At 45.0% G+C, this 144,179-nt stretch overlaps 1 protein-coding gene across 1 annotated transcript; it reads right to left on the reverse strand.

Moving 5' to 3' along the window:
• Positions 1-6,007: 6,007 nt before the first annotated feature.
• BCAP31 (B cell receptor associated protein 31) lies at positions 6,008-107,305 on the reverse strand. Its single transcript, XM_068248357.1, has 8 exons — positions 107,198-107,305; positions 101,101-101,212; positions 94,991-95,091; positions 82,841-82,985; positions 53,638-53,773; positions 47,781-47,901; positions 39,764-39,864; positions 6,008-6,584 (listed from the first exon to the last, which is right to left on the reverse strand). The coding sequence occupies exons 2-8, from the start codon at positions 101,190-101,192 to the stop codon at positions 6,546-6,548; spliced, it is 735 nt and encodes a 244-aa protein (XP_068104458.1). The 5' UTR covers positions 101,193-101,212; positions 107,198-107,305; the 3' UTR covers positions 6,008-6,545.
• Positions 107,306-144,179: the final 36,874 nt, after the last annotated feature.

Genomic DNA, 144,179 nt, shown 5'->3' on the forward strand with positions numbered 1-144,179 from the left:
AGCTTAGTGAATGAACCCCTACTGATTTGTGTGCGAGCCAGATGTAGCCATCAAAAGAGCCACATCTGGCTCCCGAGCCACAGGTTCCCTACCCCTATAGAAGTACCCTTGTTCTTTAGGGTGAAACTTTTGTTAAAAACAAATTCTACAAACATGACTCAATGCTCAACAAGGCTTTCTGTAGTTTAAGGTTATTAAAATTATCCTTCCATTTCAGTTTGTGGCCAGATTTCCAAAACTAACTGAAGCTGAAATTGCACCTTTCATGAGCACAGTCTGTACTCTACTTGTAGCGAGTACACCACCTAGACAACTCCCATCCCGCTGGAGTGAGAGCTTGGTACTTATTTTCCACACCTGGACTAATCTACTGGTGGTAAACCTGGACACGCCCATATCACAGTTTTAAGTGCTCACACAAAGCAAACTGCCATAAGGCTGACCAATACCCCAGCAATGGATAGCACTGAAACTGAAGGTTTTACATTTTCTTCAGCAGCAGTGGATTATGATTTTAGCATAAAGATTTTTTTTTTTTTTTTTTTTTTTTTTAAACAATGAAAATAAGGACACAAATGGAACTAATCTCAAACTCTGAGTTTATTAGTACTAACAGCCCAAAGAATATAAAGCACTGACGTACAATCATAGACAAGTGCAGTGTAAATATATTACAAACCCCAAAATCCTGAAATTCCCAAACCAGGGGTAGGAAAGCCAAAGAAAAAAAAAGGTATTTCTGTAAAAAGGACAACACAGCCATAATCGTCAAGCAGAAAGACACACTTTGCGTAGACAGCTCTGCTGGATGACACCGCTCACAGTGGAAACCTGGGCAACCAAGTCTGAGCTACGTCCAGGCCTTGCTTTTGACCACACCTTCTTATTCTTCACTAGAGAAGTTCAATGAACTGCAATTCTTTCCAACTGAATGCAAATATTGTTGTAGCTTGGAAATAGACCAATCCAACCTGTCAGCAACCACATCTGATTGGTCCAATTTTTGAAGCTGCATAGCAATTGAACAAAATGTGCATCTAATTAGAAAATGAACATCCCATTAATATCTCGATTCTCTATCTGAAGTGAGGTGTAGCAATAACAAAAAAAAACCCCATAGCAGCTGCTGTACGAAAAAAAAACCCCTCAGTTGCCCACCTATAACTCTCTCCCCAATGTGACTCTCAGACATTTTTACTTACACAAATAAAAGCATATGATGGATGCAGAGTGAAAGTAGTGGGTACAGGAGGAAGATAATGCTGCATAGATAGGTAATTATCAGCCCCCCCCCTGCCAGCTCTACAAGACAAACTACCTGTGCCCCACCCCAGCTCTCCCACCACCCAGTACCCGGTCTGGCCTTCCTACAAATCCAGCCCTGGGTAAACACAGATGCAGAGACTGTAGGGAAGCTGTACTAGGTATTACACCATCTCAAGCCATAGTGTAGCACTGGCTTCCTCTAATGCAGGAATACAGGAGAAGTACTTATATTTCCAACAGTGTGTTCAGGAACCATGCCAACGCAGCTTTCTTTAGGCTCCTCGTATGTCCGTGGGCCAAGCCAACATAGCTTTCCTGTAGGCTTGTCATATGTCCGTGTGGCAGGCTAACACCACTTTCCTGCAAGTTCAGCACCTCTGCATGTGTGTGTGGTGGAGGTGGGTAGTTACTATTACATCTTTGTCAATGTACTATTTGCACAGTATATCATAATGTATATCACTGTACAATGATACCATTGTTAGATCAACTGGCAGAGTATGGAACTTTAGCTGCTACCAGAAGCAGGTCAGGTGATATGATGCTGCACTTCTTATAGCAGATGTGTAGCCTTATATCTCCTTACAGTTCCCGATGCATGTCAAATGACACGCAGAAACTGGAGCTATAAGGAAGTATAAGACTGTACAGCACATGACTGCATTGAAGTGACTAGTAATGGACCTTACCAGCTATTCGGCTTATAGAGGACACAAAGGTTACTTACTGTGTTTACTTGCAGAGTGGCGCAGGTGAGCATGGTACTGTACCTGCTTCCAGAGCTCAGTCAGGTGACATACACGCTACTCACATCAGCCAGGCACTGTACAGCCTTATATCTCTTAGCAGCTCCCATTGCATGTCACATGACCTGCAGATTTGAGAGCCATAAGGAGGTATGAGGCTGTATGGTCTGGGTGCACTAAAGACAAGAGTGTGGACCTGACCTGCCGCTGGAAACGGTAAAGTAATGTGCACTTCTGCACCATCCTGCTTGTGTCTGGGTGCTAAAGGAAATAACAGAGGTATAGAAAAATGGGGGTCAAAGGCCAATACTTCTATCCGAGGGGGCACCAGGGGTGACACAGAGGCTACCTAATTCTGCTATATGGAGGGGGAAGGGGACCAACGCTATTTAATACTAATACCTGGTGGGTGGAGGTACAAAGTTTGTCTAAAGGCTGGTTCACACTTGCGTCGCAAAATTACGCGATTCTGTCACCATTTGTGTTTGTGATTCTTATTTAATAGAATGATAAACACATCGCAATTGCCCCCAAAATGCAGCACGTTTGTGATTTATGCAAATCGCAAACGCTGCGCTGTGAATGATCCTATAGGCATACATTAGTAACAGCGATTTGCTGATCGCCGGCGATCAGCTTTCACTGAAAAGCTCCCGGGTGTGAACCTGCCCTAATACTGATACGAGGGTCACAAAAGCTATCTGGCGCAAAGACTGCCTACTGGACTTAATTTAGGTTGAAACACACAACATACTTGAAACACACAACATATTGATAAGGATTATTTTTCTCTTAGGGAAACCTAGTTTAGAGAGGCCACTAGAGATGGTCAATGAGAGACATTTTTCCAACTTGCATGCAAGCTTAACGTAAACTTCATGTACCTAGAAATTGGGCCAGTCCAAAAAGACAGGAAGCCCATCTTATTGGCCCAAGTCCAAAATCTCATTGACCATCTCTAGTGGTCACCAATGGGCTGGGGTAAGCCAGGCTCATTGTAGTAGACAAGTAGAGGATGATACTTGGAGGAATAGGGAGATTTGGGACTTGAGCCATGTAAACCTTTGCAGGAAAAATACACACTTCACTGCAGATTAGATCACCTCTGATTATGCGTTTTCTCATTGTATGCTCAGCTTGTGACAGAACTACTTGAAATTTCTTGCAAAAGTGAGTTTTGAGTTTACCTCTATCCTTTGCTGGATGCCATCATTCTATTCCCTCTTGAACAGGCTGGAAAGATCTGGCCGACCACACCGTTATATCTATGGTGTGAGAAGAGCTGATAGCACAACCGCTCAATCCTAATTTAGCCAACTGTCAATGCAGAAAATTATGGTACCTGACAAATGATGGATATATGTCAGAAACTCATTCCAAGATTTGTTTCCAATACAAGCAGTGAGTAAAGGTTCATACAGTAAAAGGTCATCACTCTGATGTCTGTACAGGCATTCTCCATTTTGTGTGGCCTTCAAAACCCAGGTGACAAGCAATTGCCACAGCAGAATTCTTCAGATGACTGCTCTGTCCTTGGGAATACTGCAGGAAGTCTTCTTCACATTCATGCAAAAACAGTGCCAGGAAATTTGGGCGCAGGGCAAAGCCAAAAAAGGCTCACCCTGCTCCTGCAAAAGTCCCGGCGTCGTTAATTACTATTCTCCCTACAGGCCACCATGGACTCAGGGGGCAAGATGTAATTGGCTGTCAGCTAAATTACACTTTTTTTTAAAAGTAATTTGGGCTCCATCTTCTGACGGCACCCAAATTATCCCGTCTAAGCACTGCTTAAGCCGTAATTGACATTATGGCCAATATGGGCACATGGTGATCCCAAATTTCCCTGTGCCATTTTACACAGTTTCGTCCTCCTCTCGCCCCTCCCTACCAATAGGGCAGAAGCAGAACATTCAGTTTGAGGTTTATAAGCGGTCACTAGATACAGGCAGAGAACTGGCCAAAATTATCACCAATGATCATTATGGTTAGCAGAAACCGGATATCTGTAAATGACTGCGGTAACATTGGCAGATCCTACATATCTTTACCCATTTAGAGCCATGCAGTGGCCTGGCCTGTCTCTTGTCACTTTAGCAATAGGCACTGTTACAGCAGACAATGCATCCCTCAGTGGCATGTAGGCTGAAAGAAGGGATGTCATCCTCCCCTTGGCAAATAACATATAGGTGTATACCCTTAAAGTTGCATATTGACAGATACTTAGCTAAGAAGAAGGAAGCCTCGGGATCCTGAAGAGGCTTCCCACGCCTTCCCCCAGAGAACCATTGCCGCTTGACCAAACCACTTCCTCATGCATGAGGGCCGTACTGTTGCTTGCACAGGTGCAGCGCGGCTGTGCATGTAGAGGTGTTCGGCCCAGATTTTACAGAGGGTCCCGGGTAGTGGTGGCAGGGGCAAGGATGACATGGCAATCCTCTACAGCAGGGGTGCCCACATTTTTCTGGCTCACAATCTACTTTAAAGAGAACCAGAGATGAAGCACCCTCTTGTATTTTACCTTATAAATCAGTGGGAACATGACAGTAAACACTAATCTGCTTTGTTTCATTGTTCGCTGTTTAATCTGACTGTTATCACCTCTGAATAGAATCCCTGACTGAGCACTCAGTCTAGCTTTGCTACAGAAAGATTATAGCTGAGTCTGTCTTCTCTGGTGTCTTTTCAAGCCCAAGCCTGTCCCCTTGTGGCTCTGCTATAATGACTCAGCTATAATTATTCCCTGCAAAGCCAGACTGAATGCTCAGTCCGGGATTCTTATCACAGCTGCTAACAGACACTTTAAGCAGTGAGGATGAAACAGAGAGCATGGTAAGTGTTTTCTCTAATGCTCTTACTGATATATATGGTAAAATACACAAGGGTGCTTCGTCTCTGGTTCCCTCTAAACATTACAGGGGCAGAGTGATCTACTGCACCCCCCCCCCAAAAAAAACCCCTTTGCAGAGGTATCCCCCCCCCCCCCACACACACACACACACACTGTGGAGAGCCAGATGTGCCCTCAATATTTGCTGGCCCCACCACAGCATAGGCAATCATGTTCCCCTACCAGAGCAGCCAGGATTCCTCTTCAGCTCTACAGTCCACAGTCTGTTCTTTGTGATCCCTGCAGCGGCACAGGTAGAGACGTCACTAGAGGGCATCAGATATGAGACTGTGGACAGCAGAGCTGAAGGAGGATCCTGGCACGCTAATAGGCGAGTGATCACATCTGTTCGCTCCACTTCGGCGGTTTCATTGCTCGGTGTCCAGCTCGTCTTTGACATTCAACGACATTCCCAATCTACCAAGCACTCCTTTTGCGATGGACTGGTAAATTGGGATCAACGCATTGGGCACTCCTGCTCTACAGGATCCAGAGGCTTCCTCTTTTTAGCTATCTGTTTTTTGACCCAAGGTTCGCCTTGGGCTCACTCTAAACTGATTCGAGAAAGGATTAGTGAACATTGAGCTTCAATCAACTTAGCATAAGTATTTTGGAAAGACAGAAAACTGAAACCCAGGGTCCCGTCTGTGGAAAATATTTGTTCTTATTGCCCCGTAGCAACCGGTTACAGTGCTGTGGAGTCGGTACAAAAATCATCCGACTCAGACTCCTCACTTTATGAAACCACCGACTTCAGGTACCCAAAATTGCTCCGACGCCTCGACAGACTCCACAGCCCTGACCGGTCATACAGTATTTCCAGCCAACACTGTAAATAGGATGGTTACAAAAGGGACAAACATTGTAAGGGAACCAACAGTCATTCACACGTAGACTGAGAACGGCAGAAGCAGGGGACAGACTTCCTGTACCCATGTAAACCTATTAAAGCTTTCCGGCATGAATTATAAAACCTACAGGCAATAAAAGAGATATTAAACAGCGAGCAACTCATCATCACTCATATCTTTAGATGCATTTCACTTATTAAGGTCATTTTTTGACAGTAAAGCAGTAACACAGCAGATATGGCGTGATACAGACGACCTTGTAAGAAGAGTATAACAGTTTAATTTTGTACTTTTACTACACATAATTACCATTGCAATAATCACAAAGGAATTTTGATGAGGCTAGTCAGACAGAGAAAGACACTTGGGGGTGTTGTGTGGTTAAAGGAAAAAAATAAATCTAAGAAACGTATAGGCTGAAGAGCGTGCCATTGGCTGTGCACACATGAAATATACAAAAGGTGTGGTATGTACAATGCTGTATCTCTTAGAATTTCTCCATTCATTGGTGTTTGAAGCCTCCCCATCCAGCAGCAGTACCAGGGGAAATGATACAATTGAGACAGCTTTAGAGAGTATACTGACAGTGCTGACGTGTTTGGTAGAGCCGATAGACAGGACATAGAAATCAGAGAGCAGAGGTACAAATTGCTGTACTATCTCAGTAAAATGAGCAAGGCTGATGCTGTGGAGGGGGTCACAGGACACTCAGTGTTGACCAGCAGATGTAAAATATTGCATGTAAGCTGGATGGAGATGTTCAAGGTGGCCATTTCAAAGCCTGGTGCCGAGTCTTTATTCATCCTTCTTATCTCGTGCTCCCTCTGTCTCAGCCTGTTGGGATAAAACAAAGCGTTAACTGGATAAAGACTGCTGGATAAAGATAAAGAATGTGAACGTTTGCATACACAGTTGTTTTTCCCTGACCTGGAAGTCAAACTCGTGACCTCATGCTTCACAGTCAGTGGCAGTACCTCTGGACATCTCAGTTGACTGCATACACATTTTAGGTTTTACACTTGTAGCCAACAAGCAGAAATCAATGACAGACAGTTTAGACCACGATACACTACCAGATCTTTTTACTAGAATAGACATTACGTTTAATAAAACAATGACCTTTCAAAAATCTACTAAACAATAGATGCATCCAATTGACATTCTGTGATATTTAATGATTATTATTTAAGATGAGAACCCAAGCTGCTTGGCTACTCTGTTACATTAAGATGAGACATTCCTGTTCAAGGTTGCTATGAGTTGTCAAAACCAGACATCCATGACCACTCAAAATAATTCAAATCCACTTGGCTCAGTGTATAAAGATAAACTATTTATTAGGGAAGTGTTCCTTTAAAAACAAAACACTGCTGCAGAGGTGCAGCACAAAGATATGAACAAAAAGTCCACATAATATATATACTGTGTTCAATACACTAGAAATCCATCAGAGGCAGGTAAAGGGTTCACACATTAAAATCACAATGCACCTTGTCATAGGGCTGATACTGCATATCAATTGCCTGCAGCACCAATAGCACATGCATACCGCTCACTAGGTAAATAGTATTAACTGTGCAAATAGGCAAAAAAAGGCAAAGCTTCAATGGCAACACCTAGAGCTAGTAGAGCTTTCAGCTAAGCATATTCATCACCGCGTGTCATTTCCTGAGAAGCCATTAGAGCTCGTGGGGAGGCCTTGCATACTTGCCAACATCATCTTTATCTAATAACAGCAACCCAGACTAGAAGATGCCATTCTATTCTCCTCCCTTCCTTGTCTGTAGGATTCGCAGAGGAGGGCGGGGAAAGGCCAAAGACACATTTTTGAGATGTTTGATATTAAATATTCCATAAAACTTTAATGAATGGGATATGAAGCGCATGAAATGATTTGACTCAGGATTCTACAGGGAAAACAGCACTCTACACAGCAATTAAAAGGACAAAAATGGAACGCCTACTGCAGAGCGTTACAAACACCATCTAGTCTGCAGCTGTTGAGTTTTTAAAGTGGTTGTTTCAGGGAACACACTTGTCTTTCAGTTTCATGCGCGCGTTTTTCTGTATACTTTTTCTGCACACCAAGTGTGTTTAAATGCAGGAAATCGGGGCCATTTTTTCACAGCAGCTGATGTAATTGATAAAGAAAACTGACAAAATGTGCAGTCATTATGCAGAATGTCCGTTTTTTTCTTTTTATTAAGCGTGAACTAGCCCATTGATTTACATGAGTTTTTCTGTGCAGAAAACGCGTACGAAAACAGTCAAGTGTGTTCCCTGCCTCAATAAATTGGAACGTTTGCAGTTATTGTCTCTGTAGTAAAATAGCAGCGTTTCTGTCCCAATCGCTAAGAATGGCTGTGTTAACAGCACCCCCTGCTGTTGAAGGCAGGAACTACAGCTCAGCAAGACACCTGTGAGCACCAGTAATAACACACTAAACTCAAATTTGAATAAGGCAAATTTTCAAAACAATCATGTTGATAATTGTAAACGATAAACAGTTCTTCTAGAACTAAACATTTCATAGAGAAAAATCCTTTATAGAACTGTGCACCTGTCCATACAGGCCTAAAGAAACCCTGAAATGAGAAGAATATGGAGGCTTCCATCTTCATTCCTTTGCCAGTTGCCTGGATGTCATGCAGAGTGACACACCCACAAAAAGCATGCAGCCAGTAGAGTCAGAGACCAGAGTCAAAGCATCTGATCTGCATGCCTCTTTTGGGCCAGTGACTTATCATAGCATCAGCACAGAAGTGAGGCACCTGGCATTAGTCATAAAAGAATGAAGATGGCGGCTCTGTATTTCTCTCACTTCAAGTTTCCTTTAACAGCGCTCCTGCAAACTATTTCCTATTAGAAGAGGTGAGGTCTTACAATTGTTAATCACCCAGGGCGTAACAATAGGCCATGCAAGGGATGCAGCCGCAGGGGTGCCCTTCAAGGGAGAAGCGTGAGGGGTGGTCCTGTTTCTGGGTCCCTCTAGAGGCAGGAGGGGGCACAGCCCAAGAAGGGGGAGCAGCATGCACAAACAGAATCGAGGAGGGAGGACTGATCCCCCCCCCTTGGGCTACTATCAGCGCCACCCTTCCAACGACAACAGTTGGTGGAGGGCTCATACAAAGTTTTGCGGGGGGGGGGGGGGGGGGAACTCCGCAGTCCCACCTCCTCATGTTAGACCCCTATTTTTCACTATGATGCAGGGATTCTGCTAAAAAAGCTGGTCTCTATTCTTCCTACTGTATGTGTCTCACCTGATTGACCCTATCAGCAGCTAAATCCAGAAAGCAGAGTATGCAAATTGCACTGCAGTTCCCAGCATGTATGGACCATTCTGTCCAGCACTTTGCTTCTGTATGCAGTAAATATTTGCTTAAAATCCTGATTACTGTACGATTCTGCCTGGATTAATTTAGAATTTATCTGGGCTTGAATATGCAAATTTCCTCCAATGACAAATGGGTCAAAAAGCAGCAGCTGCCAATCAATTTACTGGCAACTGGTTAATTAATCTGCAGCCGATGGATTTATTTGTATCCAAATGAGTTGTGATGTGCTTGCTAGGCGAGTTTTTTTTTTTTTTTTACAACAAATCAAAATCATGAAACTTAACTGCAGAGTGTAATGAACATTTAAAGGGAACCGGAGATGAGCCGTGTGGGTGTATTTATACTTCCCTGGGGCTTCCGCCAGCCCTATTAGGTGCATGCGGTCCCTCATTGTCCTCTCTGGCCGCTCTGTTCTCTTGTTCATCCCCTCGGTATTCTGGCCAGTTGCGCTCTTCTGTTCTAGCAAGGCCCAGCCACGCTCCTTTGCATGTGAGCATTCTGTGCCTGCGCAGTAGTACTGAGCAGGCGCAGAATATTGCCGGCCGCGGGAGAGCAACTAGGGAATGTGCAAGACACAGCGTGCGACAAGAGTGAGGCCAGCTGGATTACTGGGGGGGATTTACAAGAGAACGGAGCAGCCAGAAAGGACGGTGAGGGACTGCACGCACCTAATGAGGCTGGAGGAAGCATAATCTGATGCTTAAAGTGGCCACACACTTTACAACCAAAATATTTGATTTCACCACAATTCCACAGCGATCAGTTATATGAATAATAATAGGTACTTATCCATTAGCCGGGCGCATCCGGCAGGTGGCGCGGTTGATGTTAATTCCAATCATAATTACTTCACGTAAACCTGTGAATGTAAACCGCCGGATGCGCCCGGCTTAAACAGATCAAGCCGCCGGCTTGCTTCGTGAGTGTCTCGCTCTCCTCCCCCTCTTGCCCTCTCTCGTATGAGCCTTGGGGAGGGGACATGCGTGTCCCACCAGAGTCGTTCGTCGCGGCATTGCGACGAACGACTCTGGGGGGACACGCATGTCCCCTCCCCAGTGTTCTATAGGAGAGAGGGCAAGAGGGGGAGAAGAGCGAGACCCGAAGCAAGCCGGCGGCTTGATCTGTTTAAGTCGGGCGCATCCGGCGGTTTACATTCACAAGTTGACATGAAGTAATTATGATTGGAATTAACATCAACAGCGCCACCTGCCGGATGCGCCCGGCTAACGGATAAGTACCTAATAATAAAATCTAAAAAAAAAACTACCAGTAATTATTTTGTGCATTCTAGAAATTTGATCAGAATTTTTTTTTTTTAAATTCCCGAGAAATGTCGATTGGGAAGGTTGGAAAAATCAGGCCAATTTGACCAGAAATTGGATGGTGTGCGGAGTATTGTATGGAATTCTTCTTCCAACCAAATAAACTGTAAAGCTAAACTCAAGATGAAAGGGAAGTGTAGAACTATGTAAGACTGTGTGAGAACTATCTGTAACAGAAGTGAAAACGACAACAGTAATAAAGTAGAATGTGAGCGGTGTAATAGATGTCATGCTTCTGGGAAAAGTTGATGGGGAATAGATTTGTGAACGCAAGATCAAGCTATAGTGGTCAGAATTGGTTAAGTCTCCGAACTTTTAAGGTACACATACAAAGCAAACGCTATCCTAACATGTTGCAATGGCTTGCTGTATTAACATATAAGAATAACTCCCAATGATGTGTTCAATAAAGACAGCTTTTTTCAAATAAACATTATTTCCGATCGACTCTAAAGAAATTTTCTCCCGTTTTTTACTTCCAACCCAATTCTTATGCTTTAGTTGATAAATTTTCTTGTGATGGTTTCAAAATTGAATACATGTGGGATCTGTTTGTTGAGTATAATTTTTCATTCAACAGAAAAAATCAATTGCTATTCTCTAATTTAGTGTTTTTTTAAACTATTGGCCTCAATTCTGGTAGCTATGTGAGGTAAATATTTTTCTGTAGGTAAAATATCTCATGAGGTATCTCTCCTCTTTTTTTTAGCAATTCAGAAAGATTTTTTTTAATTTGCGAACATGAGGTAAAACATGAGGTAAATGCATAAAGTGAGGTAAAACGAGGTATTTCAGCAGTAAGCCTGCCGTTAATAAATAGTAGTCTTTAATTGTCTTCCATAAGTTAGGATAGTCTTTGGAAGATTTTTTTTTTTTTTTTTGAGGGGGGGGGGGGGGGGGGGGGGGGGGGGGGGGGGGGGGGGGGGGGGGGGTGAAGGGTATTTGATAATGTAGCAAACGCAGTGTTCTCCCCAGGCTCTTTTAGCCGGGTGCTCCACCCGGCTAGATTTTGTGACCACCCGGCTGTCATCGGCTCACCTCCTCACCTATTCCTATGCTGTAAGCACAGTTGCCCTGCATTTTCACCTCGCCCCACCCGGCTACTTTTTCATGCCACCCGGCTACTATTTCATGCCACCCGGCTGGAGAAAAATTCTGGGGAGAACACTGCAACCTATGAAAAGTATATTTATAGGCATCATTTATAAAAAAAAAAAAAAAATTCAGGAAATAGTGGAGTTTTATTTCCACTATTCTTTTCTATTACACAGCCTGAATAGGAACGACACTAAAACAACAATAGGAACTACACTAAAAACTGCAAAATGCATACAAATTGACTTTACCTCCAGGTACAGGCAGGTCTTAAACTAATCGGTAAATTATGTGCTAACATGCCCCCAAATTTCCATGTGAATAGCTATTTTCGGTAAATTAACTTATTAATTACCTCATAATTTACCTCATGAGGTAAAACATGACTAAAATCTACCACAATTGCTAAATGTCATTACCTCATGAGGTAAATTACCTTACATGAGGTAATTTGTTTGATAACCCTACCAGAATGGAGGCCAATAATTGTGTGTGGCCACCTTAATGCTACGTACACACATGCGACAACGATCGTTCGTTGAGGACGACGAACGAACTTTTAATTGATGAAAGAACGACCTAAGTAAAGTTAGTTTTAAAAGGTGTGTAACGATCTGATCGTTAGAACGAACGTTACATCACGTAAAGCAACTATTGCGCCTGCGCATAAAAATGAGAAGTTTCATGGAGAAATTGTGAAATGCGCATGTCAAGCCTAGTACGAACGACCGTTTCCAACGATGTACTACTTTTGCAAACGATCGTCGTTGGTTAAAATCCGTCGAGACAGAACTTTCTTTTGGAGCGATTTGGCTCGTTCGTCGTTTGCCTTAGTAGTCGTTGGTTCGTTTTTTTGTAACGATCGTCGTTGGTAAAGATCAGGGAACGATCGTTACAAACGACTATAGTCGCATGTGTGTACGCACCTCTAGACTTGTAAGGTTGTGGAATAATGCTCCCATTCCACTCTATAATGTGTGCTTGGATCTCTGGTCATGTGACTGATTGTGCCAAAGGAAATTTCTCTGGAACAGCTGCATAAAATATGAGAAGGGTATGAGCAATAGCATATCCTTCCGATGGAAAATCCAGGGGGGTGAACTAAGGCTTTAGTATCCAGTGATATTGCTGTCAGTACAGTGATAATGGCAGTGGGAACTTCTGATTCTCTTCTGAGTATATAAAGCTGTGGCTTTCATCTGACAACCTTGCTTTTTAGTGTAATTGCCAACACAGATCAGTTAGACTGAGGTGTTACAGGCGATCAGGTGACAGAATGTTTTGCCTTGAAGGTAGGCCTCATTCACACTATACAGGTTCCGTGAGCATGTCAGCAACACGGATGTTGTGTGACACGCAAGAACATCAGAAGTGCGTAGAGTGCACTGTCTGATGTTCAGACTACATGCGCAGTGCAGCAGTACGATGCAGTCACTGTTGCATGCATTTTTCGGCAAAGTGCAGGGCTGGAACTCCTTACTGAATAGGTACCCTAGCCAGGATTTGAACGCTGGTCTCCCATGTCAAAGGCGGTACCCTTAACCAGTACACTATCCAGCCACTCCGTGCACTGTGAAAAAGCTTCAGTTTTTCAGCATATAGTGTGAAAGAGGCCATAGGAAAATATGGACAATGGACTGCACATCAGTTGTCCTTTAAAGTGGACCTGAACTCAGAACTCCTCTCTGCTCTAAAAGATACACAACTGCATAACCTTTAACCACTTGCCGACCAGGGGATTTTACACTGATCGGTGCTGCGTGGGCTCTACAGCCCGCAGCACCGATCAGGAGTGCAGCAGGGCGATCAGACTATCCCCCTTTTTTCCCCACTAGGGGGATGTCCTGCTGGGGGGGGTCTGATCGCCGCCGGCTGCAGTTGCTTAGCGGGGGGGGGGGGCTGGCTCATCAAAGCCCCCCTCCGCAGCGCTTTCCGCCCTCTCGCCCGCTCCCTCCCTCTCCCTTCCCCTGTGTGCTGCGCAGGACGGATTTCCAGCTGAGACTGACACTACAGATGTAAACACAGCCTCACAGCGTGGCTGTGATTTATGAGGGATTGCAGAGTGCAGGGGGACCTTAGTGGGGTTTGGGATAGCAACAGAGGCTGGGCTGTATAGGCAGATCCAGCCTCTGTATGCAGATAACATTCTTTAAACACACCTCGGGTTCTCTTTAACCTCCCTGGCGGTAAGCCCGTGTTGAGCACGGGCTATGCCGCCGGGAGGCACCGCTCAGGCCCCGCTGGGCCGATTTGCATAATTTTTTTTTTTGCTACACGCAGCTAGCACTTTGCTAGCTGCGTGTAGCATCTGATCGCCGCCGCTACCCGCCGATCCGCCACAATTCCTCTCGCCGCGGCCGCCCCCCCCCCCCCCAGACCCCGTGCGCTGCCTGGCCAATCAGTGCCAGGCAGCGCTATGGGGCAGATCGGAGTCCCCTCTGACGTCACGACGTCGATGACGTCATCCCGCCCGTCGCCATGGCGACGGGGGAAGCCCTCCTGGAGATCCCGTTCTTTGAACGGGATCTCCTGATCTCCGATCGCCGGAGGCGATCGGAGGGGCTGGGGGGATGCCGCTGAGCAGCGGCTATCATGTAGCGAGACTTTGTCTCGCTACATGAAAAAAAAAAAAAATAAATTAAAAAAAAAGATTTGCTGCCCCCTGGCGGATTTTTTGCAAACCGCCAGGGGGGTTAAACAAAAAACATGTATTTGTTACAGCTGATACAAATCCTACAATACATTTGCACAGTTTCCACTTCCTGATTCATGGAAGCAGACATATTTGTTTACAGCCTGTGCTTTCAAATGGGCTTATCTGCCATAAGCAGTCATGTGACACAGGGGAGGGATCAGATTACAACTTGTAATTAGACACAAATGAGGGGTAATTAAACAGGCTCAACTCTCTAAATACATTCAGGGTGCATTTTTCTACTTTTTCCTTCTGGCTTGTTCAGGTCCACTTTCAGTTATAATGGATATAGTGGACCCCAAGGATCTCCTTGTGCTTCCATGTAGTGTAACCTGCGGTTCTGTAACTGTACCAGCCTGGAAGAAAGGCCTGCAGGGCCCTACTAGAGATTACAGGAGTAACAAATAACACAAAGGACTGGAAAGAGGCTGCTGACAGCAATCAACACTTCCAGCTCAGACATTTCCCAGGAGTGCATGAATAAAATATTACTGACACAACCTTTACTATGCTGGACATAGGAGGTCACATGTGAATTCCATTACAATATAAGAATAGATGACTGCAGTCCAAAAGTATTTTTGTTTCTTACACGTCAAGGCCCTCCAAGGTGCTTTTGATCTCAAGTTGTTACAATACAAGAAAATATAGGCTGCATGAATAAAAACACTACTATAGATTTACTTTTTAATGCATTAATTTTAAAAAAAGACGCCTGAAGAGACTCAAAATGTACTAAAATTGTACGTGTCCATTATGGTACTCACAGTTCCCCCGGTTACAAAAGTCTCCCCTTCTTCCCAATGTTTCTCTGCCGTCTCTTTCTCCCCCTCCTTTGTGCCATTATATGTCCTTCACGTCCCCTGTATGTATGCACCCCCCCCCACCTCTGGCTGTGTATAGCAGCCATGGCCAGGAGTGAACTAGGCATGTGCACAGGTGGACAAATCGGGATAAAGGATTCAGTGGCCAGAGAAACTACCCTTTCTTCCCTGACCAGCTTTAAAGAGAACCCGAGGTGGGGTTCTGACAATGAACTCCACATACAGAGGCTGGGTCTGCCTATACTGCCCAGCCTCTGTTGCTATTTCAATCCCCCCTAAGGCCCCCCCCTGCGCTCTGCGATCACCCATAAATCACAGCCGCGCTGCCAACAGGCAGTGTGTCACAGCAGGCTGTGTTTACCTTGTACTGTCAGTCTCGCCGCTCCCCCCGCCTCCTTCATAGCTCCAGTCCCCGCCCGCGTCCCTTCCCTCGCCGCTGATTGGAGGGAAGGGACGCAGGCGGGGACCGGAGCTATGCAGGAGGCGAGGGGAGCGGCGAAACTGACAGTACAAAGGTAAACACAGCCCGCACAGCGCGGCTGTGATTTATGGGGGATTGCAGAGCGCAGGGGAAACTTAGGGGGGATTGAAATAGCAACAGAGGCTGGGCAGAATAGGCAGCCCCAGCCTCTGTAGGTGGATTGCATTGTCAGAACCCCGCCTCGGGTTCTCTTTAAGACCCAAACTCCAAACCAAGCCAAGCCTCAAAAGCAAAACAAGCAAGAAAAAAGGAATTTTTTTTTGTCTTCCTGGAGCTTTAAAAATTTTAAAAGTTTATCTCGGATCCACTTTAAAACACCTCCATTCTAGGGGCAACATAAACACCATCCAACACTCTTCCCACCAACCTGTTGAACACCCAGCAGAAAAGGCATTGTGCTGCATGCAGCTGTGATGTTAAACCGCTCACCTCATAACAAGATCACAATAAAGAAGATTCTCAGCAAAACAACAAACATATTGCAAAACATACCTTTCCCCTAAATGGAGAAATGTGAGGACAGCAGGATCCCACTGTTTACATACAGTAGAAGCACAGAGCCTTTGCTGCAGACTTTTTCCACCCCCAGGCCAACTTTCTAGTGATTCCATTCCATGTGCAGCATGCTCTACCATACGTAATATCCAATTACAGCATTTCCTCCCAGTCATGTGTTGCTCCTTGATTGTAGCCATCCCACTTCCATGTTCAGACTTCCTAGACTTGGACTTTTGGTGTTCCCAAAAATAATACATGTTGTACAATCTGAAAAAGGTGTAATTTCTGTGCAAGTGCAGTGACTAAACAGCTCATGGCGATGGACAGTTGGCTGGATGTATACTGTTGAGGGTATTTGACTTGCACTTCCATGCCCTTAAATCCTTGCATGTGTATTAGAAGTAGAACACTACACTAAAAACAGATTAAATACTGATCACAGAGGTAGTTCCAAAACACTTCTACAATGTGGAATGCCACCAGGTTACTCCCTTTGAGCCGCATCACCACCTTATAATCCGTCATGCTAACCCATTCTTCCAATTGCTCCGCCTCCACGACTCTACTCTGTAAATCCCTCCTTATCCTCTCTCAAGTATCACCTTCAAAATTCTGTGCCTGGTCTACAAATCTGTACACAAGACCTGCATCTCTGAATTAGTCCACAGACATACACCCTGCCTCAGACTGCGGTTCTTCTCATGAGCTGTCCCTACTCTCTGGTACCCCCTTCCACTACCCATTAGCCTCGCACCATCCTTCAACACCTTCAAACAAGCACTCAAAACACATCTCTTCAAGATCGCCATCCCCACCACATCAATGCCATAACTCGATCTGCTGAGCCCCTCTTATGCAACTCGTGGTGTCTCCCTATTACCTCCTTTCTGATTGTCTCTGGTATGCAGAAGCCAGCGGGGGACAAGCGGAGGTTGCAGACAGGTAATATATTCCTTGAACTGGCACCGGGGCGATATTTATCATTGGGGAAAGAGTCAGGGTGGCCGATGCAGATTTCATGCTGAAATTGATCGGGAATTGGCCTGTGGTGTATGGGCAGGCAACAGATCTCTCTCATCAGATTAGATTAGAGAGAGATTTGTCTCTTGGTGGAATCTGCCCATCATCGCTAGATGTATAACCACCTTAAGACAATCCCCATTGCATGATCTTGTACCTTGTTGTCTGTCTCTCCAATTATATATTGTTCAGTTCTGCATAATCTGTTATTAATACAATAAAAATAATCAGGCAGGATCTGAAACCACCGGAGTTGCCAGGGGACTGCTGTCATCACTAAACCTGTTTTGCTTAAACTCCCTTCCTCCAATACAAAAAAATCAAATAAAAAAAAAAAAACAACAAGGAATTTGCAGGCCATCGCTTGTCTGTGTCCAAAGCGCAACACTTAAGCCAAGTCTACATGCAGAACCCACTGGCACAAAAGTACAGATTTGTTTAGCTCCGCCCACTGACCTGACCTGACCTGATGCATTATAGGTGTTGCTTTTCAGACACATGGAAGTGATAACTTACAAACCTGTTATCAGGAGGCCACACTGTACTTCCCGGTGTTTTTTCAGTGCAGGACTTTTAAGCGGAACTGAAGTAAGATTTAAAACAAACTGTTTCCCTTACCTGGGGCTTTTGCAAGGCCTCAGCAGCTGTCCTGTCCCACGCCGGTCCTCCACGATCCTCCGTTCTCTCGCCGCCAGCTACTTTAGGTTTTGCCGCCGGGCCACTGCACCTGCGCGGCTCTGGCCACGCGTATCTTTCTTTGCCTTCAAGTCTGCAATAGCAGTATTGCAGACAGGAACGCATCAAAAGTATACGCTTGGCAGGGCTGCGCAGGCCTCGACTTGAAAGTCGAGGAACGAGCTGGAGCGGTGGCGGGAGAACGTAGGATTGTGGAGGACCAGCGCGGGACAGGACGGCTGCTGGGGGCTTGGAGAAGCCCCAGGTAAGTGAAACAGTTTGTTTTAAAACTAACTTCAGTTCTGCTGATTCCCTGCACAAGATCCTGCGGATCACAATTCTTCATAGAGTAACTTGGCACCTCGGGATCCTGCTAGCTAGTATAGCGCAGGAATACATGGCTGGGGGTGAAGAAGGGGACTGCAGACAATGCTTTGTGCTGTCTACAAACAATGGGGCTCTGTGCTAAAAGGTTTTTCTATTAGATTACACCAGTCATGGGCTGAAGCAAAACATATTACCCAAGCGACACGACAATGCCAAAGTATAATTCCTGCATTCATTTGCAGCTTGTAAAGCACTGCGCACCAACAATATTTGCTGATTGGCTTTCCAAGTATGTACATAACACATGCTGTTTATTTTTACTCTGCGGATCAAAGCCTGTCCTCCGCCGGCCTCCGTGCCAGCAGCTCCAAGCTGTGGCCTACCCAGCACTGAAGGGGTTAAGGTCACTACTCTGGCCTGGCTGCCACATATAGGCTTCCAGAGGTCACATGAAGCCCAGGTTAAAGCCACCACGGCAAACTATTTATATCAGCTGGTAATGCAACCCAAGTGATCCGAGAAGAATTTACCATCTGCACTTGGCACTATTTGTAAAATAAAAGGGGAAGGGGTAAGAAGTGGACAACTGAATCTAGAAAATAAAGAGCTTCCTCCAATCACTAGATAGGTACAGGGAGTGCCTTGGGGTTCAGGGCACCCTGTGCAAAGACGGAAAGTGGATCTGAACTTCCTCTCTGCTCTAAAGGATACACAACAGCATAATACCCTTCAAAGAAAAACATTTCTTGGTTACAGCTGATACACACCCTGCAATCAATCTGCAGGATTTGTATCCTGCTTTCATGGAAGCAGACATATTGTTAACATCCTGTATAAGGGTGTTTACAAATTAGCTGCTCTGCCATGCCACAGCTGAGAGATCACATTTCGGTGGGGAACACTCACAGCTGGGGGGGGAATTAGGCTAAGCTCTCTAAATACATACAGGGTGCATTTATCTCGGTTTTCCTTCTGTCCTGTGCAAGAGTTCAGGTCCACTTTAAATGACACCTGAAGTGGGAAGGATATGGAGGCTGCCATATTTACTTCCTTTAAACAATACAGATTGTCTGGCTGTCCTGCTGATCCTCTGCCTCTAATACTTTTAGCCATCGACCCTGAACAAGCATGCAGATCAGGTGTTTCTAACTGAAGTTACCATTCAAAGCGTTGGCGTCATTTAGAAATCTCGTCTACCAGAACATACATGGGCTTCAATTCATCAAAGGGTGTTCAATAACAAAATCCCAGTCCTTAAAATACCGCATTCGGTATTTTACACTTCACTGTGCTAATTCATCAATATTTTCACACATGTGGTAGATGTAAGTTACTGAAGAGGTCCATGCAGTGAGGGCATTACAATAGGAAAGAGGCAGCACCGACATCCCTATACATGTGCCTTTTATATTTGTTGTGCTGCCTCTGCTCTTGCTGAATCTGTCTCATTAGTCTTAAGTTTCTATTTACTTGCCACAGCTCAGATGAACTGCTGAAAAACATTACACATTCCCTGCTTAGGCCATTTTGCCATGAGCTCCCACTTGCATCCCTGCATATTTAAACAGGCACTTAAGGGGTTACACTACCGAAGGGTGCCTAGAAAAGAAGGGTGCCTGGAAAATAACTTTTCTCTCCCCTGGCTGCCTGGGGGGGGGGGGGGGGGGGGGGGGGTCTGTTCCACCCAAGAAGCCTGGCCAACCTATCAGCAGCACTTGCAGGGGACAGGGGAGGTTTCTATGGTCCTGTCAAACACTGAGAAGGCATTCCAAGCTCCTTATCGACAGGGGAGAGCTGGAGATAAGCACCTCACATGTTATCGAATGCTGTGAGCTTGATGAATTAACATTTGCTGACATTTTACTGACATGTGTTGAGGTAATCACTTAACAAGTCGGTAATTTATCTCTCTGTCTGCTTCTCATGCGGTAACTGCTTTGATGAATTAACATTTTACTAAGTGCTCCGTAAAGTCAGCTGTTTTCAGCATTACCGAATGCGGTAATGCTTGATGAATTGAAGCCATGGTGCGAGTTTGCACCCAGGGGAAAAAAATAAATAAAAATGTATAGATCATGTAGCCATTAACATAAATTAAGCGCCTCCGGCCTTACTGGCATAACATGACGAAACAGTTACTCCTGTTATAGCCTGATGAAGCAGCAGGTATATGCGTTGCATTTTTGGAGTTTACGTTTAAAGAATTTTCTAACTGAAAATTGACTGAATCTACTCGGGGAGGCAAGTCCACCGCTACCTCACTTTTTAAACTTGTCTTAATTACTTTTATTCTAATCTAGCGCTTCTGTTCAAAAACACTGTACAATGTAAGAAAAAACAAACATGGGTTACATAATAATACAATATATTGAGATCGATGGACAGACGCGCCAAAGAGAATAAAAGTATTTTAAAATCAGTTTAAAAATCATAGATAGTAGTGGACTTCCCTCCAGAATTCAGACACAAGCTGTGTAATTTCAAACCAGCATTTCTTGATTAGAGAAAAACGGCCACAATAGCCAGAAAGAGGCGGAGCTGCCAGGATTAATGCACTGGACAAACAGGTGCTCCAGGTTACTGCCTGAGGAAGCGAGTGCGCCCGCGAAACGTGTCCCATGTGGAGTTATTGTGGCTGTTTTTTTGTAATAAAGAAACACAGTTTTGAAATTACACAGCTTGTGTGAATTCTGGAGGCAAGTCCACCACTATCTCCAATTTTCAAATGGATTTTAAATTGTTTTTACGCTTATTGCCACCTCTGTGCCATCAATCTCAATATATTGTATTATGTACCTTATGTCTGTTTTTCTTAAAAATTGTACAGTGCCACAAAATATGTTGGCACTTTATAAAATCAATAATTATAACACCTCAATTGCTGATGAACAAAACTCCCCACTCCATTATGCCTGCTAGACAGCGACAAGCTTGAAGGGACTTGTAGTTCCCCAACAGCTAGCTAAGGACTGTTATGCTGCTGTGAAGAATGTGCTGGAGCTCACACACTCCTCCCAGCACCAATTTCTCTAGTAGCTGTGAGACATTCCTCACACTGAGTAGAGAAGGCTTGTAAATAGCTGCTCCCTATCGTGCTGTGTGTAGCAGGAGTGGCCCTATGCACCCTCCTCCTGCCATTCAATGGGTTATCTTTATTACTAGCACTAGATGTGATTATAGTGCCACTCAGCTAGTGACTTTCAAACTGCCAACACGACAGGCAGGGTCGCACGTACGCCAGCATGCAACAGGCAGGTGACCAATCAGAGCGCAGAGCCACTCCTGCTGCAGGTGTACAGGGCATCTTCCACAGAAATACTCAGCTGTGTGGAAATGTACTGGCTCAGACAACAGAACTATTATTCATTGCAGAGAGACTAATACCCAGTAACCATGTCATACTTCGTACGGCCCTTCTAGATAGAACACCCATTGTTAGGGTTCATACAAAATGGCTAAACTATAGAAATCGCTGCAGTTTAAATGTTCACAAGACAGAAGATAGTAAAGAAAATGAATGCGTTTCCATGCACAATAATAAACTAAACACAAATACCAGAAAACACAGCAGAGATTAAAGTGGACCTCCGCTGTAAATGCCAAAGCATAAAAAAGAGCCAAAATGATGCTTACTATGACTATTACCCCTCTTTTATCTAATATCCATGCAGCAACAAAACTGACTGTGTCATTAAGAAGCAGTGTGGCTGCTCTGGAATATAATATACTGTGGCTGGCAATACGCTACTTCTCTCTTCACCTTTCCTCTCTATGATAGACTGGCTCAGTAGCACAGGTAAAAGCAAAGTACCTCTCAGGCCACACTATGAGGCTCCTCCAACCCACAGATGACACTTTGGCCTTAATTCACTAAGCTTCTCTCCTGTCTTTAATAACGTTTCTATAGTTATCACCATGGTGATGAGGCATGTAGTATTCAGGAAACATTTTACCTTAGGCAAACCTAAAGTTAGCTCTTCTGTCTTTAAGTTAACTCTTCAATCCTTAAAATAATGCCAGAATTCTAAAGTTAAAGACAGGCTGTTAATTAACGGTGTGTGAAAATTACAGAGGTAATTACATGCTAATCATGTGACACTTGGTGTAATGGAGCGCACACACAGCACAGAGGGGACAGCGTGCTTCTGAGCCTCGCACTATGCGCTGGCCAGAAGTGAAGGGGGAAGGACATACTGCGCACACAGGGCAGCAGCTTGACCAGTGAGCTAGTGCTGAATTAGTCAACACTAGCCCTGACATTTTTTCATATTTTGATTTAGTAGGGCTCAAAAAATTACAAAAAACTCCTACGTATCTGTACCTTTTGGTTAATAAATCCCAAATGCAGGGTTGGATTTACCATAAAGCACTTTAGGCATGTGCCTACAGGTACCTGATAATGGAAAGGCAGCTCACTCCCCTCTCCTAGTGCCTCCCTTCCTCCTTCCCTAAGCAGAGTCCTAAGCAGAGTGTAAATGAGAGGTTACTCACCCTGCTCTCTGCACTCCACTGATGAGATCTCCCTTCAGTCAGGAGCACCACTAGCTTCTTACTCTTTGGCTACCTAATGCTAAGAGACACCTGTAGTGTGGCTGGAGAGAGTACTGAACTAGGGTTCAAATCTCAGCTCTTCCTATTCAGTAAGCCTGCACAGTTCCTATCGAGTGAGGAGGCCTCGGGCAAGACTCCCTAACACTGCTACTGTCTACTCAGGGTGTCCTAGTGGCATCAGCTCTGGTGCTTTGAGTGCGCCAGGAGAAAAGCTCAATATAAATGTTCGGTACTTATCCGTTAGCCGGGCGCATCCGGCAGGTGGCGCTAATTACTATACCCCCTCCAGGCCGACATGGATAGTAGGGAAAGATGTAACTCTGGTGGAGTTTTGTCGCCACCTAGAGGATGCGCCCGGCTAACGGATAAGTACCAAATGTTCTGTCTTGTCTGTAGCTACCTATGACGGGCAAGGGAAGTTAGGGAGAAGTGACAACTGGGCCAGCCAGTACCCCATCTGGAACACATGAAAAGTCTTCCAAACATCAGGTTTCAACTCTTTTCCACTAAGGTACTTCTTAAAGGATTGTGATTTTCTTGAGAATTTGTGCTCCAATACAAAATTATAGGATCGCAGCAAAACCCGCTTTTCCATCACCTTACGAAAGTGATTTTTCTCCCCAAAACAAAAAAACCCCAAATCACAATTGCTGTACAATCGCAAGCATTAAATTAAACATTGATTTAGAAGTGTAGGAAATCGCTTGATGGCGATACAGGTATGCTTTTGTATTTTGGGGTTATTTGGAGGGGGGGAAAGAAAGCCAGAGGGGGTGGCCAGGAAACAATCTTGGTTATGAAAGAGTCCATTTTTCCCTTGTATACATGCACATACATACGGTTGGTCCTCAATAACCTCAGATATCGGTTTTAGTATGGCATCAATAGCCATCAAGTGTGAAATCCACTTCTGATGAGTCACGGAGTGACGAAACTTGTAAGGAGGGGCCTAACACGGAAGAGACAGCAGCAATACACGCAGCTACGGCGGGACCTTGGGCGCTAGAGGAGGACCAAGCTGGCCGAGCACGCGGCGGTCGGAAGCCCACCAAAGGCGGAGGGACACCTATGCCAGCCGGCCATCTTAACGGGGGGAGAGCCCGTAGCAAAAAAACTCTATGCTGTACAATCGCTATGGAAATTGTAAGTGCAATTGTTTTTATAAGTTTTATTAAAGTGACGCTATGTGGAGCCTTTTTATTGAGGTATTGATTCCGAGGAAGAAATACAGTATATTGGAGCTACCTGAATTTTGCTGAATCTTGCCAGAGTGGTGAGGGACGACCCGGTGACTGTCCCAAGGCTTCATTTGACCTATCAGCAGGTCTTAATATCTGGCGAGTGTATCTCACTAGGGTGTGGCGACGGCTTTCCTCTGATTATCAGATAGGAACTCTACCAGCACTTCAAGGGTTGTGAACTGTATTCAAGCTGCTGACAGGATTCCCACCAGCAGCTCATGTGTTGTGAATTGTACTCAAGCTGTTGATGCCAGATTTTGGAACTGTGCACTCTCTGTCTGACAGTTTGATGCTCATCTTTGCTCTGGAGTAAATTCACAGTGGACTTTATGAATATACGAGTCTTCTATGAGGGATGGTGTTTAAATATACTGATAGTCATTGTGCCTAAACGAGTGTGGGAAAGAAATCTATCACGTGCAAAGTACTGGGTGGAACGTGTTTGTTTTGTTGTTTGTACTTTGAGTAAGGGAAGAGGGTCACACTGAGCGCCAACCTCTGGTATTGCTACAAGTGTGAAAAACCAAGTATATGATATTATGTAACTGTATAAGACGCACAGGCAATCTAGTCAGACCAAACCAGATGGAAAATGTGGTCTTACCAAAGTCGCATGTATCCATGTATGTGGTGGGCTTATGATTGCTTTCGTTCCCATGCTTGACATAAATCTTAGATTTAGATTAGGGGAATCAGACTCAATCACATACATTTAAAACACAGTCTAAAGCTACGTACACACGTGATACTGACTGTTTCAGCCGACGATCGTTATGAGTGTACAGCAGCCACCGATCGATCCTGCTCAGCCAGCGTTAAAGGACATCTGAGGTGAAAAACTAATTAGATAAACAGTTGTATCTAGCCGCCTCCTTTAACAGAACAGGCAAATGTTTGTGATTCATGGGGGCTGCCATCTTTGTCATGGGGGCAGCCATCTTTTTGGTTAAAAGGAGGTGACAAGGAGCAGGAGACACAGTTCCAACTATCCTGTGTCATGATTACCCCTCCGAGCTGCACACGCTAGGCTTCAAATGTCAAATTCAAAATGTTTAAAAAAAAAAAAAAAAAAAAAAAATTTGCACCAAAACAGCAGAACGAGAACAACAAAATCAGAAATCCCATCATGCTTTGCACAGCATCAGGGTAAAAAAAACCCGGGCAGTTTTCTTCTGTACAGCTAAAAATGAGGCTTGTATAAGAGAAACAAAGTTATGATGCTGTGCAACTGTTAAAGAAACACAAAGCCTTTTCAGTGCTGCCGAGTCGATTTTTAGTCCGGAGGTTCACTTTAAGGCTACTTTTTACAGTTTCTTGACCTCATCTCAATGAAACATGCATTGAATTATGCCAGAGCTAAAATCTATGAACTATTGACCCTTTTTATCTCTTTCCTGCTCTCAGTTGCCATTTACTGTCAGGAAAGTGTTTTATGGCTGCAATTCCTTGTCACTGAGGGTTACGATCTAGTCCGACCCAGACAGAAACTGTCACTTGCATACCTGATTTTTAACTCTTTCAGGCAAAGAAAGAAAGAAAAAAAAAAAAAAAAAAAAAAAAAAAAAAGGTACACAGCATAGTTATTTGCGTGTTTAGCATTGACGCAGCACTGGAGCAAGTACATTTTTTTGCACTGCTCTGCTGTGCTATTCTGTAATGTGGGGTGTGTGTGTGTGTGTGTGTGTGTGTGTGTGTGTGTGTGTGTGTGTGTGTGTGTGTGTGTGTGTGTGTGTGTGTGTGTGTGTGTGTGTGTGTGTGTGTGTGTGTGTGTGTGTGTGTGTGTGTGTGTGTGTGTGTGTGTGTGTGTGTGTGTGTGTGTGTGTGTGTGTGTGTGTGTGTGTGTGTGTGTGTGTGTGTGTGTGTGTGTGTGTATATAGAAGTCTATGAGAGTCATCCGAATTCGTGGCCGGGGAAAAATCGGAGGCCCTGCAGCATAAGTTTGTGCGTAGCTGTCCGAATCCCATAGCCGCGCATAGCACGGCTAGCGGGATTCGGCTGCGAGAGGCAACAGCTGTGCCGGCATCGCGTCTCGCAAGACGCATGCCGCCGCACAAATGGAAACCTAGCCTCAGTGTTGCAGTGTTAGGGAGTCTTGTCCAAGGTTTCCTTACCAAATATGGTAGGCGATGGCTTAGTGAACAGGAAAAGCAGGGATTCAAACCCTGGTCTCCACCTAAAGGGACCGTGCTGACCTTTTACTGTTTACAGTGATGCACCTTTGAATATAGAAAGCTAAAGATGGCCGGATTAGGCCTGCACGCCTTTGGTTTGACACCTGTGCTCTGGACCCAAAGCCCAAGGTTTAGGTCATATTTGGTCATTTGTGAGCATCATTCATCTCTGGCTGGCCCTGTGTCCTTTGGCCACCTGCTTGTGTGACCGAGGTCTCCACCCCTTGTAATCTGTAAAGACCAGCGAGCACAGCAGATTTCTGAAGTGTGTTTTACTGCAGCCAGCCATGTGATTCACGGTTCTGCTCACCCTCGTGCCTCTGTACATCTATATAAAACGCAAGGCAACCCTATCTCAGCAAGTGATCAGTAGGAATGCCCGATGCTCAGAGGTGTTCAGCAACCATAAACCAGCACATTCTGTTCTTCTTCCCAACCAAAGAGATAATATAAATAGTGTATAGTACCAACATCAATAACTCCATCTGTAGGACTTCCTCTTCTGTCCTGGGCCCCATGTGACAAGAGGACAAACCACTGTCCACTCCGCTGTCATTTGTCCCATTTCATCATATCTGCATGATAACTAGCAAAGTAACTGTGAAAGCTGATCTGCTTTACAAGGGCTGAGTCACAGAGAATGCTATTCAACTTGTAGGCGATATACAGTACAAGTAAAATAATAACCACCACAGCTTACATTCTGCTATACATAGTTTAGTGCTTTGGGTTTTTTTTCAGAGTAAAAGTCTTTATTGACAATAACAAAAGGTACATCAAAGAGAAGAGTAAAATAGTATAACAAAACAGATGCGAGGTGAAAAAAAAACAACAACTGTATCTATCCTCCTCATAAAAATGACTTTTTAGTTATCGCACAGTTTTATTTTATATTTTAATCTAAGTTTTAAGTTTTTACGGTTTCATGGCCTCTTCTCAATAACTCATTCATTGAAGTATACCAGAGCTAAAATCTATGAACTATTGTCCCTTTTTATCTTTTTTTATCTGCTCTCAGAAGCCATTTTCTGCCAGGAAAGTGTTTTATGACTAATTCCTAATCAGTGAGGGTTATGCTATAGTCCGACCTGGCCCGACAGAAACTATGTGACTTGCATACCTGATGTTTAACTCTTTCAGGCAGTGAAAGTAAAAAAGGAACATAGAAAGGTTATTTGTGTGGTTAACACTGTACATACACATGTCTATTTCATGTCACCTCACATGCCCTTTAAACCATGGCATATAGTCACCAATTCAAATGGGCAAATTCTTACAGAAATATATCATACTACATATCCTGTTATTAAGAAGTGGCATATCTCTATTCATATACAGTGGCTTGCAAAAGTATTCAGCCCCCTTGAAGTTTTCCACATTTTGTCACATTACTGCCACAAACCTGAATCAATTTTATTGGAATTCCACGTGAAAGACCAACACAAAGTGGTGTACACGTGAGAAGTAGAACGAAAAATCATACAGGATTCCAAACATTTTTTTTTTACAAATAAATAAGTGCAAAGTGGGATGTGCATAATTATTCAGCCCCCTTTGGTCTGAATGCAGTCAGTTGCCCTTAGACATTGCCCGATGAGTGCTAATGACTTAATAGAGTGCACCTGTGTGTAATCTAATGTCAGTACAAATACAGCTGCTCTGGGACAGCCTCAGAGGTTGTCTACGAGAAAATTGGGAGCAACAACACCATGAATTCCAAAGAAGACACCAGACAGGTCAGGGATAAAGTTATTGAGAAATTTAAAGCAGGCTTAGGCTACAAAATGATTTTCAAAGCCTTGGACATCCCACGGAGCACTGTTCAAGCGATCATTCAGAAATGGAAGGAGTATGGCACAACTGTAAACCTACCAAGACAAGGCCGTCCACCTAAACTCACAGGCCGAACAAGGAGAGCGCTGATCAGAATTGCAGTCAAGAGGCCCATGGTGACTCTGGACGAGCTGCAGAGATCTACAGGTCGGGGGGGGGGGGGGATTTGTCCATAGGACAACTATTTGTTGTGCACTGCACAAAGTTGGCTCTTATGGAAGAGTGACAAGAAGAATACCATTGCTAACAGAAAAGCATAAGAAATCCCGTTTGCAGTTTGCCACAAGCCATGTGGGGTACACAGCAAACATGTGGAAAAAGGTGCTCTGGTCGGATGAGACCAAAATTGAACTTTTTGGCCAAAATGCAAAACACTATGTGTGGCAGAAAACTAACACCGCACATCACTACACCATCCCCACTGTCAAATATGGTGGTGGCAGCATCATGCTTGGGGGTTGCTTCTCTTCAGCAGGGAAGCTGGTCAGAGTTGATGGAAAGATGGATGGAGCCAAATACAGGGCAAACTTGGAAGAAAACCTCTTGGAGACTGCAAAAGACTTGAGACTGGGGCGGAGGTTCACCTTCCAGCAGGACATCGACCCTAAACATAAAGCCAGGGCAACAATGGAATGGTTTAAAACAAAACATATCCATGTGTTAGAATGGCCCAGTCAAAGTCCAGATCTAAATCCAATCGAGAATCTGTGGCAAGATCTGAAAACTGCTGTTCACAAACGCTGTCCATCTAATCTGACGGAGCTGGAGCTGTTTTGCAAAGAAGAATAGGCAAGGATTTCAGTCTCTAGATGTGCAAAGCTGGTAGAGACGCACCCTAAAAGATTGGCAGCTGTAATTGCAGCAAAAGGTGGTTCTACAAAGAATTAGCTCAGGGGGCTGAATAATTACGCACACCCCACTTTGCAGTTATTGATTTGAAAAAAAATGTTTGGAATAATGTATGATTTTCGTTCCACTTCTCACGTGTACACCACTTTGTATTGGTCTTTCACGTGGAATTCCAATAAAATTGATTCAGGTTTGTGGCAGTAATGTGACAAAATGTGGAAAACTTCAAGGGGGCCGAATACTTTTGCAAACCACTGTAATACCAAGTGGGATTTTTATAAAGCCCACAATCAGAGACACAGCTATGTAAAAGGTACAGATACCTCTAGGCCTATCAGCAGGCCACTCTCCAGCACACCTTATTTTGTCCAGCAATAAGACTACTCATGTCTATGTCCCAAAGACTGCATGAAACCCAAGTCTATTTTTGAGAAGATTGCATTCTGCCAGGCCAGTGGTACCTAGCCACCTGCTCTATATCTTTTCCAATGTAGCTCAGCACTTTTTTGCATGTGTTTGGGTGGTGGGGAGTCACCTTTTCAATGCATTAAAAGAAGCTTCCTAGCCTGGAACAGGGTTCTGGTCATGGCTAATGCAACAAACTAACTGGACTAAACCCCAGCTGAAAGGGTCTCTTGGGAGTCAGGTAGGATCTATGGATTATACTAAGGCCTGGAACCCACTACAAAACGCTATCGCAATCGCTAGCGTTTTGTATGAGCGTTTTGTAAGCAATTTCATGAGCATTTTTGGCAGCGATTTTAAAAAAAGGTAAGGTTTTGCCAGCGATTCTGTAGCGATTAGAATTTTTAATTCTGATTGGTCATTTTAATTATTTTTACCTTTTTTAGTGTGCAGTAACTTCAAAACTCTAGCAAAATCACTCTGTGTAGGTTTTGATGAGCGATTAGGCCTGCGTTTATATACTTTACATTGCAGAAACGCTACCGCTAAAAATGCTGCATGTCCTGCGTTTTGCAATTTGGTAATCGCAATCGCTCCAGTGGAATTTGGCCCATCCATTAACATTAGCTGAGCATTTAGGGAAATCGCTAGCGGTTCGAATCGCTCCATAAATTCTCAAAACATTGTGGGTTCCAGCCCTCATTTGGGTTATATGATGGATAGTATTAAGCGACATTCGGGGTACTGCCTCCAAGATCTCAGGCCTGTCCTCTGAAACCCTGCCCACATCTAGTATAATGTTTTTACTGTACAATAAAACAGCATAGGATACTTTGTACTTATTTACAAAGGAATACAGAAAAGTCAGTTGGTGCATTCAGTATCAATAACATGTATAGTTAAACCTCCACTAGTTACTTGTATAAAAAAAAAACTATAGGAACTTACTGAAAATAAATTATAATAGAATTACATATACAGTACTTGTGAACTACCCTTCTTTTTTTCTTCTGTGTTGCTAATCGGTCTCCAAGACTATTTCACAACATCACAAGGACTTCCCCCTTTAGGAATTATGATTTTCAGCAAGTTCCAGGTAATATTTCAAGTGGCTGGATAGTGTAATGGTTTAGGGATCTGCCTCTGACACAGGAGACCAGGGTTCGAATCTCGGCTGTGCCTGTTCAGTAAGCTGCACCTATTCAGTAAGGAGTTCTTTGGGCAAGACACTGCTACTGCCTACTGACTGCGCTCTAGTGGCTGCCGCGCAAGCGCTTTGTGTGAGACAGGAGAAAAGCGCTGTACAAAAACGAGAATAATAAGGATCACTTGCGAGTATGGCTGCACTAAGCTGCATAAATAGCAGGGCTGTAGAGTTGGGGCTGGTGCACACCGAGCGGCTTTTTCAGCGTTTCTGCAGCCGCTTGCGGCTGCGGATACGCTTGGTCAATGGATCTCAATGGGGTGGTTCACACCAGAGCGGGAGGCTTTTGCTGAAACGCATACTCCCGGGGTGAGGCATTTTTTGGATTGCGGAGGCGTTTCTGCCTCAATGTTAAGTATAGGAAAAACGCAAACCGCTCTGTTTTTGTTACAGAAGCTGTTCAGTAACAGCTTTACTGTAACAATATATGAAATCTACTACACCAAAACCGCTACACAAAACCGCAAAACGCTAGCTGAAACGCTACAGAAAAATAAGAAAAAGCGTTTCAAAATCTTCTAGCATTTTGCGGATCTGCTAGCGGGTTTTGGTGTGCACCAGGCCTTGGAGTTGGTGATTTTATAAACTGAGGAGTCTGAGTATTTGGGTACAAAATCCACAGCCCTGGAAAGTATTAGACTAAGGAGTCTGAGTTGAGGAGTCTGAGTCATTTTGGGTACCCGGAGTTGGGAGTCCATGGTTTCATAAACTGAGGAGTTGGAGTTGATTTTTGTACCGACTCCACAGCCCTGATAAATAGCAACCCCTTCCTGGGATAACTGCAATGCTCTGATCATAGGACCAACAGGAAAAGTCCTGCACCATCTACAGTTAATGCAGAATGCAACAGCTGAATATATAGGTCATTTATTTGTTGGTCACACATTTCTAGCAAGCTACAGATTCTCTGCTGGCTGCCAGTAATATGGAGAATCATTAACTTCCTTAGCTGTATTATTCTTTCCAGAATTTGTTTCCAAAAGCGGTAAAATAATGCCGCTAAGTACAGGCAGCCAGAGAGTCCCTCAGTTTAGGCAGCCAGAGAGTTATCCCCAGAGAGTATAGGTAGCTAGAGAGTACCCCCTGTTATGGGTAGACAGAAACCCCCAGTACAGATAGCCAAGGAGGTCCACAAAGTGAAGGTAGGCAGAGAGTGCCCCTCCCCCTTTTATATGTAGTCAGGCAGTGCTTTCACAGTTTTGGTAGCCAGAAAGGGGTTTCTCTCCCCCCCCCCCCCCCCCCATTATAGGAAGCCGGAGATGCCCCACCCGTGCAGTTAGCCAGAGTATGCTCTCCCCCCTCAGTATAGCTAGCCAGTGACTGCCCCCCCCCCCTCCCCATGCAGTTAGCCAGAGTGTGTGTGTCCCCCGAGTGCCCCCCCCCCCACCCATTCCCCTATGCAGAACTGAAGTGTAGCATCTGTTACTCCCCTCCCCGGCTACTTCCTGCTAGTCTTCCAGGGGATGCTCTATCCCCATGCTGAGACCACACCCTGTCATGTGACAGACGGCGATCTTGGCATAGAGATGGGGCTTCGGGAGGACATAGAGGAGACAGGCTGCTGCCGCTATGCTGCGATCGATGCACACAGGCATCCTGGCGGTATGCAAGAGTGTAGCTTGGGGTTACCACTAACTGCTCTGAAAAGTAACCCCGAGCTACACTCGGGAACACCACCAAGGAGAGTAGGAATTATCAGCCAACATTCTAATCTTTAAAGGACACCTGTAACCACAATTGGGAAAAAGGTTACATATTCACCTAAGAGGGAAGGCTCTGGATCTCAGACAGGGATGTCCAACTCCAGTCCTCAAGGACCAAGGTCATCACACATTTTTGGCACAGCTCAAATTAATTGATGGGACTGAATCCAGAAAGGCCTTGTTCATGAAGAACACCACATTTCTCCATTTCTTTGTCCATCCTAAACGCTGGCATGGATTTGGCCCTCAAGGACTGGAGTTGGACATCCTGCCTTAGAGCCTTCCTGGTCCTCTCAGCATCCGCTTGTTCTACTGCCGGGTCCCCTGCTCCAGCCTCTGACTTTAATGTTGAAGATGCCTTCGGGTCTCCCCAGAAGGCTACAGAAGTACTTGAGTCTCTGAGTACTTCCAACAATGAGCGGCTCCACACTATGCACATGAACTTGCATGTGTGCAGTACAAAGCTGCTGGTCTTCAGAAGGACTTGGAGACCTAAATACTTCAGTAGCCTTCAAGAAGACCCAAAGACGCAGCCAACGGGAGGTGGAACAAGAGGATGCAGAGAGGTCTGGATAGACTCTCAGGGGTCTCAAACTTGCGGCCCATTTGCGGCCCTCGATACAATATTTTGTGGCCCGCGCCGGCAAAAGCTTCCTTATAGTTCGCTTCAGTGCTCCCAAGTAATCCGCCGCATCCCTGCCGCTAAACGAGGGCTGCAGAGCCCCCAAATCACCCGGGCGGGGGGGGGGGGGGGGGGGGCAATCCGCCGGCATTTCCTGGAAGGGGCAGAGTTTTAAGCTTCAGCTCTGCCCCTCCTGACGTCAATCGCGGCACATCACCGTCTCTGCCCGCCCCTCTCACGCTTCCTTCACAAAGAGGGGCGGGGAGAGGCGGCAATGCGCCGCGATTGACGTCAGGAGGGGCAGAGCTGAAGCTGAAAGCTCTGTCCCTTCCAGGAAATGCCGGCAGATTGCCCCCCAGGCAATTTGGGGGCTCTGCAGCCCTCGTTTTGCGGCGGGGACACGGTGGATTCCTTGTAATGGGAGCACTGAAACAAACTATAAGGTAAAATAGGCAAAATAGTTCGCTTCAGTGTGAATTTGATTTTGAAATAAAAATCAATGCGGGGGGGGGGGGGGGGGGGGGAGCTGCTGGTTGACTTCCCTTATGTGGCCCAGCCTCATCCTGACTTTGCCTCCTGCGGCCCCCCGGTAAATTGAGTTTGAGACCCCTGCTCTAAGGGAACCAGAGCATTCCTTCCTAGGCGAGTATGTAATTTCTTCCCCCTGGTGGTTACAGGTATCTTTTAAATGACCTGGGTTGCAAATACCTGGAGAAACAGCTACTATATGTCCTCATGTACATTCTCGGCTGTACAAACCAAACAAACTAGGATTCCCAGGAGTCACTTTAAAACATATGGTAAACAGACCTCCCCTATGCAGACCCAACTATGGAATTCACTCAGTCAGTGCAAGAGGCTCCATCCCTGATCTGCTTCAAATAGAAAGTTTAGAAACCCATTTATTTTCCCAAGCCTCCGGGACCACATTATTCCTGCCCAGGGAGAAAAGAACTAGAAAAATAGCATTATTATTAGAATTGAGCTCTGGGCTCTGCTAAATAAATAGCTTATTTCTTGCTGGGTTTTGTAGAGGAACTCCAGATAATTTACAGTAAATAACTTTATGCACACAATGACTTATTTTTACAATATTCATTTATACATTAATTAGCAAATGTTTGCCAACTGTAGAATCAGACTAAAAAAGGAACTTTAACCCAGGATTGAACTTAAATCAGTAGCTCATACCCAATTTCCCAATGCTGTGGAGTCGGTACACAAATCTTTCGACTCCAACTCCTCAGTTTATGAAACCACAACTCCAACTCCAACTCCGGGTACCCAAAATGGCCCCGACTCCGACTCCTCGACTCTGACTCCTTACTCTAATACTTAACAGGGCTGTGGATTTTGTACAAAAATCATCCGACTCAGACTCCTCAGTTTATTAAATAAACGACTTCGACTCCAACTCCGGGCGCCCAAAATTGCCCCGACTCAGACTCCTCGACTCCAACTCCGACTCCACAGCCCTTCAATTTCCCACGATAAAGCTTTACCTTTTCTTGAATAGCTAATCAGTGGGTTATGTACAGCTGATATTGTGGTGAAACCCCTCCCACAGTGTGATGTCATGACCAAGGTCCTGACAGATTGCTGACTGTGAATCTTGTTGCATTGTGGGGAAACATTTTCCAACTACCAAGCAAGCAATATTTCCTTCCGTGCATAGAACTTTCAGTAATGAACTTTCCATAGCAGATTACCCGGCAGAACTAAAGATGTAATAAATTTCAGAATGTAAATCAGGGAGAGGAAAGATTTTACAATTGGCAAACACTGACTAAATCTATAAATGAATATTGGAAAAATTAAGCAATTTTATTCATTGTTATTTTCACTACAGTTCCTCTATAAATGTAAAGGTAATTTTAATAAAACAAATATGGCTTAGTATCACAGATATACATTCTATAACTTTTTAATCAAAGTAGCATTACACTTTAACCAGCTTTTGCTACTCTCTGTTTCCCTGAAATCTAATTTCGAAAGTTAAAGATTTCATGGAAACAGCCTACACAAATCTAGCGGGAATTTTGCCTTGCCAAAACCACAGAGTTATAACAGGTTCAAGAATGTTCAGCAGGCAAACCTCCCCATGACAGTACCTCTGTGTAGGTTTGCTTTCTGCATATGTACGCATTTTTGTCAAATTCAATTCAAGGCCCTGACATCCCAAATACTGTACATCTTCGTTTTCACACAAGACTGCAATATATTCACCAATATATGCAAGCGTAAGAAGAACAGAGTTCTAATTCAGAAACAGTGTACCAACTGACGGATTTCCCTGTGCCGCAACCTGCTGCTCCCAGCTCCTCAGTGCTGCTCATGTTTTCTGAGAGCCAAGCATCACTTAAAGAGAAACTCCAACCAAGAATTGAACTTTATCCCAATCAGTAGCTTATAACCCCTTTTACATGAGAAATCTATTCCTTTTCACAAACAGACCATCAGGGGGTGCTGTATGACTGATATTGTGGTGAAACCCCTCCCACAAGAAACTCTTGAGTATGTACTCCTGGCAGTTTCCTGCCTGGGAACCTTGCTGCATTGTGGGAAATAGCTGTTTACAGCTGTTTCCAACTGCCCAAAAAAACATGCAGCAGCTACGGTACATAACTTGCCAACAGTAAAAATGTCACCATGTAATAAATGTCCGAATGTTAATCAGGGAATTAAAAGATTTTACACTGACTAAATCATTTATACATAATTATTGTAAAAATGAAGCACTTTTTTTATTACATTATTTTCACTGGAGTTCCTCTTTAACCACTACACCCCAAAGGCGTCTAACGGACAAGAGCGATTTTCACCTTTCAGTGCTCATCCCTTTCATTTGCCAATAGCTTAATTACTACTAATCACAATGAAATGATCTATATCTTGTTTTTTTCATCACCAATTGGGCTTTTTGGGGTTGATATTTGTTTTCAGTAATTATTTTCTATGCATTTTAAAGGGAAAAACAAGGGAAAAAAATGGAAAAATACACAATTTCTCCAATTTCATCCCATATAGTTTTAATATAAACACTGCTACTGTGCATAAAACCCGCACATTATATCTGTCTATTTGTTCTTGTTATCACAACATTTTAATTATGTCCCTAGTGCAAAGTATGGTGACAATATAGTATTTGGAAAGAAAGGCATTTTTTCTTTGTTTTTCCCACTATTTCCACATGCACGTGCACAGCGGCAGCAGCACTGTCTGGCTTATAGAAAGGTCCTTGAGCCATTAGGAGGCTCTAGCAGGACGTTTTTATAAGTCAGCTTGTCATTAAGTGGTTAAAGAGGAACTGTAGTGAAAGTAACATATTGAATAAAATGGCTAATTATTTACAATATTCATTTATAGATTATTGAATCAGGATTTGCCCATTGTAAAAATCTTCCCTCTAACGGATTTACATTCTGAAATTTATCACACGTGGCGGCATCTTTAGTTCTTCTAGGTGATCTGTACGGAATGTTCGTTACTTAGAGTTCTATGCACAGAGGAGATGCTGCTAGCTTGGCAGTTGGAAAAAGCTGTTATTTCCCAGAAAGCAACAAGGTTTCACAGACAGCAAACTGTCAGGACCATGGTCCTAACATCACACTAACCCACTGCTGTGTTTATTATGCAATCTACATGCAGTCTGCATTGCAAGCATTCCAATATAATCATAAATGTGTCTGCTCCCTGCTCCTCACCGATTGCCTGAGGGCAGTTCAGTGTGACACGAGGATGAGAAGGGAAATACACCTCACCCCTCTGCAGAAGCTGCTGAAATAGATCTATGCTGTGCTCACATGTGTTTACAAAGCAAGCTAAATATGATACTTTCTAGGAGAGAAAAAAAAAAAAGGGAGGAAATTACATCAGGATTGGCTTCTGTCAGAGGAAGTTAAGATGGAAAATGCATGGAACCATTTTCCCTTTATTTACTACATAAATTCATTAAAATCAGAAACGTGGACAGTACAATACATAAGTTATATAAATAGAACAAGTATTTATTTATATAGGTGATTTTTTCCTGGAATAGTACGGCTGTCCCTGCTGCTTTACAGCCAAACCTACAAGCAGCTTACTAAAGAACCCAGACTTTCCTTTCTGAAGATACAGAACACAGGCAGTTTTTTTCATGGATCTGCATTAACCTCTCCTCGTTTACAAAAAGGCAGATCAATTCGCAAGAGGAGATTAATGTGGCCATTCGTCTTATTAGGAAGGTCAGTTATACACACCGAGCAGTTTAATTGTCCTCATGACAAAAAGGACTTGCTATCTAAGGTATGTGGGAAAACTACACTGACCAGCTGAATCATTCAACCCACTTACTTAACCCTCTGGGCGATACAATTGTATCGCCCAGGAGGTGGCGCAGCACTATTTTTTTATTTTTTATATCATGCAGCGAGCCCAGGGCTCGCGACATGATAGCCGCAGCGCAGCGGCATCCCCCACCCACTCCGATCGCCTTCGGCGATCAGAGTAAGCAGGAAATCCCGTTCAGAACGGGATTTCCTGCTGGGCTTCCCCGGTCGCCATGGCGACGGGGCGGGATGACGTCACCGACGTCATGGACGTCGGAGGGAGTCCCGATCCACCCCTCAGCGCTGCCTGGCACTGATTGGCCAGGCTGCGCAAGGGGTCGGGGAGGGGGGGGGGGCTGCACGGCATGGCGAGCGGCGGCGGATCGGCGGCGATCGGAAGTTACACGCAGCTAGCAAAGTGCTAGCTGCGTGTAACAAAAAAAAAAATTATGCAAATCGGCCCACCAGGGCCTGAGAAATCCTCCTGCGCGATATACCCCGAGCTCAGCTCGGGATTATCGCTCAGGAGGTTAAAGTGTACCATATCTGTGGTAAAAAGAACATTTGATACTCACCCACGGCTTCCTCCAGCAGCATAAACAGGTGCAAGTCCCACGCCGTCCACCCGCGGTCTGCCGTTCAGCCCCAGTAACTGGCTCAGTTTGGTCGAGTCTGGGCCCTATGCGTATGCAAGGACCTCCCGCACATGTGCAGAAGATGTCCGTGCATACGCAGAAGCCCCAGACTGCACCCGACTGGACGGCGACAGACTCGCACGCGTTTATACTCCGGGAGGAAGCCGCAGGCGAGTATCAAATCATCTTTTCACCACAGCTCTGGTTTACTTTAACTACTTCAGGACTAGAACAATTTTCACATATCAGCGCTGCTCCCATTTATTCGCCAATATCTATTCAGCAGCATATATCCATTACTACTTATCACAACTAAATGATCTATATTTTTTTTTTCAGGACAAATTAGGTTTTTAGTGTGTGATAATTTTGTTTAGTACCGGTAATTACTTTATTGTCTATGCATTTTAAGGCCAAAAAAAAAAATAGAAAAAAAAACCCCACACAATTTCTCCATTTACATCCATTATAGCTTAACTATAATTTAAACTCATACATTTTATTTTCTTCTCCATCCTAGTTATTACAACATTTAGATTATGTTCCTAGTACAATGTATAGTGATAATAATGTATTTGGAAATAAAGGTGACTTTTTTCCGTTTTTTTTTTCTTTCTCATTGTACACCATCGATTTCAAGACCTTATTTGCAAAATTAATAGTGATATACCCTCATGGCATACATCTCTAAAAAGCAAAGTTCCTAAGGTAAAAATACATGTTTTTTCTTTTTTATTCTGTCACTTTGTTTTCATTTTACTAGTCTTATTTTGGTACAGAATATACGAAAATGTACTTGCTTTTGATTCAGTTTGTGACTAAAAAGACTACACAAGACATGGGCCTCAACCCTAAAACTCTCTAAACTCTATTCTACTACTTATCATGGTTAAAATGTTACCACGTCTCTTGTAGTTTTGCTTAAACTTTCCCACGTTTGATCATATTTTTGAAACTTTTTCTTGGATTGAGCTTGCCCCTACCTATTTTTTATGTGGCGTGCGTGGGTCCACAGCTTCAAAGTGTACCCGAGCCGAAGCTTGGGTACACAAAATCAGAGACTTAAAACAATCCTATTGAGGCTTCCCTTGGTGGTCTGCTGTCCCAAGTCACTGAGTGCGGACCCCCCAAAGATTAGCGACAAGGCATTGAGGCTAATCCTATTGGGGCCGCGTGGCTCCTTATCTACATTCATGGCCACACAGCAGCCAATTGAGCCTGCCCGGATATGCGCAGTAAGCCAGAGCCACCGGCTCTGTGTTACTGCGGATGCATGGGTGGGCTTGAGCGCCTAATGTACGGTCATAAATGCGGAAGAAAAGCTGCACGGCTGCGATGCAAACTGGTGATGTATCTCCACATCCACACTGGACGTATATATACGTCCAGTTGTCATTAAGTGGTTAAAGTAAGCCTGAAATGCCAAAATAAAAAGATTTTATAATCACCCAAGGCATCTTGCAGCCCCATGTGTGCCTCTGTCAACTGCAATCAGCCCCAGTAATCTGGTTCAGTAAAGCCAGTCAGCTCTTCTGCACATGCATGCAGGCCTAGTACACAAACTGGCCGACTTGGAACACTTACGGGGGCGTTTGCAAGGGAACGGAGGGGGATGGATGTGAATAGTGGCAGGCATGAAGACTCCTGCACATACAGTATATTGGGGGGGGGGGGAGGGTGGCCACTACTTACCTATGGGGTGCTGCTCATTTGCTTGCATATGAGATTCACCACCTTCTCCACAGAGACTGCAGCTGCCGCATTTTCAACTTCCTGGCAAAGTCACGTGCCTCTGCCACAATGCATGCTGGGAGATGTAGTCCATGGATGTGAGAACATCTCTTTACTTACATCCGTGGACTACATCTCCCGGCATGCATTGCAGTGGGCAGGTGTGGCAGCTGCGGTCTCTCCTTGAAGAAGATGGTGAATCGCATACAGACTGAGGGCTAGAGGAAAAGCACCCAAAGTAGTGACTACAAACCTAGGGATGGGGAATCACATGGCTGTATAAGTGAAGAAAGAAGGGCGGAGCATGGCTTTGCATCTGCGGTCCAGCTTACTGGGAGATGACAGTGGAGATCACTGCACTATACTAACCAGGACAGGGGTAACACTAAGTACAGGCAACCCTGTACTTGGGGCCTCATTCACTTTATTAATAATTTTAATGTCACTTCAGGTACACATTACAGCAACCTTGTCCTCTGCACCCACCTGTAGTTTTGAAAATTCATTCATCAGCCGGTCATACTCCTTCGATAAGCCCTCGCTCTGCTTCTTGATGGCGATCACCTCATTCTCAGACTTATGCAGGGCTGCAACAGGAAAACAGAGAAACCAAGGAGATAAATCACTCTCTGGCAAATTATTCACTCCCTGTTTTAAGCAGCTGATCGATACATTCATTCTCTAAGGTTAACACCTCATTCAATTACTCTACAAGCTGTCAAGGCTGGACACAGGAATAGAGACTAATGCATTGTGGGAAATGCTAAAGATGTCATCAGGAGGACTTGCTTCAGAAAAAAAACTTTCCATAGAAGCTGAAACCAAAATGCTGTTGAATAGTTAATTGGGGATGTTTATAAAACAGAGCAAAAGAATTCATTAATAATGTCCAAAGAATGTATGATGTCTGTTTATCAACAATGTCAAGACTCAACACTACAAAGTGATCATTTCTTAAAGTGTACCTGAACTCTTGCACACGACACAAGGAAAACAGAGAGAAATGCACCCTGTGTGATTTCAGAGAGAGGAGTCTGCCTAATGGTGGCCATACATGGTACAATTTTTTCATCCAATCTTACCATTTCTATGTAGTATAAGGGTAAATTAAGTGAATATACTGAAAGGGTAATTTAGGCAGTTCCCTTATATTACATAGAAATGGTAAGATTGGATGAAAAAATTGTACCATGTATGGCCATCATAACTCTTCAAGTTATTTGATCTCAGCAGTGTCATCAAAGAAATGCAGCAGTCCTCAGCAGACAGCTGAAATGTAAGCACAGGATGTTAACCCTTTATCTGCTTCCATGAAAGCAGGAAGTAGACACTGCAGATTTATTGCAGGAGTTCTGTAAGCTGTAATAAAGACTTTTTTTTATAAAGGTTATTTTGCTGTTTATCTTTTAGAGCAGAGAGGATGTTCGCTTTAAAAAATGGATGAAAGGTATCAGTCTGGAAGGGGTTAGAAAGCAACGTGCATACCGACTCTCAGCCTTCAGCAAACCACTGTGAGCAATACATTTCAACTAAACATGTTGTTAAGTCAGGAGTGGGGAGTGAGCTCATGCCATTAATCATGGGAATAGACACAGGATGTGATGTTCAGAAAAACATGCAGCACGACTTTTCCTCAACCCATGAAAATGGAATTGAGAACTGAACTGGCCCATAGGGTAGCACTGCATTCTTCAGCCCATCCATTGTCTGCTGCCTGATCCGTCACAACGTCGAAGGATATAGTGTGAACCAAACCTGAGCGCCATCATTCGCAAATGGAGAAAACACAGAACTGCGGTAAATCTCCCCAAAGAAGGCTGTCCTAGCAATAACACAAAGTGTAGGGAAAAGCCATCCAGGAATTCACTAGGAATTAATAGTTTTGCTGCCAGAACGGGTCAGCACCCCACTACAACAGGGCTTTTCAACCTGTGGTACGCGTACCACCAGTGGTACTTAGCTATTGGCCAGGTGGTACACACCAGGTTTGCCTGCCACTTGTCCTAGTCCCATCTTGCATCCACAAAGTTCAGCTCCCCCTCGCTCACTCCTCGCTGTGTTGCCCTGCGGCATACTTTAGACCTCAGATCAGTGGTGAAGAGACAGCCAGGCAAACTGTGCACAGTGGCAGTGACATCGCTGCTTACTTCCTGTATTTGAAGTATACATGCTGTCACTGTGCACCTTTTGCCTGTCTGTCTCTTCACTGCGGTCAGGTTACCGCTGATCTGAGGTCTGAACTGTTCTGCAGGGCAGAACAGCGAGGACCTCAGGGGGGATGTCTCAATGCTAAAGAGGCTTCCCCATTCCTCCACAGTAGAGGGGATCCAGTGATAGGACCCCCTGAAGATATCCTTGTCAGCAAGCCTGCATGAGCAGTAGTGGCTCTCTGCTCACATTTCGGTGGAAACAGACAAGCCCGATCGGGTCCACTCTACTGCGCAGGTGCGCGGGTGGTTCTTGAACATTTTCAGGTGATAAAAGTGGTACAATTAGTGAAAAGATTGAAAAGCCCTGCACTACAGCATCCCTTTACCTAATGCCTCCTTTAGCTTGACCATATCCACAGGTTAAATTAGGTAAACAAAACTCTTAAAACTGATTAACCTCCTGAGCGATAATCCCGAGCTGAGCTCGGGGTATATCGCGCAGGAGGATTTCTCAGGCCCTGGTGGGCCGATTTGCATAATTTTTTTTTGTTACACGCAGCTAGCACTTTGCTAGCTGCGTGTAACTTCCGATAGCTGCCGCACGCCGCCGATCCGCCGCCGCGCAGCCCCCCCCCCCCTCCCCAACCTCTTGCGCAGCCTGGCCAATCAGTGCCAGGCAGCGCTGAGGGGTGGATCAGGACTCCCTCTGACGTCACGATGTCCATGACGTCGGTGACGTCATCCCGCCCCGTCGCAATGGCGACCGGGGAAGCCCAGCAGAAAATCCCGTTCTGAACGGGATTTCCTGCTTACTCTGATCGCTGAAGGCGATCGGAGTGGGTGGGGGGATGCCACTGCGCTGAGGCTATCATGTAGCGAGCCCTGGGCTCGCTACATGATTTAAAAAAATTTAAAAAAATAGTGCTGCGCCACCTCCTGGGCGATATAATTGTATCGCCCAGAGGGTTAAAAGAAAGCGGAGGCAAAAATAAACTAATGAAATAAACAACTGTATCCTAAAAATGACTTAAGATATTCCAGTTTTATTTTATGTTTAAATCTACTTTTTCAGCTTTAACTGTTTTACTGTTTTTGCTCAATGACACATTCATTGAAGTATGCCAGAGCTAAAATCTATGAACTATTGACCCTTTTTATCTCTTTCCTGCTCTCAGTAGCCATTTACTGCTAGGAAAGTGTTTTATAGTTGGAATTTCTTATCAGTGAGGGTCACAATGTATTCACTTCCTGTCTGAGTCAGGACTGAGTCAGCCACTTACATACCTGATATTTAACTCTTTCAGGCAGAGAAAGAAAAAAAAAATCGATCAAGAGACAGATTTTTCTCTGATTGAATCTGATTGGAAAGATCTGTTGCCTGCCCATACACCAGCAGACCGATTTCTGAGAGACTTCAGCAGGAATAGCCTTTGTGACGCCTCATCCGCCGCCTCCGACTGCTGCCCCCCTCAGTGTATATGTACCCCGGCATTAATACATTACCTCTCCACCGAGGTGTCCGGATTCTTCTTCCGGGTATGCAGCCCATGTGGTTGGCGTATTGGAGTATTTGTGGCAGTGAGATTTCTGGCACGTTTGTGGATTATCATACGCCATTACCACCGCGCACCCGATTGAGCATGTCGGCCTGACACCTTGCTGCATGCCTAATCAATACAACCTGTTTCGGCCGGAAATTGGTCGAATTGTCAAGCGGGCATGCTTTCGGCGGCAAGGATTTTGACCCAATTCGATATTAATTTGCCTGATGTATGGCCACTTTTAGAGACATAGGAGATACGATAATGATTTTGAGAGAAGGTGAAGCTCAGAGGTGAGAGGCCTCTTTCACAGGAGGCTGTAGGTGGTGAATTCACTACTCCTGAGCACCTGTTGGATGCTTGCTAGTGTTCAGTATAGGCAGTAAAGCAATGCCATGAATCCCCCCCACCCCCAAATGAAGTCACATCTGAGCGCGACCATGCTCAGATGCATCAGGTCATGTTTTTGCCACCAGGTAGCACCACCATGTGTCAAATGAGGACATACGTGGTGTTACAATTGTTGCCGTTCAGCTGCATTTTAAATTGCACCCAAATGGCACCCATGGCCAGCAGATTTGATGCTGAAATGCCTGGCAAGCACAGAGTTCAGCCGCACATCTGTAAGAAGCCTAATGGCTTGCTTCATTCAGGACTTTGGGTCATACAGGGTACTTGAGAGTCAAATTTCTCATAGGATTAGGGTTTGAATATGAGGGCCCTTTCTCACTTACTGCGGCACATTCCATCCTGTCGCACAAAAATGCTGCATCCTGTCGCAAAAGCAGTGATAGCCCTATAGGGCTATCACATTGATCGCAGTGCGGCGCTGTGTGTATCGCGTGACGATGCAAGAGCTGCAGTGCGCCGTCCGCGATTAATCCGTGAGTTAAGCATACTTTCATTGGAAAGAATGCCCAACTGTATGATCGCACTGCAGCAGTAATGCGCGGTGTGACCTATTGAGACCATTGTGGTGCAACTGCTCCATAACAGACTACATGAAGTGTGGAAGGAGTTTCAGTCTCACCAATCAGGAAGCAAGATTGACCCATATCTGTGACTGGTGTTACACTTTAACAGAAATAAGCAGTTTACAACAAGAAAAGAAGCAATTTTTATTTCTGTTATTCTCTAAAATTCCATATGGAACGCAAAAGGGCCCATCTCTTCTCTCCATTCAATCCAGAATTATTCCTGTTCTATTATACTAATGTATTTTCAAAGGAACACAAAATGTATTTTATTAAAATCAATCAGCCATAAAAGTAACACAGATTTCAAGAACTAGAATACATAAATTCAGAGTGAAATCAAGGTAGGTTGATAGTGTGTATCTATGTGCATCTGCATCCAAGTATGTATCTATTTTGCAACCGGAAGGTTTTGAAATATTGCTGGGCTGACCTAAAGGTGACCGGGCACTGCTGTCATGTGACACCATCTGGAAGGTCAAATTGATGCCCAATTCCTCTGATGAACAAAACTGTTTCAAAAGGAGGAGGAGCTACAGTCTGTCTCCACTGCCTGGAATAATCCTGGTGCAATATTAGAGGGAGAAGATCAGCAGGACAGCCAGGCAACTGGTATTGCTTAATAGGAAATAAATATGGCAGCCTCTATACAACTCACACATTGGGGTCACTTTTAAATCACTTTCAAGCTACCCAAATGACCCTCATCAAAAGTTTACATGTTCTGGTTATTTTACCTGATAACATACACAACACTTGACACAAACAGGTTTTAATGGCTACTAAAAGGTAACCATTTCCACCCGTGATTTGTTTTCTTGTAATTCGTTGGGGGGGGGGGGGGGGGGGGGGGGGGGGGGGGGGGAGTATAAAAGGTCAATGAGTTTATGGACTCCTGATAAGCCCCTCCCATCTATCATCCAGTGCTACGCCGATATTTGGATTCTATGTCACGGGGAAAGCAAAATAAATGACAAAGGATCGGTGGGAAATTCAACTATGTTGTCTTTGTACACTTTACTGAATGTGTTAATGTGTGCATGGGTGAACACATATGCACTATCATGTGGAGGCACTGCTTAGTGCAGAACGTGAGACTCTCTTCCACAAACCATGAGTGGTTAAGATAACCATTGATGAGATCGTACAGAAGTAACAGAGGCGCCAACAGGATCAAATATCATAAATGTAAAACAAAATAAGATGGGGGGTAAGGGTGGACTTGCCTTCCCAGGACAAACACAACGATTCCAAATCCAAATCCAAAAAAAGCTTTATTGGCAGGACCAAATACATTCAGCATTGCCAAAGCAAAACAAAACATTAACGTGGGGGGGGGGGGGGGGATTGTGGGAATAAGGGAAGGATATAGGTATACAGTCCATAGGAGGGTGGAGGATGTAAGGGATGGTATGGGATATATAGTCCATAGGGGAGGGGGGTATAGGCATACAGTCCATAGGGGAGGGGAGTATGGGGTTATACAGTCCATGTGGTATCATGTTCCTCTCAGTTGGTGGCAGGCAGTGATATATTGGGCTGCTATTTGCATAGTTTTTTCCTCTTCCCCCAGTAGGATATAGAGTTTCCTCTCCTCATCTGTGGAGGTGAAATCTGCGATGTGGGCGGAGAGTCTTTGGATTCTATATGATCAAAAGATTTAATTCTTACTCCAAAAAAGTTACTCTTGTTGTATTGTTGCCTGAGGAAGCGGGCTTGAGACCCGTGAAACGTGTTGCATATTTTTTTGGAGTAAGAATTAGAACTTTTTCATATAGAATCGTTGTGTTTGTCCGTGGGAGGTAAGTCCACCCTTACCAACCCCCCCCCCCCCCCCCCCCCCCAACCTTATTTTGTTTTAAATGTATGATATTTTATCCTTTTGGCGCCTGTTACTTCTGTACGCTATTGTGATTCACCTGATAGAGGGGTGTGCATACCTTAGTTTCCTTCTATGGAGAGAGACTTCTTAACCTGAGCGGGGACAGGTCTAATATCCCCTCATGTGCATATAGTGGTTGCCTGAACTTTGGCAACCCACACTTGTGAGTATATTTCAATTTGCTGCTACAATGTATCCACCATCATCAATAATACACTATTGGGGGCTCTCGGTTTTGTTTTGTTTTTCATTGATGGGATCCTTTAGGATTGATTGGCACACCAGCTGCTATGTTTTTATACAATAGGATCCAAATAATCTGAAAATATGATCGTTCACTAAAACCTGTAAAGTTAATGGGCAGGTTTGGGCTCGGTTCACACTACAATACATGAAATCCGGGAGCTGGGATTGGATGCTGTACAGCCTTTTGACCAAACCACAACCAGAGCCTCAATTGACACCTGCAACCGTTTTTACTCAGCAAGGGATTGCTTCTGAATATAGAAGTGGCCTTTCAGGTTAAGATTTCCACCTGGCTGTCATTCTGAAATACATAAGCATGTGCAGTGGCGCAAAGGCATGAGGGCACATTGGAAAGTCGAAGATCTTAATGTGCAACACCGCACGAGCGTAAAACAGCCTCTCCTGGCGAATGCCAGGAATCGTAAGAGCACACCGGGTCACGTCAGTGAATTTTTAATCAGAGAGATCCCTGGAATGGCAGCCAAAGAAACAGTTTATACAAGTCAGTAGAGCATGACACACGACTACAAAGACAACAAGGAGACCTCGAGCTTTGTAACAAATACTAGTGGGTCTTGTACATCAGCAGTATAATTTCCCCCACCTTCCATATGCTCCTCCACAGCCAGTAATGAAGCCATTCATGGTGAGAGGACTACAGGAGGACTTACTGCTGAATTGCATTTCAGAGCCATTTGTGTTCATAAGCGATGTGGAGAAATGCTTGTAACAGCTGTCATTTGCATGCAACTGATGGGCTTGTGTTTTCTTTTCCTGCTACTCTCCTCCAAAAGCTCACAAACCAAATGTTCCAATAGCCAGGACTCGTGGTTGCTCAATACACATGCGCTCATCTTTGAAGTATTCGAGGATGGGAGTACTTCCAAAGGCTGCCCAAGGAGTGCCGAAGGGATATTCAGCTCAGTAGGTTGAAAAACTACAACGAAAGGCGGCACTGGAATTATGGAAACAGGATCAGGAAGGCTCTATGGTATCGCCAGCTCTCCCTCTACTCTACTAACCTGATGTGAGTTTTCTCTTTGCAGGTTCACTATCAGAGTGCCTGGTCAGGAGATCAGGCACTGGCCACCTCCTGCAGCACAGACCGTCCTTGCTGCAGGCTACAATCTGTTCAAATCTAAGCCCACCCCCTTACAGTCTGAACATCAGGATGATAGAATCCAAGCAGCTGCTGCCCCACCCACACAGCCTGAAAGTAACTTTTATTAACTGCTTCCTGTCATGTGGTCAAAATTATAAAACAGTGTATTTGAAGCTGCAGAAGTTTCATTACACTCATACAAGTTGCATCTGGGAACTCTGATCACTAAGCTATCAGATGAAATACCACCCCTACTGCACTTCAAAGAAGTATTGCGCACAAATAACTTCAGCACTGTGGCGAGTCTATGAATGGTTCTCGTATGTTATGGAGACCAGACTTTTCCATAACACAGATCTAGTCACATCACCGTCTGGGACATTTACAACCTTCGAGGACAACATGACCTTCCCATGACAGGTCCCTGCAGAGTGATCACTGGATTGCCACAATAAGCACGTCACCAGGATCATCTAGTATTATTACCAGGATGGCAAGGCAAGGGCAGTATTTACGGCTTACATATTGATAAGACTTTGGTCTTCTGAATGTTGATGACTGTTTATAGATGACAAAGGTGAGACAATTCACTGGTGGGTGTCACTTACATTTCTTGGTGGAATCCAGTTCCTCCTTCAGCTTCTTCATTTCGCCCTTGAGAGTTTTGTTCTCCTCCTCAGCGTTGCTCTCAGACACATCACTGACCTCAACCCCAGAAGCCTTCAGTTGCTGAACATAAAGCAGAGAAAACAATAAGTAATGTGTGCAGAAAGACTGATAAATATCTACAGTAAACGCTTTCCCAACACTAGTACTTTAAATTCAAATGACCAGGGAAAGTTTAATTCTAAAAACAAAATTACTTTGGTCATGGTAATTGACCATAGTAAAAACATCGGTTGTCTTTAAATCGGGGTTGCACTTAATTTTTTGGGTTGCAGGGCGGATGAGATGCTTCTGCCGCATCTCACCGCAGCATAAAAATATAAAAACATGACCCTGCGCCACAGTGAGTCGACCGGGTCATATGCATAGTGCCGCCCCCAGCTCAGTGACTTACTCCCTGCTGGGCAGAAAAAAACATCACTGGGATTCCTGTCGGTCCGCGTGGTGTTCCGTTGTTTGCACTGTGTGTGTTACCCGTAGATTTCCATTACAACAAGCACTGTGTGTTAAGCACGGTGCATGCAGCAATGTGATGTTGCCCTTGCGTTGGATCAGATACTACCAGCACACTGCAAGGAATCGCAGCAAGTTTAAAAGTCTCCATAGACTTCCATTGCTTTTGGGACAAAATAGGGTAATGTTGTAAAGGTTGCAAAGGTTTCACCTGCATGTGCAAAAGGGGCCTAAAGCAAATCTGAACTGATAATAAAGTGGTGACAAACAATTGTACCCTTCTAGTTTTTTAATAATTCCCAGTTTTCTTTTGTGTTTAAAAGTTAAAAAGTGGGTTTAAAAGAGACCCTGTAACAAAAAAACAAAAAACGTTCCTTTGTGGGGCACTTACCTCTGGAAGGGGAAGCCTCTGGATCCTAGCGAGGATCCCCCCCGTCGTCCTCCGCCCCGCGGTGGTCTCGCTGGGCCCCTCCGAAGCCACAGCCGACATATTGTCAGGCTGTGGCGCAGACGCAGTAGCGCCTGCAATATTTACCTTCCCCGGCTCCAGCGCAGGTGCAGTAGCGGCTCTCTGCTCAGGATCAGGCGGAAATAGCTGATCCTGGGATCGGCTATATCTGTCTGATCCCAACCCGAGAGCCGCTACTACACCTGCGCTGGAGCCGGGGAGGTAAATATTTACATAGCCGTCATTTGGACGGGCCCAGCGAGATCACCGTGGGATGGAGGAGGATGGGGGAAGCCTCCATAGGATCCAGAGGCTTCCCCCTCTCGAGGCAAGTACCCCCCAGGGGCACTTTTTTATGTTACAAGTTTTCTTTAATGTCTTTATTGTCTCAGCTGAATAAAAGTTCCAGAGCCACAACCATCAAAATAATGACTTTTTTTTAATCTATTCCCTGTTCTCAGAAGCTATCCTCTGCTAGAGAAGCTTTTAATGGCTTCTGATTAGTTATCAGGGAGAGTTACGCTAAAATGTCCACTGTCTGGGTGTCACCCTGGACTCCGCACTCTCCTTCACTCCCCACACCCAAAACCTCACAAAGTCCTGTAACTTCCACCTCCGAAACATCTGCAAGATCCTCCCTTTCCTGACCTCTGCCACCACCAAACTCCTCATCCATGTCCTCATAATTTCCCGCCTTGACTACTGCAATACCCTTCTGTCTGGTCTCCCTATGACCCGAATAGCCCCGCTGCAGTCCATCATGAATGAGTCAGCCAGAATTATGCACTGCTCCCATCGCGCCACCACGGCAGCTCCCCTCTGTGAATTCCTCCACTGGCTTCCTATCCAGTCCAGAATCAGATTCAAGATACTGTGCCTGACTTACAAATCTGTCCACAAAACCTGTCCAACCTACATTTCCGATCTTACTCAGAGGTACACACCTAGCCGCTCACTCCACTCCTCCAATGAACTTCGCCTGACCGCCCCCCGCATCACCCAGTCCCATGCACGCCTCCAGGACTTCTCAAGAGCTGCACCAATACTATGGAACTCCCTACCTCCACCCATTAGGGCAGCCCCCTCCAACATCTTCAAGAAGGCCCTCAAAACTCACCTTTTTACTCTGGCCTACCACCCCTCACAAGTACTCTAAACCCGCAGCTGAACTCTGGTCCCTACCTTTTGTTTTCCTACCTCACCTTCTAGATTGTAAGCCTTTGGGCAGGGTCCTCCTCCTTTTGTGTCCTACCTGATCATGCACCTCCATTACTGTGCACCCATGCTATGCATCTGAGTGAACCTAACTTGCCTAATCTCCATGCTCCCATCCAGTGACTGACTAAGCATTACCTTGTACTCATACTGTGCTGTGTGATCTGGTTTTTCTTGTATTCCTGTATTGTCGTATTGCTGTATGTCACCCCTAAATATTGTCTGTAACCTAAACTAATGTCCAGCGCTGCATAATATGTTGGCGCTTTATAAATACAATAAATAAATAATAAATAAATATGTCAGGCTAAAGAGAAGGTGTCATTTGCATACCTGAATTATTAAAATGGACTGTGAGAAAAAGAAAAGAAAAAAAAAAACACAGCTCATCATGTCACATGTCAGTTCAGGTAGTCTTTGAAGTCTTAAAGTGGAATTCCACCTTTATTTTTTTTAAAAAATAGCAAAACCAAATATCATGCAACAAAAGTCATTCTGCAATTTAATGTTAATATAAAATGACCTTTCCGTTTTAGTTTGCAGCTAGCTAAATGTTCAAAGGGCAATTTTTACAATCATGAATTTAGTGCATTTCTGGTGAGTGTCCATAGTATGCCCTGCCCAGCAGTAACTCCCCACTTTCTGAGTGAAGAAATTTGCTGCACAGAGCAGAAGGCATTACACCTCTGGCATAATCATCTGTAGTGATCAGTAAAGTGACACAGCTAGTAGTCAATGTGTTACCAGGGATGGAATTTGCCACAGCCCCATCCCATAATGTTGCACGATCCGATCTTGCACTAGAGATGGTTAATGAGATGCAAATAATTTTGAGTTGATGCAGCATTATGCAGATTTTGTATGCAAATTTATGCAGCTTGAAATTGAACCAATCAAATCCTACTGAGGTAAAAATTGATTCATCTAATTTCAAGCTGCATATAAAATTTGCATAATTCTGCATCAACTCGAAATTATTTGCATCTCATTTACCAAAACTAGTGTGCACCAGCCTCAATACTACAGCAAGGCTGAAGCAGTCACTGCAGATTCAACAAAAGTAGGAAATCCGAACTACTGATTGCAAGATTACCTTGTAATGTACAGGTCCGAACCAAGCGGATTATGCCTTTACTGACAAAGATGGAATAGGACTCTTGGCCCCTCTGCAAAGCTGCATTTGCAAGCTCTGGAAGAGCAGAAAGTAGAAAGGTTTAGCTGGGCTTCAGCTGAGCTATGTCTGGCAGCAGAAGTCACGCTGCAGATCAGATTGTAGTGCTAATCTGTGCAGTGTGCTGCCAGCCAAATGCTCAACCCCGCAGGTCACATCTATTTACAGCATGAAATCTGAGGGAATCTTTGTAAACAAAGTAAAGTTCACGAGAGACAAGTCTTACATGCCTCGTGTATTATTGCTCCTAGCCCCATTCCGACATCCACCCTACACCTCTATAACTCATTTGTTGTTTTGAGCAAGTTGTAGAATTCAAACTAAATGCCCGATCTGGCAGATTGTTCTTTCAAATCTAGATGAATTAAAGGGAACCTGAACTGAGAGGGATATGGATGCTGCCATATTTATTTCCTTTTAAACGATACCAGTTACCTGACTATCCTGCTGATCCTGTTTGTCTAATACTTTTAGCCACAGACCATGAACAAGCATCCAGCAGATCAGGTACTTAGATTATACTGGATTAGCCATATGCTTGTTCCAGGGATTTGACTCAGACACTACTTATGCCAGAAGATCAACAGGGCTGCTAGGCAAATGGCAATGTTTACAAGTAAATAAGAATGGCAGCCTCCATATCCCTCTCAGCTCGGGCTCCCTTTAAGGATACATTTCCACTAGTATGTTGCAAATTTGTCCATTAAATTTGCATTTATGCACTTTTTTAAAGTGAATTCGTATAATTTCCCAAATATGCATTTTTACCAGGTCAGTGCCTTTGTGCTTTTTTGTTGAAATTTATGTGAAACCGCATGCCAATTCGCATGGTAAACCACATGGCAAAAACGCAGGCGAATTTACTAATCATCGTATTACATGCGAATCGCAGACTATGCGTGCGGTGTGCAAATTCTCATGTCTCTGCTGTGCAGAATTCTTCTGCACAGCTCTGCGCACAGATGCGGTGTTGTCATGCAAAGCTGCACACAGAAAATCCATGCGAATTTGCATTAGTGGAAACGGACCCTACATGTGTGTAAAGTGAGAATGTGTAAAACTGAAGGATAAGCATAACAGATATGCTCTTCCTTCAAAGGAAGTCAGCAATGTACGTCAAGCTGTTCAGCCTCCCAACTGCCGGCCACAAACGCCGTTTGGCTGCGATTACATGCAGCTGAATGGCAGCCTTTGGCAAAACTGCATGTGTTACAGTTGAACTGCAGCACTATCCAGCGACAAAAAAAAAAAAAAAAGTCTCATGATGCATTTGAGCATGGCAACAGCCGTGCAGAGATGCAACCCCATTGGGGGGGGGGGGGGGGGGGGCCTTGCTTCTGTGCAATGCCATGGGAGTGGGGCCTTCTGTGCAATGCCATGGGGGGGGGGGGGGGGGGGGGTCTTCTGTGCAATGCCATGGATGGAGGCCTTCTGTGCAATGCCATGGAGGGAGGCCTTCTGTGCAATGCCATGGAGGGAGGTCTTCTGTGCAATGCCATGGGGGGGGGGGGGGGGGGCCTTCTGTGCAATGCCATATGGGGGGGGGGCTTCTGTGCAATGCCATGGGGGGGGGGCTTCTGTGCAATGCCATGGGGGGGGGGGCTTCTGTGCAATGCCATGGGGGGAGGCCTTCTGTGTAATGCCATGGGGCGGGGCCTTCTGTGCAATGCCATGGGGGGGGGGCCTTCTGTGCAATGCCATGGGGGGGGGGGCCTTCTGTGCAATGCCATGGAGGGAGGCCTTCTGTGCAGTGCCATGGGGGGTGGGGCCTTCTGTGCAGTGCCATGGGGGGGGGGGGCTTCTGTGCAATGCCATGGGGGGCTTCTGTGCAATGCCATGGGGGGGGCTTCTGTGCAATGCCATGGGGGGGGCTTCTGTGCAATGCCATGGGGGGGGGCTTCTGTGCAATGCCATGGGGGGGGGCTTCTGTGCAATGCCATGGGGGGGGGCTTCTGTGCAATGCCATGGGGGGGGGCTTCTGTGCAATGCCATGGGGGGGGCTTCTGTGCAATGCCATGTAGGGGGGGCTTCTGTGCAATGCCATGGGGGGGGGGGCTTCTGTGCAATGCCATGGGGGGGGGGCTTCTGTGCAATGCCATGGGGGGGGGGGCTTCTGTGCAATGCCATGGGGGGGGGCCTTCTGTGCAATGCCATGGGGGGGGGCCTTCTGTGCAATGCCATGGGGGGGGGGGGGGGCTTCTGCACAAGGCAGCTGCAGTGGACAGGTAGAAGCCCCAGGTAAGTTAAAGTCTTTCCCCCCCCTTTTTTTTTTTTTAGTTTAGGTTTACTTTAAGTCAGCCAAGGCAGAGCAGCAGAATGCGAGAGACATCCTTGCCAGCAGGACAGTAAATGCTGATTCGCTCATGAAACAAATCCTATTTGAACTTATTGTTTGTTGAACTGGTTTAGCACTTCTTTAATATATCAGTGTAGGAACACCTGATGCCATGTTCAATGTGATGTCCAGAGTCCGGCTGTAACGTTCTCTGCAATGTAGGAAAATGACTGATACCTTCTTCAGTTTGTCATTCTCATCCATGTACTTCTTGGCCGCATCACTGGCACCCTCAGCCTGCTTTTTGAATGCTTCGTTGGTTGCTATGTAGGTGGCTTGCTTGGATATCAGTTGAACAAGACGTCTCAGCAAGCTGCAAAGAGAATATCGGAAGAAAGGTTATAATTAGACGTAACGCATACTGCTTACACACATCTTATGTTACACGTTTGTAACACAAGCAAGAGATGCAAATTCTCGCTCCATCTGCACTGCCATCTAATGGAGAACTCTGACATAGCAACTAACAAGGACAAGTGAAAATTTCTCTAGAGTCTGGGCCAAAACTCTCATGAAGCAAATAACACCTGTGTCTGCAGAAACCACACGCATTTTGCCCTTCTCTGCTTTTGAATGCATGCGATTTTGTTTACAGTAGCCATGGATTTCAATGAGAAACGGCTTGCATGCCTTGTGCCGAAAAGTAGTACAGGTATTTTTTTTTTTATTTATTTTTTTTTTTTTTTTAATGCTATGCAGAACCGCAGATACCTCCTGAAAACATAGCGGCCCTATAGGAAATCAATGTGGTTTCTTTTTGCAGCAAAACACTGCTGAAATGCACTAGTGTGATCACTCCCTTAAAGTGTACCCAAGCCAAAGCTTGGGTACACAAAATCAGGTACTCAACTAAAGAGAGGGAAGTCTTAGGATCCTATTGAGGCTTCCCCCAGTATTCTGATGTTCCCAATTGCTGAACGGGTTCACTTTAAAGTAGCCCCTTAGCTAAAAATTACAGAGCCCATAGATTGGGGGAGGAAAGTCACAAGGTTACTTGCCTGTCCTGACTTCTATAGGTTACTCACAGGCGACGCTCCGTGCCCCGCCCCCCCCGCGCAGTTGCGGCCATGTTCTCAAGGACCGGCAAAGCTCTTTGGAAATCTCCGCCTGCATTGCCGCTGCCCGCCCCCAACTGGACAGCCATTAATTAGGCAGTGGCTGCCAGGCTAAGGGAAAGTAGTGGCAACGCAGATAGGTGTGGCCAGAGCCTTTGTGCTGATTTTGGGGGGGAAAAAATACAAAAAAAATTGCCATAGCCCATTCTTGGGTGAGGTGGATCAAACACCTCACAACCCCTCCATCCGTCCCAATTTAGACAGAACCCGCCAGGACAGACTGTCAGTTTTAGCTTAGGTACTCTTAGGGCTGGTTTACACGGGCATCTGCCCCATGTTTACTGCCGGCGTTCGGGACTTGGCGTTAAACACTCCCATTCAAGTAAATGGGAGCGTTTGTACCAGGCTTTTACTGGCATTCATGCAAACGCAGCGTTCGGATCCAGATTTTCCCTGGCGTTTGAGGCGACCCTGGACGCTACATGTAGCGTCCTGGGGCGGTTAACCGACACAGGTAATGTCCACCTATGGGGAAGAAAAACACAGACCGCAAACGAAAGCCACGGAAAGCCGCTGAAAGCCTGAACGTGTCGCTGCCCGTGTGAACCTCTCATTTAACTGGCTGATACTTATACACAGACTGGCAGAAAAATCTTCCCAACTCTACTAAAAATTCCTTATTTGGTGTTGTGTCTGTCATTCTTAAGGGAGAACTGTAGAGAGGGGTGTATGGAGGCTGCCATATTTATTTCCCTTTAAGCTATACCAGTTACCTGGCTATCCTGCTGATCCTCTGCCTCTAATACTTTCAGCCATAGACCCTGAACAAGCATGCAGCAGATCAGGTTTTTCTGACAATTTTGACAGATCTGACAAGATTAGCTGCATGCTTGTTTCTGGTGTGATTCAGCCACTACTTCAGCCAAATAGACCAGCAGGGCTGCCAGGCAACTGGCATTGCTTAAAAGGAAATAAATATGGCAGCCCCCGTATAACTCTCACTACAGTTCTCCTTTAAAGGACCACTATCGCAAAAAAAATTAGGCAGCTAAAATCGGACAGAACCGACAGGTTTTGGGCCAGTCCATCTCATGGGGGATCCTCAAGGTATTCTTTGTTTTCAACAGCATTACCTGCAGCAGTTGCAAAGTCTAACAGACAAAATAGTGTACAAGTGAGCAGGGAGGTTGGCTGGTGTCTTACTATTTTGGCAGTTAAACTGCTGCAGGTAATGCTGTTGAAAACAAAGAAAACCCTGAGCACCCGCCATGAGAAGATGGACTGGCCCAAAACCTGTCGGTTCTGTCAGATTTTAACTGCCTACTTTTTGGGCGATAGTGGTCCTATAATGCAAGTTTTTTTTCTTATAGCTACACATATGCACAGAGGAAGATACGGGTTGCTTGGCAGTTGCTTGGCAACAAGACTCACTGACAAGAAGCTATCAGGACCTAAGTCCTCACATTACCCTGTAGGAGGGGTTTTACCACAATATCAGCCATACAGACTTTGCAGATTGTCTATTCGAGAAAAAGGTAAATATTTCGCATGGAAAAAAAGGGGTATCAGTACTGATTGGGATAAGGTTCAATCCTCAGTTACGGTTCCTCTAACTCTACTTTCATTAAAATAAAACCGATATAACATCATATACACAAAAGAAATTTGAAATTAATGTTGAAACTACTTTTCCATTTCCGTTTATTACCACTTGAAAAGAAAGTCACCAAATTCTTGATGCCGTCTTTTTGACTGTCTGCAGGAAACTATTCGCACAAAATTACCAACGAAAATCCTTTGGTATGTTTGACGATACTCAGTATAACACTACACATATCTGTTTTCACCCTGCTTTGTCCTGTATACTGTATCAAGCTATTGCTGTAGCACTTGGAAATTCTTTCTGAGTCAAAGACTTTAATTAAAATAAATAAAACAAAAGAAAAAAGAAAAAATTCAGTGGGTTATTTTTCTAGGTGGTAGAAATACAGAATGCATTAGGCCTCTTTGACATGAGCAGCTGAAGGCAGTAAATTCACCCCCTGTCAGCCAATCTCTTGCACCAGCTGAGCACTGGTTAGCTCTCGGATTCACATCTGAGCACTGCTGCACATGTCGCGGTTCTCTGCCATGCAGTAACACTGTGTGTCAACATGTGTGTCAAGCGCTGACATGTGTGGTGTTACAAACCCTGCCATTCAGTTGCATTTTCATTGTACCCAAATGGCGCAAGTGCACAGTTATGCCTCTCATCTGAAAAAGGCCTTAGATTTGTATCATCATGTATTCTAGGAAACTGATATTTTCCATAGCATAACTGAACACGAGGCTGAGGCAGTATATTTAGAACCGAACATGGCATTCTGATAAATACCGGTAGTAATAGAGTGAAGAATACTTGCAAACCTTTAAATAACAGTTTAACCTTTAACTGAAAACAATTGAAATTGATAAATCATAAATTGCATAGCAATAGGATGGATGTAAAGCAGACAATTTCAACAGTGCCATCTACTGACGGCTTATAAGAACTGCTACTGCAGGTTTTTGGCTTCTCCAGCAACAAACTCTGTAGAGATAGTGCCCTACTGTGAATCTAGACCTCTGCTCTTTAAAGCGGACCTGAACCTCAGAACTTCTACTCTGCTCTGAAAGATAAGCAACAGCATAATATTTAAAGAAAAACCTCTCTTTGTTACAGCAGATACAAATTCTGCAATAAATCTGCAGTGTGTCTACTTCCTGCTTTCATGGAAGCAGACATTGTAAACACCCTGTCACACCTTAAAGATCAAATTACATGGTTATTAGACACCGATGAGGGGGATTTAGACAGGCTTAAAGAGAATCTGTACTCTAAAATTCTTACAATAAAAAGCATACTATTCTATTCATTATGTTCTCCTGGGCCCCTCCGTGCTGTTTCTGCCACTCCCTGCTGCAATCCTGGCTTGTAATTGCTATTTTTACGCAGTGTTTACAAACAAAAGACATAGCAAGTGATACGCTGAGAGGAGCCCAGTGTGTGAGTCATACAGAGTGTGCAGGGGGCCTGGAGAGGGCGTGTATAGCTTCTAGCCAATCACACAGCACATTCCAGCCTGACTGCCTCAGCTCGACAGAGGAGAGAAGATTAGATCATATAACAGAGATAATACAGCCACTGTGCAAGTAGGAAAGGCTGCAGTTAGACAGAGCACATTAGAACAGGTATAGGAACTTCTAGGATAGAAGAAATAAGGATGAAAATTTTGCTACAGTCTCTTTAAAGGTGCATACACGCACTACGGAAGCCAACAACGGGTCCGTCAGACCCTCCTGCTGGGCGGACTTTCAGCAGACAGTAGTGCGTGTGTACGCACTGTCGGCGGACTGATAAGGGGACATTTCTCTCTGTTTACCTTCTGTCCAGTGCAAGAGTTCAGGTCCACTTTAACAAAAAAATAAAAAATCAAGTCATCGCAGTAGAACTAGACTCTGTAGGATGTAGATACACTTTTACGTCATGCGTTGTGCTTACTTCCAAAACAATGATCAAACAGAGATTAGAATTCTGAGAGTTAAAAGTGACCCTAAGCTGTGTCTTAAAAAAGAAAACCGGACTTACTGTATATACTTGTGTATAAGCCTAATTTTTCAGCACAAAAAATGTGCTGAAAAGTCACCCCCTCGGCTTATATGCGAGTCAATGGAGCGGAACGGCTGGTGCAGCTGGTTTTGTTACTGGCAGAGGAGTGTAAGGATTGTGCACTAGTGATCCTGCACTTGCCAGCTTCCTCCCTGCTGTGTCTGCGCCCCGCATCCCCTGCAGAGTGTGCTGCTCAAGACTACCCGTGTCCCCTGGCTTGTGGAGCAGAGCGTGCAAGAAACGTGTCAGCGGTGCAACGATCAGGGATTATTCCTGTGTGGCAATCGCTGTGTCTCATATCTATGATGCCATCTAGTGGCATCTTGAGACACAGCTGTATCATCCGGGGGGGCACATCTGGCTATGGGGAGGGGAGCTGACTTGTACTGTGGCACATCTGGCTTCTGTGGAGGGGGCTTATACGTGAGTCAATCACTTTTTCCTGGTTTCTTAGGGGAAAGTGGGTACCTCGGCTTATACACGGGTCAGCTTATATTCGCGTATATACGGTACCTAGGGCTTCCTCCAGCCCACTGTAGTCCATGAAGTCCCCGACCCCTCAGTCTTTAAATAACCGTGCATGCGCAAGGATCTTATGGCAGCAGGCGTGATGACGCAACGGCTACGCCGGTGCGGGAGGGGGGGGTGCAAGCCGGAAGTCGGCGCATTACTGGACCCATCAGCAGAACAGTGGAAGGGCCCAGAAGGATGCTGAAATCCAGTGGGTTCTCACATCTGGATCAGGCTGGAGGAAGCCCCAGGTAAGTCTGGTTTTCTTTTTTAAGACAAAGCTCAGGGTCCCCACTTCAGGACCGCAGTGTTAAACCCTCCTAAAGACCAGGCAATTTTTACTAAATAAGCCACTGCAGCTTTAATATATGGAGACAAAGTGGGAGAAAGCGCACTCAGTGTGTGGATTATGAAAAGTGGCCAGCCGACCGTAGAATGATCTCACCTCAGTGTAGTGCTGGTTAGCCCATATGGGTGTCCCAGCTCGCAGGCTTTGTCCCTTTGAGCCAGGGACCAGGCTCCTGGCAACCGGGATTCCTTTGTTCCTCTCCTCTCACAGCTGTGGATAGCACCACTCGCCTTGCAGTCACCAGTGTTCTGCACAATGCAGGTGCTCAGTGGCTATGGCGGGCACAAATTGTATAAGTATATTCCCTTTTGTAGAGGGATCGGTGTGCAAGCTGTCTTCCACCTTCCAGCACAAGCGTTACCTGCACTCTGCGGGCGCTTGTTAGCTGGTAGTGTGTAATGGAGTTGGCATGGGTGAGGTGCAAGTCTGTGCAAACAACAATTGATTGTTGTTTGCACAGACTTGCACCTCACCCATGCCAACTCCATTACACACTACCAGCTAACAAGCGCCCGCAGAGTGCAGGTAACGCTTGTGCTGGAAGGTGGAAGACAGCTTGCACACCGATCCCTCTACAAAAGGGAATATACTCATACAATTTGTGCCCGCCATAGCCACTGAGCACCTGCATTGTGCAGAACACTGGTGACTGCAAGGCGAGTGGTGCTATCCACAGCTGTGAGAGGAGAGGAACAAAGGAATCCCGGTTGCCAGAAGCCTGGTCCCTGGCTCAAAGGGACAAAGCCTGCGAGCTGGGACACCCATATGGGCTAACCAGCACTACACTGAGGTGAGATCATTCTACGGTCGGCTGGCCACTTTTCATAATCCACACACTGAGTGCGCTTTCTCCCACTTTGTCTCCATATATCCTAGCCGTCCTGCACGGAAATTGAGAGCTGCACCAACTATACACAGCACAACTCTGATCGCTCCTCCGGAACCTCCGGATGTTCAATCTACTTTACTACTGCAGCTTTAAGGCCTCACTGCAGGACCGTACATGTCAGCACACAAGTGATCCCCCCCCCCCTCCTTTTCTCCCCACCAACAGAGCTTTCTGTCGGTGGGGTCTGATCACTCCCCCAAAGTTTATTTTTATATAAATATTTTATTATTTTATAAAATACATTTACAATTTTTTTTTCAATTTTTTTCCCTAACCCTCCCTCCCTCCCCCCACCAGCCAATCACTGTGATCAGTTGTCCTAAGCTTCAGCCTATGACAGGCGATCACTCCAGTTTCTCCCAGGGGGACAGCCGTGTCACACAGCTGTCCCCAGTACAGCCGTGTACTGGGGACAGCTGCCTTAGATCTGTACTGACGCTGCCTTAGATCGCAGCACTGTACACTTATTAGATGGCAGTTTCACCATCTAACAGTCTCCTAGCGGCGATTGCTAGGAGACTTATGGCGGAGCTCCGTCATTCATGCAGAGATGCAGCATGATCTCCTGCAAAACACGCCCACAGGATCTTATGCCGATCGGCGTTAGGCGGTTCTGGGGCTGCCGCCGTGTCCACGCCATTTGGCGTGGAGCGCTTCTAAGGAGGTTAATTTACACTGCATGCTTTTTCCATGGTTTGTTGCAAGTTAACTTCCATAATTTGGAGGTATAATATTTAAATAGTACATAGCAAGGAAAAGAACAGCGCTACTTAAAAACAGGCAAGTGCCTACCTGCAAAAGAGTGCAAGCCCCACTTGTGGGATAAAATACACACCGAGCATACACATGACCTGTCTACCACTGGAGGATGTTGGTTTCCTGTAACAGCTTGCATGCAACCTATTAACCTCCTGAGCGGTATGGACGAGCTCAGCTCGTCCATCACCGCCGGAGGCTGCCGCTCAGGCCCTGCTGGGCCGATTTTCCTCAAATAAAAAGCAGCACACGCAGCCGACACTTTGCCAGCCGCGTGTGCTGCCTGATCGCCGCCGCTCTGCGGCGATCCGCCGCGAGCAGCGGCGAAAGAGGGTCCCCCCAGCCGCCCGAGCCCTGCGCAGCCGGACCAATCAGTTCCGGCCAGCGCTAAGGGCTGGATCGGAGGCGGCTGACGTCAGGACGTCGGCTGACGTCCATGACGTCACTCCGCTCGTCGCCATGGCGACGAGGAAAGCCAAACAAGGAAGGCTGCTCATTGCAGCCTTCCTTGTTACTTATGCTTGCCGGAGGCGATCAGAAGAACGCCTCCGGAGCGCCCTCTAGTGGGCTTTCATGCAGCCAACTTTCAGTTGGCTGCATGAAATAGATTTTTTTTAATAAAAAAAAAACCCTTCCGCAGCCTCCCTGGCGATCTCAATAGAACGCCGGGGAGGTTAAGTACTCGTCCCTCCCACTGCGAAGAAGTCAATCCTCCATGGGAGGGGCCTAACACTAACTAAATACTAACCTATGTATATGCATAGCCTGGGTGCGGCTAATCAAGTAAAATCGAAAATTGAAAATTGCGCAAAAGGTGGATCAGCGCAACACCAGGCCGCCTCCGAATGGCCTCCATCAGAGATGCGCTGAGCCCCCCCAGGAACTACAAAGGCACCTTGAACCCAATCAGAAGCTCTGCATATAATAATATTTAAAACTAAGAGGAGGTGTACATATAAAAAGAATACATTTGAAAATTTTCAGTCTACATTTTTTTTAACCCTTTCCCTGCCATCCGATTTGTCCTGAAAGGATAGGCTTTTTGACAAGAAAATCTATGTAAAACAGGGCATATTATATTTTTTTTTCCCATAATGAATTGGGCTTGAACATAAACTAAATTTTGTACTTTTTCTGGAGATAACATTTTTGAGTGAAATATGTAAAACAAAAAAACAAAACAAAAAAAACCGAACAAATAAAAAATAAAATATTTTTCTGTTGTGTTTTTCTTCAAAGAAGAATTACACATTCTGACAAACATGTTACGGTTTGTAAAAGCCCCGATTATGCTGAATCCAATGATAACAGATATGTATCCCACTCCTCCAGTCCACAACACACCCCAACAATAAAACAGGATTTTGCACAATTTTACATAAGAACACAACAGATAAAGGCATCTATGGGCTAACGTGGCATATCGAACGATAGAAGTGCAATACCCAATTAAGTTAGGCATTTTTTAGAAACTGCATACCTCTAGGTTTTTATCTGTGGTGTAGCTTGTGCTCTAAACGTAGCAGTGGTCATACAGATCACCTTAAAACACAATAATATTTGTGGATTTTTTTTTTCTTCTAGCCCGTCGCACGTCCAGCCCGACCGAGGGAGAGCAGTTAGTGTACGACATTGCATATAGGTGCCCCCAGAATAGGAAGTTAGGAAGTCAGATGTGGGTGCCCCCAGTATAGGTAGCCAGGTATAGGTGTCCATAATGTAGGAGGCCAGGTATAGGTTCCCCCTGGTAAAAGTTGCCAAGAATAGGTTCCCCCCTGTATTGCTAGTTAAGTATAGGTTCCCCCAGTATAGCTAGCCAGGTATAGGTGCATCCAAGCATGGTTAGCTAGGTGTAGGTGTCACCAGTATACAACCCTAGGTACAGGTACCCTCAGTATAGGTAGCCAGGTATAGGTGCTCTCAGTACAGGTAGCCAGGTATAGGTGCCACCAGTATAGACAGCCAGACATAGGTGCAGCCAGTATAGGTAGCCAAATATAGGTGCAGACAGTATAGGTAGCCAGGCATAGGTCCTCCCAATATCGGTAGCCAGGTATAGGTGCAGCCAGTATAGGTAGCCAGATATAGGTGACACTGAGGAGGGGGGGGGGGGGGGGCAATGTCATCTTCCCTCCCTCTTCAAGGTCACAGGAGGGAGGGCCCATGGAGAGGGAGGGAGGAATGATGTCGGCCCCCGTCCCCAACTCTGCCAAGCACCCCTGAAGAAAAAAAAACAAATACAAGAGCCAAAAACATACACAGTAGGTTTTTGGCAGTAGGAGCCTCCGCATGTACTAGGTACATGCTTGTCAGGCAAATGGTTAAAGGTAACGTTTATTGTGTTTATACCACGTAGTGGCAAAGTTGAACTCTTAACACATTACAAGCTAAAAATCTATTGGAAATCAATGTTCAGTGTATGGGCAGGTAATCGAGCCCTCTCTGATCAGATCTGATGACCATCGAGTAATGTATGGCGCACCTTACGTTTTATGCCTGGTATGCACGATGCAATTTTCCATCAGATTGAAAGTCAAATAAATTATTTCCGACAGGTCCCATCTGATATCCAATCATTCTTCTGATCGATTTTCCAATCACTTCTATACAAAAATCGATCAAAAAAACTGACCGGAGATGAGATGAGATGAGAAATAATCGATTCGACTGTCAATCTAAAGGAAAATTGCATCGTGTGTACAGGGCATTACTCAGCACAGCCATAAAGCCACCATCTGCCTGCCTTCCCTTACCGCCCCCTCATTTCTGGACCACAGCCTGCGCTGGAGGAAATAACAGGATACAAAATTTCCAACCACACTGCCATGCTTGGAGCGCAGTGTCAGAGCCAAAAGCACTCTGAATCCCTTACCTTGTGTCACTTAAAAAGCAGCACATGCTGTTCCTTGTTAAACAGATTACAAACATTCCCCCCACCCCATTAATATGAACACTTTGGCCTGGCCTATCAAAGTGTAGGTGAAAAATGTCTCTGGAAGAATTTGAGGTATTTAAACTGCCAATTTTGTTTTCCAGGGAGAAAAGTATGAGATAGCAGGAGAAGGATGTACATCACATGGTATGAGCATCATAGTGTAGACAAGTTTTTCCTCACAAACAGACAGGATAGGACAGGAGGTAATTATGAAGTACTTATGGTCAATAAGATGCAAATTAAGTGCATATCGGAGTCGTTTAATTCCAAGCCGCAAACAATAAACAATTTCCCATACACATGCTAAATGGATGTCCCCTGACGAGAATCTGGACCCGCTCCTGTGAGGATATATTGGGGTGAGGATGATATGTACGGTAATATGCAGAATATAGCCGCCGTATTGTATCGCACAGAAGCGTATTTTTCATTTTTCTGACTGTATCACAGGTGTATGGCAGCCAGTCTGGCTTTGAAGGTAGTGGCAGCTAGCTTCATGGAAACTGGTAGTGTAATTCTGTATGTAGATGTACATTACCTCTGCCCGCATTGTCCAGCAGGGGAAACTGTGTCTACTGCTAATTAGCTGCCAATTGAGGAAAAATAGGCTGGTCGGCATGTCTTTTGAACTCTGGAGTCAGCCATTGTCCCATTATACAAAGCAAGACTACCAGAGTCTTGAGGGACAGGGGAAGCTGACACAGGAAGGTTTGAAATTTACATGACAGCCGGCTGGAAGGGGTTTTGAAATCTCTGCAGACTTTAAAAACTGAGACAGGAAAGCTTTGCTATGCTAGGAAATAATGTTGAGGAAGCCTAAGGCCCCGTTCACACTGCACGCGTTTCCAGCCGCGTTTTGGAAACACGTGCAGGTGGCCGACACGCACGACATCAGACATTGCATATCATATCACAGCTAGCCCAGGTGTGACAAGTGGCTCGGCAGACCGTGATGTCACAAACGGGGAAATTGCGTTAGTTTTGGGGAGGGAACATTCAATGCCTCGGGCCCCAAATGGGCCTATAAGAACCTGCACAGGTCCTTCATAACTTGTAGCTCTCTGGAGATAGCAAGGACTCTAAGGGCTGCTCGACTACTGGTCGAAGCGGCGTTCTCCCACCAATGACGTTCAAACAACGCTGGTAACGTTTAGTTTTCCCCGTTTATTTCGGTAAGCAAATAGCTTTGTATGTACCTTTGTAAACTCTTAATTTTGTAACTTTTTACTTTGCTTTTGTAAATCTTTTGTATATATTATTTTCTGCATTGTTCCACTTTTTCCTAGAATATTAAATCGTTATTTAATAAGTTTGACTTCTGCTATACTAAACTAACACTCATAGCCTAGAAGAGACTGAAGTGTAATTGTGTACAAGACCATGCCTAATTGTATGTTTGAGCAACCCTATCGTATAAGATTGCGATTGCATTGTGTGTGGGGCGTTTGTCATACGTTGGCCTAAAGCGCGCAGCTGACCCAACGTACGAAAACGCCAGTGCGAGTAGCTTGACAGCAGAGTGGCTTACAGTATCGTTCGGAACGGTTAGTGGTTTTGCTTCACTACAGTGTAAGATTGCAATTGTGCGTGTGTGGCGTTCCCGTATTCGGCCTAAAGCGAGAAGCTGACCCGAATACGAAAACGCGTATTGCATGAGCACTCGACCGCAGAGTGGACGTTTCTAGCAACAGCTAGTGGTGGCAGTAAGGAGCGTTTGAGGGGTCCCAGCCTTGTCTGTAGCTTGAATAAGGCTGTTCCCAGCTTGAACTGGTCAAACCTGCAGTCGGGAACCGTATACGCACGCGTGCCGCGGCCCGGTTCCTGACAGCTCCCTCGGGTGAGATTGCTGTGCCGCAGCTGTACAGAAAGGCAGTTAGCCTGCAGGCTGGGGCCACGCATGCGCAGTAGCCAGGGACTGGTCCAGTTGGTGAGCTTTTGGCACAACGGCACAAAGAAGCAGACTGGGAGGAAACAGAGGTACCTGTAAGGCTACAAGGACAGAAACAAAGCCCCAAGTACAACAGAACTTGTTCCCCCGTCTCAGGTACAATTTGAAGGGAACCGGAGACGAAAAAAGTCTCAGGTTCCATACTTACCTGGGGCTCCCTTAAGCCCCCATGAGGCAGCTTGTCCCTCGCCGTCTCCCCTGGTAGCTCCTGCTGGATGGCCCGGTAGCCTGGCCAGGCATGCTCAACAAAGCGCGGCTCAGACAGGCTACCAGGCCATTCAGTGGGGGACAGGAAGCCCATGTTAAGTATAAAACCTGTTTTTGTTTTAGGTATACTTTAAGGAGAGTAAATAGAGCAGTATAAGAGGATGATAGAAAATAACACAAACACCAGCTTGCCTCTTTCTTTTTGAATTTTTTCAAGGAGTGATTATGGGAAACAGGTGTGTGGATCCAGCATGAACACACAGTATACCTCTGTGCTTATCGTAGACAACTTTGCCTTAGGTAATGTATACTCTTTCTGGGACTATTCTTTGATCACCTCTCCCTTCCCTTTTGCCTTTCTCCTTTTTATGACACTAATTTTGGGGATACAGTTATGGTAAAGGAAGGGATAGAATAGTAAAGCTTATGACCCTCTGTTCCAGGTAAATCTAGACAGGGGAGAAAGGAAAAGAGATCGCATGACCTGCTACTTCAGAAGCTGCAGTTTGGTGTCAGAAAACACATGAAATGCCTGCAGCACTTTTCAGACAACAGTTGCAGGATCTAATTAACAATTACATGTAATGATATTGGATAACTACTGGATGCTGAGAGCAGTGCAATCTCATTTCTGCAGCTAGAGCATACATGTGAAACCCCGCTCCATGCACCAAATGTGGCTTGCAGAGCCATCAAATTTGGCTCCCCGTGTGGTTTCCCTGCGCTGCATTATGACCGGCCCATTCTAGACCATCAGGGAATCTATACTGGAGGTTAAGTCCTTGATCACCAGGGAAGCTATATGAGGGAGGAAGGGAGGGGGAAGGCACTTGACAAGAGTGAAATATCTAGGGGAGGAAGGGGGTTCAATAGACTCCAGGGAACTGTACAGGGGAGGGAGGGGACACTGTATAGAGTAGGGAGGGGGGCACTATAAACCAGGGAACTGTATAGGGGAGGGGGAGCACTATAAATCAGGAAATTGTATAGGGGTGGGGGGTACTATAAGCCATGAAACTGTATAGAGAAGGGAGGAAGGCCACTAGACACTAAGGAACTGTATAGGGGAACGAGGGGGTGGGGGGGGGGGGCACTGGACCCCATAGAATTGTAAAGAGGAGGGGGACACTAGACATGAGGCAACTGTGTAGGGGGGGGGGGGGGGCACTAGAAATCAGGGAACGGGCACAAGACACCAGGGAACTGTATGGGGGGGGGAGGGGCCACTAAAAGCCAGAGAAATGTAAAGGGGAGGGAGGAGGCCCCTATACCCCAGGGAACTGTATAGGGAAGGGAGAACCACTAGGCACCAGAGAACTGTGTAGGGGAGGTGGGAGGCATTAGACACCGGGGAACTGTACTATAGGGGATGGAGGAGGCATTAGACACCGGGGAACTGTATAGGGGAGGGAAAAGGGCACTAAACACCAGAGAACTGTATAGGGGAGGGTGAACCACTAGACACCAGAGAACTGTGTAGGGGAGGGAGGAGGCATTAGACAGCGGGGAACTGTATAGGGGAGGGAGGGGACCACTAGACACCAGGGAAATTTATAAGGGAGGGAGGTGGCCACTAGATATTGCGATTGGCTTGCCGCTTGGTCCCAAGTGTTCAATGTCACTTTGTATTCGAGTTTGACAGCCCTGGGCTAGAGGTACACTTTAAATGTTTTGCTGGGGTTTCCACTCGGCACCACGCTGACATCAGTTTGGTCAGATGAGCACTCGTGCCAACATGTGGAAAGCCCAGCACAAATAGGATTTATTTATTTAAACATTATAGGAGCTCTTGTAGCAGAAGAATGAACAGCCTGATCATGACATCAGTTTGGCTGGGCGAAGCTGTTTATTTACTCCACTGACAGGCTGAGTTTTGACAGATAAAGCACCATACAGCATGTTCTCAGAGCAGAAAGTTCCTGGACAGCCAAGCCTCCCATTTCCAAGAATACTAGCGCTGGACTGGAGCGCACAGCACAGAGCCAATACACACAACTGACCGGGACAGGCTGGCAGGAGTCACACGGAGCCCCATACAGGGGGGGGGGGGGGGGGGGGGGGGGGGGGGTCACTGGTTACACTCCATTCCCATCAATAGGTCTCTGTTCTACAGGATGGCAAAAACACATCACTGGGAGTAAACAAAAACAGAGGCGGTTCCATGGGGATTATCACTGCATGTTTCTCAATCTGGGTTTTACTGGTTATAAATATTCAGGCACATTGCTGAATACTCAAATGGAAGTAAAGATATTTTACTGTCTTGAAAGAGGCTATGGCAGCTGAAAACCCTGCAGTGAAAGTTAAGTCACGTGACCTGAAGCAGCTATCCTAAAAGACCCAACAGCAGGCTGTATAGACAGAGCAGTTTGTCTGGACTCCTGCTGTCCCACTAGAAATCACAAAGCACTTTTTGTAGCAATTTCAGCAGTGTTTTCCATGGCAATTTCAGATGATTTTAAAGCGCTTTTGAATGCAATGCTAGGGGATTTGTGCAACGATTGTGATTTCTGTGTGCGTCAATTACCCACTTGAGGACCGTGGGCTTTACCCCCTTTAAGGACCAGACCCTTTTTTTCCATTCAGACCACTGCAGCTTTCCCGGTTTATTGCTCGCTCATACAACCTACCACCTAAATGAATTTTGGCTTCTTTTCTTGTCACTAATAAAGCTTTCTTTTGGTGCTATTTGATTGCTGCTGCGATTTTTACTTTTGATTATATTCATCAAAAAAGACATGAATTTTGTCAAAAAAATGATTTTTTTTTACTTTGTGCTGACATTTTTCAAATTAGGTAAAATTTCTGTATACATGCAGCACAAAAAATGTGGGCAAACATGTTTTTAATTAAAAAAAAACAAAAAAAATCATTCAGCTTATATTGATTGGTTTGGGTAAAAGTTATAGCGTTTACAAACTATGGTGCAAAAAGTGAATTTTCTCATTTTCAAGCATCTCTGACTTTTCTGACCACCTGTCATGTTTCATGAGGGGCTAGAATTCCAGGATAGTATAAATACCCCCCAAATTACCCCATTTTGGAAAGAAGACATCCCAAAGTATTCACTGAGAGGCATGGTGAGTTCATAGAAGATTTTATTTTTTGTCACAAGTTAGCGGAAAATGACACTGACAAAAAAGAAAAAAAAAAAAAAAAGAAGAAAAAAAAAAGGTTTCCATTTTTTGCTAACTTGCGACAAAAAAAAAAATGAAATCTGCCGCGGACTCACTATCCTCCTCTCTGAATACCTTGAAGTGTCTACTTTCCAAAATGGGTCATTTGTGGGGTGTGTTTACTGTCCTGGCATTTTGGGGGGTGCCTAATTGTAAGCACCCCTGTAAAGCCTAAAGGTGCTCATTGGACTTTGGACCCCTTAGCGCAGTTAGGCTGCAAAAAAGTGCCACACGTGGTATTGCCGTACTCAGGAGAAGTATAATGTGTTTTGGGGTGTATTTTTACACATACCCATGCTGGGTGGGAGAAATATCTCTGTAAATGACAATTGTTTGATTTTTTTTTTTTTTTTTTTTACACACAATTGTCCATTTACAGAGATATTGCTCCCACTCATCATGGATATGTGTAAAAATACACCCTAAAACACATTATACTACTTCTCCGGAGTACGGCGATACCACATGTGTGGCACTTTTTTGCACCCTAACTGCGCTAAGGGGCCCAAAGTCCAATGAGTACCTTTAGGATTTCACAGGTCATTTTTGTTTCAAGACTACTCCTCACAGTTTAGGGCCCCTAAAATGCCAGGGCAGTATAGGAACCCCACAAGTGACCCCATTTTAGAAAGAAGACACCCCAAGGTATTCCGTTAGGTGTATGGCGAGTTCATAGAAGATTTTATTTTTTGTCACAAGTTAGTGAAAAATGACACTTTGTGAAAAATAAAAATCAATTTCTGCTAACTTTTGACAAAAAATAAAATCTTCTATGAACTCATCATACACCTAACAGAATACCTTGGGGGGTCTTTTTTCTAAAATGGTAGCTTAGAAAACAAGTAAACAAAGAGACCGAGAGCCCAATATGGTGTAGTAAGTTGATACAAAATGGGGAAGAACTGAAAGTACGTGTTAAATCCATACATTTTTCTAAAATGGGGTCACTTGTGGGGTTCCTATACCGCCCTGGCATTTTATGGGCCCAAAACCGTGAGTAGTCTGGAAACCAAATGTCTCAAAATGACTGTTCAGGGGTATAAGCATCTGCAAATTTTGATGACAGGTGGTCTATGAGGGGGCGAATTTTGTGGAACCGGTCATAAGCAGGGTGGCCTTTTAGATGACAGGTTGTATTGGGCCTGATCTGATGGATAGGAGTGCTAGGGGGGTGACAGGAGGTGATTGATGGGTGTCTCAGGGGGTGGTTAGAGGGGAAAATAAGATGCAATCAATGCACTGGGGAGGTGATCGGAAGGGGGTCTGAGGGGGATCTGAGTGTTTGGCCGAGTGATCAGGAGCCCACACGGGGCAAATTAGGGCCTGATCTGATGGGTAGGTGTGCTAGGGGGTGACAGGAGGTGATTGATGGGTGTCTCAAGGTGTGATTAGAGGGGGGGGGGGGGAATAGATGCAAGCAATGCACTGGCGAGGTGATCAGGGCTGGGGTCTGAGGGCGTTCTGAGGGTGTGGGCAGGTGATTGAGTGCCCTAGGGGCAGATAGGGGTCTAATCTGATAGGTAGCAGTGACAGGGGGTGATTGATGGGTAATTAGTGGGTGTTTAGGGTAGAGAACAGATGTAAACAATGCACTTGGGAGGTGATCTGACGTCGGATCTGCGGGCGATCTATTGGTGTGGGTGGGTGATCAGATTGCGCGCAAGGGGCAGGTTAGGGGCTGATTGATGGTTGGCAGTGACAGGGGGTGATTGATGGGTGATTGACAGGTGATCAGGGGGATAGATGCATACAGTACACAGGGGGGGGGGGGGGGGGGGTCTGGGGAGAATCTGAGGGGTGGGGGGGGGGGGGGGGTGATCAGGAGGGAGCAGGGGACAGTTTAGGGCATAAAAAAAAAATAGCGTTGACAGATAGTGACAGGGAGTGATTGATGGGTGATTAGGGGGGTGATTGGGTGCAAACAGGGGTCTGGGGGGTGGGCAGGGGGGGGGGTCTGAGGGGTGCTGTGGGCGATCAGGGGCAGGGGGGGGAAATCAGTGTGCTTGGGTGCAGACTAGGGTGGCTGCAGCCTGCACTGGTGGTCCCTCGGACACTGGGACCACCAGGGCAGGAGGCAGCCTGTATAATACACTTTGTATACATTACAAAGTGTATTATACACTTTGTATGCGCGATCCGGGTGCAAGTAACCCGCCGGCGCTTCCGAACGGCCGTCGGGTTACAGCGCGAGGGGGTGGAGCCAGTCCCCGGCGGAGGATCGCGTCACGGATGACGCGATCGCTCCGCCCATGCCCGTATAAGGACCGCTGCCGTTTGTACATGTGGCGGTCCTTGCGGGGTCCACTTCCCGGCCGCCATATGTACATGCGGCGGTTGGGAAGTGGTTAAGAAGAAATTTTTCAATGATCCTATACTTTGAATTAAAGTGCAGACGCTCTAAAAATGCTGCAATTGCGACTTAGGGAAAAAAAAAAAAAAATCACTCCTATGGCATCACCCAAATTGCCTGTTATTAGCCTAGCGCTTTTGGAATCACCAGAGCAGCTGAATCAGAATCAGATTCATTTCGCTAAGTGTGGCGGATGCCGCACCCAGAATGATTTGTGGTACACATAGGCGTTGGACATAGCAAATTACATACAGTGGAGAAAAAGTCATAGTGCAAAGATACATAAAACACAGACAGTATAAAAACAAACATGCAGATATAGGGGCCTATTTAGCATTTAGCAGTAATGCAAGGAGACCATGGGGCCATGCTAGGAGAACATGCTGAGTAAGGGGCACTAGATAAGAAGGAGCACAGCTTGGGGGTAAAAAGGAGTTCCTGTGCCTGGAAGTTTTGGTGGGAATAGTTCTGTAACGGTGGCCTGAGCGCATGCGGTTGAAGAAGCGACTGCCGGGGTGGCGGGGATCTTGTGCAGTCCTGTTTGCCCTGGTTCTTAGCCTGGATCCGTGAACGAGGTCCAGTGGTGGCAGGGGTGTCCCAGTGATTCTTTCTGCAGCATTGATCACTCTTTGTAGTTTGGACTTGTCGCTTGCGGTAGCGCCTGCATACTATACGATGAGAGGAGCAAACAGCCCCTGTGGGTCCAACCCTATTTCACACGGGAGGCTGAAGGCCCTGAATTCACCCATTCAGCTGGTCCTATGCACTGGCTGGGCACTTGATAGAGCTTGGTGAGGAGTCACACCTGAACACGCCCCCCGTTGCCGCTGAGTAACGCCACAACGTGTGAAGCCATGGCACGTGTGGCGTTTAAACGCTGCATTTCAATTGCATCCGCATGACGTTCAGTGGCCAGCAGACAGGGTACCGATCTGCCCGACAAGCACACATTTTAGTTGTCCCTCTGAAAAGGGCCTTAGTGGTCGAGTGTTGCAGCCTGCATGTCTGTTCTGCTAGAAATGGCTGATGAATGGGTTCCCGGCAAGATACAATGAGCAGGACGGTGGGGTAGTGGGTAGCACTTTTGCCTTGCAGCGCCGGGTCCCCAGTTCTAATCCCTCTAATTCTTCCTGTGTCGGTTTCCTCCAGGCACTGTGGTTTCCTCCCGCATGCCAAAACCACAGATATGCTAATTGGCTTCCCCCCAAATTGGATCTAGACTACGATACATATACTTCACGATACATACATAGACCTATGACTATGGGATTAGATTGTGAGCCCCTCTGAGGGACAGTTAAGCGATAAGAAAATATTTACTCTGTACAGCGCTGCGGAAGTTTTCATCGCTATATAAATACTAAATAATAATAAAACTCTAAAAAGATTTCTTTGATATTAGCCAACTATAACCGGTCAATGAAATGCTAATAATTCCGGCTTGCATTAAGAATTTATGTATCCAATCCAAGTCATTTTTTTAAATAAAAGCTAGAATGATTAGCATCTGATTGGCCATCCTTACAGGTAATCACAGAGCTTATCCACATACAAAACCAAGCACTGGCGGATGCAGGCCCTGCGATGCATTCCACCATTATCCTAGTAAGGCGATACATTACTCTATGGCCGCCAGATCCAACCATCAGATCGTACCCTTGCTGATTAGATCTGATCAGAGAGGGATCTATTATCTGCCCACACACTGCAGACAGATTTACAATAGATTTCACCATGAAGCTATTAGGAATCTACCTAGCATCACCCCTTCCCCCATGTGATGTGTCCCTCCAGGTCTGTGGTGAGTGGGGAAGCAGTGCAGCTCACCTATCTGTTGGCACGTGTGTTCCCTTGTCTTCTCTCCATCACTGGGAGTGCCTGTCCCCTGTGACCCTGCTGCATGTATGTCACTTAGTATAGGCAATGGGTGGCAATGCAGAAAGACACGGAACACAGGAGGAGGTGCCAGAGGAAAGGCGAGCCTGCAACATTCACCACAGGCCAGGGAGTACACATATTACATGTGGGGAGGCCGGCCAGGGGATTGGCATTTGACTGAATAGCACACTGCCACGCCTGTCTGAGGCAATACCCCTCTCCATGCGCGAGTTATAGCCCGATGTCCTTAATTAGGGGGAATCCCCACCAGTCAATTCTTAAAGTGAACCAGACGAAGCAGCACACATGTATTTTACCATATATATCAGTGGGAACATTAGAGAAAACATCTATCCTGCTCTCTGTTTCTTCCTTCACTGCTCAGCCTGCTCGTTATCAGCCCTGATAAAATTCGACTGAACATTCAGTCTGCCTTTGCTCAGGAATCCTTATAGCTGAGTCTGTCTTCTCTGATGTCTTTTCAAGCCCAAGCCTGCCCCCTTCTGGCTCTGATTTTCTGTTCTGTATATTTGCAGCATCACAGAGAGCTGTGATGAGATTTTTTTTTAATCTAGATTTGTTAGTCATAAGAGGTTTTTAAAAATGGTGATTTCATTTTGCACAAAGCCCACTAAATAATATGCTTTTCTGATTAACTGTGTTTTGCATGGAGTTTTAGTAAGAAAAACACAAAAAAACTGCACACCAGAGGGCGAAAATACCAGGTATAGTATTTATTTCGTAAAACCTATCAGGGGATATGTTTATTTTGTGCCAAAGTGTTCCTCTCTGGTTTCCTTTAAGGATTAGGCTTAATAGAACATGGAACAGTTCAAGAGAGAGGCAAGGTCAATGTATGAGCACTTCCGTAGGCACGGATATTCAAATGGCGCTTTGCGTAGTTGGTACCTTAGTGCTCTGTGTGCAGACAGGGATGCTCTCTTGAGCTCCCATGCCCATTCCCTGGAAATGGAGAGGAAGAAAGTGTCCGAATTATCACCCAGTTCAATCAGCAGTGGAGTGGGATTAGGGGGGGCTCTGATGAAATATTGGCATGTCTTGCAAATTGGCCCAAGATAAAGGCCCAGTTCACATTTGCATTTTTTTCATGGAACCGGCCATATGGATCTGGTCATCAAGATCAGGTAAAAACTGTCAGGTTTTTACAGCCAGTGTGCTGTAAAACGTCCATAGTTCAGCACCTGCGCAGTACGCCACGGGCAATGTGACCATGATTGACAGCGTTGGTTCGCGCAGCCGCAGTAAGGATGACCTTGGGGTCGGCCTGAATACCGTACGCAGAGTCCGGGACAGCGACGGGGAGCAGAGGTGACAGCGTGGGAGAGTCGACTGCAAGGGGCTGGAGAAAGCCCCAGGTGAGTAAAGCTCATTTGTTAATTTTTCCTTGATAACTCCTTTAAGGTGCATCTAACCACAGTTGTTACAATGCCCTATGGACTGGCACACCACCAATGGACTTCTGAGTGTCCAGACCCCTTCTGCAGGACATCAGCCTTTTGGACATATCTGTTAATACCAATTTGTTTGTCTTAAAGTGTAACTGTTGGGCATAAAATAAAAAAATCAATTATTTTTTATCTGGTAAACAAGGATGCCAACCAGGCAATCCAAAAGTTGAAAATCACTATTACTTTCTTTGTTGATAAATGATCATCCCCAGTTTACCCGATTCTTATTTGGTACACACAAAATGGAAGTTGCAGGGCATGATGGGTTGTCCTTTTTTGCTTCTCTACTTCCCCTCAGACTTAACTAATGCAGCCCGATTGGCTGAAGCCTCTTTCCCTCCTGTTTCACCCTCCCACACATCTGTTCCTCTCTGAATGGCCAATATTTCTCATGCTGAGACAATGAACTTTCTATAGTGAAGGGCGAGCAAATCAGGCAGGGGAGAGTAAGGGAGGAAATTACATCAGGATTGGCTTCAAAATTGCTACAATTAAAATGGGAAATGCTAAGAAGGATTTTCTCTTTTTTACTGTAGAAAAATCACTAAAATCAAAACATGGACAGTGCAATACATATGTAAGTACAGCAAGTATTTATCTACTTATAGATTTTTTTTTCTGAGATAGTATGGCTGACAGCTCCTTAACAACATCAGTATTTCGCAGGGCCTAAGTGTAGGTTGTGACAATAGGGAATTTCTGGTAATTGCCCCACCTTTCCCTTTGAATGCAACAGTCTGCCATTGCCTAGCAATACATCTATACAGTATCGGAGGGGCCTGAACAGTCACCCTAGCGATCAGTTCTCATGACTACAGATGCGCAGCCTGGGGATGGTGGTCCGCTACATCCCAAACTAGTAATGAAATTACAAATATGTGGGATTATTAATCATAAGTAAAGTAACTGTTGTATAAATAGCAAAACAGTAGAAATATCAAAATTTCCAGGAGCCTGAACTGGGTATGGTAACCATACATGATACCATTGATTGATCAATCCAGTTTCTTCAATAAAAAACAATCCTATGAGGTACTGAATACAGTATATCTTAAAGAAAAAAAAAAAGTAATACAAGCTACACAGTTCTAAAATGACAGACAGAACTGGCCGCATCCTATGCTGGCACAGAGGGACCCCTCCTATCTAAAACTCACTACTATCAACCAAAGCATTTAAGAATGAACCAGCACTGCCCCCTGCTGACACATCTGATATTGCAGGCAGCAACAACACACTGGAATCATTACTGTATATTGTGCATCTTATACCCCAATTACCTCATTCACAGAGCATCAGTGTACACCCAACTTATGTCACCATAAACTTCTCGACCTGCCACCAGACTGACTATCAGATAGATCCCCCACAGACAGGGGCATAACTAGAAATTACTCAACCACATTCCCGCCGCAACCCCCCCCCCCCCACCCCCACAATGGTTGTTGGCATGATTGAAATTTAAGATTTAGCTGCCACCTGCTGGTGACGTTTGGTATTGCACCTTCTCCAGCCAGATGCTTTAATTATAAAATCATTACCCAAACAAAAAAGCAACAAACCATTTTTTTTGCTTACAAGATGACTGCTCTACCTTGCACAGCAGTATAAGGCAGTTGATAGTGAAGTGGTTAGGGCTCTGCCCCTGACACAAGAGACCAGGGTTCAAATCTCGGCTCTTATTTGTCTCTACTCTTGTCTTGATTTCTTATTGTTTCCCCAAGTCTACAGTGCTAGGACAAGGCACATCAATGTTGGGGTTCACACTAACGATCGCCGGCGCTTAGCGATTTGCTGAAATCGCAAACATGGTGCAGGCAGCATTTTTAGCGATTTTGGAGCGATTGCATTTCAATGTTAAAGAATCACAAAATCACTTTCCTGTACAGTGAAAGGGCCGATTCACATTCGGTGCTCCCCCGCTGCTTGCCAGCGATACCGTTCAGATTCAAACCAGAGAAGGGAGGGGGAAAAAAAATGCAAAATCTTGCGATTTACCACGATTTGCACTTGCGATTCCCGTTCAATAGTACGAGAATCCCAGTGCAGTCAACCCAAAGATGCTGCATGCAGCACGTTGGTCATTGATCGATATCGCAAACGCTACAGTGTGAATGTATCCATAGGGATACATTAGTAGTAGTAGCACTTTGCTGATTGCCGGAGATCAGCAAAGCGCTAAGTGTGAAGTTGGCGCTCTCTTTCCCCATTGTGTTTTGTAGTTTAAAGTGAACCTCCGGACTAAAAATCTACTCAGCAGAACTGAAAAGGCTTCAGTGTTCTCCCCAGAGCCTATTACCCGGGCGGAGCGCCCACCAGATCTCTGTCCCCGCCCGGCTGCTGTGATTGGCCGCTTTCTGCATCATTAATTCTTTCCTCCGCACGATAGACATGACAGCTTGGAACGCAAGCAGACACCATCTCCGCCCTCCTCCTCAGCTTCCTTCCTATCAGCAGCGTGGAAGGGCGGGGAAATCTCATAGCAGAGAGAGGAACAGGCAGACTGCGGGAACTTTCAGATGGAGTCCGCACTGAAAAGAATGTGCGGTTTGATTTATCTTTTGGTGAGTCACTCCCGCTGGCTACTACAGTGGACAGACGCTCTTCTCTTCCTCTCCCTGTCAGAGCAGCATGTACAATGCCCCCTTCCCCAGGTCCTTCAGGTCACAAGAATGTAAGACCTCAAAGAAGTGTGGCACATTAACATATCAACATGTTTCTTTATTCTGGAGCATTCTGTGAGAGAGATAAGTGGTTTACAGGGGCTGTAAAAGGCAGCTTTCATTCTGCCTCCTGTGTCTCTGCACTTTATCACAAGCTGACACTTGGTTTGCTAGCTATTAACCCCAAATTGTTCAGTTTAGTTCCATCACTGTGATATCTAGCTTTCAGAATGGGCAATGGCAAAAAGTTTAGTTCAGCATTTTACATCAAGTTTAGCCTTTTTTTTGTCTCAGCAGTTAGTTATTTAGGTTGAGAAAGACATACATCCATTGAGTTCAGACAAAATACTTGTATGTTCACAAATCACTGTGCTGTACAGAACAACTGTAGTCAGAGGTATAAGGAGGCTGCCATCTTTATTTACCTGACAGCCTCGCTGAGCCTTTGCCTATAATACTTTTAGCCATAGCCCCTGAACAAGCATGCAGCAGATCAGGCGTTTCTGACATAGTTGTCAGATCTGACAAGATTAGCTGCATGCCTGTTTCTTGTCTGATTGAGACACGACTGCAGCCAAGTAGATGAGCAGGGCTGCCATGCAATGTGTATTGTTTAAAAGGAAATAAATATGGCAGCCTCCATATTCTTCTCATTTCAGTTCCCCTTTAAACTAGCATGGCTTTTGCAAAGTCTTTGCTGGAGTTCTCACCACTCATGTTGCCTGCCCATGTGATCAGCTTTAAGTCAGCACTCCTCTGCAACTAGTGTCTGTGCAGCAGCAGGAGTAACATACATTGCATGCAGGGATGGTGAATGGTGTCCGGTCATATATGTGATGATGTGGCTATGGCACTAAGGCCCCATTCACACAGGTGCTTTTCAGGGAATCCTTAGAGCTTTGCTGAACGCCAGCGAACAGAGAATCGCTATGACAAAGTTGCCCTATGGTGGCATTCACACTACAGTTGCGATTTGTATGAAAATCACAAATACACTGCATACAGCATTTTGTGAGCATTCGCAATGCGATTTTTGTTTCTTGAACAAGTTATCGTCCCACCCAGTAGCGCTCAGTGTGATGCTGACCTCTCCCCAGCCAGTGTGATTCCCCAGCCAGTATGACCCTCACTCTCCTTTCAGCGTTTCCTTACTTTCTGACCCAGCAGCACCCTGCGTAACCTTACTTCCCCACCCGGCTACTTTTTCATGCCACACGGCTGGAAAATATTTCTGGGGAGAACACTGGGCTTGTTTCTTTAACAGTGTCACAGCATCAGAACTTTGTTTTTCTTACCAAAGCATCATTTTTAGCTAAGCTCCGCCCCATCAAAGAAATCTGCCCGGGCCTTTTTTCCCTGATGCTGAGCAAAGCATGATGGGATTTCCTATGTTGATATTCACGATGCCTAGCAACTGGGAGGGGTGATCAGCATACAGGACAGTTGTAACTGTGTCTCATGCTCCGTCACCTCCTTTCAACCAAAAAGATGGCTGCCATCATGAAATCAAACATTTGCCTGTTCATTTAAAACAGGGTGGGTAAGAGATTATATTACCTATCTATTTTAATTAACATAACTAATGTAACTTAATGACAGTAAGTTTGTTTAGGCTGGAGTTCCTCTTTAACTTCAAATCTGAAGGCTGGAAAGCTCACTTATGATGTTGGCAGGCTAGTATGGACATTATATAACAAAAGTTAGCATGCTGTAAGTGGGCATACTGAAATCTCCACAGTGTTCCCAGCCTATACTCTGCAGACATACAAGGAGAACTTAATATGCTGCTACATGCATCAGTACAAGCCTCCAAGTCAATTCCAACCTGTTTGGATCAAAGTACTGCAATTGCACCAGCTCAGGCAATAAAAGATAATGAACTCTAAACTCAGATTCCAGCAGGCGTGCCTTGCTGCTGAATGCTGGGAATGGTGGAATAAATCTCCAAACTACTTCCAGCCCATATCATTTAGAATGCAGCAATTGCGGCAAAGCGGGCAATAAAAGATAATGAACTTCAAAAATGTGTTCCAGAATACACTACAGGCAAAACAGGCACTGCGCTCACCCACTGTTCTATGCACAAAGTCCAGGACACTAACTGTGGTCTCAGACTGGCATTATATGAGTAAACTACTCTTACCAAGATGAATGAACAACCTAACACTAAAAGGTGTATACACAATTTCTGTCGCCCACTGGGATGGAGTTCAGTGTAGAGTGCTGTACAGACGCAGCGCTAGTCTAGAGGCTAGTGATGCGTCTGTTGCTATAGAGAAGGGCAAAGGGACAACATGCGGCACGTGAAGGAGTGGCATGGAGCAGGTGGAGTCAGGAAGAGTACAATGTCCTCAGCAGACGCTCGAACCAAATTGATCTGGCAAGCGCATAAACACTAGATGGTTCCCGGCAGAGGCGCCGCACCAGCCGAGAACCATCTAACATTTATACAAGGCTTAATCTCAAGACAAACCTGAACTATAGTAAATAATAATTATTATTATGACAGCATGGCTGCCTTCTAGGCAGCCTCATCTAATTAGCAGCTTTGCACCAATAAATAATCCCCTTATGACGGCAGCAGCCGAAACTAGTCGGGACAAGAGCGGGCAGCACGGAGCAGGGTCAAATACTGAGGGTCTCTAGTACCACATTGAGTGTGAAGCGCTACATGCCTGGGGAGGGTCCTAAGTGGATTATGGCCCCCTGAAAGTAAGTGTGTACCCCGTATTACCTGTACTGCCCTTTTTATCCAAAAGTAAACGAATTCTATAATTTTCCACTGAGAGCATCCCTGTTTGCTTTGTTTGCACTCTGAGTGCACACAGGTGGTGGAGTGGAAAAGACTTACATCAGAGGAAGAATATACCTGCGCTGTGAACTACTACTAATATATTGCCCTTCTGGATATTAGGATTTATCCTAACACAGCTGCAATCTCATTCTTCATACTGAAGTGGGGCGCCACAGTATCTACTATATAGACAGATTTCAAAATGGCAGGAGGGTGGCTCAGACATATGCTGGAGATGTGGGAAAGAGCCCGGGGATTATTTACATATGTGGTGGAGGTGTTATAGCATTTCTCACTTATGGAGACTTGCTTTTGAGTGGTTGGAGGAAATGAACTTCTGCCATATAGCCCACTCCCCAGAGATTGCATTACTTTCAATGTTTTCAGGTTCAATAAAAGACTCAAAGGGACCTATTCTTGGCCATTTGATGCCCTCAGTCAGGTATTTGATAGCCAAGAATTGGACATTTGATGCCCAACTGGGGGCAGTAGATGTGGCTGAAGACCTCAATGACACAATGAGGATGGAGGCATTAGTCGGCACAAAATAAGATGGGGAAGTTTTATAGCCAATGGGCAGCTTGGCTGGAGTTCAGAGAGAGGCTCGGGGTAATGACTGATTGCAGATCGTGGAAAGCTGGTGGAGGATAATATGTAGTAGGATCTGAAGGCTGTGCATTTGGTTGAAAAATCCAATTGGACTAGCATTCCTTTCTCCCCCTCCCCTCTTTTTTTTTTTTTTGTTATTTTCTGTTGTTTTATGATTGGGTGTATGTGTTGTTTGTTCTTATTTAAATTTGGGCTTGGAGCATTTCACGGACCACCAAGATTTTAGCTACAGAGAATATACTCAGTATTGTGGCTTTGCCGTTGAGTTAGGTTTGTACTGTCAAGTTTTGGTGGTTGTATTGCTTTCTATTAGTGATTGTATATTCTTCCGACTCAATAAAAATAAAGATTTGTAAAAAAAAAAAAAAAAAAAACTCGCATTTCTCACTACTCACTAGCCTGGGAGTTGAATAAAAGAGCCTGATGGTTCTATACAGACCCGGATTTACCTCACAGGAGCCTATAGGCACCTATGTCCTGGCACCTTAGACTCCCCTCCCTCCATGAACCTACACACACCAGCCAAACCCACTACAAGTGTGCTGGCTTTCCCAGCTGTCACTTCTCCCTTACCCGTCATAGGTAGCTACAGGTGCCCCCTAGTATTAGGTAGCCAGAGGTACCCCCGACTGTAGGGAGATTTGGTCAGTGGAATGCAGAGACCAGGGTGAGTAACCTCTCATTTACACTCTGCCTGGGACTCTGCATATGGAAGAAGGGAGAGAGGCACTAGGGGAGAGGAGTGAGCTGCCTTTCCATCAGGTGCCTGTAGGCATGTGCCTACAGTGCCTTATGATAAATCCGGCCCTGGTTGTATATTACTAGGGGGCTTCACTATGCTCTACTCCTGCCCTATTCCGAAATACGCTAGGACCCGGAATAATTAGGTCTACATGCAGCATGGGTTTAATAGTATGCATATACTGTGGACAGTTAGAGAGGAACTTTAACCAAGGATTTAACTTCATCCTAATCAGTAGCCGATACCCCCTTTCCCAGGAGAAATCCTTTCCTTTAATAGATCATCAGGGACATCCGTATTGCTGATATTGTAGTGAAACTCCTCCCACAGTGTGATGTCAGGGCCATGGCTGCTACAGTTTCCTGTCTTTGAACCTCATTGCTTTGTGATAATAAACAACAGTTTCCAACTGCCAAGCAAACAAATGTCCCTAAAGGGAATATATACATATAAATAAAACCAACCTTTTATCCTATCACATTGTTAGTGGGTGTGTTTATATAGAATGGCAGTTGGCACTCTCCAGTTCTTTTCTCTTTTGCCAGTAGTAAAGATGATGACCTGTAGGCTCATGGTTGATCAAGCAACATGAATGAATTACAAGGAAAGTATCAATCATTTGTTGATCTATCGTCTACTTTTCAACTTCTCACTGTGCAATGTACTGATTTATCTCCAACGTCACTTGAGCACTGCATCATGACATCCTCAGTGGTACCAGCACAGGTTTTTGATAATCAACCAGCCACAGGCGGTGGACAGAATGCTCGAACAGCAGCATGGTGAGACCTCGCCCACCAACTTCTTTTCACCTGCCCTCTTTTGTGGACTTCCTCAGGGTGTAATCAACTGCACCATGGCTGATTGATTGTCTGTCAAACACCTATGCAGGTAGCAATGAGGACATCTGGATGCAGTGCTCCAAGTGACGCTGGAGAGAGTAACAATCTATGTGAGCTAACTGCCCGGAGTATTGGACTATGTGTGCTTCTTAGTTGGCAGCCAGGGTACCAGTAAATGGGCGCTGGCTGGAGGACTGTTGCCATTTACTGTCTGCAGGCTGTTTTGAAGTAGGCCATTGTCAACATCCCATCAACATGTGGTGGTCTTCCACACATACGACCCCATAACACGATCAAAGGTCAGCACCGGTGGTGCGTATGTGATGGACGATTGGTTGTGTGGTGAGGTTAAAGATCTGGAGCGCTCCGCAGTTTTTTTAATTGACTTTAAACTGCATAATGTTTGCATTGCAACCTACTTTTTGAGCAGTCATAAATATTGTTAAGTACAGGGCTGTGACTTCTGTGATGAATTACAGTATATAGTCTAACTGGTTTTGAATAACAGCCCCCGTCTAATCCAATAGGTGAGGCTCTCTTGATTTGCTGAGGAGTGGATTATATGAATGGTCTTACTCACATAGACAAGAGGAGGGAAAAGCCAGCAATGTAGAGGTTACGTTGGGCTCTGAACAGCTTCATATGGATGTGCTCCACAGCCACCGGGTTGTTCTTCAAGTCCACCTGATCCCCCACTTGATACTTCTGGATCTCACGGAATGCATCTGGAAAAAACGAAAAACAATTGAAGCTATAACAAGCAGCATTGCTCATGATTCCCTGGCGAGTCTGAGAGGCTAGAAAGGAGCGTCTTTACACATTTTACCTGCTGCAAACTAAGTTATCACTTGAAACAGATTCTAGATGTCTGCTGACAGCTATCACTAAACATGATCTATCCTTGCTACACAGAAGCCAAGATCCTATCCCAGCTGGGGAGGAAAGAATGTAAGCAAATATCCTATAGAAACAGGCAAAAGGAAAATATTAATTGCTGTGACCATATAGATAAAAACATGACACTTATCGAGGAGAAAATAACCTAATTACAGATTATTTCACAGCTCGGCACTGAAATCTGAAGCAAGTGGTTAAAGAATCCTTCCAGTGAAAAAGACAAAGCCTATCATGTAAGGCTCCGTCTTAATGCTTCCAGGATCAGGTGATCACAGGGTTAATAAGTCACCCACTGGCATATAAATCATTAGACAGGTGAAGCTCCGCCCCCTCCATCAGCTATACAGCTACGACCAATTTTTCCAAAACTCTGGACACCCCCACCTGCCTTGTCGCAGCCTGTCCCCAGCACAGTAGACACCAATCAGGCCGTGGCTGCCAAGCTGGAGAAAGGCCATGGCAATGCAGGTGGGAATGGCCAGTGCGCAGGAAGACTTAACATAAAACCCGCCCCAGTGGCTCTGCCAAGGAGGAGGGGGTCGTAATTTCTGACATTATGCAGTTTCTTTATATGGGCAGTTGTGGAGGTCTGTAAATAGTTGTACTTCTTCCTTCAAGATCTGCCCGATTGTGTTGTCTTGGGAGTGAATTCAATGGTCCAATAGACACTAAAGAAGTGTGTGTTTCATGGAACTTCCCAAAATTTAACAAATAGACAGGTGATGGTGTCATGAGATGCACTAGTGAAAAGTGGGAATAGCAGCTGTTAGGTAAATGATGATACAGAAAGAGACCAGGAGATGCCAGGCCATAAAGTCGAACAAAATCGAAAGAGGGATCTGCACATCTTAAAGATGTCCGCTTAAAGCTAAATAATTGCAAGTTGAAGGCAAATCACACCAAGTATATGCATATAGTTATTCATGTGTTATTCATTGTATTATCATGAGAGATGTGCATTGGACAAATATATACAATAATTTTTCCTGTGTCTGTGTCCCATGTCCCTGTGTCAGTGCTTTTGCGCTACTGCGCATGTGCCGTGCTGACGTTTGTACAGGACGAGAGGGGGTGTGTGTGTGTGTGTGTGTGTGTGTGTGTGTGTGTGTGTGTGTGTGTGTGTGTGGCGGTGTGTGTGTGTGTGTGTGTGTGTGTGTGTGTGTGTGTGTGTGTGTGTGTGTGTGTGTGTGTGTGTGTGTGTGTGTGTGTGTGTGTCAACTAGTGTATAATATTTTTTTAATTTGTTACTTTCCTTACTTTTCATATGCAGATCGTGGCTTCACCCCATCCTTCCCTTTTTAATTGTTCTTAAAGTGTACCCTAATTCAGATTAATAAAGGACCTATTCAACTTGTATTCCCTGGTGCAATTAAAGTTTTTCTTCTTCTTTAAATGACATTCCGTTTATGACCAGTTATTCGGGGAATAATTAGACACAAATTTGTATTTTGTATTTATTACATGGGTAGTGCTGACCTAAATATTATATCTGGAGCAGTTCCAAAAAGAAGATTGGTAAATACTCCAGTTTCTGCAATAAGCAGCGCAGTAATGCAACTCATACTGCTGCACTCTGTCCCCTCTTCTCTATGTGCCAAGAAGCAATGCCTCCTGGGAAAGGGACATATGGCCGACCTGATTCTCACCAACCCTCCCAATGAGGAAGTCAGAGTGGGCAGCTATTTTACTCTATTTGGACAATTTGGGGCGGGAAGGAACAAAGCCAGCTCAGACTCTAGTGAAGGGGGTCGTGTCAAGGAAAAAAAAAAAAAAAAAACACATTATGCAGGTAAATGTAGAGAGGGGAGAGAGGAGAGTTTTTCTGATCTGCTTTCCTCCTGGGACTACAAAAGCCTGTTTGGCAACAGAGTACAACCGATAAGACCTGCAGCATGTTTCAGGCAATAATTGTAAAATCTAATTAGAACAATGACATGTAATAACAAGCTAATTGATTCCAGCTTAGCTGTATAGAAACCTGTAGACTCGTTTTCACGAGTGGCGACACACTTAATAAATATCCCCTTCACTACAGTTGTCCTTTAAAGAGAGAATCTGAAGCCAAAATAAAAATACTTCTTTATAATGGCTATTTATGTTAAGCAATATGAGCAGTGCTAAAACGCCGCATTCCTGCGGCAGAACAAGGTCTTTATACCCCCAAATCCCGGGGCAAAATTCCACAACTTTCCAGGTTGTGAATTTTGCTGCCCTGGGAGAAGCACTACAGCGCAAGGCTTTGCCCCTACTGGAGTCAATCTCCGCCAATCGCTGCCTCTCCCCGCCCAGTCTTCTTTCACTAAGAGGGGAGGGCAGATGATAAGAAATTGCCCTTTTTACCTCTTTCTTGCCCTCAGAAGCCATTTTCTGCTAGGAAAGTGTTTTATAGTTGGAATTTCTTATCAGTGAGGGTCACACTGTAGTCAATTCCTGTCAGGTCTGAGTCAGCCACTTACATACCTGATATTTAACTCTTTCAGGCAGAGAAAGAAAAAAAGGAAAACAGCATAGTTATTTTGTGTGCTAGGCACTGTACATACACATGTCTATCTCATCTCACATGTCACTTCGGGTATCCTTTAAACAATATCAGTTGCCTGGCAGCCCTGCTGATATATTTGGCTGCAGTAGTGTCTGAATAACACCAGAAACAAGCATGCAGCTACTCTTGTCATATCTGACAATAATGTCAGAAACACCTGATATGCTGCATGCTTGTTCAGGGTCTATGGCTAAAAGTATTAGAGGCAGAGGATCAGCAAGGCTGCAACTGGTATTGCTTAAAAGGAAATAAATATGTCAGCCTCCATATCCCTCTCGCTTCAGTTCTTTATAGTCTGATCTGTTGGCATAAGTGACGTGTTGGGACTTAGATGTGCACACCTCCATCCACGGAGGCACAGAACCCTGGCCACTCAAATACTCGCTGCAGCTGTGGGGAAACATTTACATTGTTCCTGAAAATCCCAAAACATCAGAGCAGGTGTTGTAGTCTACGCCAGTGATGTGCCAATGGGAAGGCTAGAAAGGCCGCACAGAGAGGTTTTCACAGCCCTGCAGAAAGCGCTGTATTTGAATACATATGCAAGTGCATATTTATCACCTATGCTGTTAGATTACAAATTTTAACATTAAAAAGTAAAAGCTTAGCAAAATAATAATAATAATAAAAAAAAGTCACTCATCTATGGAGAGGGCAGGCTCTGCTCTCACGGCTCCCTCATTCAAGCGCTGTCACCACTGCAGCACATACAAACAACTGGTTTAGTACGTTTTCTGGAATTCACAGAAGCCTTTGGAAGCACTTGCGTCCGAGTGTTTCCCGAGTGCTGCGTATGCGTGAGTGCGCTCTCGCGCAGTACAGAGCTGCCCGTCTTCAAAAGCACTTGGAACACCACTACTTCTGAAGCCTCCTGAGGGTTCCTGGAGGTGGCAAATTTGAATCGGGGACAGCGCTGCAAACGCAGGGACTCTGGGAGGAACAAGAAGGCTCTCTAGGATCCAGAGCATTCCCTCTCCATAGCCAAGTATCTGACTTTTGAGTTCAGTACAGATTTGCTTTAACCTCCTTGCCGGTTATCCCGAATGAATGGGATTTCCTGATGGGCCTGATCGCGGGAGGCGATCGGAGGGGGTGGGGGGATGCCGCTGCTCAGCGGCTATCATGTAGCTAGTACTAGGCTAGCTACATGATTTAAAAAAAATAAATAAAAAAAAACTGCTGTGCTGCCCCCTGCCAAAATAATTGTAACGGCAGGGGGGTTAAAATGGTTTTAAACTCTGACAAAATATTCAATAAAAATGTGTTTTCCTACTTTTTATAACCCATACAATTATCATATTTGCTTTTGTGCATAAGTATCATTATTCATTTAGAAATTATAAGTTCCCAAAGTTCAGTTTATTTACTTTGCAAGCTGCTGGTGCATTTTATCCATAACTGTTGTATTTCTATTGTCAATGCACCCAGTAATGATTTCTGAGCAGTGTTTCAGTTCAGGACTCATTAGCAGAAGTTTCTGCACAGTCAGAGAAGGTTTAGGGCCTGTTTCCACTACACGCAGATTGGATGCAGAATGGAAGCAGAAAAACTGACGCCTATAAAAGCCTATGGGCCTGTTTCCATTAACCTCCCCGGCGTTCAATTTCCCCAGGATTTCTGTGCAAACAGTCAAAAAATGTATTTTTAAAACTTTTTTTTTCCTGTAACTTGCCAAAATGTGTCAAGCAAGGGTCTAGTATACAGTGCAGGAGAGTATTGATGTGTATGCATGTTTATACCGTTCACAGCATGTTTTTTTGAACGGACATTTCTGTCCATACCGCTAGGGAGGTTAAAAACACGATTTTTCTGATGCAGATTTTCCCATAGGCATTCATTGGAGTCAGTTTTTCTGCATCCAATCTGCGTGTAGTGGAAATAGGCCCTTACTTAATTGTATCAAGTGAATAATGCAAACACAAGATAAGGTTATCACCAGTTCGGGTGCGGCTGCCCCGGCAGGAGAAAAAGTCAGTCCTGTGATTTAACCCTTTGAATGCTGTTTTACTTAAAAAAATTGTGTTAGTATATTATATGCTGTAAATAATCTTTTAGAGCAAAGAAGAGACGCTGGGTTTCATTCCACTTTAACACAGGTTACAGGGCAAGTTAACCCTCAAGTGTTCGCAAGAAAAAGCTGTGCATCTGTTTTAAGTGGACCAATCCTTGAGATATCTATACAAATGAGCTTTGAGCTAATTGCTAATGAAAAAAAAATACACAAAAAAGAGGCAAGGAGGGTTAAAAGAGTTTAGACCTTCTTTTGCAGTCCATTACTGGCTGGGGAAAAGTAAGCCCATTTGTGAAGAACATTTACTGAATCCTCAGCAGAATTCCCAGACAGGTCATGGTGATTCAAAACCACTGGGAAAGAATAAAGGGCTAAATGAGAGCCCTCCTACTAAAAGCAACACAGAGTATAATTTGCCTTCTTAACCCTTTAGTAGCCAATTTAATTAGAGGCTCGCAAGTGCTTCAGGCCAATTTATTTTATCACATGCTTGGGGGGGTTTCTTTTCCTTGCTACTAATTAGTACTGCTGTAATGTGTATTAACCCTTTCCACTCGTATGTCCCGCATAGCATTGCAAATTTCCCGATTCCTGTCGTATGTCCCGCTATGCGGGAAATTATTTCAGCGGCGGTTTGCAGCACATCTGGCCCCCAGCAAAGTCCGATCTCTCTCCCCATGTTTAGTGGGCATGTAAGACTACATGCCCACACAGGTGGTATCCCCCTCCCCTAAACCGGAAGTGCACGATCAGCGCTGGCAGGAAGTGGCAGAATCAATTCTGCTTTTTTTGTTGCTGATTGTAGCAGCTTTTCTGCAGGGTCTTTTTGCAGTTTCCTGCTAGATTACTTCTTGAACAATCCTTGCTGATCCCCTTGCAGGTTCTTTCTTGCAGATTTCTTGCAGATCCCTTCCAGGTTATTTCTTGAAGATTCTTTGCAGATTCCTTACAGAGCGGAGCAATGGCAGCCACTGCAGCAGGTAAAAGTAAAATGACAGCGGCTGAGGTGGCCCAGCGGATTCTGGAGGACAGCAGCACAGAATCAGATGTGCAGGATTCTGGTGATGACAGTGACTATTCTGTCACTGATGATGATGATTATTGCTACAGTGATGACACTGATATTGATGAGGCTGATGAAGGTGGGGAAGCTGCTGAAAGTGGGAGGGTGATAAAGGTGGGGTGGGTGATGGTGATCACAGATAATGGGCAAGCTTCTCTCCTACCAGTGACTGCTTGCTGCAGAATTTTCCCTTTACTGTGTGTAATGCAGGGGTACAACTGCCTGCAGCTAATGTTCCAGAAACTGTCAGTGGGTTTTTTTTAGCTTTTTTTTTTACACCGGCCCTATTACAAGAAATTATTAATGAAACAAATGATTATGCCAAAAGGAAGTTAGAAAATAACCCTCCTTCACCCAGATCCATCTGGAGTAGCTGGACTGATGTTACTATGCAGGCAATAAACGCATACTTAGGAGTAATTCTTAGGATGGCACTGCAAGAAAGGAATCTATCCAGGATTTTTTCGCAACTCGGTGGATCAATTACACCCCCTTTTTTGGAGATATTTTTTCTCATGAGCGATTTAGTCAGATTCATTGGATGCTACATGTTTCTCCACCCATCAGTGGTCATGAAGGCCCTCAAACTAGGGGTTGGAAGGTCAGGAACTTGACAGAGCATATAAAAGAAGGATGCAAAAAGTCTATTTGTACCCCATAGGAATGTAGTAATTGATCTTCCTTTAAAACTAATAGTGCTTTCATCAAAGTACAAGATGTACAATCCTCAGAAACCAAGCAAGTGGGGGCTACGAGTGTTTTCTATGGCTGATAAATCTGAAACAAGCCACTCCTGGACATGGATACCATTTATTTACAAAATGATTTTATACTAGTCTCATATTGGCACAAGAGTTACTAAAAGAAAAAATTCACATAACTGGAACGTTCTTGCCCAATCGTAAAGGTCTACAAGTGAAATAAAAAAAACTGAAACTGAAGAGTTGTGAAGTTTGTGCTTGGAAACTTGACAGTGAAGAGATGGTATTGGCATAGAAGGATAAGCGTATTATACACATGCTTAGCACTTTCTACCCTGCTACTACAACAACACAGCAGAGAAGAATCAACGGTAGAGTGACTGAAAATGTTGAGAAGCCCACAGCAGTCGTAGAATATACTAAACACATGGGAGCGGTTGACCTATTTGTTCATTAGAACAGTAGTTACTCTTTCAACAGGAAGTCACTGAAGTGGTGGAGGAAGACCTTTTTTTGGTTGTTGGAGCTGGCAGTAGTGAATAGCTTCATAATTTACAACCAGTTGCATCCACATGAACAAAAAGATCATATCAGCTAAACAAAAGGATCATATCAGCCACCGCAAGAACCTAATTCTTGAGTTGGTTCGCAAACAACAAGCCTCTAGGCCTCAGCGGACATATGGCCGCCCTTCTTCATTGGACATGGAGGAGCGTCTAAAATGGTAGCCAGCATTTTATTGCTAATATGCCCAATCGAAACACCAAAGATTGCACAGCGTGCAGTGACAGGAAGACACCAGGTGGCAGGCGAAAAACCACCCATTATTGCGAAACTTGCTCACGCAGGCCAGGATTACACCCAGAAAATTGCTTTAATATGTACCATACTTTGGCCAACTTCTCTGCTACCAGCCAATAGAAGACACCAAACTGTCCAAATAAGGTATGAAATTAAACGTTATAATGTGTTCTTTAAAATAAAATATACCATGTTACTGTGTTACGGTTCCATGTAAGAATGGGAGAGAGAGTAAGAGTGCATTTCCGTGAAAAAAAAAACTCAGAGTAGAAACTACTCCCTTTAGGAAAAAACTCCAAGTGGAAAGGGTTAATGGCCACTTGTCACTATGGGGCAGTGTGAGACAATAACAGAGGACTTCTGCTTTAAGTATCTATATCCACTGCTAGCATGGAGACATCAAAGCATTCCAAGAATTTACATCACAAGGTCTGTTGGCGGAGGTTAAAACCACTGCACTCTTTCAAACCAGATCATTCCTTTGAAGTTGCAAATGGGTTAATACAATAGGTATTTGCGATTATTCAGCTTTAAGTAGGCAACTGTGTTTTCCCATGATTCATCGCTCCTGAATATGCAAATCTTCTCTTTATGCCCCTGAAGCCAGACTCACATCCTAAACCGCAGGTGTATAGTGAGGCTGTAACGAATATATTTACCAGGGCCACATTAACCCAACATGCATACAAGCCTATTTCAGATTTTCTGGTCCTCATCAGTGCGCCGTATACTTACCTAGTGGTTCTAGGTCACCATGTGTTTTCGGAGTATTCTGTAGCACTGGTCCAAGCCCTATCCAATAGAGCAACATCAATCCCTGTTATGCACTGATGAGGACCAGAAAGTCCAAACAGGCTTGTATGCATGGTGGGTTGATGTGACGTGTGTGCTTCCATAGTCCGGAGAGATGCATCATGGGAAGCCAGTTGTTCACTAAAAGTATAACAAAGCGGGCACAATTTGTAAAAACAGGGGAAGCAGGCTGCGGTCCTCATGCCCACCGCTTCCCCCCCCATTCTCTTTTAAAGGCCCTGCAAAGCTGCTTCCTGGTCAGAGAGGTTGGCGAGTAGTGTGCAGGTGCTGTCCCAGCAGAGTGCATCCTTTACCGTGCATGTTCTTTGCGCATGCGCACTGCATCATGACTACATAGTGCGCAGAGCATTCCCAGACGCAGGATCAAGGACATGCTCCACTGGCACAGCGCCTGCGCACTACTCACCGACCAGAAAGTAGAAGAGAATGGAGGGGATAGAAGAGAACGGGGCGGGGGAAAGAACGGTGGACCGCTTCTTGCACATACCTGCTCCCCCCCCGTTTTTAAAATGTGTGTCCTCTAAAAGTATCCTTTAACCACTTGCCGACCGCGCACTCATAACGCGCGTCGGCAAAGTGGTAGTTGCAGGACCAGTGACGCACATCTGCGTCGCCGGCTGCAGGCTAATTAATCAGGAAACAGCCGCTCGCGCAAGCGGCTGCTTCCTGTCAATTCACGGCGGGGGGCTCCGTGAATAGCCTGCGGGCCGCCGATCGCTAAATGTAAACACAAGCGGAAATAATCCGCTGTGTTTACATTTTTACAACGCTGCTAACAGTAGCAGCGTTGTACTAGATCAGCAATCCCCGGCCAATGAGCGGCCGGGGATCGCTGTCACATGACAGGCAGGAGCCTGTTAGAGGCTGCACAGGACAGATCCGTTCCTGTGCAGCCTCCAATCTCCGGGGCAGGAAGGGAGAAGAGGGAGAGGGGGAATCCTGCGGTGGAGGGGGCTATGAGGTGCCCCCCCGCCAGCCACACGCAGGCAGGAGCGATCAGACCCCCCCAGCACATCATCCCCCTAGTGGGGAAAAAAGGGGGGCGATCTGGTCGCTCTGCCTGTTGTTTGATCTGTGCTGGGGGCTGTAGAGCCCACCCAGCACAGATCTTCTAAATCAGTGCTGGTCCTTAAGGGGGGTAAAGGCTGAGTCCTGAAGTGGTTAAAGCGGTATTATCATAAAAATCAAATTTCAACAGCAACTGATCTGAGTGTATTAAGTGATAAAGATGCTAATCCTGCATTCAAAACTTGCAAAACTTTTTCTGCTGTTATGGTTTGGAGTAACCACATACTTTAGGAGCACTGGCCCTAGCGCCAGGGCTGTGGAGTCGGTCCAAAAATCCACCGACTCCGACTCCTCCTCCTCTAATTTGCATATTACAATTCTGTTGATTAAAAGTATGTAACATGAAATTCGTCTCTTAACTGCCAACGCTTAGGAATTTTACAAGACAACTGAAGTGAGAAGGATATGTAGACTACTATATTTATTCCCTTTAGACTAAAACTAGTCCTTGGTAAGAGTACTTGTAAAAAGGTACAAAAACGGAACAAAGAACATCTATCAGGCCCTAGGCAATGTAAGTGTGGGTACATGTAAGAATGATGTGCAGGTACTCTGCAGGGGAATGAGGAGATTGTAAACAGACAACACCTCTGTGTTCAATGTGCACAGCATTCTCAGTGGATTCCCTGCAGCTCTGTGGGGAGTGCATATGTAGAGTATAGTACTACTGTGTAACAAAGTACACCTGAGACAGATGAAATTAAAGTTTTATACATACCTGGGGCTTCCTCCAGCCGCCTTCAGGATAATCAGTCCCTCGTTGTCCTCCTCCACCACCTGGATCTTCTGCTATGAGTCCAGGTACTTGAGCCAGTCGGGCGTAGTGCGCATGCACACACTCCGCCGCCAGGAGCATACTACACCTGTGCAGCACTATTGCGCAGGTGCAGAATGTTCCTGGCTGTGGGAGCGGCATGCGGCCGGACAGCGCTGACTGGCTGAAGTACCAGGACTCATGGCAGAAGATCCAGGTGGTGGAGGACAGCAAGGGACTGATTAGCCTGAAGGGGGCTGGAGGAAGCCCCAAGTATGTATAAAACTTTACTTTTCATCCGTCTCAGTTACCCTTTAAATTTATAGTCACCAAACCAAATTTTAACAACATATCAAATTATTTGAATTCATCAGCAAAGGGAGTGCATACATTTGCATAAATCAGCATCAATGCAGAATTATTTCCATCTCATTGACCATCTCTATTAGTGACACAGCTACACATCAGGCTTTATTCTTACAGCATAGATGTTATTTAGTGTATATATAAGAGATTCCTGTGTACACATCATATATACAGTCACAACCAGATATGTATATCTGCCCTTAAAAATACGGGGACTGCTTTATTGAAGCAGCACAAGTAACTAATTTTGATTGGTTTATTTCATTTTTGTGGACTAAGCACAGCTATTACTGTATATATACTGTATATATACACATTATTTTTAATGACTATTATCTGAGAAATAGAACATTTTATCATATTTTCTATTTTAATTACAGTTACAAATTCATTAGGAGTCTGAGCATTTTTTCCCGACTCCAGGCACCCAAAATTGCCCGACTCCACGACTCCGACTCCACAGCCCTGCCTAGCGCCAAACAGTGCCAAAGAGTTGAATGCTGGGAGTTATTTTTATCTATAATATATTCCTACTCTTCCATTTCCCTGCCTAGCTTTCTTATCTGAAACACCTCTGCTCACTTGTGTTTACAAGCAAGGCTGAGGTGACTCAGCGATTGGAGGATAAGACAGTGTAGTTCCTAGTATACACCTCAGTGGGAGTGTCTGAAGACTCTGGGAGGAGGGCAGCTAATGCATACACAATGAGCAAGAGAAAGGAGGGGGGAAAACAAGAGTCAGGGAAGATATGATGTCAGCATTAGCTTGGCAAGATGGCCACTGCCTAGAATAGGATTTTTTGCTTTTCCTTTATAAAATTCACAAGAATCAGTACATAGATAGCACATTACATCTGTTATGTAAGTAGAAGTAGTATTTATCTACTTATATATGTGTTTTTTATTTCTAGGTCAGCATGGGTGTCGCTTGTTCTTTAAAACTGAATTATCGCAAATACCTTCTGTTTTAAAGAAAGCAAGTATACCGAACTCAGTGAATCCTGAGCGAGTTCTTCAGGTAGCCATACACTGGTCGATTTGCCATCAGATTCGACCAACAGACAGATCCCTATCTGATCGAATCTGATCAGAGAGGGATCGTATGGCTACCTTTACTGCAAACCGATTGTGAACCGATTTCAGCCTGAAACCGTTCACAATCTGTGGTGGTGCTGCCGCCGCTTCCCCCCATCCCGCATACATTACCTGCTCCGCCGGCGCGACTCCCGGGTCTCCACTCTTCTTCTCCGCTCTGGTCTCCGGCATGCTTCCCTTCTTCTTGTCTGGGAGAAGTTTAAACAGTAGAGCGCCCTCTACTGTTTAAACTTCCTGCCGGGACAGGAAGAAGGGAAGCATGCCGGAGACCAGACCAGAGCGGAGAAGAAGAGCGGAGACCCGGGAGTCGCGCCGGCGGAGCAGGTAATGTATTGCAGCTCTATTGCGTCGGTCGTCGGGCACTCGAACGCCGCTAGCGATGCGCTCTTTATCCGCGGGCGATCGACGCTTATTTTCCGCACGGCGCGATCGACGGGATCGGACGGAATGGATCGAAATTCGGTGTGTAGCGCGAACGATTGGCAGCAGATTCGATCCCAGTGATCGAATATGCTGTCGAAACGGCGGCAAATCGGGCCAGTGTATGGCCAGCTTTCCCCCTCCATTTTTGCTCTCTTCTCCAGACACACACATACTGTAATCTCCTGGGGACTCCTTACCTAGCAGTAGCAGTAACAGGATTACGATCAAGACCACAAAGAAAGTGTTCCCATATGCCACTGTTAGCTGCACCAAACGAGACTTGAAGATCTTCTGCCACCTGCAGAAATAAAGAGGACATTTTATAGTAAAATCACAGTTTTAGTGACTATACACCAAGCTGCAGCTGCCCTGAATGTAATCTCCCATGCTGCAACGCATTTTTTAAAAAGCAACAATGCACCATTCTAAATGGAACTGCACACAAAGATTTGGTTCCTAAAAATTTTCTGGACAATAGCTAAAAGAGACATAGCTGGATTAAAGCACGACTGAAGTGAGAGTAATATGAAGGCTGACAATTATTTCCTTAAGAGTAACTGTTAGGCATAAACAAAGGTTCTACAAGTAAAATGGATGCTAAAGAGGCAATATAAAAGTCTAAAATCAATCTCACCTTTTTGCGAATTGATTTTTATTCCTCATGCCCCCTAGCTCTAATGTGGTACGCAGAGTAGCAGCCGCAAAAGAGAAGTGACGTCACATGCAAATTCAGCCTTGATTTGCTGAAGTCTGTCACTCTCGTCACTGCCAGCTGCTAGGGCGCAGGAAGGGGGGCCAGAAGCTGTCCCCTGACACTGTCCTCTGGCCCCCTCCTGCAACGTGCCATGTCCGCGCTCCGGCCTCATCTTTCTCCCACTGCATGCCCCCTCGGCATCCCTTCTCCTCCCCGCACTATTACAGAGCAGAGCGGGGAGGGACTAAGCCAGCACACACAGACTCACCTCCTTATGGTTCCACACGCTGGAGTTCCCATCTATACTCTCTGCACTACCTCCGGTGGTGGGATCTTCAGTGCTTGGAACTATTAGTAGGTGAGTCGGTCTGCGCTGCCTTTATCACTCCCTGCTCTGCAATAGTGCGGGGAGGAGAGGGGATGCCAGGGGAATACTTAAAGGACTCACGAGGCGAAATACAAAAAAAAAAAAAAAAGTTAAATACCTGCATGAAATTTGAATGCGGCTGCGCAGCTTTAGGGTATCCCCCCGACCCACGGTGGATCGGGGGGAGGCCCTAGAGCTGCGCAGCCGCACTCACGTCTGAGCAGACTGCACAGCCGCGGCCAGCTCCAGTGGCAATTCTAGAGGAGGCAGGAGAGCCCAACCCGGGCTGTGGGGCCGGGAGCCGGCCCGGGGGGACATTGAGCAGCGGGGACCCGGCGGAACGGCACGGATGGCGTCCTCCGTGCATTCAAATATCATGCAGGCATTTAACTTTTTTCTTTAGTATTTCGCCTCGTGAGTCCTTTAAGCATATGGGATCCAAGATGGCCACCACCAGAACCAGAAGTCACTGGATTTTACAAACGTCGTAAAATCTGAATTAAACTGTGGACAGCGCAATACATCTGTTAAGTAAGTAGAGCAAGTAATTATCTACTTGTTTTTTTTATTAATACATTGTATGGCTAACATTTGTTCTTTAAACTATGCTTGTGTCCTGGCTGTCCTGCTGATCCTCTAACGGTTCCCATACATCAGGTGATGTATGGGCAGATCGACCAAGAGAGATCAGAGAGAGATCTGTAGCCTGCCCATGCAGCGCAAGCCGATTCTAGGTCAATTTCTTGTTATAACTATTTTTATTGTAGAAAAGTATAAACAGCTTATACAAGATATGTAGTCAATCAAGGAGCAAAGGATAAATAGTGCCCATACAGCACGCTTCACATCACAGGCAAAGCTATAACAACATGAACCAGCTAAATCTGGCTAACTGTAGTACGCTAACTCATACCTCAGAAAATAAAGAGAAAAAAGGGGAGAAAGATAGGAAAGGAAGAAAAGGAAGAAAGGAAAAAAAAAAAGCGGAGAGAGAGAGAGAGAGAGAGAGAGAGAGAGAGAAGAGAGAAGGAGAGGGAGAGAGAGAGAGAGATGGGAGGGTACAGGGACTGGAGCCATCCCAGGCCAGATCGATTTCATGCTGATATCGATCAGGAATCGACCCAGTGACGCTGCATCTGCCTCCTCACCAGCTCGATGCTGCCCCCCAATGTAAAATGTCGTCGTCCTCCCCTCCCCCATTGCAATATACTTTTCCTGTCTGTCTGTGTCCGCCACTGGCTCCGGGCCCCATGTGACCTCACACAGGCACCCACGTTACTCTGGCACCCACATGAGGGCACATGTATGCGTACAGCGGATAGAGCCCGGAGCCAGCAGAGGAATAGAAAAGGTAAACTATACTGCACCGGGCGGGAATATTTTACATTAAGGGGGACAGCGCCAGGAGTTTAGTCGCTTGTCCCAATATCACCCGATATTAACTCTTTCAGGCAGACAAAACAAAAAACAAAACAGTATAGTTATTTTAAACTTGGCACTGTACATACACATGTCTATCTCATCTCACATCGGATAACAAAAAGGCAAAATTGTGGGGGAAGGGGGAACAAAAAACAAAACAAAAACAATACACATATAAAACTCGAAAATTGCTAAGCACAGAATCGGACCTGTGGAAAATCGAACGCAGAATTTGCATGGACAAGTGTGACTGTTCCCTTAGTACAGTTGAACTTGGCTGAAGAAACTTCATAATCAGATTGTATGCCTGCCAAACAGAAAAACCTTTTCAGGCATCCACAATAGTCCGTGATCTGGAAGGGAGCAATGCAATGTGGTGGGGATTGCACAAGGATTACACCACCAGGGGGTGACTCATAAGCCATGTGGAGCCGGTGGACTTTTCACCTACAAAATACTACAGCCGAGCCTGAGAAAATGCCACAAGCTGCCCTGCTGCTGGGGAAATAGCAGCTGGACAATGATCAATGCTGTTACAGCTGAAGTCTCTGCAAATATTAGTGCTGGTTCACACCGCATAGAGCAGTACACCGCATGTTACACAGTTCCTGATCTACTAAGGCTGGAGACACTGAGGGTTCCAGAAAACCTGGGCTGATGCTTTTAAGGAAACCCTGAACTGAAAAAAAGTTGTCAAAGGACAATTAAAGTGAGAGGTATATGGAGGCTGCCACATTTATTTCCTTTTAAACAATACCAGTTTGGCTGTCCTATTTGGCTGCAGTAGTGTCTGAATAGCACCAGAAACAAGCATGTAGCTAACCCAGTCAGATCTGACATTTATTTAATTAAGTATTTATATAGCACCTCTAACCCCTCTCATTCCATCTTACAGCTCTTGCCTTCAGGAGTAAGAATCCGGTCAACCGCAACTAAAGCCTCTAGACACAGGAACAGCTTTTTCCCCTCAGACGGTAGCCATGCTTAATGCAGAACCACGCTAGAGCTGCTAGGACTCGAAAGTAATCAGCACAGAACTGAAAATGAACAATTCTCACCTTGCTTACTGCCACTATACTCACATACTGTCCTTGACTTGTAATATATTTACTGTATACTGTCTGTCCTTGTATCGTTTGTGTTTGTTAAGCAACTGCCAAGACAAATTCCTTGTAAGTGCAAACTTACTTGGCAAAATAAATTGATTCTGATATCACGCAGCGCTGTACAGAGTATATTGTCTTGTCACTAACTGTCCCTCAGAGGGGCTTACACTAGTCCCTACCATAGTCATATGTCTATGTATGTATCATTATCTAGGTCCAATATAGGGGGGGGGGAAGCCAATTAACTTATCTGTATGTTTTTGGGATGTGGGAGGAAACCAGGGTGTCCAGAGGAAAGCCCACACAGACACAGGGAGAACATACATACTCCTGGCTGGGATTTGAACTGGCGACCCAGCGCTGCAAGGCGAGAGCGCTGAGCGCTAACCACTATGCCACCATGCTGCTCGCAATAACGTCAGAAACATCTGATCTGCATGCTTGTTCAGGGTCTATGGCAAAAAGAATTAGAAGGAAAGGATCAGCAGGATGGCCAGGCAACTGGTATTGCTTAAAAGGAAATACATATGGTAGCCTTCAGATCCCTCTCACTTGAGTTGTCCATTAAATGTAATTATATGGCTTTATCCCTTTTAGTTTTACTTACTACCTCTATGTAGCAGAGCTTACCTAAACAGTCTGTTGGGCCCAATAATATGTAGATGTGGTAAGATTGCATAATCAAGGCCACCAGATCCACCCTCAGATAGATCCCTTTCTATTGACTGCCCACACACTATAGACAGATTTCAGCATGTGCTGGTGTCACGTGGTAATGGGGCTTGGGGTGGGTGACAACTGAAAATGATGCTAAGAAACGGAAGAGGCGAGGATTTGCGTTGGCAGGACAGGTGAGCATTCAACACATCACAGGCAAGGGGGGAACTCACCAGGGATCAGTCAGTCCTCGGGAAATCGACAGGTGGAAATCGAGCAAACAACGGACACCCAATTGGCGTATAGTCCTGTTGGGCGTGTTTTGCTGGGGATCGCGCGTGCATCCCCACTTGAATGATGGATCTCCTCTCCGTCATCAGTCTACCAGTGGCGATCGCCGCTAGGAGACTGTTACCGACGGTGAAACCGCCATCTATTGTACAGCACTGCGATCCACGGCAGCACTGTACTGGGGACATGTCACTCGGCTGTCCCCTTGGGAGGTTAAGGAGCGATTGGCTCTTATAGGCTGATGTCTGTGAGAGCTGATCGCTGTGATTGGCTGGCGGGGGGGAGGGGTGATATAAAAATAACAAAAAGATAGCAATCTTTAAAAAAATAAAAATAACTAAACATGCCAGCAGCAATCAGAGCCCACCAACAGAAAGCTCTGTTGGTGGGCAGAACAGGGGGGTTCCAACTTTCCTGTGTCCTGAGCGCCTCTCCCACTTGCTAGGCAACGTGAACAACATAGGAAATCCCATCATACTCTAAACAGCATTAGGGGAAAAAAAGCCCGGGCTTTTTTCTTTGATGGGTGGAGCTTAGATAAAAATGCAGCTAAAAATGATGCTTTGGTAAGAAAAACAAAGTTCTGATGCTGTGAAACTGTTAAAGAAACACCAAGCCTTTTCAGTTCTGCTGAGTAGATTTTTAGTCCGGAGGTTCACTTTAACTTACCTGGGACTTTTTGCAGTTTCCTGGAGTCATCCTGTGTTTGCCGTGTCCTTCCGAAAACCCCACTGCTTCCCCATGCATGGCAGCGTTCTGTGCGCAATATGGGAAAATTGCTACTGCAGATGTGCAGAGCGCTCCTGGAAATAGGAATGTGTGTGCACATGGATCAGGGCTGTGCATGCATGACAGCTTTGAAGGGGTCGTCACTGCTCGCTGGAGGATCTCGGAAGGATGGCGTGGGCACTGGATGACTCCAGGGGGCTGCAAGAAGTCCCAGGTAAGTTAAACTGATTCTTGTTTTCTCTTAAGGTGTCCATTAATGGTACAATTTTTCCACCAAATGCAATCTTTCGACGTGATCTGAACGATCGTAACTAACCGGAAAGCAATTATCGATTGTTCACATTCTTCAAATACAATCATAAAATCCAACTTTCGGATCGATTTTATCCTATTTAGCAATCGACCAAAGAATCGTTCCTCATCAACTGCCTTCATAAAACTGCAAATTTTCTATACAATTCGATCATTAAAACCGCATCAAAAGATCGCATTTGGAGAAATGTTTTTTACTGTTAATAGGCACCTTTAAAGTGAACCAGAGATGAAGCACCCTCATGTATTTTACCATATATATCAGTGGGAACATTAGAGAAAACACCTACCCTGTTCTCCGTTTCATCCTTCACTGCTCAGCCTGCTTGTTATTAGCCCTGATAAAATACCCCACTGAGCATTCAGTCTGGCTTTGCTATAATAACTCAGCTATAATGATTCCTGAGCAAAGCAAGCAGGGGGGCAGGCTTGGGCTTGAAAAGACACCAGAGAAGACAGGCTCAGCTATAGTGATTCCTGAACAAAGCCAGACTGAATGCTCAGTCGGGGATTTTATCAGGGCTGATAACAAGCAGGCAGAGCAGTGAAGGATGAAACAGAGAGCAGGGTAGGCATTTTCTCTAATGTTCCCACTGATATATGTGGTAAAATACATGAGGGTGCTTCGTGACTGGTTCCCTTTAAATAACCATTTAATGTCAAATGGATTAAGAGAAAAAGGTTTCTTATTAACGTATCTTAATTAAAGCAAGCGCAAACATGTGATACCTGGTGGGTGAGATGAAGGGGATGCACAGAATCAGCACCAAGAACACCTCTGCATAGAGGAAAGTCGCCACTGCGGTCCACTGTAAACTCATCTTCTTCTGGCTCTGATGACCTGCAGAAGACATTCAAAGATGAAATGAATGGACATCAGCAACTACCGTAATACAGCAGAAACGACTACAGCAGCAGCCATTCCCTGTTTAGAGATTGTAAAGACATGCAAAGACTGAGCAGGGCAAAGGAAGATCATCTAACATAGTCAGAATTATTTGGCTTGCAAATAAGATCCCCACCCTGTCTGTTGCCACACACTGCGCCTTCTTTCTCCATAGCTGTTGACTACTTTATTAAAATGGAATGACAAGAGACAAACATAAATTAGTGCTATTGTGGGTAAAAAAAACCCCCACCATAACTATACCCTGCTTTCTGACACTGGGTCATACAGTAGAGAGCTTCAAAGACACACTGAAGGATGCCAAAAAGCTGACCACGTCAAATAATTTCTTCTGTGCCTCTGCTCCTCCCACAGTGCAACACTAAAAGATACCTGGACTGAGAGAGATGTGGAAGCAGCCATATTTATTTTCTTTTAACCTGCTGGGCGTTTCAATTTTTCGCCCGATTTTTTTTCCTTACCATGTAGCTAGCCTAGCGCTAGCAACATGATTCTCCCCTTCCTCCTCTCTCCCTCCCACCCTTCTGATCACCGCCGGCGATCACGCCCATAAGGAAATCCCGTTCTGAACGGGATTTCCTTTAGGGCTTCCCCGTCGCCATGCCGACGAACGGAGTGACGTTGACGTCGTGACGTCACTGGGACTCCCAATCCAACCTAAAGCGCAGCCTGGCGGCGATTGGCCAGGCTGCGCACGGGGTCTGCGGGGGGGGGGGGGGGGGCTCTTTCACGTCGGGTGGCGGCGGATCGGGGCAAACACGCAGCAAGCAAAGTGCTAGCCGCGTGTTTGAAAAAAAAATAATCAAAATCGGCCCAGCGGGGCCTGAGCGGTGCCCTCTAGCGTCTCTGGATGAGCTCAGCTCGTCCAGAACGCTAGGGAGGTTAAACAAAAATAGTTGCCTGGCAGTCCTGCTGATCTCTTTGGCTGCAATAGTGTCTGAATAACACCAGAAACAAGCATGCAGCTAATCCAGTCAGAGCCCCTTATCTGCATGCTTGTTCAGGGTCTATGGCTAAAATTATTAGAGACAGATGATCAGCAGGACAGCTGGGCAATTAGTATTATTTAAAAGGACAAATATGGCACCCTCCATAAACCTTTCACTTCAGGTTCACTTTAAAGCAGGATTGTCACCATAAAAATCAAATTTCAACAGCAACTGGTCTGAGTGTATTAAATTATAAAGATGCTAATGCTGCATTCAAAATTTGTTTTTGATGTTATGGTTTGGTGTTATCACAAAACTTAGCAGCACTGGCCCTTTAATTGCCATCAGCTGGCAAAACAGTTGCATGCTGGAAGTTTTTTTTTTATCTAGAATATATTACTCCACTTCCCTTCATTTTCCCCTCCTAATGACATAAAACAGTTCACTTTATAGTATAGACTTCAGTTGCAGCGTCTGAAAACTCAGAGGAGGGCTGGTAGCAAATGCACAATTAGCAAAAAGAGAAAAAAAGAGAGAGGGAGGAAATTATGTCAGGATTAGCTTCATTCAAAGGTAACCAAGATGGCCCACGGCAGGGAGCATTCTATGCCTGCGCGAAGAACGCTCCTGGCCAAGGAGGATGATGCTGCTACCAGAGGATCAAGGAGGCTTTGGATGGCTACAAGGGAATGATCTGCATGGAGGAAGCCCCTGGTATGTATAAAAAAAACCAAAACCTTTTTTTAACCTACTTAGCGGTAACCCCGAGCTGAGCTTGGGGTAAGCCGCCGCAGAGGCCCCATTTAAAGTGCTGTACGCGCAGCTAGCACTTTGCTAGCCATGCGTACAGCTTGATCGCCGCCGCCGCGCGGCGATCGCCCGCACGCAGTGGCGGAAGAGGGCCCCCCGCCAGAGCCCTGCGCTGCCCGGACCAATGACTTCCGGGCAGCGCTAAGGGCTGGATTGGAGGCGGCTGACGTCCATGACTTCATTCCGATCGCCGCCATGGCGACAGGAAAAGCCAAACAGGGGAACGCGTTATATACGCTTTCCCCTGTTTGCTATTTATGCTGGTGACGATCGCACTAGAGGGACACATGCGCCCTCTAGTGTTGTTTCATGTGGCTACCACCCTGGTAGCTTTACATGTAACCCAAAAAATAAAAAATGACAAAAAATAAATTTATTTCTGCCTATTTGGCAGAATTAATGAACCGACAGGAGGGTTAAGTTACATTTTCACTAGAAGTTTTAAATCAGGATTGTCTAAAAACCTGAGCGGTTCTTGCCTTTTTCATGATTGCTAACTCAGTAAAGGACCAGCGTTGCTATCATATAAATCCGGCATAGAGGGGTCTGAACCCTCTATTACAGTAATTATAGATGACGGTATACCTTGAAATGAATCAGAGCACTCAGTATATGATTTTATATTAAAAAATTGTATTTGCTTATCATACAGCATATATACAAAATATGAACAGTTCCAAGTAGTGTTTCCTTCTAACAGTATTCCATCTTATCAAGGCCTTTATAGCCAAGCATTCAACAATCTTCCAAGTACATTCAAAAAAGAATATAACAGTTGTGTTATGTAGAATAAGATCAAAAATAGTCTCATCTGTATCAAAAGCTGTGTATATAATAGCTGTGTAAAACTTGTAGTAATCTTCTTAAATAGCATAAAAAAATAGCTTCTAAAAAAACTTCTTGCTAACATCTTAACAAAACTTAATGCTGAAAAATGAATTAAGTAATCACCAGAATATTATGCATATTACCCCTTCTCTGTCATCTCTTCAGCATCTAGAACCACTTGTGGGAAGGTAGCTTCAGACTCATGTGTCTTCTCAGGAGATTGTTGGGCTTCTGCAAACTATGAGCTTTCAGCTCCTACTTTTATAGGGATTGGATGCAATATGGCTGCCTAATCTAGAATTTCCCTGAATCCCTGGTTCTGATTGGCTAAAGCTTCATGTTTGAATACCTAAATCATAATATTTATGAATTCCTTAATTACCTTATCTTGTGGGAATTAACGTCATTTGGAGTGCTTGACATTTGATATAGGGTCATTTCTGATGCAGTTAATTAAAAATGGACGTCACCAGCCATCTTGTCTGCTGGTTGACTTTTTTTGCCCCAGACATTGAGACTAAACAATGTCATTCATGACACATTTCTGATAAAGTGTTCTCTGCTAATTAGGTTGGAATGTCTCGGTACTTTCCCAGACATAAGATTGGTCAAATTGACACTAACACAGACCTGTGAGAGTCTTCAGCAATTTAGGGCTTATTGAAACATACGGGGCTTCTAATATACTTATTTAAATATAAATCTTATTATCTAATTCTTCTTAAAACAATTAATCATATAAGAAATAATTGCATATTAAATTTTAATAATATAAAATCATGTTCTATATATTTGCCTTTCTTATGAATAAATATAATAACTTCAACCGGCAGAGGTCACCATTTCATAATTTTTAACTAATTGGGAAAACGCCTTATATTGTTTTATTATTTTTCATGACGCCGGTTCCCAAACCATGTGCAATCAGCTTTCAGTGTTCAGCTAACTGAGACAGCCTTGTACCCAGAACACATCAACAATTCTCCAGAACCAAAACTATCCCCTGAGAAGGTTTTACTGTCTCAAATCATCACTGGAAGAATCCAGCATTTCAAAATATATTTCAAAGTATTAAATTCTATTATATAGGGTTTAACAATAATTATTTATTTCATTAGAAGGACTGTATTGATTATTAATATTTAAATTAATAATATTTATGTGTAATAAATGAGCAAATGTATATATAAAAGATTGCTACAGTAATGTGACTTTTACATTTCTCCCAGTCTTCACACAGAAGCATCTTTCAAATGTCAAGGCCACACACTAAAATAAACAATAATGTTCTGGCTTTTTGTAACTAGAATAATCCAATTAAGAGTTTCACTGCTTGGAATATGCTGAGATGTCACAGAGCAATATTTTAAAAAAGTACTCTAACTTTACCGTTTACAATGAAATTTTGCATGGAACATTAAAACTTAAAACATACACATATGACAGCTTTTCCTGCATAAATAAAACCGCTCATACACAAGGGGCACAACTGCCGCCACAAACATGTGGTACGCGTATGTTGCGGCGACAGGTCCTCCGTGTGTATGAGGCGTGCGCCACTAACTGTCGCTACTAAGAGCTGTCGCCAGGCGATTGACTTGGCCAATTGCCGGCAACAGCTGTTGCAGCAACCGTCGCTAGTCCGCCACGCGTACTGCGTGTGTATGTGCGGACTAGCGACAGCTACCCACAGCTAGAAGGGAGCTTCCGGCGGGGGGCCAAACGCCGCGTCTCTGCCTGTCGTGTAGACAGCTGTCGCTCAGGCGGAGTTGTCGCTGAGCTGTTGCGCACACGTCTCCTGTGTGCTAGCAACAGCTACAACAGTCCCCCGTGTGTATTAAGTGAAACAGAACATCCAAGTGGGGTGGGAGGTGGTTAGCTGAGATAAGAATACTTGTTTACATACAACATGCTCACAGACCTGGGAGTTGGACTAACACAGAGGTATCGTAAATTCTGAGTTCACAAGTTCAGCTATATAGACTGCTATTTCCACTAGATGAATGCAAATCACCAAGTGGGGAGCCTCATTATTTACCTACGGGGTGCTGCTCCTCTGATCCCTCCCCCCCCCCCGTCCATTTCAGGTGTGCCATCTTCTCCTCTGACTAGCTGCAGTGCAGTTTGTATGTTTCCGACAGTGTTGTGCGTGTGACGTGATACATGCTGGGACATGTAGTCCGTGAACGCAAATTTGGCTGTGAACTCACAGTCGCGAACTACATCTCCTGGCATGCATTGCGGCTCACAACACTGCCAGGAACATACGAACTACAGTCAGTGTGGAAAGACCAAGGAGAAAATGGCGCATCACAAACGGAAGAGGGGAACGGAAGGGAGGCAAAGTAATGATGCTCCCCCCCAACAGCACTCTTAGTTAAGAGCCTCCCTCATGGGGAGGTTCATTCTAAAAAGAAATATTGCAGTGGTACTTATCTCCCTTTAAAGGGTTACTAAAGTGTAAAAAAAAAAAAAAAAAAAGGGCTTCCTGCAGCCTCCCGGAGTCATCCTGTGCCCTCGCTGTCCTGAGACCCTCCATCCAGCAGTGGCAGCCCCAGCAAAGCTAGCCAGTCGTGCATGTGTGGCCTGTTGCTGCACATAACCTGATCGTGCTCCTGCTGCTGGAAGCACTCTGCGCATGCACAGAACGCTCCCGTCATCAAGAGCACTGTGAGGAGGCGCCAGCTTTGGGGTAGTCGCCACCGCTGGCTGAAGGGACTCGGAAGGAACACACAGGCACAGGATGACTTCCAGGGGGCTGCAAGAAGCCCCAGGTAAGTTGAACTGGTTTTGGCTTTTAAGTGACTGGTCTTGTCACTTAACTGTCCCTCAGAGGGGCTCACAATCTAATCCCTACCGTAGTCTTATGTTTATCTATGTATCATGTAGCATATTTATCATAGTCTAGGGCCAATTTTAGGGGGAAACCAATTAACTTATCTGTATGTTTTTTGGATGTGGGAGAAAACCGGGGTGCCTGGAGGAAACCCGCACAGACACAGGGAGAACATACAAACTCCATGTAGATAGTGCCCTGGCTGGGACAGAACCCAGCCAGGGCTCTTCCATAGGTACAGAACCCATAACTACCAAATTCATTAGGTTCAAGTATCAATAATATAACCCTGATCGCAATCTCGAGCTCTTCTACAAGGTTGGGTAATAAAAACTCTTGAGTGGGATCGGACGGTATAAAATCTGTGGCTCCCCGACTGCCACAGAAGCACCCTATCCTGCTAGCCTCTGCTTTAGCAAAGCATGCTGGGACTTGTAGTTCTGTGACAGCTAGGCATAGATATACAGCATAGTACCCCCATAAAACAGACACACGAGTTACAAGGCCTGCCATCACCTGCTGTGCCAATCCAGTTGCTCTGTCAGCTTAGCTGCTGGTGAAGTCGTAGTCACACTGGCCACTCACACCCATGCACTTCCTCTTTCCGCTGAGCTGGGCGCAGTGACAAAGCGAGGCTTGAAACGCAAACTAGATAAACTTTATTACAAATCGGACACCGCGCGCAGCGTTCTTGGCTCACATGACCATAAAGTTGCGTGGCTTTCATCTGCAGTACAGAGAGACTTGTCATAGGAGGCGCACATTGCACTGTAATAACCTCGCCCTCGCGATAGTTGTATTTGTACATATTTCTCTATCATTACACGATCTGTAATAGCCTGCCAGCATGGTCATATACTGCTATCTGATTCAGACTCTGACCCTCCTGTCACCACCAGCATGACTGCACTCCCCAAAGTGTGGGCTCAGGACAAAGATCCTTTTCTGGTCCTGGTGCTGCTGCAGTGCAGACATTTTTACAGCTCACTCTATGCGACATGTTCTAAATTTCTTGACTTGGCAGCCGATTGACCAAATGATTTGATAATTATTATCGAATCAGATGAAAACCGGTGCCGTCAAGAGCGATCGACGATGCGTCCAAATTTTGGTGCCGAAATTGGTTGCATGTATCGATCAGACATGCTGAAAAATCTCAGGCCACTGTGTTTGATTGGGTGTGCGGCACTAACGGCGTGCGATTGAATGCGACGGAAAACCCCTGTCCGTCCCCAAAAGATTACATGGATCCCCGGTTCTCGTGCGTAAATACTTTACCTGTCCGTTGTCCCCCGAGTGTCCGCATTCTTCCTAAATAGCACCCCACAATCTTTTGCCCCCCCCCCCACCCCCACAAGCGGGCCCATTGTGGGGGCCCTGCAGAGCATTCGACATTGGAGCAAACTCATCTGTCTTCATCCTCGCCTGCACTTCTTTTCAGTGACACAGTGGCATGCTACATAATCAGCTTGGATCAAGCGATAGCGTGCCAGAAGGACAGGTTCACTTTGCTGCTGAATATTCTACAGGGGCCCTGGGGACCACAATTCATTCAGGGGAGAACCTGGCAGCCAGTTAGGGGGCCCTGGGCAATGGCCCATTTTGCCCCCATGGAAGCGAAACGCAGTGTTCACACTCGCTATTGATTTAAAGGGACCCTGACCAGTGGCTAAAAAATGAAATCTGTCCTTGCCTGGAGCTTCCTCCAGCCCCCCGTAGCCCGCGAGGTACCCTGCCAACCTCTTCTTCCATTCCTTCCTTTCCATGGTCCCGCTGGAGGCTTCTGTAACCCGGGGTCTTCAACTGAAGTTGCCAGTGCGTGCCCCTGACGCGCACCCTCCGAATCATCACGCTGGTCGCAGTAAGAGTCCTACACATGTGCGGTTCAGTCTTTAGAGAACCGTGCAGGACTCTTACAGCGACCATCGTGATGACGTGCGAAGAAGAGGATTCCGGGGGATCTCGCGGGCTACGGAGGGCTGGAGGAAGCCCCAGTAAGTCCAGATTTCATTTTTTAGCCACTGCTCAGGGTCCGTTTAATGGGCTCAGTATGATAAACAGAGCACAGTAGGTTGCAGTGTGCGCTGTGACAATGCACAGCCAGTGCATTCTCCTATAGGCCCCTTTCACATTACGATATTGTTAAGTTATTCATTAGTTTTGATGATCCCTTATTTATTATTGTATATCATTTGATATCAAGAAAGCACCATGCTTTTTTTACCGTGTTTTCCCAAAAGTAGGACATCCCCTTAAAATAAGACCTATCCCATATTTCGAGCATGCTTGAAATATAAGACCTACCCCTGAAATAAGCCCTAGTGGCTGTGCAAGTCCCGTCCTTCTGCCCCCCACCACCACCTTTACCTCCTGCTGACCCCCTCCTCCTCCAGAAAGACGCATCCCCATTTTTCACTGCCTGCCGACACACCAGTAATTCAAACCGAAGGACAGCAGTAAACTGGTGATTCCCCCACCGGTTAAGGCAGCTAGTTACACTGTACGCTTCTGTGTACAGGAAGTGACATCTCTGTTTACTCTCTATTCACAGAAGCGCTGTTACAATTAAACTAGCTGCCTTAACCGCAGTTTACAGCTGATCAGCGGTTTGAATTATGACGGCGGGCAATGGAGAACGGGGCCAGCAGGAAATAAAGCAGTTTACAGATGAAGTGTGAAATTATGCTGCACTGCTGTTGTAGTTTTTTTTCCTCTGCATGTGAAATTTGCATTCAGTTGTAATCAATCCCATTTACTTACATTTGTTTTAAGTACATATGCGAATTTGCATGCTGAGGAAGGCACGAGATTTTGACAATTTTTTTGTGGGCTGCTTTTCTCTTGGGGCTAAGTCCACCCCTTGTCCTCCTTTTAAACATTTTTTAAATTTTCTTATTACTTTTGTCGTCTCCTGTTACTACTTGCTTAGTTCACACTGCAAATAGCAGTCGCTAGGTACTTAGCGATTTTGCAATGCAATTTTCAGATCGATTTTTAAAAGAATATGCATTTTTGCACTTATCTTTGATAAGGTATTTAGATGTATGTGGCATGCTGTGTAGAGTTGGGCCGAACGGTTCGCCTGCGAACGGTTCCATGCGAACTTCCGTGGTTCGCGTTCGCGTCCCGCAGGCGAACCTTTGCGGAAGTTCGGTTCGCCCCATAATGCACATGGAGGGTCAACTTTGACCCTCTACATCACAGTCAGCAGGCCCAGTGTAGCCAATTAGGCTACACTAGCCCCTGGAGCCCCACCCCCCCTTATATAAGGCAGGCAGCGGCGGCCATTACGGTCACTCGTGTGCTGCCTGCGTTAGTGAGAGTAGGGCGAGCTGCTGCAGACTGTCTCTCAGGGAAAGATTAGTTAGGCTTAACTTGTTCCTGTCTGGCTGCATACCTGTGCTGTGAACCCACCACTGCATACCTGTGCTGTGAACCCACCACTGCATACCTGTGCTGTGAACCCACCACTGCATACCTGTGCTGTGAACCCACCACTGCATACCTGTGCTGTGAACCCACCACTGCATACCTGTGCTGTGAACCCACCACTGCATACCTGTGCTGTGAACCCACCACTGCATACCTGTGCTGTGAACCCACCACTGCATACCTGTGCTGTGAACCCACCACTGCATACCTGTGCTGTGAACCCACCACTGCATACCTGTGCTGTGAACCCACCACTGCATACCTGTGCTGTGAACCCACCACTGCATACCTGTTCTGTTCAGTGGACCCGCCACTGTATACCTGTTCATTGAACCCACCACTGCATACCTGTGCTGTGAACCCACCACTGCATACCTGTTCTGTGAACCCACCACTGCATACTTGTTCTGTTTAGTGAACCCGCCACTGCATACCTGTTCTGTTCAGTGGACCCGCCACTGTATACCTGTTCTGTTCAGTGAACCCGCCACTGCATACCTGTTGTGTTCAGTGGACCCGCCACTGCATACCTGTTCTGTGAACCCGCCACTGTATACCTGTTCTGTTTAGTGAACCCGCCACTGCATACCTGTTCTGTTCAGCGCCTAGATGAGTGTCTCGGGGGGCACACCCACGATAATAAGGTCGTTGCCTCATTGTGGTCAGACCAAATTTGATCAGCTGGACAGTTACTGTTCTGTCATTCAGCTACATCAGCCAGGCGACCATATGGGCTGTAAAGCCACCAAAACCTGCACTCTCGCCATGGTGCGCACCAGTCCAGCACGGCCGTCACTACACAAACAGCTGTTTGCGGTGCGTTACACGGTGAGTTTGGTGTGTCAGTGTGAAGCAGTACCTTAATTACACTACCTGATTGATGTATACACATGCAAGATGTTTGAAAGCACTTTAGGCCTGTCATTTAGCATTCAATGTGATTTCTGCCCTTAAAACGCTGCTTTGCGTCAAATCCAGATTTTTCCCGGGGACTTTTGGCATGTATCCCACTCCGCCATGCCCCCCTCCAGGTGTTAGACCCCTTGAAACATCTTTTCCATCACTTTTGTGGCCAGCATAATTTTTTTTTTTTCAAAGTTCGCATCCCCATTGAAGTCTATTGCGGTTCGCGAACTTTAACGCGAACCGAACCTTCCGCGGAAGTTCGCGAACCAGGTTCGCGAACCTAAAATCGGAGGTTCGGCCCAACTCTAATGCTGTGTTACTTAGGTGTCTATGACAAGGGAATGGTACTCAGATGTATGTGGTATGCTGTGGCACCTAGGCTCTTGTGAGATAGGAATGGTATTCAGATTTATGTGGCATGCTGTGGTACTTAGGTTCTGGGGAGTTAGGAATGGTACTCAGATGTATGTGGCATGTTGTGGTACTTATTCTCTTGTGAGATAAGAATGGTACTCAGATGTATGTGGCATGCTGTGGTACTTATGCTCTTGTGAGATAGGAATGGTACTCAGATTTATGTGGCATGCTGTGACACTTAGGCTCTTGTGAGATAGGTATGGTACTCAGATTTATGTGGCATGCTGTGGTACTTAGGTTCTGGGGAGTTAGGAATGGTACTCAGATGTATGTGGCATGTTGTGGTACTTATTCTCTTGTGAGATAAGAATGGTACTCAGATGTATGTGGCATGCTGTGGTACTTATGCTCTTGTGAGATAGGAATGGTACTCAGATTTATGTGGCATGCTATGGTACCTATGCTCTTGTGAGATAGGAATGGTGCTCATATTTATATGGCATGCTGTGACACTTAAGCTCTTGTGACATAGGAATGGTACTTGGATTTATATGGCACATTGTGACACTTAGGCTCTTGTGAGATAGGAATGGCGGTACTCACACGTATGTGGCATGCTGTGGCACTTAAGCTCTTGTGAGATAGGAATGGTACTCAGATCTATGTGACATACTGTGACACTTAGGCTTTTGTGAGATAGGAATGGTACTCAGATTTATGTGGCATTCTGTGGTACTTAGGCTCTTGTGAGTTAGGAATGGTACTCATTTATGTGGCATGCTGTGATACTTAGGCTCTTGTGAGTTAGGAATGGTACTCTGAATTATGTGACATGCTGTGACACTAAGGCTCGTGTGAGATAGGCATTGTACTCAGATCTATGTGGCATGCTGTGACACTTATTGCCCATACTCACGGGCTACTTTTCTAGCATGTCGCTAGACAAGACAAGACAAGACAAATAACATTTATATTGCGCTTTTCTCCTTGCGGACTCAAAGCGCCAGAGCAGAGCAGCAGCCACTAGGGCGCGCTCTATTGGCAGTAGCAGTGTAAGGGAGACTTGCCAAAGTTCTCCTACTGATTTAGTGCTGGCTTACTGAACAGGCAGAGCCGAGATTCGAACCCTGGTCTCCTGTGTCAGAGGCAGAGCCCTTAACCATTACACCATCAGCCAACTGCCACCATCAGCCAACTGCCAGCACACGGGAGCTTGTGCGCGACAGTTTGGCGACAGCTTGTCGCCAGGTCCCTCCGCATACACACGCGGAAGTGGGACTAGGGATGGCGACGGAAGCTGTCGCCGATGTTCCTCCCCCCTGCCGGAAACTCAATGCTCCGGCTATTGGGTTGCTGTCGCTAGTCTGCATACACACGCGGACTAGCGACAGTTGCGGCACCAATCGCCTGGTGACAGCAGCGATGAGTGACGGTTCGGGGTGCACGCCTCATACTCACGGGCGACCTGTCGCCGCAACACGCGCACGCCACGTCGGCGTGCGGCGACAATTGTAGCCCGTGAGTATGGGCCATTAGGCTTTTGTGAGATAGGAATGGTACTCAGATCTATGTGGCATACTGTGACACTAATGCTACGTACACACTTGCGATAACTATCGTTTGCAAAGAACGATAGTTACCAGACGAACGATATTGGAAAGATTGGAATGCAACGATGGGATGCAGCGATCATCATACACATTTTAACGATAGTTCTCGCAGAAAAGAACGATCAGAAGGAAATGTTGCGTACATATTTATATAAAATAAAAAAAAAAACACTGACATGGAGTTACAATAGATACAAATATATGATTGTTAACTTGAAAACAAAGTTTAATTTAAATGAGCAATGTAACAATCTTTACGGCCGCGCTACAAAGGAAGTACTGAAGCTGGGCAGAATTCAACGCAGGTGCATTGGCCCTTGTAACGATCGTTCTCGGCCGATGTCTGTACACACTATAGTTTTGTAACGATTGTCGGTAGATATGATCCGTCAGGTTGGATATTTCCATCTTCCCGATGTCGTTCTTTTGTCGTTCGTGTTAATGATCGTTGGGTAAAGTTCTTTCCCCGATTGTCGGCGGAACGATCGTTAATGAGCTGTTTCAAACGACCATAGTCGCCAGTGTGTATGCAGCATTAGGCTCTTGTGAGATATGAATGGTACTCAGATTTATGTGGAATGTTGTGGTACTTATGCTCTTGTGAGTTAGGAATGGTACTCAGATTTATGTGGCATGCTGTGATACTTAGGCTCTTGTGAGTTAAGAATGGTACTCATTTATGTGGCATGCTGTGACACTAAGGCGCTTGTGAGATAGGCATTGTACTCAGATTCATGTGCTATGCTGTGGTAGTTATGCTCTTGTGAGATAGGAATGGTACTCTGAATTATGTGGCATGCTGTGGTACTTAGGCACTTGTGAGATAGGAATGATACTCCGATTTGTGTGGCATGCTGTGATACTTAGGCTCTTGTGAGATAGGAATGGTACTCAGATTTATGTGGCATGCTGTGACACTTATGCTGGGAATACACGGTTCGTTTTTGCCTTCGTTTAAACCTTCGATTCGTTCGGTAAACGAATCGAGTGTTGAAAACGTATGTGAAAATAGTCATAATCTCATTATAGTTTCGATTAATAGACCCCAAAAACGAACGACTAGTGATCGAACATGTTTGATATTATCTCTCTTTATCCATCTAATCGAGCCATTGGTAGGCTTGATGGCTGTTCAGATCGATTATATATTCGTTTATGCTAGTCCGTCCCTGTAAAAAGGGATTTTCGTTTCGTTTCTTTGCAGCCTTCGATCATTGGAAAAACGAAACCATCAGAATCGAAAAAAAAAACGAAACCGTGGGTGGTGATATTAACCGTATGTTCGATTATTTCGGGATCGAAAAGGACAAAAGGCACAATCGAAACGAAGGTTTAAACGAAGGCAAAAACGAACCGTGTATTCCCAGCATTAGGCTCTTGTGAGAAAGGAATGGCGGTACTCACACTTATGTGGCAGTACTCAGACCCCTGTGATGTTGGGTGCTCACTCCTGTGATACACCTTCTGTGACACAGCTGAGGTCACAGCCTTCTTGAGAGCGGTCTCTCAGTCACCTGTGAAATGGCAATGACCACGTAGGCCTGGTGCACACCAGAGGAGTTTTTCTGAGCGTTTTGAGTTTTTAAATCTGCTGCTAATGTTATCCTATGTGTCTGTGCACACTGGAGCAATGAGGTTTTGTAAAAAAAAACGATAGCATTACATTGGGAAGAGCTTTTGAAACCTCTAAAAGCTCTTCCCAATGTAATGCTATGGGGTTTTTTACAAAACCTCATTGCTCCAGTGTGCACAGACACATAGGATAACATTAGCAGCAGATTTAAAAACTCAAAATGCTCGGAAAAACTCCTCTGGTGTGCACCAGGCCTAAGCCTTCTCTGACATGACTGTGGTCACTTGTGCTCCCATTATTTCGTAGTGGTCCATGAGCTACTCATAACATGACATCATTTCAGTCACATTGCAGTGATAAAAGCACACTTGTGGCACAAAGGTAAATATAAGCTTGGTTAAGTTTGTGGTTTTCTAAATACAGGTGAGGGTGGATCTGTAGAACCTTAGGCCCAGTGCACACCAAAACCGCTAGCAGATCGTCAAAACGCTAGTGGTTTTGGGAGCAGAGAGACGATATTTGCCGGGTGCACCCCGAGCGGATTTTGTATGTGATCCGCCGGCAAGAGGCACGTTTGCGGCTTGCTAAAAACCTCAAACCGCCGGTGTGCACCAGCCCATAGAGATACATTAGCCACGCGGATTTTCAAGCGGATGCGGCCGGCGGATCCGCCCAGTGTGCACTGGGCCTAACTTCCCAATTCCATTTACACGGAACCGCAATCTAGGCAACAAGGACAAAGCTACCCTACACTACAGCTACTGGATATTTATATAGTAGACATTCAGCCACCAGATGGCACTGTAGGCTAACAGATTTGGACTTGAGAAGTAAAAGTTTGCCTAACAGTCTATGAAGAAATCACAGCAGCTGAAGAAATACTTTTACCTATATTGTTATTATTTATATAGAGCCAACATCTTCCGTAGCAATGTACATAGTACAAAACAAATTGTGGATAGCATAGATACATGAGAAGTTCAAATCTCTGTACAATCAGGACATCCAGCATTACAAGTACACATTCATATTTGATGTGTGGTTTGAGATGTCACCAATACTGGTACATTTTCATATGATAAGGTACAGCAGAATAAGAAACACTAGGAGGAGGTCCCTGCCCTGATGCTACTATCTGGGGAGGAAGCTGTAATTTTTGATAGGAACTTCTTACCGCCTGACACCAGTGATCAAGGATCATAGGCTAGGACCATATGCAGTTCACTATTCCTCCTGAGTTTTCTCCTAGGTGATATCTTCACAACTTGTCAATAAAATACTTTTTAAAGTGAATGGGAACCCAAATCTAAATCAAAAAGTCAGATACTCACCTAAGGAGAGGGAGGCTCTGGGTCCCATAAAGCATTCCCTCTCCTCGCCCGGTCCCCGCTGTTGCGCTGGCTCCCCCATGTAGCGGTATTCGACCGTTTCGGTCGAATGGAGGCAGAGCTACAGCGGTAAGCTCTGCCTCCCTGGGCAGCAACATCCACAACCAAGAGAGTCGTGCATTTTTGCCCTAGGATTTGAGGGTGATAAAACCCTTGTTCAGCCTCGGGATAGCGGCGTTTTTTTAAAGGGGCTTCAGAGTCTCTTTATGTCCTAACAAAGCTCAGTTATATGAGTGAAACTAGTCCTAGTTGACTTACACTTGCATTGTATATACAGTACATGCACCTTTGATTCCTCAGCCATTTATACCTTCTGTGAAGGCGGTGTGTGTTTTACCAGTGTGAGTGTATACATTTACTATTAAGTGTGGCTCAGTTAGCACTGTGCTTTCTAGGGTGCACATGCACCAGACGTATAGCACTCCACTTTTTACACTCATTGCATATTGGATACTGGCTTACACACACCTGTACTTCTTGTGTTGTGTCTATACGTTACCCATGCGGTGAGAATAGCTACACCCCACCCACCCAGGGACGCCTGTGTGTTATGTTGTATGTGGGGGGGGGGGGGGGTCAACAAAGACCTCTGCCTGCTAGGGAATATATTTCACCCTCTTATTGTACATTAACAAGTTCAACTAATTTGGTTGAACAAGTTGGGACACCTTTTTACTTACACTAATTTATGTTGTTTCTTACATGTGCTTAGTGGTCCTACAGTACAGTATACATCCATTTGGATCATATGAGCATAGGTGATTGATCAGATATCACCACAAGTACAATTAGGTCTGGTCCTAACGGACAAGGTGTGACAGAATCAATAACATACAAGGTATGAAGAACCTGTCATGAACTTACAGAGATTTACTGTGTTTTAACAGAGATTTGGTCCTATACAGAGATTCAGGGCTCGTTCACATCTAGGGTGTTTTGGGCCTTTTTTCAAGTGCAGGCAATTTTCAAAATTGCCCACAAAATGTATGAGAAGGTTCATATCAGTGCGTTTCATCCGCTTTGAGCTCCACAAAGCATTGCCTGTACCATTTTGAGGGCGATTTTGCTCTAATGGAAGGTATAGGAAGAGAGCTAAATGCTCACAAAATCGATTTATGCAGCGATTGCGTTCGCGTTTTTAAGAATAAATACATTGTATTTATTATTTTCCGGGTCAAAGAGTTCACATCCTGACTGACGTCAGGAAGTGACAAAACAGAATCGCTCTGCAAAAGCGCTTACAAAAGCGATTTGCCCAAAATCGTAGCTCACAGTGGAGCGCAGGAAGGGGAAAAAAACGCTCAGAAAATCGAAAATCGCTGCCGTCAGTGATTTCGATTTTAGATGTGAACAGAGCCTCACTGAGATTTAGTCCAGTACAGAGATTCACTGAGATTTATTTAGTCTTATACAGAGATCCACTGAGATTTGGTCCCATACATAGATCTACTGAGATTAATCCTGTATAGACATTCGCTGAGATTTGGTTCTGTACATGGATTCTCTACAGATATTTTCTCAGATATGATACTCTACTGGGATTCACTTAGACTGAGGCCTCTTTCATACTACATGCGATTCCAATTTTTTATCTGATCAGCTTTCTGATTCCGATTAACCACTTGAGGACCCACCCTTTACCCCCCCTTAAGGACCAGCGCTGTTTTAGCTGATCTGTGCTGGGTGGGCTGTGCAGCCCCCAGCACAGATCAGGGTGCAGGCAGAGCGACCAGATCGCTCCCCTTTTTTCCCCACTAGGGGGATGATGTGCTGGGGGGGTCTGATCGCTCCTGCCTGCCTGGGTGTTGCGGGGGGGGGGGGGGCACCTCAATGCCCCCCTCCGCGGCGAAATTCCCCCCCTCCCTCCCTTCCCCGGAGATCCGAAGCTGCACAGGAACGGATCTGTCCTGTGCAGCCTCTAACAAGCTCCTGCCTGTCATGTGACAGCGATCCCCGCTGATTGGCCGGGGATCGCTGATCTGGTACAACGCTGCTACTGTTAGCAGCGTTGTACGGATGTAAACAAAGTGGATTATTTCCGCTTGTGTTTACATTTAGCCTGCGAGCCGCGATCGGCGGCCCGCAGGCTATTCACGGAGCCCCCCGCCGTGAATTGACAGGAAGCAGCTGCTCGCGCGAGCGGCTGCTTCCTGATTAATTAGCCTCCAGCCGGCGACGCAGAACTGCGTCGCTGGTCCTGCAGCTGCCACTTTGCCGACGCGCGGTATGAGTGCGCGGTCGGCAAGTGGTTAAAAAACGTACTGCCTGCTGCTACATTTTTTAATCAAAATTAAAAATCGGACATATAAAGAATCGGAATCGCATGTAGTGTGCATGCGCTGGCCGATGGCCACTAGATGTGGCGAACAGGTAGATCCCTCTCTGATTGAAATCTGATCAAAGAGGGATCTGTTACGGTCACACACTGGAAATAGATTTTACCTTGAAATCTTTAAAAAAATCTATGGTGATGTCACCACAATACAGGGCCAACTGCAGGGCCCCCATCTAAACCCCCCCCCCCCCCGGGGCCCATGCAGAGTGTTGGCAGAAGAGGGTCACCTGTCTGCTGACATGCTCCCCATGTGTCCTCTCTCCATCCTCGCTGGGGGGGCTGTAACCCGTGACCTTGCGGCATGTACATAGTCACACAATAACCATGCTGCAAGGTCACAGGAACAGGCGCTCCAGCGGGGATGGAGACAGTACACTGGAGGAGCACGCTAGCGGACAGGTGAGCATGTGCTCCGCTGCCAACACTCTGCAAGAGCCCGGGGGAGTGCATTTCAGATGAGGGGAGAACTGGAGGGGGTCTGTTGGTCATCCCAAAATCTACTGCCGCTACCATCCAAAATCTACTGCCGCTACCACCATGCGCCCAACCGGCCCATTTTGAGCAAGAGATTTCTGTCCGGAGTGAATGCTATTTTCAATTGGTTTTGGCAACACAGTAGAGTAGAGAGAGAGGCTCCCTATGCTGACTGGTTTATATCATTTGGCACTGTTATTGGCCTGAGGAAGCGGACTCAGACCTGCGAAACGCGTTGCCTGTGCTAAATAAAAATCTTTTGTATGTTACAAAGATTTCGTCATTGAGGTAAGACACCTCATTATCTTTTTCATTTTAAACTGTTTTTAGATGTTTTTATACAACCCGGGGCGCCTCTTTCCCCCTATTTTGTGCTTAGTACACCCCCAACATAGTCTGTTAGAGAGGTGGTGACAGTATACCCATGGTTGTCACCACGGTGGACACTTGTCTCTGGTTTTCCAAGAGAGAACGACCACCTCCGGGTCCCCCCGGGGCCGCCCAGAGTGGAGTCGGGTTTATGGTCTCCACCTGCTTCCTTTGGTTGGTTGTCCCTTGCAACCCTCCTTTGTGAGTAGCATTCTTATTTTCACCAATTTTTTTCCATCCTTATATTGACGTATTGCACTACTGGGCTCCCGCCTTTTTGTCTCTTGTGCCTTTTTTACAGGGTGCTCTGACACCCCCACCACAAAACACAGTAGAGTGTTGTACCATGTTAGCCATCAGTAAAAGCAAGAAGTTTTGAATCAGGATGATATTATTTGTTTGCTAACTTAGAAGAAAAGCAGTAAGCTTTCAGCTATGAAGCCAAACATCGAGGGTGATTCCACCCAGGCAGGCAGGCATGTTGCTGTGAATTTTGATACTCTTCTGAGGTTTGCTGGGATCTAGACTTGAACTCTACTGAGATACTGTCAGGCTTGTCTGGTCAATGACTATAGTTCAGGCTGTATGCCCATGTGACTGTCCTATAGCCCAGACCGTAACAGCTGCGCAAACTCCTACCTAACACAATACTACAATACACCTTGTAGGTAGATGTAGCATACAGAATGACAGATGGTAATCCAACAAACAGAACCTGATAACTCTGGCAATGCAAATATGCACAGTGTATACAAGCATATATACGATAGTCGCCTGAGGCCTAGTGGATGAGACTATCCAGACAAATGAATCAGATGACAGCAGTGTCAGGAGTTCCTGGAGAGAAGCAAGGTAGTCTCGATAGACACTTCCTAGAGATAAAGTAGACAAAGCAAGCCGAGGTCGGTCCAGGCAGAGTTCATGCAAATCCTAGTTCAAAGTGGAGGGTCAATCCAGGCAGCAAGGCAAAGCGTAATCCAGGTACAAGAGCAAGGTTGGCAACAGGAAATCCAGCAGAGATAAACGTGGTCAGGATACAAGGCAGTCATCAGCAACAGCATCAGCAACAGAGGTTAAACATGGTCAAGGAACAAGGCAAATAGTTGGTAACAGGAATCCAATAGTGGTGAGCGCAACCCAGCAACAAGCCAAAGTTAATGCTATCACGGGCGATGACTGGGGGCGCTCACCAAGTTTAAATACAAGGACTATCCAATCAAACATAAGCAGAATTGAAAACAACCAATAGTGATCCAGCATGTGAGAGTTACTGAGAGTTACTGTTTACATCTGCGGAATGCATATTGAGAACGAGTCCCCCGCCTATCCAATGAAAGCTGAGAGGTCTCCTGCGTTCCAGTGACATCAGTGGCTTACCGAGACCCGGAAGTCGGAGCTGCAGCCCGAATCTCTGCATTCCACCGCTGACGTGAATCAGTGGACCTTACAGATATACTGAACTTATGTACTCTACAGAGATTTATTGAGATTTGATTCTAAAAAGAGATTCACTACACAGGCTGTCCTGTGCTTTGAACCTCTTTTGGTAGCACATCAGTGGATTGCTCAGTGCAGTTTGATTTGCAGTTCAACTTATGCTGGAAAAAAACACAGCAGATTGTAGAGTTTTGCGATCCATTGAGTGTAGAAGATCTCATGATTAATTTGCACCTGATAGATAATTATACACATTTCCGCTTAGTCGAGTGATAATTTATTGTTTACATTATGAAAACTCTCAGTTGCATGCATGTTTTTTAAAACGCAATCCTGACTTAAATTCAGAACTCACTGTACTGATAACTGTGCACTTCCACTGCATCCTTATAACCTAAACAAGATTATTTGCTGGTCAATACAGGACCACGTCCTTTGATCCTTATTATATGTTAAAGAGAGTCTGAAGCGAGAATAAATCTCGCTTCAGACCTCATAGACAGCAGGGGCATGTGTGCCCCTGCTAAAACGCCGCTATCCCGCTGCTTAACGGGGGTCCCTGATCTCCCAAATCCCCTTGGGGCAGCGGGGGAGCGCTTCCTGGTTGGGGCAGGACTAACCGCCGCAGCCCTGCCCCACGCGCGTCTGTCAGACGCGTATCTCCGCCTCTCCCCCGCCCCTCTCAGTCTTCCTTCACTGAGAGGGGTGGGGGAGAGGCGGCGATGCGCGTCTGATAAACGCGACTGGAGGCAGGGCTGCAGCCGTTAGCCCTGCCTCCAGGAAGAAGAAATTTCACGACCAACTATTGCGGGGGTGGGTTTGGGGGTGAAGGGACCCCCGTTAAGCCGCGGGATAGCGGCGTTTTAGCAGGGGCACACATGCCCCTGCTAAGTATGAGCTCTGAAGCGAGATTTATTCTCGCTTCAGAGTCTCTTTAAGCACTTTGGTTTGTTTGTATCTATTTATGCTGTAGCACACCAGTAGGTGTAGCTATATTAGATGGGTCCTGCTCTTGTCCAACTTCGATGACTAATCCCAAAATCACAGTAGATTATTAATTGCACTTTAAATGACACATGTATAACAGTCTGTTATAATCAAATTCAGATAAATGTTTAAGCTAATTTCCCTAAACACTGGCCAGTGTAAGTCTAATCAGCAAGCCAGCAGTTGGAGCTCATATATTAAACAGTATTTGTAATCCACAAGGAGCTTCACTCAGGAGAGCAGCAGAAGGAAGATGACACAAGCTGGATTATTAGATACAGTATATATGGATGATCCTCATCAGATAGGCCTTGACATCTCAGAACAGATTGTTAGGCCAATAAACAGTTCAGTCTCCTGTCCCCACTACAACAGTATTGCATAAGACCCTGGTAGGCCTGACCATGGGAAAGTCACAATTCAACAGGAATTACTCTCTGAAAGCTACCCTGTAAATCTGCAGGGGCTGCAATGCAGGGAGATGTGCCTACACGGGACGTCCCTGTAAAAGATGTAATCTACGATTACGTCCACCGGAAGCCTCCCACCTGAATGCTACCGAATCTATGCAGTTCCTGCTAGATTTGGTACGGCAGGCAAAGGGTGTATGACAGTACAACTGATTGGCTGACTGGCGCCTGCTGACCAAATAAAGGTAGGGAATTGCTTTAGCTGGGAGTGAGCAAATTGTGTGTTTTAGGGCTGCAATGCAGTCAGATGAAAAAAAACATACCAATAAACTGGATTCACTATTAGCTGATCACTGTAGTAATAAAATAGCTTGCTTACAGTTCCTTCAGATGAGGCAATATGAAGCAATCACATGTGTAGTGGTCTGTATTGTTCATCTTCAGATAGGATGCAGTCACAGGACACTGGAGAAAGATATTCCACCTCATATTCAGCTCAGCTCTGTGTAATCCACTCCTCTTCAGAAAGGATGCAGTTCTGGTCACTGTGGAGAAAGGATTCCACTTCACAAACAGCTCAGCTCTGTGTATGGAACACTCCTCTTTATTATTATTATTATTATTATTGATTTATATTTTCCGTGGCGCTGTACAAAGTAAGAAACAAACATGGGGTACATAATAATACAGACAATGGTGTACACCAATATACAAGATACATAATTAGTGACAAAATACAAAAATGATACAAAATACAGACTACAAAATACAGAATTGGTAATGACAGTGATAAAAGTAACATGATAAATAAAATGTATAATGATTTCCAAGACACAAATGAGAGCCCTGCCCTTGCGAGCTTACATTGTAAAGGGAATGGGGGGGGGGGGGGAGAAAGAGGACCTTCGCCCAGTTCCCTCTGCTCCAGGCTCACTCTCCAAGTTTCTAGAACATTCCTTCCTCTCAGAGCTAAGACTAAGATTTTCTCTCATTGGCTAAAATCTCCACAGTATAAACGCTACTCTCCTATTGGTGACAAAAATTCTCCACCTAGATGTAGAAGGGAAAACTTCAAACACAGTAAACTATTAACTGAATTTCATAGGACCACAAGCCCTAGCAATATAATTACACAGAGAATGTACTTTGTACAGGTATTGAATAGCCATGTTGGTAGGATGGCTACAGTTCCTTATGAGCATCATCACATTTTTGGTTCATTGATCCTCTGAAGAAGTGGTTTGATAGCACAAAATACATCAGGGTATTTTTCACTGCACACCTATTCAGAGCCAATTCAGTCTACATATATTTCTTACTACAACTCTGTATTACGTTTGCTTGATTGTTCTTATCCTCGTGATTAGGGAAACAACAGCTTATGTTTTATCCTGTTTGACGTGTGTATCAATTGCTAATAAAGTTTTGTTCCTTTAACTAACAAATCTCAGTGAGGATAACACTTAACGATTTGTCTAAAAATCAATCAAGCTCCATCATAAAACATAACATTTATTAAAGGAAACATACAGTGAAAATAAATTGATGAGATAAAAAATTGTGCATATCGTTCTACTCCTAAAATGATTTTTTTTTTCTTTAGAATCCTACAGTTTTAGGCCTCTTGCACACTGCAAGCGATTCAGATTCAGATTCCGCTTTTTAATCTGTTTGTACTTCCGATTCCGATTCCGATTTGCAGTTTGCTCCTTGCACACTGCAAATCGGAATCTGAATCAGAGGTAAAAACTGATTAAAAAGCGGAATCTGAATCGGAAATCGCTTGCAGTGTGCAAGAAGCCTTATTGTGTGTGTATCGGCTAAGAAAATAATGTTTAATGTTGTATAGTCTCTTAAGCTGATACAGTCTTTCAGTTTCCCAGAAGCTAACATATATAAACTAATGGCCTTTTTTTTAACCTATCGCCTGCTCTCAGAAGCTGGTCTCAGCAAGGAAGGAGCATTATGGCTGTTTATTCCCTATAGGATGTATTCCTTGCAGCGTGTGATGGTGCATTGTCATGCATGAAGAGGATTTTATAATGGAAAGCACAGTTCTTTTTGTACCTTGAAAAAAAAGTGGTCAGTCAGAAACTTCACATATTTTCAGAGGTCATTTCCACACCTCCAGTGACCATAAAGGGGCTGAGCAGCTCTCTTCCAGTGATTCCAGCCCAAAACATGACTGCGCAAACACCTTGCTGACTTTGCAGCCTTGTCAGGACTTTGTGGCTGTCCACTAACCATCCACCACTCCATCCCTCTGGACTAGACTGCTTGAAAATAAGTCTTCATGTAGTTCTGAGCTTGCTGCAGCTGTTTCTGCTTGTGAGCATTGGTTAGGGGTGGATGAATAGAAGGTTTATGCATAACTGCAATCCTCTGGAGGATCCTGCACATTCCGGATTCCAGAGGCATCAGCAGCTTCAAATACCTGTTTGCTGCTTGGTAATGGCGTTTTAGCAACTGCTCTCTTAAAGTGACAAAAAAATGACTTGTGATATTATGATTTGTATGTGTAGTACTGATAATTAATACAACATTAGTAGCAAAGAAAATAGTCTCATATTTTAATTTTTAGATATATGGCTTTTTTTTTTTTTTATAACATTGCATCATTTTCTAATACTTGCAATTACAAGCCACACTGTATTTTAAACTAGAACACAAGCAGAACTAATGACCTTTTCAACTTCCCAGGAGTACAAATGTTAACTAAATCTGTCTCTGACTGTTTCTTTGATGTATAAATGCCCCAGAAAGCAACAACCTATTAGCTTGGATAAGCTCTTTTGTATAGATAACAACTGAAGTTTCCTCTTCCTGCACTGGAAACAATATCTGGGCTGCTAATGTTCTATTTCTTAGCTGTACTACACATACAAATTATTATATCACATGCTTATTTTCACTTAGGCTGGTTTCACAGTGTTACAGACGTTACAGGCGCACGTTAGAGCAGTCTGTAACGCAGCCCATCGCACAGTAATGAAAAATCAATGGGCTGTTAACAGTGCCTACGTTGCGTTACAGTGTAATGCTGCACGTTCTGGGAAAGTGCAGCATGCTGTGCGTTATACTGGGCTTTAGCTGCGTTAGACTGCTTGCACATGCTCAGTGACTAGCCACATGGCTAATTAATATTCACTGCACTGTGGTGACATAACCTGGACTCATAGGGCTCGATTCACAAAGCGGTGATAACTCAGTTATCACGCCTAAAAGACTTTAGGCGTGATAACCTTTGCACTAGCAAAGTTATCACCGCTTTGTGCTCTAACTCGCGCGAAGCTACCGCGCGTACGTGCGCAGGCACGCGCGCAAAGTCCCATAGGGCTTAATGGGAGCTTCGCGCGAAGTGCCGGGTGCGCGCGGAAAATTTGCGCAAGTTTTTTCTTATCATGCCTAAACTGAGTTTAGGCGTGATAAAGGGGTTTTCACTCGCGTGCAAACACTTTGCACCGCTTTGTGAATCAGGCCCATAGTGTTGTCCGGATCATGAATGAATCGTTCATTTGATCCAGATCTTTTTTGTGAGTCGAATCATCTGGATCATCACAATGAACGATTCGGTTCACAGTGGATGTCTGTCTGGAATAAACAGGAGCATACAGAATGTACAGTGCAGGGAAAGTCATGACCTGCTAGTCATTTCACCCCCAGTCTGTCAGTTCAAAGATCCGGATCTTTTCAATGATCCGATTCGAATTATCCGACTCCTTGAAAAGATCCGGACTTCCCATCACTATCCTGGAGCGGCTGTTCTATCAGTATAGGTAGAACGAAAACAGCGCACCAAGAGCTGCACAACGCGGCTCAATTTGACGTCCAACTTCAACACCAGCATGCGTTGCGTTAGGGGCACGTTATGCGACCTTAACGTCCCCTAAAACGCAACGTCTTGGTGTGAAAGAGGCCTAAAAGCAGGATTGTCACCATAAAAATCAAATTTCAACAGCAACTGGTCTGAGTGTATAAAGATGCTAATCCTGCATTCTGCAACCTTAGGAGCACTGGCCCTTTAATTGCCATTGCCATCGGATGGCAAAACAGTTGCATGCTGGGGGGTCTTTTTATCTATAATATATTCCTCCTCTTCCCTTTATTTCCCCCTCTTTGTAATGACATAAGACAGTGCAGGATTAGCTTCATTCAAAGGTAACCAAGATGGAAACTGTCTAGAATAGTATTCTCTGCTTTTCCTCTATAAAATTCACAGGATAGTGCAATGCAGCTGTTATGTAAGTAGAACTAGTATTGATCTCTATATATGTGTTTTTTATTTCTAGGACAGCATGGGTGTCACTTGTTCTTTAAGATTACCTTTAATCAGATGTATTTGGCAGAAGCCTTCCACAATTTGCCTTTATCTGCACAAACCCGTGTGTGTTCTGAGTCGGCCACAAATTTTGTAACAGTACAATGATTATGCTTATGTTTTTCTTTCACTAATTTTTATTGTCAGGATAAAGATCAGAACAAAGTCAACAGTAACAAACTGACAATAAAAGTTCAAGATTTACAATGAAGTGCATAACATGTTGCATATGTATTTTACAATACGTCTAAGCAAAATTATCATTGTAATTCAGAGAAATATAGTCTCTCAATCTAAAAGTCATAAACCAACACTAAACAAAGATCCACTCCTGTTGGTGTGCTTGGGGGTAAAAAGCAGAAATTAAAAAAAAATTGTTGACAGATAATATTAAGAGGTACATCTCCCGGGTTAAGCAAATTTAACTATTGAAAAACGCATTTTGAGACCAAATTTCCCAGTTGTTTAAGAATATTGGGTAAGTATCATGTAAAGTGTGATATAAGTAATCTACTAGGCGAATATCTTCAACTCTCTGAAGTATCTGTGTCATGGGAATAGCAGGTGATTTCCAATTTCTGGCCACTGCCCATAGTATTGCGCATATAATTACGTAGTAAACTCTTTTCCATTTTCTAGGGACACTTTCGTTGTGTTTGAGTAATAATACATGTTGGGGTTCCAATTTGATTATAGCTGAGGAGGCTCTAGATAAATTGTTTTTGAATTTATCCCAAATTGTGCTCACAATTGGACATTCCCAAAATAGGTGCAAGTAAGTGCCTTCGTGATTACATTAGGGATGAGCGTAATGACCTAATTACGAATTTCCGAAATTTCGCGAAATTACTACAATTACGATTTTAACAGTAATCGAAATTTCGTAATTTTCGCAAATTACGCAAATTTTCGTAATTACGATTACGAAATTTAGTATTTTAAAGTTTGCAAAGGTTTCTATCCCTCTAGATGCCTAAAATGAATAACCAACCACCTCCTCCTCCTCCTCCTCCTCCTCCTCCTCCTCCTCCCTCTCTCTCTCTCTCTCTCTCTCTCTCTCTCTCTCTCTCTCTCTCTCTCTCTCTCCAGAGATCTGTAGTATTTCAAAACCATACTCACATTCATGACATGTCCAGGGATCAAACCCAGGCCAACCACATGGAAGACAGCTATGCTCACCACCATACCACCAAACACACACTAAATAGACTGCTAACCTAAATCTTACTTGTAGACAGTCATATGAGACACATGCTGGGTGCAGGGCTTTGTGATTGGACCATGGACCATGCGATAGAGTGAGGTGCAAAAATGAAATCATGCCTAGCAGAGGATGGTTTCACAATGCTAAATGCTAGGCTGGCTGTGGTGCAATTGGTTAGTGCGTCTGGCTGGTAACAGCAAGGTTACAGGTTCGATTCCATCCAGGCATGTCTTTTCCTTTTGCGTTCAACAGTTGTCCAAACAGAGCCAACAGAGCCCCAGATAGCCATGTAGAGTTAGGTCACAGCTAGCCTGGCTGTGGTGCAATTGGTTAGTGTGTCTGGCTGGTAACAGTAAGGTTACAGGTTCGATTCCATCCAGGCATGTCTTTTCCTTTTGCGTGCGCGCGCTGCGCCATTGAACCCCATGGGGTATTTTGCGTGCGTAAAACTTTACGCATGCAAAACTTTGTGCTCGGTGTTTGGACAACTGTTGAACTCAAAAGGAAAAGACATGCCTGGATGGAATCGAACCTGTAACCTTGCTGTTACCAGCCAGACACACTAACCAATTGCACCACAGCCAGGCTAGCTGTGACCTAACTCTACATGGCTATCTGGGGCTCTGTTGGCTCTGTTTGGACAACTGTTGAACGCAAAAGGAAAAGACATGCCTGGATGGAATCGAACCTGTAACCTTGCTGTTACCAGCCAGACACACTAACCAATTGCACCACAGCCAGGCTAGCTGTGACCTAACTCTACATGGCTATCTGGGGCTCTGTTGGCTCTGTTTGGACAACTGTTGAACGCAAAAGGAAAAGACATGCCTGGATGGAATCGAACCTGTAACCTTACTGTTACCAGCCAGACACACTAACCAATTGCACCACAGCCAGGCTAGCTGTGACCTAACTCTACATGGCTATCTGGGGCTCTGTTGGCTCTGTTTGGACAACTGTTGAACGCAAAAGGAAAAGACATGCCTGGATGGAATCGAACCTGTAACCTTACTGTTACCAGCCAGACACACTAACCAATTGCACCACAGCCAGGCTAGCTGTGACCTAACTCTACATGGCTATCTGGGGCTCTGTTGGCTCTGTTTGGACAACTGTTGAACGCAAAAGGAAAAGACATGCCTGGATGGAATCGAACCTGTAACCTTGCTGTTACCAGCCAGACGCACTAACCAATTGCACCACAGCCAGCCTAGCATTTAGCATTGTGAAACCATCCTCTGCTAGGCATGATTTCATTTTTGCACCTCACTCTATCGCATGGTCCATGGTCCAATCACAAAGCCCTGCACCCAGCATGTGTCTCATATGACTGTCTACAAGTAAGATTTAGGTTAGCAGTCTATTTAGTGTGTGTTTGGTGGTATGGTGGTGAGCATAGCTGTCTTCCATGTGGTTGGCCTGGGTTTGATCCCTGGACATGTCATGAATGTGAGTATGGTTTTGAAATACTACAGATCTCTGGAGAGAGAGAGAGAGAGAGAGAGAGAGAGAGAGAGAGAGAGAGAGAGAGAGAGAGAGAGAGAGAGGGCGGCGGCGGCGGCGGCGGAGGAGGCTGTGCTATTCATTTTAGGCATCTAGAGGGATAGAAACCCTTACAAACCTGAAAAAGTAAAATTTCGGTTGGAGACACGAAATTCGTTATTACGGGAGTGAAATTTCGATTACGAAATTGTAAATTACGATTTGAAAATTAATTACGAAATTACGAATTTGGGTCGTAATGTTAAATTTCGCATTCGTAATAAAAGCAGTTCGAAATTTCGAAAATTTCGGCTCATCTCTAGATTACATCCCCTAAAACATAGTGAAGAGACATTAGGAAAAATTCTATGCAATTTCGTTGGGGTTCTATACCACCTCGTAGCTAATTTTATAGCAGTATCTCTGATCATCGGGGTTTTAGTAGTTGATATCATGTTATCACCAACTTTGTGCCACTCTTCTAATGAGAAGTCTACTTGAAGCTCCGTCTCCCAATCTCTCATATTTTTAGTTTTATTTGAGTGTGAGAGGGTATTCATATGCATATACAGTCTGGAGATCAGACCAGTTGTAGGGGCGGAAGAAAGGTATATACTTTCATAGAAAGTGCAATTTAGAAGGCCGTAAGGGCTGGAGTGCTTTAAAAAAAAGTTTCGTAATTGTCTATATCTAAAGTACTCGTGTATAGGTAGGTCTCTACCAAATTGTAAAGTCTGAAAGGAGATGAATTTATCTGCCAACCAAAACCTGTTAGAGGTAGTCATTGAGTTAGTTATCCACCATTCAAATTGAGAATGATCTTTGAATGCAGGAGGGAAATCGGGATGGCCTATAAAAGATAAGCGTGGAGGTTTGGGGGAGCAGAGCTTCATACAATCTTTGTAGGTAAACCAGAGAGCGTAGTTCTCGTATACTATAAGGTTCAAATCTTGCAGGATAGGTTTTATATTGGATGTTAAGGTGGGTATAGATGCTAAGTTATAAGGAAGGACTGAATCAGTCTCAAAATGCATCCAAGGTGCACTCAGGGACTGGGAAAACCAGGATGACATCTGTGAAAATCTAGCTGCAAGGAAGTAGTGCCAGAGGTTCGGGAGACCCACCCCTCCATCAGATTGGGATCTGTATAAATATGCGTTCTTGAAACGAGCTGGTTTTGAACCCCAAATGAATTTAGTGAATAGTTTTTGAAATTTTATTATTAGAGAGCGTCCAGGGTTAAGAGGAAGTGCCCTAAAATAATAAAGGATACGCGATAAGATTACCATTTTCAGGGCCGTGGATTTACCCAGCCATGATATATGATAATGTGACCATTCGGTTAGAGTATGCGATATAGATTTCAGGAGAGGAAGATAATTTGCTTTGATAAGCGTATCATAAGATGCAGTTAATTTAATCCCAAGATATGAGATGCTAGAAGTAACCCATTTAAAGTCGAAATTAGCCTGATATAATTTGACTACCTGTGGTGGCATATTAACTGGGAGTGCCTGGGATTTTGAGGTGTTTACCTTTAAACCAGAAAGAGAGCTGAATTTGTCCAGAAGTTGGAAGAGAATTGGCATAGAGGTGATCGGTTGTGACATAAATAATAAGGCATCGTCGGCGTATAAACTGAGTTTGTATTCTTTATCTTGTTTGACATATCCCTTAATGTCTGGATTCATTTGAATGGCGAGGGATAATGGTTCCATCGCCATTGCAAACAAGAGAGGGGAAAGGGGGCACCCCTGTCTAGTTCCCCGACTGACTAAGATTGGTTTGGACAGAACCCCTGGAATGCGAAGTTTCGTTTGAGGACTATTATACAAAGCCTTCACTGCTTGTAAGAATGGACCCTGAATGCCCATTTTTAATAAAACTTGAATTAAGTAGGGCCAGAGAACAGAGTCAAATGCTTTGTGTAAATCGAGACTCAAAAGTAAAAACCTTTGATTGTATAATTTAGAGTCTTGTAGGATATTACACGCTAATCGCGTGTTGTCTGTAGTTTGACGGGAGGGTATAAACCCAGATTGAGATGGCGAGATTAACGTAGTGATTACAGAAGATAGACGGTTGGCCATAATTTTGGAAAATATTTTTATATCGTTGTTCAATAATGAAATTGGTCGAAAGTTCTGTGGAAGGGTGTGATCAAGATTAGGTTTTGGAATTAGTGAAACAAAAGCATTCGTGAGTTCCACTGGGAATTTCTGACCATTCAAAATATTATTATAAAGTGTATAGAGTTGTGGAGCAAGTATTTGTGCGAATTTTTTATAATATAGTACGGTGAAGCCGTCAGGCCCTGGGGCCTTTCCTTTTTGTAATGAGGAAATTACATCTGCAATTTCTTTGGTTGTTATTGGTGCATTAATGCTAATTAGCTGTTCTGCAGATAATGAAGGGATCGGCAACGAATTCAGCCAGTCGTCTATCTTCTTTACATTGGGTCTATGGGGTGCAGTAAATAAATTGCCATAATAGTTCTCAAAGATTCCCATTACTTTACTTGGGATAGTCTCTAGTGAACCTTTCTTATTCTGAAGCTTATACAGGTGGGGCGGTTTGTAAAATTGTTGTAGTTTCCGTGCAAACATTGTACTAGTGGAATTACCATATAAGAGGAATTTGGCTTTGGAGAATTTTAGTGCTTTCTCAGCTGCCTCTGAAAGTAATTTATTCAGTGAGTGACGTTTTTCCCTGATAAGGAGTAAAGTTGCTTGATCCGAGGCAGAGGTATGTTTTTTATATAGATGATCTAGCTCTCTTGTGAGCGTCAAAATTAGTTTAGTTTTCTCTTTTTTTCTTTTGGCCGCCATCTGTATAAGCTTACCTCTAATAACAGTTTTATGTGCTGCCCACAAAGTCCCAATAGAGACCTCCCCGTTATCATTTATAATAAAGTATTCCTCTAAGGCTTGTTGAAGGTCACTAATTGCAATGGGATCCTGTAAAAGCAATTCATTGACTCTCCAGTTTTCAGGTAAATAAGGGGTGCCTATGTCTTTTAATTCGATTAAAATTATCTGATGATCTGACCATACACAGGTAACAATATCAGCCGACACGGAGCCCGCAAGCAACATGGGAGACAGGAAAAGGTAGTCTAACCGTGCATATGTATTCTGAGGGTGTGAGTAATAGGAATAGCTTCTGTCTCCCATGTTGTGTGCCCGCCACACATCTACTAGCTGATAGGTCCTCAATGCTCCATTAAGGCACCTGGGGAAGACTCTGCTCATTTCAGATGCGTTGCTTCTGTCTGTCAGTGGGTTGTTTACACAGTTAAAATCACCCGAGATGATCAAGTGATTGGAGAGATACATTTCTAAACGGGTGAAAACGCTCTTAAAAAAGGTCGCCTGAGATGTATGTGGTGCATATAGGTTACAAAATGTGACCTCTTTTCCTTCCAACGTGCCCTGTAAGATTAAAAAGCGACTTTCTGGGTCTTTATATACCTTTTTGGCCTCAAAAGATACTCCATTGCGAAGCAATATGGCCACACCTCTGGTCTTATTAGAGTAGGTGGTAAAAAATACTCTGCTATAGGATTTATCAAAGAATTTCGGGAAGTTATTAGCTGCAAAATGCGTTTCTTGTAAGAACACCACATCAGCTTTTAATTGCCTATATTGTTTAAAAGCTTTTTTACGCTTTGCTGGCGAATTAAAGCCCTGTGTGTTATGGCTTATCATGTTGAGAGGCATAGTGAGTTAAACTGAGAAGAGATAAGCTCATATGAAATTATTATAATAAAAAGACCAGAGATGCAGCCACACACGCTCCCTTTCGACTTGTACCTAGAAATGACCCGGGAGGGTATAAAGTAGATCAATATCAAAATCCAATGGCAAATATAGAATAGTATCCCCTTAAGAAGTAAATAAAAGTTAGTGCCTATAGTGTTAAAGCTTCGAACCCAATTCAGGAGGGAGTTAACAAAGAAAACATAAAACAAAAAACTTGATTTTGCATACATAACAAGCAATTGACAAATAGGTCCGCAGGTAATAACCCCAATAATATTAATAGGGGAGAGTCCTGTGGTACAACAGTCCCGCACAAACAGGGAGCTGAGGGGGGGGGTAGCAAAGCACTGTGCACAGCCTGGCAGCAGCCGCACAGCCACGCCACGTAAAGATCGTAAGTTATCTTGAGATGGTGGTGGAAGAAAATTAAGGCCCTTGTCCACAAGGATGTGAAGGAAAGTCGATTCCAACGTACTTAGCTAAGTGTTGTCTCAATAAAAGTGAAAAGATTATAGTTAGGTTGGTTCGGTAGTTTGTTGTGATGAGCCGCTCCGTGCACCTCTCCGGGACCAGATAGGAGATAGCGGGCGTTTTCCCGGCTTCACTGGGGAGGGGTCAGGTGAAACACATTGTAATCCCAGTTTACGCGCCAGTTTAAGTCCTTCCGTGGGCGATTGTGCCACATATGTAAGACCATTGTGCAAAACAATAAGCTTGAAGGGGAAACCCCAGCGGTATTTAATCTGGGCTCTCGAGAGAACAGTGGTAATGTGCTTCATTTTCTTACGTTTTTCCAGGGTAATGGGCGAAATGTCCTGAAAGATTTGGATGACATGGCCCTCATGTTTGATCTCTGCAGAGGCCCTTGCGGCTTTAATAATCTGCTCCTTGACTAAAAAGTCCTTTAGACACAAGACGACATCCCTAGGTGGCTGGTCCGGACTGGGCTGGGCTCTTAAGGCCCGATGGATCCTGTCACATGTAAAAGCGGTATCTGGCAGATCAGGCAGCAGAAACTTAAAAATGGCGAGCACAGGAGGATTCACCTCCTGATAAGATTCTGGGAGGCCGCGTATACGCAGGTTATTCCTGCGATTTCTGTTGTCAAGATCCTCAGCTTGTAAATGTATAGTGTCCACTGTGTCTTTTAGTGTATTATGCTCAGAGCGTAGCTCTTTATGTGCCGCCATTAGCTCGTCATGTTTTTTTTCCAAAATATCAGTACGACTGCCTAGTGAGGCTATTTCCTGAGATAGTGTGGATTCAGCTCTGCGCAATTCTGATTGGAATTTACCTGCCAGCTTCTTATACATCTGCTCCAGGCTTTCCTCCAGGTCCCGCTTTGTAAGGGTTTTGCTGCGTTCTGGTTTGGAGCTGGTCCAGTCTGAGTCCTGTAAGTCCTGTGAGCCTGTAGGGGAGTCGCGGCCATCTTGGGACGTCATCATGGACTCGCGCGGCCTAAGGAAGTACTCAGATACCGACTTTTGGCTCTGTGAAGGGCCGGTTTTCTTCCTCCCTGGCATACACCGGCGTGAGCGGGGGTTCGGGGTTGAAGATTGATGCTCAAGAAAAAGGCTAAATACCCCGCTATGCAGCTATGTGAGCTGAACGAGAGCGGAGCTACATGAAGCTGCGTCCGTCTTCCTGCGCGCCGCGCATGCGCCCCCCCTATGCTTATGTTTTTGTGAAATATCTAAGGTGTTCATACCTTGTCCAAAGCATTCACATTTTTCACACTTTTTTTGGCAGCAGAAAGATCTTTTTTTTTCTATCCCATAATGCTGGAAAATGGTGGTTTACTTAATAATGTGGAACATCCTTCTTTAGTAGTTTTTTTCCTGTAATTGGGCTCACCGGTCAAACAAACTGACAGTGTCAACATATGAGACACTAAAACATTGAACATTCTTTTCTTAGCTGATACACATAAAATAAAACTGCAGGATTCTTAAAAAAAGTCATTTTAGGAGTAGGTGGACACATATAATTGTTTATATCATTAGTTTGTTTCACCTTGGGTTTCCTTTAACATTGGAGTATATTCCTGAGTGATTGTTGTCAATTGAGCATAGCTCACATACATGTACATTTTTTAGTGTAAATCATGGTCAAAATATGTATAATGGATCATGTATACAGCCTAATAGCTAGGAAAGGATATGTATTTAGCCTAATAGCTACTTCCCTGTTTAACTTTAGCTTTCTCTGGGGGTGAGTCTACAGCTCAGAATTAGACCTAACAGGTTTCCTGAGAACAAACAACTGCCTTCCAAAGAACTAACTGCTTGACTTCATTGCTCAGCCACTTGCGGCTATCAAACTTCCATCACCAGAGGCAGAACGCATGTTATATTAGAAGGAATCTTGTTACCTATACTGGGGGGTATCTGGTGTCTGTGGGGTATCTGGTACCTATGCTGGAGGGTATCTGGATACCTATACTGAGAGGGCATCTGGCTACCTAAACTGGGGGAGGGCATCTGGCCACTTATATTGGCGGTATCTAACTGCTTATACTGCAGGACATTTGTGTTTACCAATACAGTGCGGACACCTATGGCTACCTAACATGGGGGGGGGGGGGGGGGGGGGCACCACTTGCTACCTAATACTGGGGTGACACATCTGGCTAACTAATAATGGGGAGACACATCTGGCAACTAATACTGGGGAGACACCTCTGGCTACAAATGACTTGATTTCCTGATACTGTAGGGCACCTCTGGCTACCTAACATAATTGGGTCAGTATTTGGTGAAGGTGGAATCTCCTCTCTGGTGTTGTGCGATCAGGTGACCTTTCCACATAGTGTTCCACCACTGGGTGTCAGGTTCTCTCATCTCCTTTTCATTCAAGCCAATTAGCGTGCACCGTTGTTCCTCTCTAGGCTCCTAATGTCACGTGACCTGCATCAGGGGCTGGAGGGATACTAATGTTCACTAACCGATTTGGGTAAAGAGATGCGATGACCAGGTGGCCAGCAGTGGAACGGGACTACGAGAGGGAGCATACCGGCTGCACTAAACACTAAAGGGTGATAGTGGGGGGTAGTAGCCAAACCAAATTGTTAAGGGGGAAAGAGGGGATACTGGCCAGAGGGTTGAGGGGTGGATATTGGCCACGCTGAGTACCATGAGGGGTAGGGTGGGCAGGTATTGGTCAAACTGATTACTAAGAGTGGAAGGAGGACAGATACTGGCTGCATTGATTACTGAGGGCTCTTTCACATTAGGGCAGATTTTCTGCGTTTCAACGCAAAGGATAAAGTTTGCGTTACCCAAGGTGAAATGAAAGTCCATAGACTTTCATTTTAGCTTTCACATATAACGCAGCCTTTTTGTGCGTTGCGTTACACTGCACCCAGGCGCAGTTTTTCGGCCAACGCTAGCTTTATGCGTTACAATGTTAGTCAATGTAAAACGCACACTATGCGCGTTTTTAATCCGTTAACGCAGGCAATCAGTCCCAGAGTGCAACAGAGGAACAATGTAGAAAGTTGAAAACTAAAAGAAAAAAAAATTACCTGCGTTTTCCTATGTCCTGTAACGCATTGAAAACGGATTAAAAACGCACACTCACTGCAGTGCACTGCAGTGCAAAACGCATTAAAACGCATACAACAAAACGTATGCTTTGAGCGTTCTCCAACGCAAGCTCTGATGTGAAAGAGCCCTAAGGGGAGGTTTTGCATTTGGAAACCACAAGTGGTTATTGGCTGCACTGACTTAAGAGCCAGAAGGGTTCATTGCTGCACATAGGGACCTGGAAAGGTTATTGCCTGGACTTGGTAACTAGTGATGCTCGGATACCCCCAATCACGAATTTGAGTAAATCCGGCCATGGCAGAATCGAAATCCGGATATGCCGTGAATCGGAGCCCCGGATTCGACTCGGATTTTAGCTGGAAATACATGAAGAATCCGTGACCACGGTCATGATCAAGGATCCTACATGTAATCATGGCTAAAACCCTTCAATCCGATTTGACTTTAACGTTAATAGCAAAACCCCCATGCATGCTACAATCACCAACATTGCATGGATTATAAAGGTGATCAGCGGCTACAACTTGTTTTTTTTTTTTTTTTCAAAAAGACCTAGTTAGTGAGAAAATCGATTTTAAAGTTTCAAATGAAAAAAGTATTTGTCATTTAACCTCTTGAGGACTGCAGGGCTAAACCCCCCTAGTGACCAGGCCATTTTCAGTAAAATGTGCCACTGCAGCTTTAAGGCCAAGCTGCAGGGCCGCACAACACAGCACACAAGTGATTACCCACCCCCTTTTCTCCCCACCAACAGAGCTCTCTGTTGGTGGGGTCTGATCGCTCCCCCTATGTTTATTTTTTTTTTAATCAATATTTGTTTGTGTCTTTTTTAAAAAAAAAACCTGTTCCTTTAAACCCGTTCCCTCCCTCCCCCCAGCCAGCCAATCATGGCGATCAGCTCTCATAGGCTTCACCCTATGAGAGCCGATCGCTCTCTTGTCCCCCAGGGGGACATCCGTGTCACACAGCTGTCCCCAGTGCAGCGCTGCTGCCGATCGCAGCGCTGCACCATACAAATAGACGACGATCACGCCGTCTAACAGTGTCCCGAGCGGCGATAGCCGCTCGGAGACTGAAGGTGGGGCGGAACTCCGCCCCCCCACGCAGGAGATGCGCGCGCAGCGTGCGAGCGATCTCCTGCAAAACAGAGCCCCAGGACTTTATGCCAATTGGCGTTAGGCGGTCCTGGGGCTGCCGCCGCAGCCACGCCCATCGGTGTGACGCGGGCGGAAAGAGGTTAAAACTGCCAAAACCCGCTGGCTTTAGCTGTTGATAGCAAAGCCCCTTACTTGCTAGAAACACTAAATTTGCAGGATATGGTAGAACAGTGGGAACAAGGCGGGGGATTTTTTTCCAAAAAGACCTTATGGTTTTTGTGAAAATCGATTTTCGAATCTAAGTTTCAAAGGAAGTTTCAAAGGAAAAAAGTATAGATGTAAATTGCAGTAAATACATTAACTGTCATTTACCGCATTTACAGTGGGGTGTGAAAGCTCTGGAAACCTTGTTAATCGTCATGATTTTCCTGTATAAATCATTGGTTGTTACGATAAAAAATGTCAGTTAAGTATATCATATAGGAGACACACAAAGTGATATTTGAGAAGTGAAATGACATTTATTGGATTTACAGAAAGTGCGCGATAATTGTTTAACCTCCCTGGCGGTAAGCCCGAACTGAGTTCGGGCTATGTCGCCGGGAGGCACCGCTCAGGCCCCGCTGGGCCTGGCCAATCAGTGCCAGGCAGCGCCGTGGGGTGGATCGGATTCCCCTTTGACGTCACGACGTCGATGACGGGGGAAGCCCTCCAAGAGATCCCGTTCTTTGGGGCTGGGGGGATGCCGCTCAGCAGCGGCTATCATGTAGCGAGACATTGTCTCGCTACATGAAAAATAAAAAAAAAACGTATTTGCTGCCCCCTGGCGGATTTTAATAAACCGCCAGGGAGGTTAAACAAAATTAGGGAGTTGCATACATTTGGGCACCACAAAAAAGAAATGAAATCAATATTTAACAGATCCTCCTTTTGCAGAAATTACAGCCTCTAAACGCTTCCTGTAGGTTCCAATGAGAGTCTGGATTCTGGTTGAAGGTATTTTGGACCATACCTCTTTACAAAACATCTCTAGTTCATTCAGATTTGATGGCTTCCGAGCTTGGACAGCTCTCTTTAACTCACACCAGATTTTCAATTATATTCAGGTCTGGGGACTGAGATGGGCATTCCAGAACGTTGTTCTTGTTCCTCTACATGAATGCCTTAGTGGATTTTGAGCAGTGTTTAGGGTCGTTGTCTTGTTGAAAGATCCAGCCCCGGGGCAGCTTCATCTTTGTCACTGATTCCTGGACATTGGTCTCCAGAATCTGCTGATACTGAGTGGAATCCATGCGTCCCTCAAATTTGACAATATTCTCAGTCCCTGCACTGACCACACAGCCCCACAGCATGATGGGACCACCATATTTTACTGTAGGTAGCAGGTGTATTTCTTGGAATGCTGTGTTGTTTTTCCTCCATGCATAACGCCCCTTGTTATGCCCAAATAACTAAATTTTAGTTTCATCAGTCCACAGCACCTTATTCCTAAATGAAGCTGGCTTGTCCAAATGTGCTTTAGCATACCTCAAGTGGCTCTGTTTGTGCTGTCAGCGGGGAAAAGGCTTCCTCTGCATCACTCTCGCATACAGCATCTGCTTGTGTAAAGTGTGCTGAATGGTTGAAGGATGCACAATGACTCCATCTGCAGCAAGATGATGTTGTAGGTCTTTGGTGATGGTCTGTGGGTTGACTTTGACTGTTCTCACCATTCGTTGCTTCTGTCTATCAGAGATTTTTCTTGGTCTGCCACTTCGAGCATTAACTTGAACTGTGGTCTTCCATTTCCTCAATATGTTCCTAACTGTGGAAACAGACAGCTAAAATCTCAGAGACAGCTTTCTGTATCCTTCCCCTAAACCATGATGGTGAACAATATTTGTCTTCAGGTAATTTGAGAGTTGTTTGAGACCCCCATGTTGCTACTCTTTAGGGAAAGTTAAAATAGGAGGGGAACTTACAATTGACCCCCTTAAATACTCTTTCTCATAATTGGATTCACCTGTGCATGTAGGTCAGGGGTCACTGAGCTTACCAAGCCAATTTGAGTTCCAATAATTAGCTCTAAAGATTTTGGAATCAATAAAATGACAACAGTGCCCACATTTATGCACCTGCCTAATTTTCTTTAAACAATTATTGCGCACTTTCTGTAAATCAATAAACTTAGTTTCACTTCTCAAATATCACTGTGTGTGTCTCCTTTATCAAATCAAATCAAATCAAAGATAGCTTTATTGGCATGACCAAGATTCATTACAGGTATTGCCAAAGCAAGGGGAAAAAGGGTGACATGGAAGGGGGTGGGGCAGGGGGACAGTGGCTAAGCAGTCTGTGGACATTTTTTTTTTTAGGTTTACAGTTCCGTTATGCTCCTCTCAGTCTGTGGCATGCTGTGACATAGTGTGCAGCGATTGTCACTGTGGATTCCTCTTCTCCCAGTAGGATATATGTTTTTCTCTCGTCTTCTAGTGTGAGAAAGTCTGGGAATAGTTCCAACAATTTCTTAAAGTAAGTGTCCCTGGTTGCAGTATATTTGGGGCAGTGCAATAGGAAGTGGCTTTCATCTTCAAGGGTCTTCTGCTCACAGTGTTGGCATAGTCTCTCCTCCCTGGGTTTGTACGTCTGTCTGTGTCTCTCAGACTCTATTTCGGGGTTGTGAGCACTCAATCTGTAGACACTCAGGATTTTCCTCTCTTGAGAGTTTTGCAGCTTTTCCAGGTATGGGCCATTTTATATTCTCTTTGTAGACACTGGTATATGGTTAGCTTTTGTGACTGTTTTATTTCACTCCTCCAGTTTTCCACATTGTCTTCTATGCTCTTAGCTGTGGTGTGTTTTATCTGGACTTTTGTTATGACCTGTGGGTCGGGGGTTGGAGGGAGTATAGAGCTGACCACGGCTTTTCTTGGTCTTCATTGTGCAGCATGGCTTTGTAGTGGGGTGAGTCGGGGCTGCTGCTCTATAGGTGGGCTCCTATATGATATATTTAACTGACATTTTTTATCGTAACAACCAATGATTTATACAGGAAAATCATGATGATTAACAAGGTTGCCCAAACTTTTGCATCCCACTGTAAATGTATTTTCCTTTGAAACTTTAAATTTGATTTTCTCAAAAACGATAAGGTCTTTTTGAAAAAAAAAATCCCCCTTGTTCCCACTGTTCTACTTAACATATCCTGCAATTTTGGTGTTTATATCATGTAAGGGGGCTTTGAGATTAAAGAGAATCTGTACTCTAAAATTCTTACAATAAAAAGCATACCATTCTATTCATTATGTTCTCCTGGGCCCCTCTGTGCTGTTTCTGCCACTCTCTGCTGCAATCCTGGCTTGTAAATGCCATTTTAATGCAGTGTTTACAAACAAAAGACATAGCAAGTGATAGGCTGAGAGTAGCTAAGTGTGTGAGTCATACAGAGTGTGCAGGGGGCCTGGAGAGAGTGTGTATAGCTTATATCCAATCACAAGCAGCACAGCACATTCCAGCCTGACTGCCTGAGCCCGACAGACCCGACAGAGGAGAGAAGATTAGATCATATAACAGAGATAACACAGCCACTGTGCAACTAGGAAAGGCTGCAGTTAGACAGAGCACATTAGAACAGGTATAGGAACTTATAGGATAGAAGAAATAAGGATGAACATTTTGTTACAGAGTCTCTTTAAGCGCTAAATTTGGCAGGATTTGGTGGTTATTATCACGGCCGTGATCACAAGCCGGATTCGGAACTGAATCAGTGATCGAGAGGCGATCACAAATTCAGATCACGATGTCGGATAGTGAAAAAATGCTTATGAATCACGGCTAATCAGCGATCACGAGGTTGTGATGAGCATCACTGTTGGGAACATGTGTGTGACTTGACTAAAAGTATGTGGTTGACTAAAGGTGCGCTAAGATTTAGCGATGATGGGCAGATTCGCCCAAGAGAAAAATATCTGATTAGAGTGAGATCTGTCATCTGCCCATACACCGCTGGCCGATTCCCTATCAATTTCAGCATGAAATCTCGCAGGAATCCCTAGAGTCCACCGCATCTGCTGCCTCACTGCTGCCCCCTAGTGTATAAATGTGCCTCCTGTGTGCATTTATACATTACCTGTCCTATGTTGCCCACTGTGCAGTGCCCATCCATCTTCCGCTTTCTGTTCCTCTATTTGCTCTTCACACGCCGCCAGCATTTAGCGTGTGGTGCGTGTGACATCACACTATACACTAGCGGCATGTGAGGCACAAATGGAAGAGGAAAATGTGGAAGACAGATGGCCACCACGCATTGGGCCACATAGGACAAGTAATGTATAATTAAATGCACACACAGAGGGGCACATTTATACACTAGGGGGAACAGCACTAGTCCTGATATCGCTTGCTGTTACCGCTGCACTTCTAATAGACCATGATAGGCCACCATCTTGCAGCATATCCGATAAATACATCTGACCAATTTTGGCCCAAAATTTGTCGCATTGTCAATTGGAAATGCTCTTGGCAGCACAGATTTTAATCCGATTGGATAATGATTATTGAATTGGCTTGTCGATTGGCCCCCAAGTCAAGAGATGTATGGCCACCTTACCATTTGAATATATATTGTACTTAATTATTTTATCCTAAGGGACCTAGTTTTGATCTGGATTCAAGTTTCTTATTGGTTATTTTGATTTTAATTGGTTATTTTATCTGGAGGCGTGTGACTACTTAATTGCTTTATGTGGAGAATGTGATTACTTAATTATTTTATATTAAAGCACCTAGCTACTTAATTCTGTTATCTGATTTATTATGACTAATTGTTTATTTTATCTGGAGGCATGGAATTACTTGAATGTTATCTGGAAGCATGTGACTTCTTAATCCTTTGTTCTTGAGGCACATGGCTACTTACCATAATTCTTGTAACTAGGGGTACCATGGCTACTTAATTTATGTACTGTATCTGGGAGCATAATACTATTAAAATCTGGTATCTGATAATTGTAGTAGGCCTGAACGATTTTAGGAAAAAATCGAATTGAGCGATTTCTGTTGCAAAATCACGATTTCGATTAGATTCACGATTTCCTTCAAATTAAGCTTTGTTTCCCCTCTGTGCCTCTCTGTCCCCCTGTCTCTCTTTGTGCACTCTCTGTGTCTTTGTGCCCACTTTGTCTCTCTCTCTCTCTGTGTTCCCTTTGTCTTTGTGCTCCCCTTTTTCTGTGTCCCCTCTGTCTTTTTTGTCCCCAGTGTCTTTTTTTTGCCCCCTTTGTGTCTCTCTGTGCCCCCTCTGGGCCTCTCTCTGTCTTGCTACCTTTGTCTCTCTTTGTGCCCTTTTTGTCTCTCTGTGCCCGCTCTGTCCCCTAAGCTGCAGCAGTGCTGGACATACCTTCCAGCTTGAGCCTAGCGATGCCAGTCTATCCACTTCGCGTCCTGCAGGCCCTAATGCACGGCATACTTCCTGTATGTCATGTGACATACAAGAACCAGGAAGTATGCCGTGCACAAGAGCCGGCATATTGCAAGAGAGGATGGACAGCGTTGGACTCGGAAGGTATGACTGACACTGCGGGCCACATACGCTGGGACTTGGAAGTTTGAAGCAGTGTCTTCAAACTTCCCCCTTGTGGAAATGTCGTCATCGCGATACTTTCCACTTTGACGATTCTGAAATTGTGAACTTGTTGATCGCGATTTCGGTTTAAATTCGATTTATCTTTCAGGCCTAGTGTGGCCTGCAGATAAAAGCTTCACAGCCTCTTCTATGGCAGTATAATGAATTGCGGTCTCCTATTGCCTGTTGGACTGAGTTCTTCTAATTTCCCTGGGCACCCTTTCAACCGATAAACAGAGGGGCTACATTGTTTATTACTTTGCTTGAGGCCCTGTATGGTCTTAACCTGCTGGGCGGTCTGGACGAGCTCAGCTCGTCCAGTACCGCCGGAGCCTGCCGCTCAGGCCCTGCTGGGCCGATTTGGCTCAAGTAAAAAGCAGCACACGCAGCCGGCACTTTGCCAGCCGCGTGTGCTGCCTGATCGCCGCCGCTCTGCGGCGATCCGCCGCGAGCAGCGGCGAAAGAGGGTCCCCCCAGCCGCCTGAGCCCAGCGTAGCCGGAACAAAAAGTTCCGGCCAGGGCTAAGGGCTGGATCGGAGGCGGCTGACGTCAGGACGTCGGCTGACGTCCATGACGTCACTCCGCTCGTCGCTATGGCGACCAGGGAAGCAAAACAAGGAAGGCTGCTCATTGCGGCCTTCCTTGTTTATTCTGGGCGCCGGAGGCGATCGGAAGAACGCCTCCGGAGCGCCCTCTAGTGGGCTTTCATGCAGCCAACTTTCAGTTGGCTGCATGAAATAGTTTTTTTTTTATTAAAAAAAAACCCTCCCGCAGCCTCCCTGGCGATCTTATCAGAACGCCAGGCAGGTTAAAGGGAACCTTAAAAAAAAGATTCACTTACCTGGGGCTTCTACCAGCCCCATGCAGCCGCTCTGTGCCCGCACTGTCACTCAATGATCCCCTGGTCCCCCGCCATGGCTCAGTTTCGATTCTGGCAGTAGATGGCCACTGTGCGTCCTAGTTTGCATTCATGTAGCTGTGAACGTCCTGCGCAGGCGCAGTAGAGATTCTCTCATTCTCTCGCTCCCAGCGATGGGAACGCAAATGAGGCTGTGCGTGGCCAAGGCCACACAGGCGCAGTGGCCGTCAACTTGCAAGTTGGTGGTAACTTAGCTGCGGCGGGGGACTGGAGGATTGTTCTAGGATGGCGCTGGCACAGGGCGGCTACAGGTGGCTGGTAAAAGCCCCATGTAAGTGAAACCTCTTTTTTTTTT

Source organism: Hyperolius riggenbachi, chromosome 8 (assembly GCF_040937935.1).
Source record: "Hyperolius riggenbachi isolate aHypRig1 chromosome 8, aHypRig1.pri, whole genome shotgun sequence".
Taxonomy (NCBI): Eukaryota; Metazoa; Chordata; class Amphibia; order Anura; family Hyperoliidae; genus Hyperolius; species Hyperolius riggenbachi.

Coding starts and splice junctions, on each gene's coding strand:
- BCAP31 (XM_068248357.1), bottom strand. CDS start 101,192: ATGAGTTTACAGTGGACCGCAGTGGCGACTTTCCTCTATGCAGAGGTG. Junction 95,092..101,100: donor CCCTTCATCTCACCCACCAG/GTATCACATGTT, acceptor TTATTTCTGCAG/GTGGCAGAAGATCTTCAAGT. Junction 6,585..39,763: donor ATGAATTTTCAAAACTACAG/GTGGGTGCAGAG, acceptor TTATCCCAACAG/GCTGAGACAGAGGGAGCACG.